Source organism: Polypterus senegalus, chromosome 9 (genome assembly GCF_016835505.1).
Source record: "Polypterus senegalus isolate Bchr_013 chromosome 9, ASM1683550v1, whole genome shotgun sequence".
Classification (NCBI taxonomy): domain Eukaryota; kingdom Metazoa; phylum Chordata; class Cladistia; order Polypteriformes; family Polypteridae; genus Polypterus; species Polypterus senegalus.
In genome coordinates, this window is record NC_053162.1 from 90203917 (window position 1) to 90348095 (window position 144179).

Here is a 144179-nt window from a genome sequence, read left to right on the forward strand (position 1 = left end):
TTAAAATCAAATCATGGCGCTACTCTGGGGTCTTGCTCTGGAGTCACTTTATCCATCAATGTGTGGGATTTGACCGAAAATCATGTAAACACAAACACTTTTAAAATGGTTTAATTCTCATCCCCTGTCTTTTACTGCTATATAATCATATTTTCAACTACTTTAGGACTCTTCATTTTCATTGTTTAGCTTTCTTTTTAAAGTCTCTGCTATACTATGGACTTGTTCAGAAGATGGGAAATTTATCCAAACACTTTATTTCAAAATAGATGATCCATTAATTTCTCATAGTGGTGGATTCCATGAACAAACTGTGTAGTGATAATGTTATTATACACGATTAATTTTAGGCCTGTGATTACAATTTTGCAAGAGTAATTTTTAAATCTGTAGAAATGTTTTGACATTTTCCACTTGATTTGACATGGCACATAAAGATTTGTAGATCACTGAAGAAGAAAATGTATGCCAACTGGCATTTAACAGGTTCAAACATTGCCATTTGTCAGCATTTAACTTAACACTGTTTATGGAAATATACTACAATGTGCAGACAAATGTTAAATTGACTACAGAGGACCAAGAATGCAGAAGTGTTTTTAGGGCTTGCAGATGTCATGGGTATACATTTTAGAGAATGGATGACAGGAAAGAAGAATTCTAGGGTCTGAGAACCAAGGCAGAATGGCAGGTTATGGCTCCAGGAAGAAAATAAAAGTAAACCATACAGGCCTTGTTAGCAGAGACCTGAGTTCTGTGTCAACTTGTGTTCAAAAACAAGATATTCTTGTCTATTAAACGTTTGTGATAACACGCCTTTTAATTACTTTTGGGAAGAGGCCGTGTGAAAATTAGCTTTCTTTGCAAAATCTGCTTTTCTCAGGGTGGGGCCAGAAGAAAGTGCTTGTTTCAAATCTTGGAACGCTTCCTGACATACATTGTGTCAATTCTATCAGCTGTGTTTTTTTCCCCTTAGGTCTATGAAATAAAGAGCGGAAAATGTGAAATAAAGGATTAACCACAGGCCAACAAATGTGCGTTTCTGTTTTTTTTATGTGGCCTGAGAAAATGCAAGGAAGTCTCCCGTTTCATGGAGCTGTGGTTTTGTCAGGTCTTTTCACTGGAATATTGTAATTAACAAATTTTAGGCAATGGTACCTTGCAGTTCTTGCAAATATAGATTAATCCTGGTTTCTCAGTGGCTGTCTTACATGTTGTGTGAGATATGAATCCCATACTTTACTGAAAATAAACGCGCATAACCTCTTAATTTAGTACATCACATCACTGTTATTCAAACAGAGGATCATAAGCACATGGAATCAATTATCAATTTTTGAAAGTTTTTTGTATGTTTCTCTCCCTGCAGCACCTTATTGAACAGCCAAACTTTATTTGAGCTCAGTTGATGTCAGGTGTATACTAACTATTATTTCAGATGAGTCTTCTTGTGATTGTTGGATTCTAAACGCAGCCACGTCCTTGATTATTAAAGGCTGTGCTCACTATTGCTATCAGGTTTTTGTATGATGTTTTTTTTCATTTTTTCACTAAACAGTTTCTGATTTGTTTTCACCTTCTTTGTATAGACTACAAATTAACAATAAAGGTGGAATAAGTTCTGACACGATTTCTCTTGGTTTCCTTTTTTAATTATATAAAATCTACGATTTTCACAGGGGTGTGTAGACTTTTAATATCCACTATATATATACAGTGGTGTGAAAAACTATTTGCCCCCTTCCTGATTTCTTCTTCTTTTGCATGTTTGTCACACAAAATGTTTCTGATCATCAAACACATTTAACCATTAGTCAAATATAACACAAGTAAACACAAAATGCAGTTTTTAAATGATGGTTTTTATTATTTAGGGAGAAAAAATCCAAACCTACATGGCCCTGTGTGAAAAAGTAATTGCCCCCTTGTTCAAAAATCACCTAACTGTGGTGTATCACACCTGAGTTCAATTTCGTAGCCACCCCAGGCCTGATTACTGCCACACCTGTTTCAATCAAGAAATCACTTAAATTGGAGTTGCCTGACACAGAGAAGTAGACCAAAAGCACCTCAAAAGCTAGACATCATGCCAAGATCCAAAGAAATTCAGGAACAAATGAGAACAGAAGTAATTGAGATCTACCAGTCTGGTAAAGGTTATAAAGCCATTTCTAAAGCTTTGGGACTCCAGCGAACCACAGTGAGAGACATTATCTACAAATGGCAAAAACATGGAACAGTGGTGAACCTTCCCAGGAGTGGCCGGCTGACCAAAATTACTCCAAGAGTACAGAGACGACTCATCCGAGAGGTCACAAAAGACCCCAGGACAACGTCTAAAGAACTGCAGGCCTCACTTGCCTCAATTAAGGTCAGTGTTCACGACTCCACCATAAGAAAGAGACTGGGCAAAACGGCCTGCATGGCAGATTTCCAAGACGCAAACCACTGTTAAGCAAAAAGAACATTAGGGCTCGTCTCATTTTTGCTAAGAAACATCTCAATGATTGCCAAGACTTTTGGGAAAATACCTTGTGGACTGATGAGACAAAAGTTGAACTTTTTGGAAGGCAAATGTCCCGTTACTTCTGGCGTAAAAGGAACACAGCATTTCAGAAAAAGAACATCATACCAACAGTAAAATATGGTGGTGGTAGTGTGATGGTCTGGGGTTGTTTTGCTGCTTCAGGACCTGGAAGGCTTGCTGTGATAGATGGAACCATGAATTCTACTGTCTACCAAAAATCCTGAAGGAGAATGTCCGCCATCTGTTCGTCAACTCAAGCTGAAGCGATCTTGGGTACTGCAACAGGACAATGACCCAAAACACACCAGCAAATCCACCTCTGAATGGCTGAAGAAAAACAAAATGAAGACTTTGGAGTGGCCTAGTCAAAGTCCTGAACTGAATCCAATTGAGATGCTATGGCATGACCTTAAAAAGGCGGTTCATGCTAGAAAACCCTCAAATAAAGCTGAATTACAACAATTCTGCAAAGATGAGTGGGCCAAAATTCCTCCAGAGCGCAGTAAAAGACTCATTGCAAGTTATCGCAAACGCTTGATTGCAGTTATTGCTGCTAAGGGTGGCCCAACCAGTTATTAGGTTCAGGGGGCAATTACTTTTTCACACAGGGCCATGTAGGTTGGGATTTTTTCTCCCTAAATAATAAAACCATCATTTAAAAACTGCATTTTGTGTTTACTTGTGTTATATTTGACTAATGGTTAAATGTGTTTGATGATCAGAAACATTTTGTGTGACAAACATGCAAAAGAATAAGAAATCAGGAAGGGGGCAAATAGTTTTTCACACCACTGTATATATATATATATATATATATATATATATATATATATATATATATATATATATATATATATATATATAAATATACTTCTCAAAAGAATTAAAGGAACACTTTTAATCAGAGTATAGCATAAAGTCAATGAAACTTATGGGATATTAATCTGGTCAGTTAAGTAGCAGAGGGGTTGTTAATCAGTTTCAGCTGCTGTGGTGTTAATGAAATTAACAACAGATGCACTAGAGGGGCAACAATGAGATGACCCCAAAACAGGAATGGTTTAACAGGTGGAGGCCACTGACATTTTTCCCTCCTCATCTTTTCTGACTGTTTCTTCACTAGTTTTGCATTTGGCTACAGTCAGTGTCACTACTGGTAGCACAAGGTGATACCTGGACCCTACAGAGGTTGCACAGGTAGTCCAACTTCTCCAGGATGGCACATCAATACGTGTCATTGCCAGAAGGTTTGCTGTGTCTCCCTGCACAGTCTCAAGGGCATGGAGGAGATTCTAGGAGACAAGCAGTTACTCTAGGAGAGCTGGAGAGGGCCATAGAAGGTCCATAACCCATCAGCAGGACCAGTATCTGCTCCTTTGGGCAGGAGGAACAGGATGAGCACTGCCAGAGCCCTACAAAATGACCTCCAGCAGGCCACTGGTGTGAATGTCTCTGACCAAACAATCAGAAACAGACTTCATGAGGGTTGCCTGAGGGCCCAAATGTCTACTGCGCCCTGTGCTCACTGCACAGCACCGGGGAGCTCAATTGGCATTTGCCATAGAATACCAGAATTGGCAGGTCCACCACTGGCGTCCTGTGCTTTTCACAGATGAGAGCAGGTTCACCCTGAGTATATGTGAAAGGCGTGAAAGGGTCAGGAGAAGCCGTGGAGAATATTATGCTGCCTGTAACATCGTTTAGCATGACTGGTTTGGTGGTGGGTCAGTGATGATCTTGGAGGCATATCCATGGAGCGACTCACAGACCTCTACAGGCTAGACAACGGCATCTTGACTGCCATTAGGTATCAGGATGAAATCCTTGGACCCATTGTCAGACCCTACGCTGGTGCAGTAGGTCCTGGTTTCCTCTAATGCACGACAATGCCCGGCCTCATGTGGCAAGAGTATGCAGGCAGTACCTGGAGGATGAAGGAATTGAAACAATTGAATGGCCTTCACGATCCCCTGACTTAAACCCAATAGAACATCTGTGGGACATTATGTTTTGGTCCATTAGGTGCCACCAGGTTGCTCCTCAGACTGTACAACAGCTCAGGGATGCCATCATACAGATCTGGGAGGAAATGCCACAAGACACCATCCGTCGTCTCATTAGGAGCATGCCCCGACGTTGTCAAGCATGCATACTAGCTCGTGGGGGCCACACAAGATACTGAAAAGCATTTTGAGTAGCGGAAATTAAGTTTTTGAAAAAATGGACTAGCCTGCCACATCTTCATTTCACTCTGATTTTAGGGTGTCTACACAATTGAGCCCTCTGTAGGCAGAAAACTTTTATTTCCATTAAAAGACTTGGCATCCTTTTGTTCCTAAGACATTGCCCTGTCGTTATTTGTATAGATATCCAACTTCATATTGAGATCTGATATATCTAATGTGTTCCTTTAATTTTTGTGAGCAGTGTATATATAGTATGTAAACATATATAGTGTGTAAATGAATGTCAAGTATGCAAATCCACACCATTAGACTACCTCTGCCAAAATATGCACAGCTCCCTCATTTGATCAGTGGATAACCATAGAATGTACTACAATCCAAATTTTTGGCCCAATATCTCAATTTTTCAGGTAAAAACTGTAGCTGTGGTGATGTTCATTGATTGTGCTGTGCTGGGAATGGAGGTTATGCAAATGAAGGGTGTAAGACAAAAAATGCACAGGCTACATGATTGGCACCAATGATTATGAATGAGAAAGTGTAGACAGGGCAGTGTCCTGGACAAGAAAAAAAGAGATGGCATAATGTTTAGCATGGAAAAGCAGGTGCCCAATGGAAAGAGTTAGAGGTCAGGACAGCTCAAGGAATACAGATTTAGCAAGAATGGTTTAAAGGGTAAGTGTGGGTACCACAAGCTGTGACTGTGAGCTTTGGTGTGGCTGCACTAATAGTAGAGAGGAAAGTAACACTGTTATTGCTGACTGCCAGTCCATGAAGGGGTGGCTAAGAAATGTCACCTGTCTGCTGTGGACTATGGCTGGCAACTTATTCCGGCCAATACCCCCAAGCCGCCAGATGGAGCCCTCCCTGCAAAGTGGAGATGCCCCAAATTCCAGCAAGGCATCATGGACCTTGGAGTTTTCCTTCACAGCCCTGCTGGATACTGTGGGAGACACCAGAGGAAGCTGCAAGGAGGCTAAAGGACTTGTATTTTCCATATAGCCCTGAAGTACTTCCCAGTCACGAGGATGGAAGAAATAAAGTACTTCCGGGCTGAAGAAAAAGAAGAGTTTTCTCCTGACCCGGAAGTGCTGGGTTGAGGACTTTAAAAGGACAACAGCGCCCCCTATCTGACACATTGCTTATCACTTCCAATGTTACATGCAGTAATATGTCTAGCTAAATGATCTTGCTGCTCAGACCCCACCATTCACAAGCCAGTGGAAACTCCAAGGAAAATAGGCCACTTGAACACCACTTGAAACTACAAGGGGAAATCCAACCCTCCCACAAAGCTCCATTTAATCATCTAAGATGGAACATTTCGCTACCGAGACACTCTTAAGTCCAATGGTGAACCCCTGCTATAACCTTCTCTAGTCTGTGAACATTTGTAATAAAAATGGCCCACTACACAAAAATGCTGAAAACCATTGGTTTACATAAAGGATAGGCCACTTGACATTCAGCCAGCAATGACAAAAAGGTTCATATTTAAAATATACACCTTTGCCTATACCCGGACAATACTGGGTACTTCAGCTAGTGCTCTAACACTCTAATCTTATGTTGAAATGATGAAGACACCCTGTGAAGCCCAAATGGTACCCTGACAGATTTAAAGAAACCATCAGTTCTGAAGAAAATAGTTTTATGCCAGCTTGACTTTTCTAGAATGTTATTATTTATGATAATTGTCCTAACTCCCAGAGGAATCATTTACTCACAGCATTGAGTTTTAGTGGCAGACATTTTTTTTAGTTTTGGAGATAAAACGTATATTGCCACCAGTCTTAATGGACTGTAGCATTTACTCTTACATCTAATTATACCCAACTCAACCATCTGTTTACCATCTTTGTTGTTCTTGCATTTTATTGGGTTCAGTGTGCAGTTTTAGTCACAAACAGCAGCAGTTCACACATTGCCTAGACATTTCACAGAATGACCGCTTAGTTTTATTTTGGCAATGTATGAAATGTTCCATCTTTTACACTTTGTCTAGGCATTTCATATATTGCTGGGAAAGTTGTTTTGCCAGAATCCTTCTTCTTAGTCTAAGTCAACTATAATATCTTTACTATTCCTCAGTTAGTGAGATATAATATGTAAAAATAAACAAGCTAATAATTAAATTAATACAGTGCAAGATGATTTCTATCAAGGAAAACAATTCTTTTAATACCTTGATAAATACATTTTGTATTTTAATTGAAAGCTTTGGATTTTCATAGAAAGGCAAGTCAAAGTGTTAAACTCAGTATATGCTTTTCACATTTTGCCAGTAACCTAACTATATATCTTGTGGGGCAGTGTCAGGATGGTAGGGAGTGGGCAGCATAACAACTAGGCAAAGGTCAGCACTGAAATAAAACCTCCAGAGGAGATCCACAGTGGGAGAGAATGACTCTCTGTGCCAAAGTGTGAAAGCAGACATCACTAGATGATGTAGACACTCCATCATACATGATATCCCAGGAGTAGAATGTGCAGTGGAACAAGAACAGGAGAAATATATTGGAAAAAGAGATTCATCCTGGACACTAGATATCAGCTTGTCCAAAAGTTCCTGGTCACCAAACTCAACCTGGAGAAACAGAAACTATTTGTGGCCAATAAGATGCAACAATACCTCCTGACTTACAGCTTGTAGCTAGAGAAACTAGGCCCAGATTGCCAAATTAGGTGGTGAATTAAATTAAATACAAGTATTTCTAAATGTCCTATAATTGTAAATCTGACAATATTACACTTTTCTGAATACTGAATACAAGAAGCAAAATCAAAGGCCATCTCAACAGTGACATGAGTTTGAAGGAAAAAGGGCAACTTATTATGAAACTAGTTAGACTAAAAATATGCAGCCACAGTGAGCCCTTAAGACTAAATTTGGGAAACACTCCTTCAAAGGAATATTTCACTCAGAGCTGATTTTTTAAAAATATGTTACTTATCCCATCTAGTTTGTATTGGTGGACGAGAAAAATGTTTAATGTCATTGTTTCCTGGAGTAAGTACTTAGCAAAGATTTAATAGAATAGGACCAGTTGTGACCAAAGCAACATCAAACAATGTCAAAAACGTCCATTTAAAAAAAAAAAAAAAACTCACGGCGCTCATGTCACATATAAAAAAATATCATTTTTGGGGGAGTTAGGAGAAAAGGGATGGTGAGACTGGCAGATGGATGAGGTGGCAAACGCAATTATGCGGTTGCTACACTGATCCGTAATGGTTAAGAAGAACCTGAGACAGAAGGTGATCCAGTCGATCTACATTCCAACCCTCACCCAAATTATAAGCTTTGCATAATTGTTGAAAGAATGCAATTGTGGCTACAAGAGGCTGAAATGAGCTTTCTCCACAGGACGTCTAGGCTCTCCCTTATACTGTAGAAAGGATGAGAAGTTCAGACATCTAGGAGAGGCTTGGAGTAGAGCTGCTTACTCTCTGCATCGAGAGGAGCCAATGGAGGTGGTTTGGGCATCTGATACGGATGTCTCTCTGTGGAGGTTATATCGGTATGACCAGCTGGGAGGAGACCCAGGGGAAGACCCAGGGCTTGCTGGAAGGATTACTGTACATCTCCCAGATGGCCTGAGGTCACTTTGGTATGTCACAGTATGAGCTGGCAAGTGTGGCTGGAGAAAGAGATGTATGGGCCACACTGGTAAGACTGTTGCCCCCACAACCTGGCTTCAGATAAGTGGTGGAAAATGAATGAATGAATAATTTTTGGGTGGAGAATACACTTAGGATATGATGATGACTGAGGGATTGAAGGAATAGCAGATGTGTCTCTAAAGGGAGTTCTAGTCTTGTGATTTTGTTGCTAACTCTGATTCCTGAAATGATTTCAGGACTTGTCCTTAAGAAAAGCTTGGAGGTATTTTAATGTATTTAATTAGTATTTAATGTCCACAGATCATATGGAAAGAATGATTTAATGGAGAGAACAGTAGGTAAATGACAGACTTCTGCAGGTTCTTCAAATTTGGGGATGTGGGTGGGCCACCCAACTGGATAAGCAGAGTAAAAAAACTTCTGTTTTTTTTTTCTGGTTGATTCATTTATTACTTTTCTGTTCTTTCAGTGTTCATCTCTCCTGTGTTTATTTAAAAATATCTTCACCATTATGTTATATTTCAGCCAGAAATTTTTGTTTTATGTTTATTTTTTTATTCTTTTGTTCATATTTTATTTATGTTTATTTGCATTTTTCTTTGTATTTGGCTTTATCTATGTGCCAATACCTTTGTAATGAGTCTTATGTTTTATGAGTGTTCCTGTAAGAGGTAGGACACCAGGGACTGCCTTTTAGATCTGTAAAGGTGAGGGTTTTGTACAATTCCATTATAGTTTATGTTGAATGCTCTTGGAAGATTGGTGAATGTTCCTTTGCAATTTTTTGTTGTGCTTTTGTGATTTATTGGATTTAAAAAAAGTTTTGCTCTTTTTTGTCTACGTATGAGACTTTATTCACCTTGGATTGCTTTGTTGGCAACTAATTTCTGCCTTTTTGTGCTCTATGGACCTTCATATTATGTCAGTGTATTTTTCATTAAGAATAAATATTTTATTTGATAAAGATTCTTTCTACACGACCCTCTGTGTTACTAGATGATTTTTTTAAAGAAATGTCCCCCTCTAGTGGATACTTTTGGAACTGTTCAAGACTTAAGTGGTTCGGGACTTTCAAACATCTCGGCATTCTTTATGTACTTTTGGGCTTCTTTTTTGTCATTTGTCTCTGTTATGGGGTAGAGCAAACAGAGACCCATATTAAAACAAGTTCAAATTATGAGTGAATAATCGTATTATGGATATTCCAATATAGCTGAAAAACGAAATAATCACTTATATTCACTCCATACATACACTCTCAAACCCATTTAGTCAAATCCAGTCTGATCATCAGGGTACTTGAACTTACCGTAAAACTATTAGGTGCAAGCAGAGAACATCCCTGGAAAGGGGGGCCATTCCATTGCAGAGCCCTCTCATGCGCACACCCCTGAACACTCACTAACACTTTTTCAATTTATATATTTACTTATTTATATTCTTTCTTATTCTTGATAATAGCTTAAATGTGCTGTGTCTGGTTTCTGTTCATCAGTAATAGCTACTCCAAGAAGTTTATAGCTGCTCGCTGTCTCAACTCCTTCAATCTAAACAGAAATGTGGTCTGCCACCTGCATTCTGAAGTCTAAAATCATCTGCTTGGTTTTGCCGAGATTATGGGTGAGATTATTGTCTTGGCACCACTGTGTCATCTTTCAGATCTCTTATCTGTAAACCATCTCGTAATTACTTGTGATCATTATTATTATTATTATTATTATATAATGATCATCATTGTGATGGCATTGTAGGAAGGGGGGGTGACTCATTAATTAATTATTAATTAATTATCAGTTTTCACTTTGGCAATGCTGGTAATTAATTAAAATAATGAACAAAACCCCGACCCACCCCAAGGAATGCTAGGTTAAATGTAGGTTTAGTGAGGGATCTCTGCTTCACTTTTCTGCCAGGATGCCATAAATTTGAAGAGATCTGTACAATTAATGAATGAGGGTCATCCATCCATCCATTATCCAACCCGCTATATCCTAACTACAGTGCTCCTAGCTGTCTAAGAGCCTCTCCCATAAGATCAATAACGACAAATTTCAGACATAAGCCTGTGGAATGTCGTTTTGGATCAATTTAAAGTCACTGATTACGAATATGATGTTTGGTGTTTTTATCCTTTGCTAAGGCTCTTAGCCCTTTATGGGCTCCATCAGGGCGAATAATGACAAATTTCTATTACAATCGAGAAGATTTAGGTTTTTAAACATTTAAATTAAAGCACGCATTTTGATATTTTACACATTTGATACAAGTATTCTGGTTTATTATGTCCTTCTGCCTCATGATTACATTTGTTATGAACAGCCCGAATTAGGACGGTTTACGATAATCCAGACATTTTTATGAGTTTAAATTTGCAGACCTCTGACAGTACAGTCATGCGCACTGAAGTTTTCTAATAATCCGCCTAGGGTTAAGCTTTTATTTTGATACATCCATCCGTCTGCTGGACAGTTCTTTAGAGTTGAGTGTAGTTGCAAGTTTCACATTGCAGTCATTAAGGAGATGTCTTAACGTCTGTTCTGTCTTCTGTGTTCTCTAAACTAAGGAGAGCATAGGCAGTCTTAACCGAACCACTAGTGATTCAGTAACTGCACTGCGCACGCCGTACACTAGAGGGCGGCGCTTCAAGTTCCAGTGTTGTTTCTGCTATCTGCGTGCATTTCGAGATGTTTACCTTTGCGTCTGTTTCCGCTTCCGCCGACTTCTGAGGCCGGAGTCTCTTGGGCTGAAAATATTCTGTTTACGTGCTGAACAGAGGAGCATTTATATCTGGTCACTCTCGGTGTTGAAAAGAAGGACGAAGACGTGTTTGGGCGTTTCTCAGCAAGTCGCTGTCAGCTGTCCCTCGAGTAGTTTTCATACCGGACTGCAAGCCAACCCTGCTTTGTAATGAGATGAAATGTCAACGTCAACGTTACAGGTAGGATGGACACTGCAGTGTGGACATTTGAGACCAGAGCAGGGCCCCGACAGGCAATATAAGACTGATGTTCCGCTGCTTTCATTTGTTTAAACCCACGGCTCATTCCAATGTCTTTGAGTGTCATCTGGAGCAGAGGCGAGCTTCAGTCCTGGGCTGCCTGTTTTATCATTCACATATTTTCTTTTTTGTCCATTCCGAACAGGGCACAAACTCTGAAACGCAGTATTTGTGATGACAAGCCTCACATGATCTCTTTTATGTTTCCAAGTTTGAGGGTTGTTAGCGTGTGCATCCCGTGTTTGACTGGTGATCTCCCAAATGACGACGTTCTGGTTTCATGGCGTTAAATTCAATCCGAGTGACAGTGTAAACATTCAGGAGAAGAACAGAACTGGCTTTACTCGGGATGCCCGTGCTGTTGTCCTGGCTAATGTGTCAGGTTTAAATTACGTCAAATAAATAGATCGGGTGTTAGATTGAGAATAATTGTAGTATTGCTTAGTTAGGCTCATATATATAGTGTGTTTATGTGTATATATACATACTTATTTGTCAATGTCATCTTTTTTTTTTTCTTTTTGCTTCAGAAGCTCACTTTTTGGTTTATACATTACATTCAATTCCTAGTCTTCCTCTGCCTTAGATTCTGGCGTGTTGCAAATCGAGCAAATCTGGTTGTGTATTATAAACTTTGATCACCGTATGTTCATAATTTACCATTTGCAATATGATAAATAACACATAATTGTGTAAAGAACTCTGTCAAAATATATTTAATCATCTGCCTTTTTATAGAACATCATACATTTACAACTTTAGCAAGAATAAACTGCAAAAAATATTGCAAGCAAGGTATGTAGCCCCCTCACATCATGCTACATTGCACAACATTTTATCGGCATATAACATATATATATAAGTATATTATTAGAACATAAATAACACCTTTCACAGTAGTTACCTTTTACAAGAAGCTTTACAAAACAAAGAAAGATGCATGACCTAAGAGCACGAGATATTTTGTGGATTATAATGTAATTTATCGCACCTGTTACTGAAAGTGCATTGAATTGGAACTTTACAAGGCAAACAAATTCACATCCAAGCAGCTAATGAAATAAACTAGAAAGAAGCAATTCACTGTCCGCATTATTTCAGGGCACATTACAAAACAAAACATTACAAAGTAGCATAAGACAGCAAATTACATTACACTGTGACATGTAGCACCTTTCACAAGGCTTATAATAAAGGTGTGCAAAAAAAAGCAAGGTATATTATGTAAAATATAAAAAAGTCAGTTTCTAGGGATTTTAATAACCTGATTGAAATTGTGTTTCATTCTTTTTAGGACCTGCTTAGTCTAGTTCAGGATTGTGAAGTAGATAGCCTTTCCAAGCAACATCAGGTGCAAGGTACAAACCAGTCCTTTATAGGGATTCCACTTGTGCAATTTCAAGTTTATTGTCATGTATTTGTAGTTCAGTAAAATGTTTACTTGCGTGTCTCCTCAGAAAAATTACAGCATTACAGTACCAACAAAACACACCAGAAAGCAACAGCATATGTAGAATGCAACCATCCATCCTCTGAACTGCTTCATTCTGAGCTGGGTGGCAGGGGAGCTGGAGCCTGCATAGGGCACTTGGTGAGAACAATCCCTGGACAGGGTGGCAGTCCATCACAGGATAAACACACACAATACAGAGATATTTATATATAAATGAAAATATTTATATATAAGTGGATAGAAGCTGTCTGTGATTTTACAAGTGCACAGGCCCCGTTCATGCACTGCTGCACTCTCTCAACCAAATTGCCAATTAACCCACATGTGCTTGTTTTTGAAATATGAGCAACATTCCAAACAAGAGGAATATTAAAGTTCTGCACACAACGTGACTGTGCCATAATTGGAACATTGTCCCCTGGGACAGACTACTGTGCTATTATGTTGCCCTTAAATAAAAATAGGTAATGTCATATATCATTAATAAACATATCGGTCAGCAGTGAGTTAAGATGTTTCACTCTTGTGTTGAAACTGTTGTTTCCCAAAAATTGTGGAGATAAAGGGTGGATGAAATGTATTATAATAACACATATTTTTTAATCAAGTTCAGTTGGATTTTTCTTTTTAAAAGGCAGCCTCAATTTCATCCCAAAACTGAAAATATGTGCAACCTTTATTTAGTGACTGTAAAGTGGTCCAGTTTCTCCCTGAATGTAGACTTGCCCATAATTGGTTCTTGCCTTATGTATGTATATACAGTGGTGTGAAAAACTATTTGCCCCCTTCCTGATTTCTTATTCTTTTGCATGTTTGTCACACAAAATGTTTCTGATCATCAAACACATTTAACCATTAGTCAAATATAACACAAGTAAACACAAAATGCAGTTTTTAAATTATGGTTTTTATTATTTAGGGAGAAAAAAAATCCAAACCTACATGGCCCTGTGTGAAAAAGTAATTGCCCCTTGTTAAAAATAACCTAACTGTGGTGTATCACACCTGAGTTCAATTTCCGTAGCCGCCCCCAGGCCTGATTACTGCCACACCTGTTTCAATCAAGAAATCACTTAAATAGGAGCTGCCTGACACAGAGAAGTAGACCAAAAGCACCTCAAAAGCTAGACATCATGCCAAGATCCAAAGAAGTTCAGGAACAAATGAGAACAGAAGTAATTGAGATCTATCAGTCTGGTAAAGGTTATAAAGCCATTTCTAAAGCTTTGGGACTCCAGCGAACCACAGTGAGAGCCATTATCCAGAAATGGAAAAAACATGGAACAGTGGTGAACCTTCCCAGGAGTGGCCGGCCGACCAAAATTACCCCAAGAGCGCAGAGACGACTCATCTGAGAGGTCACAAAAGACCCCAGGACAACGTCTAAAGAACTGCAGGCCTCACTTGCCTCAACTAAGGTCAGTGTTCACGACTCCACCATAAAAAGAGACTGGGCAAAACGGCCTGCATGGCAGATTTCCAAGACGCAAACCACTGTTAAGCAAAAAGAACATTAGGGCTCATCTCAATTTTGCTAAGAAACATTTCAATGATTGCCAAGACTTTTGGGAAAATACCTTGTGGACTGATGAGACAAAAGTTGAACTTTTGGAAGGCAAATGTCCGTTACATCTGGCGTAAAAGGAACACAGCATTTCAGAAAAGAACATCATACCAACAGTAAAATATGGTGGTGGTAGTGTGATGGTCTGGGGTTGTTTTGCTGCTTCAGGACCTGGAAGGCTTGCTGTGATAGATGGAACCATGAATTCTACTGTCTACCAAAAATCCTGAAGGAGAATGTCCGCCATCTGTTTGTCAACTCAAGCTGAAGCGATCTTGGGTGCTGCAACAGGACAATGACCCAAAACACACCAGCAAATCCACCTCTGAATGGCTGAAGAAAAACAAAATGAAGACTTTGGAGTGGCCTAGTCAAAGTCCTGACCTGAATCCAATTGAGATGCTGTGGCATGACCTTAAAAAGGCGGTTCATGCTAGAAAACCCTCAAATGAAGCTGAATTACAACAATTCTGCAAAGATGAGTGGGCCAAAATTCCTCCAGAGCTGTAAAAGACTCATTGCAAGTTATCGCAAACGCTTGATTGCAGTTATTTCTGCTAAGGGTGGCCCAACCAGTTATTAGGTTCAGGGGGCAATTACTTTTTCACACAGGGCCGTGTAGGTTTGGATTTTTTTTCTCCCTAAATAATAAAACCCTCATTTAAAAACTGCATTTTGTGTTTACTTGTGTTATATTTGACTAATGGTTAAATGTGTTTGATGATCAGAAACATTTTGTGTAACAAACATGCAAAAGAATAAGAAATCAGGAAGGGGGCAAATAGTTTTTCACACCACTATATATATATATATATATATATATATATATATATATATATAGTATGTAAATATACTTCTCAAAAGAATTAAAGGAACACTTTTTAATCAGAGTATAGCATAAAGTCAATGTATATATAATATGAGACACTGCTGCTTGGGTATGTCCCAGCTGTATGAGACTTTATAATTGGATTAAGAGGCTTCAATGACTGGATAAATTGATAGGGTATTTAAGGAAGAAAAAAAAAATCATACATTATTAAAATTTGGAGTTGGACTTCTTCTGTATACAGTTACCCAGTTTGCAACCCAGTAAGCATGTTTATGTTTGACATACAGTTTTTTAAACTACTGAGGCAGAAATGGGCACCTAAAAATTAAATTACCACTCCTATCAACTAAATAAGGGGAGGCTGAATACTAATTTCCTCTATTATTACAAATGTTTGATGGTGAATGTTTAAAAAGTCTAATAGTGAACAAATAATACATTTTTTTTTTAAATAATTTAATTCATGTAATGGCAGTTTGTGCAAAAGATGCTGTATATAGATAATCAACTCGGTTAAATGGATATAGAGTCAGCCATCTGAACCCCAGTAGGCTTGAGAACATTATAAACCTAACTTATTTTGGCCCTAACCATCAGAGTTAAGATGCCACCACAAAAATTTAGTGCCATGATCAAAGTAAATAACTGAAGAGAACAGAAAAGTAATTGTTGATATCTCAGTTTTAAGGCTCTGGGACTCTATTGAATCACAGTCAAAACCATAATCTCCAAATGGAAAACCCTAGGAACAACAGTTAGTTTTCTCAGATGTGGTTTACATACCAATATTGTATCAAAGTCACTGTATAAAGTCATCAAGGAAGTTACAGCAAACGTAAAATAAAAAATACCATAAAGACCACTAGGAGTCTAATGATTCTACAATTTAAAAGACACTTGGCAAATGCACCTTCTTTAGAGTGTAACAAATGAAGGTCACTGCTAATCAAAAACATCATAAAGTGTTCCATCTCATTTGTCAGTAAGACATTAGATATTATCCTTAAGCCTTCTGGATGGATGATCTTTCTACATAAGCAAAAGTTGAAACTTTTTGAATGACTCATTTGTTGAAACTTTTTGAATGACTCATTTGATGTTCAGTTGTGTGGGTTGCCCATAATTGGTTCTTGCCTTATGTATGTATATATGTGTAATGCTCCCTCAGGACCTGGAGAGTTAATTGAATTAACCTTCAGTTCTGCTCTGTATCAAGAAATTCTTAAGAAGAATGTTCAGACAGTCTATCATGAGCTAAAGGTGAAAAACATTGTTTGGTCACCCAGAAAGTCAATGATCCAGAACACCATAACAAAGCCGTATTAAAGTGTCCGAAAACAAGAATGTTTTTGTAGTCTTGCCATCTTTGCACTTTGAAAATGGCACAACTGGTGATTGGTTTATGGGTAATAATGTGTGGAGGATTGCTACCTTTTTTTCACACAGTACCAGTTGGTGTGGATTAACTGCTTAATACATAAATAACATATTTAAAATATGTTATTTGTTCAATTAGATGCCTTTTACCATTAGGTTTTGATTCACAATCTGAAAGTATTCAGTGCCAAAAAATATAGTATTGGAGATAATCGGGAAAGTGGTAAATAGCACAGTACACTAGACACATACCAAGTGAGTTGCAAAGCATACCATTTACAGATGGCTTTGAAGCTAGGGGGAATATATACTGGAGAAAAAATATGTGGTCGTATTTTGAATCCTCCTAGAGTAAAAAATCATCCCCTTGTTTATTGTCTGTTCATTAAATCAATCAGTCATGTTTAGCCTAGTGAATATGGTTGCGTGCACAAGTGGGCTCTGGTGCTTTAGATTCAGGGCTGGTTCCTGTCTTGTGAACAATGAAGACTCCAGTCTTCCAAGACCCTGAATTGAATTATGGAGATTCAAAAGTGTTACGTTAATTGTGATACCTTTTTTTTGTGTTGCTGAATATTTTTGAGGATTCTGCACCATATAAGAATAAGTGCATGGTGGATTGGAAGGCCTATATTTAGTAACTTTCACGTTGGAATTGTTGCCAATAACGTGAGCACAAAAAATTGGTTCTGGTTGGGCCTGTTGCAGCAGGAATGGACTTTGACTTCCCTTTATTTTGACTTGGATTACGCGAATAGAGGGATGATTGACAGGATTGGTAGTTCATATGTCTGACAATTAAAGATGAAGGTATGGTTTTGTAACTTAGACCAGCTAAAGAGGTAAGTACAGCTGGTGACATTTTTGATTCAATGTATCATTTTGTAATTTGGAGTGCTTACAGCTGTGTGGTAAACTAACTTGAAAATCATATGCTCAGATCAATATTATGAGAGTTGAAATGTCACAGAATTACCCTATTTTCAGAGTCTAAAAACTATTGTCACTTTTTGTTTTATTGTTATAGAAAGCGATTGACCTGGTAACAAAAGCCACAGAAGAAGATAAAGCGAAAAACTACGAAGAGGCTCTCCGGCTTTATCAGCATGCAGTGGAATATTTTTTGCATGCAATTAAATGTAAGTTGTAAAGAGTGCAGCATTTGAGTAAATGCTAATATGTGAAGAAGGTCTCCAGATTTACTAGGACCAGTCCTTAGTTGGATAACTGGCAGCTGCCAAAGAAGTAACAATGAACATTCAAAAAAGTGGTCTCATTAAAACTTTAAGCCATGAGTCTTAAATTGTTTATGTGGCCTTCTCATAAGTTCATATTGTGCATTAAATGTTCTGTTATTACTGCAAAATATCTGAATGGCTTTCTGCATTGAACATTAAATACACAATCTTTACAGTGTGTTCTTTCCTAATTTTGAAATTTTTGTTTGATCTACTTTGTTCTCAGATACATTCTGAGTGAAGTGGTTGTTTTCCTAGAATTGTTTTTTTACTGGGAATATACATTCTCACATTTGATACATGTGATATGATCTCAGTGTATTGATGTTATTTTGAGAATTGAAGTTTATAAGGAATTAGCAACAGGGAAATTGATAACGGGGCAAATTGCTGTGGCATCAATTACATTATCATCTTATAATTGGCATGTTCAAGGAAACTTGAAGGAGCATCAGTATTTATTATCATCATTACAAAACACATTCCAAATAGTACTTGATTTTATTTAACCGTTAAGAATCCTTTGGTGAACCCACTATATCACCGACTGAAAAAAAATCATATACTCAGAAAAAGGGCTGTGAAAATATCCAATGAAAAGATCATTATTAGTTTACTTGCAACAGTATGTGACAAGCATTTGTTTATATTACACTATGTCCTTTTCTCTGAATTCTTTAAAGTAGTTGAGAACAACTTTAAAAGATTGGAAAAATGAAATGCAAAGAGCAAGTTTCATCTATATAGATGGCTCCTTATCATTTCTAATTGTATGGCTGAAGTCAAAACTATCATTTTGTTTAATAGTTTCCAGTTAAATAATAGAAAAGTTATAAAAAACTTAATGTTTAAATCTCAAAAAAAAAAAACCAAAACAACAGCTTAGTGTCCCAATAAACATATACTTGTAAAATGTTTTTTACATTTCCACTTTAGACTAGCAATGCTTACCTAGTAACTGAGTTGTCCTAAATCTCTTTCAGGTGAAAGTTGTGAACATCTTTATTTTAGACTATTTTGTTTTTAAAAAAAAATAATAGTCTGCCTTATATATTACATATACACTACTGCTCACAAGTTTTAGAACACCTACGTTTTTCCAGTTTTTCGTCCGATTTAATCAGTTGAAATGCAATGAATGTCCTAAAATGTTGAAAAGGTAAGCAGTACATTTTGAAAGATTTAAATTTAAAGTTTAGGGTAGGAAAAACTGAAAAATCAGAATATTACAATATCTTCAACAACAGTTTAAAGCAATGCTTTACAGTGGTCAAAAAAAGTAAACCTCAGTTTCCGTTGTGAGGAGGAGACTTTGTGCTGCAGATTTGACAGGCTGAGTGGTAAGTAGGTAAGTCATTCCACAAAATAGTGCCTTGAAGTACCAACAGTAGACTACTGCAGACTGGACAAAGTCTCCTCTTCACAACAGAAACTGAAACTTGCTTTTTTGCCTACTGTTAATCTGTGCCTGAAGCGGTTGTGCTGTGAAATGCCTATAATGCAAGCTAGTGAGCCTCAGTAACTTGTCGTCTGATTGGGTTGTGACTTTGAGTCTGCCACATCGCTTCCTATCAGAGTTTGTACCAGGTTCCAGTTGATTTTGGATTGTGTAGGACACCATACTCACCCGTTTTTTTTTTGCAATTTCACTAAATGAAAGGCCTACACCTCTAAGGCTAATACTGCTGTGTCTCAATTCATATGTTAATTGCTGTTTTCTTGTCATTATTGCTGGAATTTTGTCCAAGTAGTACTTCAGAAGGTGCAGAAACACAGTCTGTTCCAACTCTGCTTTAAGACAGAGGGTTTTAAAGTAATCAACAGAAGTTTGCTTCAACTTGCAAGGCTTAATTTACTTTATTTGCTACATCTGTATGTTGTAACATATTAGTTTTCTGAAGTAGGCCTAGTTGTAATATTTTTTCAGTTTTTGCTAACCTAAACTTTAAATTTAAACCTTGATAAGTTTACTGTTTACCTGTTAGTTCATTCATTGTATTTCCACTGATTAAATATGAGTTTTTCTTCTTCAGTTAAGTATCTATGGAAAATGGTTTATTTTCAGTTTAGAAATGTATTATTACAGCATAAGAGTTCACATTAAATATACTAATGGAAGATGCTTACAGATCTTTTGTCATACAGAAAATCATGACTTTCAAGAGGATTGAATACTTTTGCACACCACTGTAAATGGAGGCTAGAAGTTTATGAGAATTGGTGATATATGTACTTGTCTTTTAAATAGGGAAAAAATAACAGCAATTTTAACGTTAATTTTCTTACACAGAACAAATGCCTAGTCTCCCTTTATATTGTTTAAAACTGTGTGTAAAGTGAAAACTGCTGTGTATTTAAATAAGGATACTTGAGAATTGTCATGGGATTTTTTTGGTTACTCTGTGTTTCTTCCCAATTACGAAACTGTGAAGATCCATTTATATACTGGCTAATATGGAATGTAATGGGTTGGCGCCCCACACAAAGTTGGCCAAAATTTGATAACATTAATGTATTACTATTGATAACCAAACAAAGTAAAATCAAAACTTGTTTTAATCTTAAACCAACTAAACATATAAATGCATTTGTTTAAAAAAAGAAAAAGTAATGATGGAATCCCACACTTTAAACATGCCTTAAAAAAACCTTCAGCCTGTAAATAGAATATTACGATTTTGTGATTTTTAAATAAACATCCAACATGCTGAGCCAACAGTACAAGTCTGTTTGCTATAATCTTTGACTTTAACATCAGTAATTTCATGAATGTGTACTTAAAACCTTCTAATACAGTGAACAAACTATAATTTGTGATGCACACGTTGCTTAACAATGCTTGTGCAGCTGATGTTCAAGTAAACGTCCACAGCATTAACAGTTCTTTAACAAACATTTCTGGTTTATTGCCAATAAATAGGCTATATTTCTCCTTAATATAAAGCACTGCACTAAAAAACATGTTCACATTTAGTGCAGCATGTACAGTAAGGCATTATAGAATGTGTTGTCACTTTTGTGAGGAATGAGTGTAGGTGGTATTTCAAAGACTATTTGGATGTGCTTTGTGTACTGTATGTGTATTGTTCAGGATAAAAGCACAGTATATATCTTTACAATTTTCATATTTTGCATGCCATTTAGCAGGTAATTCTGTACACTTGCCAGGACCACTTTAAAGAAGAAATGGACGATTAGTGTCCATACATTGTGTAAGGAGTAGCACTCAGATTGCATGGTCCTTTGTGCCATTGTGAACACTGTTTTTGGCAATTCTAAGCATCATATGTGCAGTCACATTTTGAATAAAGAATTGCAAATTTGAAAAAAAAAAATATTGCAAAAGGATTGGATTTAGCTCATGTAGATTAGGTGTGAAGAAGCAACAAATGGGGAAACAGTGCTAATAAAGATAACAGTTTTTGAGAGCTACCATCACAAATATATCAATTTTACTTTAGGAATAATTGTATTTAGGTTTAATTATAAACTCTTTAAGTAACGGTATGAGGTGTTATGCTGAAAATAGGAGTACAATTCTCTGCTTCATGCTTAAGTGACTTTGTTCTGTTTTTGTTCAATTTAGATGAAGCACACAGTGATAAAGCTAAGGAGAGCATCAGAGGAAAATGTGTGCAATACCTAGACCGGGCAGAGAAGCTAAAAGACTATTTAAAAAACAAAGATAAACATGGGAAGAAACCTGTTAAGGAATCTCAGCAGAATGACAAAGGGTATGTGTGTTTTTTATATTTTTAGGAACAGAGGATCTCGGTTTAAAGCAAAAATATTAGATGATTGTCATTGTATGAGATATTTTACTATTGTCATTTCAGTTCTTTTTCCCGCTTCCTCACTCCCAGTTCTTGCCACAGTGAATTGGTAGATAGAAGTAAACTTTCATTCATTTATTTATGATTTCTTCTTCATTGCTATTTGTTATTTATATAATGGACAATTCTGTAGAAAAATAAACGTTGACCTTAACGCCTTTTGTTTTTATTTTAATTGTTGATTACATTGTTAGAATATGGTTTTGGTGAGAGTATTATTTAATCTGTTTTACGGACATAAGTAGTAATGAACAAGGGGAAAAGGGAGGTACAAATATTAAACATTCTTACCTCTGAATTTTTGTTTTGTGTATTTATTGCTGGGTGTAGTAATTTTGGTACTCTGTAATATGTCCATGATCAGGTGGGATCAATTACATGCAGAACTTTTAAAAGCTGAAATAAGGGAACATTGCAGCTAATGAAATACTTTCCTCCTTGGTTTCTGTAACATCACCCACAAACACAACAAATCCCCAGCATTCATCATTTGAATATAGCAGCTAGCAAACACCACCAAACACAGTCAATATCAAATTGTGTATCTTTATTTAGTCCATTGCCTGGCGAACTTTTCTTATCAAACATATGTTGCATAAGGACATTGCATGTTTACAGTTTTTTTTTTTTTATTAAGTCACTTCAAAGCATATGTTGTGCTACAGCATTTAAAACTCATAGATTTATAGTAGCTTAAAAATAGATAAATAAGGCAGACATCTATTAATGTTATTTACGTACTTGTTTGAATTGACATCAAAAACATCCACAGAGATATCACCAGCCTAATTACTCTTTTATATAACTGTTTAGTAAAATAGTTTATTGAGTGTCTATAAGCAAAATCTCAAATTGTGGCAACTGATGGCACAATTAAAAGGAGCAAAATGGTACAATTTGATATATTATACTTTGAAAATCTCCATAGAAAAGTTGCTTGTACAGTTTGTATAGCTTATAACTAAAGTATTATGTAGATTCTGAGTTATACCGAGACATAATTGTCCAGTGCACATGAAAATGGCTAACAATTAAATAGTGACCTGTGACTAAGGAATTAGATTGTTAAAAATTAGAGTAAATGAAACATTAATCTGATCACAGTAGGGTTAGGCGAGGAGGCTCTTGTAAAATTTGTTAAATCTCAATGGTTAGTAATAGTGACTATGTACTGATGCATAGAGTTGTTTTGGTTCCAGATATTCTGTGGTTCCTTTAGAGAGGCAGTAAACTATAGAATGTGTGGACTGTTTTTGACATCCAAAGTGTCCCAAATATCTTCTATTGGAGAAGGGGAAGGAGGCTGATGAAAGGCATTTTAAAAGTTGGTATAGATTTTTAAGGTGGGCATAATTCTGTCGAGGAATTGTTCTAGAAAGGACTACCATATAAGGTTTTACAATAAGTAATTTTCTAAACATCATTCTAGAACTGTCAAATTAGCCAAAATTAAAATTCAAATACTCCTCTTAAAACCAAGTAAATATTTGAGTGAATGTAAAATATTCTGTGTGATACATTTTTGTTTCTAACATATGTGGCAATTTTTATATATTGTTAAGATTTTTATTCTTCTGATGTGTCTTCAAAGCATGAAATGCATTTGTGCTTTTGCTTAAAATACACATTTGAAAACAACTGCTTGCATGCAAATATGACATTTGAAAACACAGCTATTAAATGTTTTTTTCCAGCAGTCTTTTTCAAAAATTAAAATATAAGAAAATATGCAGGTAATACAGTATATGATAGAGTGGGTGTGTAAGGTCCTGACTTACAACTTCGTAGCGCAGAATATTAGTTGAGTGGTCTGAGTAGGAGCAGGTGATCAAAGAATAATGTATGGGACTGATTAAAAATGTTTTCTCTTTTTTCCTTACAGTTACAGCATAATGTAAAACAGGTGACATTAATATCTATTTTTCTTTTTGCATTATTATTTAGGCATTTTGTGGGAAGTCAGAAGCCACCTGAATAACTACATGACTGCATGTGAGACTACAGGTTGGCTGAGTTAGAAAAACTTAGTTGATATTGAAAAGTCTGTTCTAAAATTGTGGTTTAAGGCCATTATAATTACATAATAAAAATCAGAAATAATGGTTATTTTCCATTATCTTCAATAAGAAGAGCATCCACCTTTCTCTTGCTGGGTGCATTCTTAATAGCTCTAGCATAACTCAGGCATAATAGTAAATCGAGGATCTTAGGCTCAAGAGGAAAGCAAAACAAAATGAGGAGCAGGAAGATTCTTTTGGGTTGCCAGGGAAGTGTTTAAAAATCAGTTCTTAGTACAACTGTGGATACAAAAGTACTGAAGTGGGTTAGAAAATCTCTCTCAAAATGTGTTGTAAAAGAATGTGTTGCCTGTCAGTTTTACAAATGAAAGGTACAAGGTATCCATTCAAAAACACAACTAATGCATAAATGGAATAGATCTGGGAATTGATGTGCAGAAAGGATCTCTTAAATACTACAATGCCATATAACACGTATGGAGTAACATGATGTTGAAATTAGAGTCAGATAAAATAAACAATTTTTGTTTTACTTTTGAACATCAGTTTTTGCCTTTGACACAGATTTTTTTTAAATACAGTTGCATTTGAATAGTGACATTTCAATATTAAAGCACTAAATTTTACTATTGTCCCCAATGTTAATTAGCAAACTCAGTTCAATGGTAGTACATGACGCTCACTTTATATACATTGACATTTGCACATCTTGGAAAATGTAACGCTTTGAAATAAATGCTAATGTACAGTTTGCTTGACCGCCCTGTTGTTCATTGAGCTCCCAATGCACATAAGACCCTTTCTTTCATTATTGGTGCCAGAATGGACATACTTTTATGTTGCTTCTTTATATCAAACATAAAATCTTTTATAAAGACTATTTCTGCCTCTGAAAAATGCATTTAGTTGTTCATACAATTAACTATTGTATCTATGATACTGGTAGGTGCTGGATACCAACCTACTACTGGTGATCATGAGACTACTGAACATGCATAACTAATCATTTGTTTTACTTGTCCATGCCAATTTCCATTGCCATTTTTAATGTAAATTTGAACAGTGTCTGAGTGAAACTTTTTTGTCGCAGAATGCTTATGTATTGTGTGTGCAGTGTTGATAAGAATTTATTCTGTTTCATACCATATTATTCAAGCACAGTTAAGAGTAACTCTCTATTTACCTCTCCATATGTATAATACATGCATGCATACATACTTGTGTATATGTGTCCTCTTGTTTTGATTATGTTTATTACTGTTATCCTTAAGCAAACCCTTTGAAAGTTGCTTAGTTAAATATATTCGATATGATCCAAAATAACTAGAAATCTAACAGTCAAACAAGCCCCAACAAATGAAAGTCAAGTGAAATCACCTGTCATAAACATTAAGCTTACTTAATGGAAGAAAAGGAGGAGTCCCTATTCATCATCCAAGGCCTACATTTTATTTAGTGGGGAATCTAAATTTTGATATGGACTCTCATTGTTATACTTGCCAGTAGTTATGCCAGTATGCTAAGTTGTTTTCATATCTGTATTTTGATTTTTAAAAGTTTATATATATTTATATATATTTATAATTTTAAAATGGTATTTCGTAAAAAATTTGTTTTATTGTATTATGGAATGGCGACATTACATTAACAAAAACTGTATACAGTGGAACCTCGGTTTGCGAGCATAATTCTATTTGGAAACGTGCTCGCAATTCAAAGCACTCATATATCAAAGTGAATTTCCCCATAAGAAATAATGGAAACTTGGATGATTCGTTCCACAACCCAAAACTATTCATATAAAAATGATTACTACAAAATATAAAGTAAAAATACATAAAACAAATTAACCTGCACTTTACCTTTAAAAAGAATCATGGCTGGTGTGAGTGAGTTTCTAAACTCTTGTGGGATTCCACTCAGCAGGACAACACGCAGAAGAATGTCGCAAAGCAATCACAGTCTCCCAGCGCTGTAGCAGTTCGCCGTATAAGCGCGTCCAAAAAGATTGCAGATATGCTATAAGCGCCTGCCATCGATGGGTGATACAAGGAACATTATAAAGATCCCGCTACAATAAATAATAGCGCTGTTTCAAGCTGAATAAAGCTGGTGTTGTTAAAGCACTGAGACTCCGCTTCGTGTTTTGGGGCGCAAGATGGGCACTCGCACTTCACAGCACACACGTGCGTGCACACACACACACACTCACTGCTGTTTATACGCTCGTACGGATGTTGATTATATGAGTAAGGCACACAGACTCAGACAGAGAATAGAAGACGTTTGCCCTCGAGGGAGAGAGAGAGAGAGAGAGAAGAACCATCAGCTCAGTTGTGATCACATGATGCTCAGCAGACAAAGTGTATCCATACTACTCGTATTGCAAGACATTGCTTGTTTATCAAGTCAAAATTTATTAAAAAATGTAGCTCGTCTTGCAAAACACTCGTAAACCGAGGTTCCACTGTAATGATGTTTAGTACAAGTCCATCGGATCTTTTATATTTACAGGAGGTGGGATGAAACAGCTTTTTATCCTGGTTGTCATAAAGACAGAAAATAATTTGTGGTCTAACACATAACTAGGGTAATCAATTCCAGATAACTCGTATCTGGGATAGTGGACTGGGACTCCCATCTGTGCTCATTTTGAGTCACCTTTTAATGGGGGTGGGCAGACTGTCAGACACTGTCTATTGTGTACTGTTCTTCAGAACGTTGCTGGCCTCACTTTTTCCTATTATTGGTAAGTTGTTTAGTCCCTCCTAGTTAACGTCTAGCATGTATTTTCTGTTAAAGTAATTTGAAGATGGTATACAAAATCCTTATGTACAGTATTACTGTTTTAAAGCTGTCCATTTATAATCTTTAGGAAAGTCATTTCAATTTCCCTTACAGTGACACCACTTATTTAAAAATAATACCTGACCTGTACAGGCATGCAAAAGATATATTTATCGAAGCATTTTATGTATGTTAATTTCCATCTTAATGAGATTAATTATGATAAAAAATATTCCAGTTCCGCAAGCATAAATATCACTTTTTAAAAAAATGGCACTAAATCATACGTACTATTTGTGCTGTTCTGTTATTATTTAGTAAACTATTGTAATATTACATTTTGAACACACTATCAGATTTTACCATACAACTGCATATTTTTAAATAAATAGATTGGTTAGAAATACTATAATTAATTGCAATGTCATGTAGGTAGTATGATACTGCTGGATTGTAAATTGGTTACTTCTTGTGCTTTGGCAGTCATTTTGTAATTGCATTATTTTAATTTATTAAAGGAAGAGCGGTTCATTTAAATGATGATTTGATTCTACAGTAATTGCTTTATGTTAATAGCTAATATTTTCCTTTATCTTTTTAAAGTTCAAAATGTGTTTGAAATTGAAACATATGCATTTTCACTTTTTCTTTCTTGTTCCTTTGTTTTGCCCAGTGCACTCTAATTTGAACAATTGGAGAAGAGACTGAAAAAATATTTACAATGAAGCAATTTAATATTGTTTGAAAAGACAAAGATGTACTAGAAAGCAAAAGATGTGATACTTGCATTATTTAACATTTTGGGTGTTGTTTTTTTTTCTGCTTTATTTTTTGAAGTGGAAGTGACAGCGACAGTGAGGGAGAAAATCCTGAAAAGAAAAAACTACAGGAACAGCTAATGGGTAAAAACTAAATTTGAGTATAGTAACTGAATATGTGTCATCCTGTGGACAAATGATTTAACTAGTGTCTTTACATTTATTTTTTAGGAGCCATTGTTATGGAGAAACCCAATGTCCGATGGAATGATGTTGCTGGATTGGAAGGTGCAAAAGAAGCCCTTAAAGAAGCAGTCATTTTGCCTATAAAGTTCCCACATTTATTTACAGGCAAGCAACTGCATTCTTCCTCAAGAACAAAGTATACCAAGAGAAAGTATGAAGGCACAATTTGAATGTTGTATGGGTGTGTTAGTTATGTCAAAGACAAAATATTCTTTCCAAAGTTTATCATTATAGTTAATATTTTTCTTTTCTTTTTTTCTGTACTTTTTAAGGAAAGCGAACCCCTTGGCGTGGAATCCTACTCTTTGGACCTCCTGGAACTGGAAAGTCCTACCTTGCGAAGGCTGTGGCCACTGAGGCTAACAATTCAACTTTCTTTTCTGTGTCATCTTCAGATCTCATGTCTAAATGGCTTGGAGAGAGTGAGAAGTAAGGCACATTCATTCAACTTTTCTCCTTTTCTAATCTGTAATGTTTGTATGTTTTATTTACTTTGTATAGAACTAGAAATCTTTAAACAATAAAAAGAAGTGTATTCTAATACAGTGTGTATGACAAATTATATATTAATGCTACATTTTATGTTTTGACATTGCATTTCTGTTATTTAAATAATATAAAATTATGAAGAGTTACAATACTATAATTTAATTTTCTGCCGTGATTATAGTGAGTTAAGTAGAGTAGAACTGGAGAACAGTAAAAAGGAATACTTTATAAATTTAAAAATAACATACTAAATCTTTCAATTTGCAGACTTGTAAAAAATCTCTTTGATCTGGCACGTCAGCATAAGCCTTCTATTATTTTCATTGATGAAGTGGATTCACTATGTGGCTCAAGAAATGAGAATGAGAGTGAAGCTGCTCGAAGAATTAAAACTGAATTTTTAGTTCAAATGCAAGGTAAGAGATCTGTGTTTTGAACTTCTTTGTTTAGTGTATATGAATTCAAATTTTTATCCCCATGTCATGGTGTGCATTTTCTTCATCCATCCAAATGCCTTAGAATGTAAATAATGACTATTTTGTCATTATATATATCTTACGAACGTTTTATTAGAAGACGTTTGGTCAGTGATACATTCAGCCAGCTGCTGGCATCCTTGATATAAGTGTATGCGACTCTCTGTTTTTCTGAGTGTACTGTCAGAAATATTCACAGTTCTAATAAATTTTATAGTCGCCGTTACCAAATGCTTTAAGGAAAGGTTTTCATGCAGTTTTTTTTTTTTTTTGCATTTGGCATAGTTTTTATTTAAAAATGATTAAATTGATTGAAAGTGAGAAGTTTATTTCTCTTGTGACATGCAGTCTACATGTTCTGAAACTTTTAACATAACTGAAGAAAGTAGTTGGTTAAGAAAACATTTTGCAATATAACAGTAACATAACATTCCCAAATCTGCTTTACCAGTCCAAGATTGTGGGGTTCTGGAAACCGTTATGGAAGGATTACAATCAAGGCAGATAGCAAACTCTGTATTGAGTGCCAGTCCATCACAGTGGTTGTTTAGACATTTTATTTTAATTATCTGTTTTTTCCACATATGGTATACAGTAATCCCTCCTCCATCGCGGGGGTTGCGTTCCAGACCCCCGCGCGATAGGTGAAAATCCGAGAAGTAGAAACCATATGTTTCCATGGTTATTTTTATAATTTTTAAGCCCTTATAAACTCTCCCACACTGTTTATAAATATTCCCCGCAGAGTTATACAGCATAATCCATTTGTATTCTCTTAGATATTAGGTAAGATTCATTGAAATTATGTATATAAACACACTGTTTATATACAGTAAAACCTAAATATTATTTTAAAGATATTGAGTGTCTCCGATATCACGTTACATCCATTACGATAGACATGCCTCCAGCAATAAATACGTACAATGCAACAAAAATAGTATACAGTAAATGTGTGTACAGTGACACTAAACGTACGTACATGTACTAAGTACTGTAAGTAGAAAATTAATTATGGTTACTCACCAACAATGACACAATGACTTGTCCGATAACAATGAGGTTTATTTTACTGCACAACAAAGGAGAGCGTTACAGTTCTTAAAAAGTAGCCACTTCAGGCGATTGTGTAGCACTGCCGTTGTTCTTCTTCTGGCAGTCTTCAATCCAAATCCCTAAAGCAGATTCCATCCAGACTACTGCCTTATTACATCCACTTACAACGTGTTTTGCACCCTGGTTAAAAGGACACTGCGGCCGTAGATCTTATATTCCTTTCCTACTTTTTAAATAAAAAGAATCGTAGCCTTCAACAAATCCAAAACGTTTACCTTTTCGGCAATCGTTAACATCTTCCGTTTGCGCTTGGGCACGGCCCCTGAAGCAGTAGCAGATCGTTTTGGAGCCATAATGAAGGGCTTGACTATGCACAAATAAAAAAAAAAAGCACAAAAGTTAACTCTTTACACAGCGAAACACGTTAGTGCTGAATGAGTGAGACGAGCCTTCCTGGTTAACACTACATTCAGCAATAGGAACTTAACTGTGTGCTCTGATTGGTTAGCTTCTCAGTCATCCGCCAATAGCGTCCCTTGTTTGAAATCAACTGGGCAAACCAACTGAGGAAGCATGTACAGGAAGTAAAAAGACGCATTGTCCGCAGAACCCGCGAAAAATCCGCGTTATATATTTAGTTATGCTTTCATATAAAATCCGCAATAGAGCGAAACCGCGAAAGTCAAAGCGCGATATAGCGAGGGATTACTGTATACCACTTATAAGCCTATGTCAAGCCATGGTAAGTTATAGTACATTTCTGTAGATCTTGGCAGAGGTAACATACTCCCATAGCCAGAGTACATTGTGGATTTTAATTATCATAAATGTGCCTGAACTAAATTATATTTAGGGAGATTGGGATAATCACCACTTGCTAGGATGATTTTCATATGTTTAGAATGGCATAATTTTGGTGAAAACTTGCTTTAAAGTATATGCAGTGCTCACCACGTACAGAAGAGTATTAAGTAATGCATTGTATTTTTATAAAATTATGAAGTGTATACAGTTGTTTCTGGAGCAGCACTTCTTACTTTTTCTGCCCTCTTTGATACCCATTTATGAATAACCAGTGTTCTTCCTAGCGTCTTTTAGCCGGGCACATCGTCCGTCTGTCATCTCGCATGACATTGTGAGATGACAACTGCAGATCTGCAGGCACAGGCAGATCTAATGATCTGCAGAGATGGCAAGGTACGAGCGGGCGGCTAGGCAAATACTGCTAAAGCTAATAGCATGGACGAGGCGGAGCAGAGTTCACAAGCAGAGTATGGGGAGGTGGGGTTTCGAGAGCGGGCTGTACATGGTAATAGCGGGGATGTAGCAGCTTAATATAGTAGCAAGGAGTATGGAGAGGTGGGCGGGCGAGAGGGGGCTGTACATGCTCATGGCGGAGCGGAGCGGCAGTTCACAAGCAAAGAGGATGTGGAGGTGAGCGGGTCTCAGCGTCGGCGCAGTCTATATAGTGCGGCTAAGCGTACAGCAGCTCTCTTCTTGTACAGTACATATAGTTATATAGTTGTTTAACCATTAGGTGTGTTCTGTGTGCAAAAATGCTTGTTGTAGCACTCACTGTGGTTCCTGTTTAAAGTGACCCCATCTGCCGTTCTTATATTTGCTTATATTTGGACCTGCGTCCATATCGCAGAAAGAGTGCAGAAACCCTTGCAGCACACACTGTGTCCTGAGCAAAAGTTTTGTCACTGAATTGCTGAGGGTTTTGTCTGGAAGCGTATTAGGGCCACGGTGAAGAAAAAAAAATACAGACAAAGTCAAGAAAAAAACCTATATGTCGAGAATAAAGTTGAGATGTTGACTTTATTCTCAATATTTCCACTTTAATTTTGAAGTTTATGACGATAATAAAGTTGACATGTTACTACATAACTTATGACAGGGTTTGAGAAAATCTAGTAAATTAATCATTTTAAGATGAAGTTTAGTTTATGATGTTCTACTTTAATGACAAACTGCGAGAAGCAGCAATGTCTAGATTAAAGTGGAAATGTCGAGAATGCATACCTGCCGTAGTGCGAGTGTGAATTGAATATCCAACAGGCTCTCCCTTTCCCACTCAAAAGTCTTATTCATAGGTACTTCAAACTTTTTTCAAACGTTTTACCAACATGAAGAAGTGTTCAGAAAACAACACTGCTCAGTTATTTCAGAAAAGAGACGTCACAAACTAATGAAGGTGCGGCATCAACTCCTCATGTGCCAGTTTCAGACATTGTAGAGGCTGATCTATCAGGGGAAATCTCTTCAGCACACACGCTGCCAATTGATAAATCTAAGCACCGCTTGTCTGGCATAAACAAAAAATGGTTTAAAGATTTTGATTGGCTAATGGTCAAAGAAAATGTTATGTGGCGTGCATTGTGCATGAAATACTCAAACAAACACCCCCCAAGGAGGGGTTACTTTGGGTAAACGTGTCATACACAAGAATTCAAAAAAAAAGCTTGCTGGATCATGAAAAAATTAAAACACACATTGAATCTTGTGCTGACCTTTTAGGAAAGCGTGTACTAAATAACTTACTGAGAGATGCTTTTGTGGGAGCTTTACGATCCATGCATTGTTTGGCAAAAAATTAGTTGCCACATACAAAGTTGTTTGAAAAGCTGTTGGAACATTGTAAAGAAATAGGTTGTTCCTTTTTACAACATCTCAATATTGATAAAAATGCACATTACACCTCTGAAAGAATAATGCAAGAGCTGCTGGATGTCTTAGCATTAGAAATAAAATCTAACATACTGAAAAATATACACACAGAAAAGTTTTTCAGTATTCTGTATGATGAAACCACAGATATCTCAGATGTAAAACAATTAATTATTTACATTAAATATGTTTGCCAGGTCTCTAAAGAGGTCAGAGTTAGTTTTGTATCAACCTGCAATATGATTGACGGCAAAGCGGAGATTATAACCAACACACTGAGTGAGACTATGGACACTCTAGTCTTGAAAATTGCTAATCTGGTTGGACTAGGGTCAGATGGAGCGGCTGTTACGATTGGGAAAAAGAAAGGTGTGGAAAAACCGTTTAGAGATAAAACATCTGGACTCTTGGTCAGCTGCAACTGTGTAAACTGCCGATTGGCCCTTCCAAGTGCCCAAGCAGCAGCTGCTGTACCTTATTTAACAAAACTGAACATCTTAAGGCAGCTATTCTATTTCTTCCAAAATTCTTCAGTTAGGATGGCTGGTTTAACGTAAATTCAAAATATTCTGAACATTCCCCAGATTAAGCTGAAAATGGCCAGTGACACTAGATGGCTGTCTGATGATTTTGCAGTACAGTCACTACGACAGTGTACGATGAGTGATCTCCTTGGAGGGCCCAGATCCTGGGGACTTTGATTATGGGAAAGCTGCAGACAACTGGGCCTCTAGGAAGAAAAGAAGAATAAATATTTAACTGAAGTCACCTTCTGCATATGCAAGTTGGCTTTGAAGAATATTTTTTAATTTTTCTCCATTAAGTTTCCTATACTTTTTTTTCATTGTTTTCACTTTTCTTCCTGACAGCACCAATACTTGTGCCTCTTGGTTTATGTCATAACAATTGTTATTTAAAATTTTTGTTAGGGTTGCAGGATCCTGAATTGGATACTTGTTAAATTTAATACAAATATTCTGGCACAAGTGTCAAACCTTAAAAAAGGAAGTCATATTGAGCATTGGAAAATAATTAATAATAATTCACTAATAAAAATAGTGCACATTTAATTTTCCCCACCACCAAATTTCCCCATCCCGCCCAACACCCAACTACGTTTTCTTGCCACCCGGCTGGAAAAAATTTATGGGGAGAACACTGAATAACTGTACAATCTATTCTGCATTTTGCAAGCAACTACTTTCATATGGAAACAGTAGACAAAGGAACTGCATTTTAGGAACTTTTTTAAATCCTTTTTGTATCCTAATCATAGAGATATACAGTGGGTATAGAAAAGAATCACCCCCTTTGAAATATTCCCATTTTTTTTGCTTTACAGCCTTATATGAAAACACACAAACCAATATTTTTTCCAGCTTTATTTACTCAATGCAATCTATAACATCCAAGTGAAAGATATCACAGCTACAGTTCAGAAGAATTTAAATAAATAAAAAACAAGAAATACTGAGATTAATAAAGGATCAACCCCCCCCTAAACAATATTTGTAAACTCATTCAAGTGTAAGTAACCACCATTTCCATTGCAGACCATGGTTACTGGCTTCCACCTTTGATCAACTGTAATCAGTAAAGCATAAAAACAGCTGTTCCTGGAGCATTCCGTTGCTTGGTAGTGCAACTGACAACAAACAACTGACTATGGGGGGCAAGCCACTTTCAAAAGATTTCAGGGATAGAGTTGTGGGCAGACATACGGCAGGAGATGGATTCAAAAACATCTCAAAGGCTTTTTCAATGCCAAGGAGCACAGTAAAGTCCATAATAAAAAAGTGGCAAGTGTTTGGTACTACTAGAACCCTCCGTGGATCCGGCTATCCCTCCAAACTGGATATAAGAACAAGGAGGAAACTGGTAAGAGAGGCTACCAAGAAGCCAATGGCCATTTTGAAGGAGTTACAAGATTTTATGGGAAAGATTGGTCATTGTGTGCATGTGACAACAATTTCACAAGCACTCTACAATTGTGTCTTGTTCGGGAGGGTTGCAAGGAAAAAGCCACTTATGTGGAAAGGCCACATTAAGGCTTGTTTGATCTTTGCCAGAATGCACCTTGAAGATTCTGATGCCTAGTGTAAAAAGGTCTTATGGTCAGATGAGACCAAAATCAAACTATTTGGCCTCAATACCAAACGGTACATCTGGCGTAAATCCAATGCAGCTCACCATCCACAACACACCATACCTACAGTAAAGCATGGAGGTGGCAGTATCCTGTTGTGGGGGAATTTCTGTGTCGCAGGGCCTGGGGCTCTCATTAGGGTAGAAGGAACAATGGATGGGGCAAAATACCGTCAAATTCTTGAGGAAAACCTGCTACCCTCTGCCAGAAAGTTGAAGATGGCCAAAATGTTCACTTTTCAACATGACAGCGACCCGAAGCACACAGCAAAATTGACCACACAGTGGCTGAAGGAGAAAAAAGTGAATGTTCTCATGTTGCCCAGCCAGAGCCCAGACCTATATCCCATTGAAAGTCTGTGGAAATATTTGAAGATAGCAGTCCACAAACGCTCACCATCCAATTTGACCAAACTTTAACATTTCTGTAAAGAAGAATGGGCAAATATTGCTCAATCTAGATGTGCAAAGCTGATAGAGAAGTATCCCAAAAGACTCAAGGCTGTTATTAAAGTAAAAGGTGGTTCAACAAAATATTGACATTGGAGTGTGATATTTTATTAATCTTAGTATGTCTTGTTTTGGATTTTTTTTAATAATTTTTCTGAACTGTAAGTAAAGTAAGTAAAGCTGGGAAGTTTTTTTTATGTGTGTGTTTTCATTTAAGACTGTGAAGCAAAAAAATGGGAATATTTCGAAGGGGGTGCTTCTTTTCTATACCCACTATATATAGAAACATCAGTTCTGGTCTCTATTTGGAACATTTAGTAAATATGTAGAATTTTTTTTTTAAGTGGTCTTCCATTCAGGTTCGCTGTGTGGTTGGTGCAGCAAAGCACTATAATCAGTGCATGCTCCCAACCAACCTTCCAATAGCTGTGCGTAATATACAACTAGCCCCATAATCAGTATGTTGGAATCAATACCAGAAGGATGTATTTGGACCATTTTAATAACTTTAGCACACACACAAAACAAGAAACATGTTACTGTTTATTTTTTAAAGCTATTCATTCAGCCGTGAGTCAAAAATCACCTAGAAAACAGTACTGTTAACTTTTTTCTTTCATAAATAATGTGTAAGTCTTTTTTAAGAGAGTGAAGTGTGTCAGCCAGCATTCACAAGCACCCTGTGAATTTTTTGTCAGGCATGAAATTAAAAATATAAAACACAGAATGTTTTCATATTGTGTCAGCTAAATAAATTAAAGTATGCTTAGATACCATGGTTTCATATAGTTGTAATTGTGAAACACTCTGTGTAAATAAAAGTAAAGGATAAATATTGCTTCAGTCAATGGCAGAGTTCCTTGATTTGATTTCTAATATTTTGAAGTAATCCAGCCATTTTGACAATCATGAATGGTATATATAGTGCTGTGTGCTGGTACTATCATTCAGTCCTTGCGTTACACTGTTCCCTTCATTGTACTTTCAATGTGAAAGCAGAATGGGCAGCTAAAAATGCTGTGTTGCCCTCTTGTGGCTGCAGTAGTTAGAAATTTGAAGCTATACATGACATTCTAGTTGAACTCGGGCCACGCTCCCATACCAAACTTTGAATTGTAATTAAATCTGCTCCTCCATCCACCCTCAGCACAATTCATATATTGCATTCACATGTGCAGCCACCTATCTTGGCTTTATAGCTGTATATTGACGTACATTAACAATATTTATTTTATATTAATGCAACATTAATGCATTTAAGCACTCTGTCCCTGTCTCCAAACTTGTCAAATTCAGGCAAGTCCTAAAATTGCATTGTGGCTGTGTGTTTATATTTAATGATTGTAAGAGGTAAAAAAAACTTTCTCTAAAAATAGCGTAAGGATATATTCTTTCTGTACAGTATGCAAGAATCCATTGCTTTTTTCCAATAATTTTCATTCAGTTTACACTCTATTATTACAGTGAACAATATTTCTACAGAGCGGTATCATTGTAGTACTGAACAGAAATTGTCAACTCTTAAATTGTCCTAGTGGTGGCATAGAGAGAAGAAATTGTTAAGTGATACTGATAAGAGAAATATATTCATAGGTAAACATATTCACAGAAAATGTATGAATATCTATGAATATTTTGTGATTACATATTTCTATTAATTGATCTTGCACTAGGGGGCATTAGTTTACCATTTATGGTCAAAAGATGATCATTTTCAGTCAGGCTTACCTTAACCATCACCATTAATAACATCCAAAAGAATATATTGCAAATGTTTCAGTTTTCAAGCAAAAAGTAAGCATTTTTACATATTGATACTGCTCAATGCTCAAGAGAATCAGAATACATTAAATTCGATATCAAGCATATTTTTTAAATGTTAGAAAGAACTGTATGTGTAGTAATTTAAGTAATAATAAGAAATTCTATTTCATCCACGTTTCAAACATGCTTTTTGAGGCTGATGCCAATTACCAGTTTTCATGGTACTTGATTGGCCGATTCCGATTTGTTTTTTCTTTTAAAAAACTTTACTGCATAACTAGATGCCTAGAAACCTTATGTCCTATATTAAAGTGTATTTTTATAAGTAAACTATAGAACATAGATAGGTGTTAATTGTTCATTTTTTATTAACAAGATGAATGTCTGTAGGCTTATTGTTCAGTGACCATAAAATACTAAAATAAATAAAATTTCCTTAAAATACATACTTTAACTATTAAAATATGTACAGAAATATTTATCTATAAAACATAAAAGAAAATATAAAATGCTTCTCATAATTAAAAGCTGTCATTGTTTTATTATATCTGTAATATACATATCCGAAACAAAGCTTAATTAAAAAATAAAAGTAGTAGTTGTGTGTATTCTCACACAATCAATTAATTGATATTGGCAATTAAACACTGCTTAAATATAAATATACATGGACTTATAGTTTTTAATTGTTTTAAATCATTAATTGCACTACATCTTTTTGCTTTTTAAAATATATATTTACAATATTTATATAGGTTTGTTTTTTTTTATACTTCAGTGTATCAGCTAGAAGTTTGTAATTCTTGAGATGTAATTACAAAATATAGATTACCATTTTAATTACTAAGGGGCTCTGCCCTCAGCTTGCTTCCGCTCGCCCACCCCCAGGTTTGGTTTAACGGATATACAATTTAAAGAGATTGTTATTTTCATTAGGGTTGTTACATATGCATTATTTTCACTTTTACTTTAAAACTTTACTAAAAATAATATTTGGAATTAACAATTCTTCAAGATCGCATTGAACTTTGATTCCGTGTTTGGACTTGCATTGTTGCAATGCAATGTATAACTGCCTATGAGTGAATATCGTTTATTTTTCTCTAATAAATAAAACAACTTTCTCAAATGTTTGTCCATGCTCTTTCTTCTTCGCTTTGTCGTTGACATGTCATCTCGAGTGTATAAAATTATTAAGAGCTGAGAGTGCAGGAAGTGTGTCTGCCAAAAGAATTCACACGACTAAGGTTAGGTGACTGTGGTCTTGTTTGAAAATAGTTGTAAGTAGGGCATGACTTGAAAGAATGTGGTCTTGTTTGAAAATAGTTGTAAGTAGGGCATGACTTGAAAGAATCTCATGTTCAAAGTCTCCGTCTCATGGGACTAAATACCGCACCAACGTTTTTGGAATCTTTTCATTCTCGCTGGCAACACGAATTAGACAATCTAGAAGTCTCCGACTTAAAGTTTATATCTGAACGATATATTTGATCTCTTTTTGCTGTTCCGTTATTTCACAGAGTAATAATTTCCGTTTGTTTGCGCTAATGCAATCTTTACTCTCCTTTTTTTGAGACTTTCAAATTTTTGTACTTCCATTATCTCAATCCTGCTGTGCATGTGTACCGAGCCAATGCTTTTGGAATCATTTAATTCTCATGGATACGCCTCTTCATTGGGAAGAAACACTACTTTTTTTCCCTGATGGCAACACGAATTAGATGATCTACGAGTTTAAATCCGAACAATATATTCAATCTCTTTTCACTGTTCCATTATTTCACAGAGTAATAATTTCTGTTTGTTTGCGCTACTGTGATCTTCCCTATGCTTTTTTTTGAGACTCTGGAATTTTCATACTTCCATATCTCTAACCTGCTCTGCATGTGTACTGCGGCAACATTTTTGAATTCTTTACGACGTTCTACTTTGTCATCTACTATTTGTCCTTTATTTCTGGCCACGGGCATGGTTAAATCTCTTTCTCGCGGGATGTATAATAAGTGTTTTTTCGAGAAAATTACGTCTCGTCTCCTTCCTTCCAAGATTTGTTTTTTTTAGAATAGAGAGATGTAGTACTTGTATAGCTTTTTGTTTTAATAACTTGAATACACTTTCAGTTAGGTCAACCCAATTTTGCATACAAGTATTAGGTGCAAAACATAGATTTCTATCAACGTTTAAGCTAACCGGAAGTGGCGCTTTTTTATTCATGCAGCTGCAGAGTCCGATTTATTCAACTGTACTTTGATAATAATTGTTCAATATATTATTCATTTAATTTGATTTGATTTGTTGTTGATGGTCCTTTAATGTACATAATTTAAAAATATGATCATTGTCTTACAGTTTACTCCTCAAATATCTATCCCTGTATCTGAGTATACCAGAAATTCTAGGGGAGACCACTCCCAATTTTTGTAATAAGGTGATCAAAATTGCGTATCATATTCCAGATGAGCCCTCACCAATGTGTTATAAATTTCAAGTATAAGCTCCCTTGACTTTTACTCTATTTGTTGGTTTATATAACCTAACCTCTTATTAGCCTTCTTAATCACTTGTTTATACTGCCTGGAAATAGATTGAAGAGAGTCCACTTTGACGAGGTTCTTCCCCTGCGGTGTACTTGCAAGTTTCAGACCTCATATCAGATCTACCAGTTTTACTTCCTCTACAGTTTACATTCGCTTATATTAAAAATCAGCAGCCAGAAACTTTACCAACTCTGAGTACTATCTAGTTCCATCTTAATACTTTAGCTTATTGTAAAACTTCTGCATTTCCATCTAGTTTGGTGTCTTTTGAAAAGTTAAGTAGTTATATATATATATATACGTGCAGTCCCCAGGTTACGGATATCCGACTTACGAACGGGGCCACAGCTGCAACGCATGCGCCTCAGTAACTTCCGCTCTGTCATCTTCGTCCTGGGGTGGCTGCAAGCGGAGGCTGGAGGGGGGCGATTTCGCTGCTGGTGCAGTGTAGTGTCCCTTAGGCAGCTCCCAGCGGCAAGCGGTTTCACTGCCCGCCCACCACACACGGTTCGTTCTCGGTGGGCAGCTGGTAATGCTGCAAGCGGTGACCCTGTTGTGGCTGAACAGAGGCCATTAAGGGTGAACGGGGCGGCAGGGGGTAGCATTGTAGTGTGCATCGGATGGCTGCCTATTGAATTGGGGCGATTCACTACCCGCCTTTGGCCGCACCATGTTCATTCTCAGTGGGCGGACATTGCAGGCAGCCTACTGTAGTGGAGGTGACTGTGAGGTGGGCTGATGATAAACCGCCTCTCGATGCCCCCATTCATTCTTAATAGCAAGCCTGCTTGTACTGTTACGTACATAACAGGAAGTTGTCTCTTGTCAGTACATCAGATGTGCTGACGAAGGGTGCCTTCCTGCTGTGATAGCGTGGACAGTGCTGTGCAGAAGAGCTCATCTTAACCTTTTGTCTTCACCCTTCAAGAATGTCTCTGAAACACAAATCTGATGCAAGTGCTGGTGATACAGTAAAGAAGAGAAAAACCATCACCATCGAAAATATAGTAGAAATAAAAAGGTCAGAGAGAGGTGAATCGGCATAATTCATTGGCAGAGCACTTGGTTACAGTCGGTCAACAACAGCATTTATTAAATTTATGTACCTGTTCCGACTTGCATACAAATTCAACTTAAGTACAAACCTACAGTCCCTATCTCGTATGTAACCCAGGGATTACCTGTATACAGTATATTCTTACCAAGATCATAAATGTGTGTTTTTTATCAGTTTGTTATTTAAAAATTTAGATTAGGATTACATTAGATATGAAAGAAACAACAAATGATTCTAAATATATAAAAAGATCATTAATGTATGCTGAAAAAAATTGATACCTGTGGGACGCTACTTTTACCATCACCTAATTCAGAGAACATTCCCTACCTGACAACCATTTGCTTCCTGTGTTTAAACCAGACTGCTCCCATCTGCAAACTGCAGACACTTCTCTTTTGTCACCAGCCTCTCATGCAGGACCTTAGCAAAAGAATTCTGAGAATTATGGAAAACAACATCATATTCACTCCATTATCATATTCTTTTCTTATTTCCTTTCTAAATCCATATTAACTGTTCATTAGAAAATACCTGTTTTTGACATAGTTGTTCAATATTTTCCTTAATAGTTTGTAGTGTTTTGCCCATGCTGCATGTCAAGCTTCCTGGACTATACCTACTTAGATTAGTCAGATTACCTTTTTATATACTGTGATCACATTTGCTTCCTGCCTGCAGGAATGTCCCCAGTGTGTTGTCCATGTTTTAAAAAGTAAAATAAGCAAAAGAAAAGGTACAAGAATTGAGAGTTAAGAGAAAGCAACATTAAAACAGGCTCAGGTCAACAGAAAAAGATCTGAGAAAATCTAGCAACCAAAGCCATGTATGCAAAACAAAAATCGGAGTTATTATTCTCGTGAAGAATTCTAAAGTACAAACAATTCAGTATTATTAACTAGCTACGTTTTTTTGTAATATCCAGAAAGTTGGATGAGGTGGATTAATAATTAAAAATCATAATTTAAAAAGTGATGGTCTGATGATGTCACACTTTAAAAGTTCCAGCCATCACATGGCAGTAAATGGGTGACCATTACCAAATTTGAATGGCCCAAAAGATGGCGTGACAAAAAATAATAAATTGATATATAAATATAAAACACAAGAATAAAATTACAAAAGGAGTAATAGCACAGAACTTATAATATACTCATAATCATAAACCCTGAAAATCAGTGTGTTCTTTCAAAAATGTGCATCATTTGATATACAGTGCATCTGGAAAGTATTCACAGCGCATCACTTTTTCCATATTTTGTTATGTTACAGCCTTATTCCAAAATAGATTAAATTCATTTTTTTCCCAGAATTCTACACACAACACCCCATAATGACAACGTGAAAAAAGTTTACTTGAGGTTTTTGCAAATTTATTACAAATAAAAAAATTGAGAAATCACATGTACATAAGTATTCACAGCCTTTGCTCAATACTTTGTCGATGCACCTTTGGCAGCAATTACAGCCTCAAGTCTTTTTGAATATGATGCCACAAGCTTGGCACACCTATCCTTGGCCAGTTTCGCCCCTTTCCTCTTTGCAGCACCTCTCAAGCTCCATCAGGTTGGATGGGAAGCGTCGGTGCACCGCCATTTTAAGATCTCTCCAGAGATGTTCAATCGGATTCAAGTCTGGGCTCTGGCTGGGCCACTAAGGGACATTCACAGAGTTGTCCTGAAGCCACTCCTTTGATATCTTGGCTGTGTGCTTAGGGTCATTGTCCTGCTGAAAGATGAACCGTCGCCCAAGTCTGAGGTCAAGAGCGCTCTGGAGAAGGTTTTCACCGAGGATGTCTCTGTACATTGCTGCAGTCCTCTTTCCCTTTATCCTGAGTAGTCCACCAGTTCCTGCTGCTGAAAAACATCCCCACAGCATGATGCTGCCATCACCATGCTTCACTGTAGGGATGGTATTGGCCTGGTGATGAGTGGTGCCTGGTTTCCTCCAAATGTGACGCTTGGCATTCACACCAAAGAGTTCAATCTTTGTCTCATAAGACCAGAGAATTTTGTTTCTCATGGTCTGAGAGTACTTCAGGTGCCTTTTGGCAAACTCCAGGCTGGCTGCCATGTGCCTTTTACTAAGGATTGGCTTCCGTCTGGCCACTCTACCATACAGGCCTGATTGGTGGATTGCTGCAGAGATGGTTGTCCTTCTGGAAGGTTCTGTCTCCACAGAGGACCTCTGGAGCTCTGACAGAGTGACCATCGGGTTCTTGGTCACCTCCCTGACTAAGGCCCTTCTCCCCGGATCACTCAGCTTAGATGGCCGGCCAGCTCTAGGAAGAGTCCTTGTGATTTCGAACTTCTTCCTCTAACGGATGATGGAGGCCATTGTGCTCATTGGGACCTTCAAAGCAGCAGAAATTTTTCTGTAACCTTCCCGAGATTTGTGCCTCGAGACAATCCTGTCTTGGAGGTCTACAGACAATTCCTTTGACTTCATGCTTGGTTTATGCTCTGACATGAACTGTCAACTGTGGGACCTTATATAGACAGGTGTGTGCCTTTCCAAATCATGTCCAATCAACTGAATTTACCACAGGTGGACTTCAATTAAGCTGCAGAAACATCTCAAGGATGATCAGGGGAAACCGGATGCACCTGAGCTCAATTTTGAGCTTCATGGCAAAGGCTGTGAATACTTATGTACATGTGATCTCTCAATTTTTTATTTTTAATAAATTTGCAAAAATTTCAACTACATTTTTTTCACATTGTTATTATAGGGTGTTGTGTGTAGAATTCTAAGGAAAAAATGAATTTAATCCATTTTGGAATAAGGCTGTAACATAACAAAATGTGGAAAAAGTGATACTTTCCGGATGCACTGTACTGTATGTATTCACTAACTTGTTTAAACACTCTGAATTAAATGTTATATGGTCCTGCCTGTCAAGTGATAACTTATTTTTCAGTGATTTCAAAATCGTTGACTACCTCTTTAATAATTCCTGAATCTGATGGAAAGTTATTGGCTTCTACATATGCAACAAAGCTTGAAAAATTGAAATGGATATAAGTGAGTGAATTAATTAGTCTACTGCATTGATTAAATTATTAGCTAACTCAAGGATCAATATTGAATTTAGAAAATCTTTATTAAAATAGTTATTCACATGCCTTGTGCTGTATTAAATCACATAAAATGTATGACATTAACTATTAAAAATGCAAGTTAGTAATAAAATGTAGGAGATTTAAAGAAGTAGTCTATGATATTAGTTTATCATCTAAATTTAAATTTACATTCATAACAACTGTGAACTTGAGACTGATATTTATTTATTATTTGATAGGGGGCAAAGTCTAATAGTGTGCTCTGTCACTTGGGCAACTGGGTATTGGTACTGATAGACATTATGGACATGTTGGGGTTGTCACATTGTAAGGTAAAATGAATATGTGTTTCATTCTCAGCATCCACTTTGAAGCCTTCTTCAAGATGACAGATAAATTACTTGAAGCACTTTGAAGTACTTTATATATAATCTCAATTGTGAAATTTAAATGTTGAAACAAACCACGCAAACAGAACTTTTAGTGTTCAAAATATAATTGGTTGTATTACTTGAATGGATTAATTTCAGTATGGTTTTATTTTAACATTTATTCACTTATTTACATATTTATTTGATCTTTTGTTGTGTGTGTGTAAAATTTGTTTACTGATAGTATTAGCCTTGAAAAATGCTCAAAATGTGTCCTTGATAGCCATGCATATTTCCTTGTGATGACATACTGAATTAATGGTACTATGTAAAGTAAAGATTGATTGATTAATATGATTTATTTCAAAGTGTAATTTAAAACAAAATTCAGGTAACAAATGTGTATATTTGCACTTAAAAGATTTTACTATTTTCCATATTGGAGAGTATAAATGATGCATTTGATAGAAAACTTCAAAGCATGGCAACATTTTTAATGAGCTACTCAAAATTCTATAAATGGTAACCTTTAAAAACAAATCATATTGTTATATTTTTTTTTAAAGTCATGGCATTGACAGACTTGCTTGTCATACACACTGTTGGCCATTAAAAAATGCAACACTAGGAAAAAGGCATCATATTGGTCTGAAACTTGCAGGATGGATAGGTCATGGTAGGGTGTGAAAATGATTATAAGCTCAGCACATATGAAAATGATTTGTGCAAGTTACACCCCTGGATTTTCCCACAGTGGGTATATGATGGGCCCAGAAAGGAATTTCATTGAGTGACTGCTGGTAGTTAGTGTACTGGCTCTTGGATGTTAATGGTCCCAGGTGTTATGGTGTGGGTGCCATTTAATTTCATTCGCATTACCTCTGAATTGCTGGTACTTTGACCAGCTAAAGATACATCACAAGAATGTTGAAGGCTAAGCTGGTACGCTGTTTGCAGGGGTTTTCTGATGTGATATTGCAATAGGATAATGTCTGACCACATGTGGCACACAACATCCTAATGTTCCTAGAAGACCAGCATATGCTGCTACTTTCCTGGCTCGCACATTCACCAGGTTTTTTCCCCACAGAGCACATCCGGGGCATGGCCAGATAATGACTAGCTAGCAAGTGGCCACCAGCAGTTACCTCAGATGACCTTTCGGCATGTATAGACCCTGCATGGCATGCCACTCCACAAACAAAACATCAGGTGTCTCTTCCTGTTCAAGATAGACCATGTGCAAGTTGTTATATCCACCCAGGGTAGATACATCAAATACTGATTACTGTGTGTTCCACTTGCGTGCAGTTATGTGTACACCATGTATCATTATTAATCTACCATATAAATATCACTTTGATATCTTGTATCTTTTCATGGTATTGCAAGTATAACGGCCAGAAATGTAAGAAATTTTTTTTCTGGTAAATATATTGGTTATATATTGTGTAATAGCTGATAACATTGTAAATTAAAACCATACCATTTTATGTTTTTAAGCATGACTGTAGTATCTTCCTCTTCATGCAAAGTGCTTGTATATCTGTTTTAGGGGTGGGCAACAACAATGACGGAATTCTTGTCCTTGGAGCCACCAATATCCCTTGGGTTTTAGATGCTGCCATTCGAAGGAGGTAAAAAAATGCTTACTTTAGCATATTAGTAAGAGTAAAGATTAAAATATGTCCATTTAGTTATTTAATTTCTAATAAAAATTTATGTTTTTAATTAAAAAAACACCTCACTGGTGGTTGTTTGTCCATTCTAGAAAATAATAACTGTCATATCTTTTTTTCTTTCCTCTTTTACCAAGCATATTTCTTTTACAAATGTTTAAGATGTTTCAGTTTTGGGATGGCATGGTGCCACAGTGGTAGTATTGCTCCCTTGCAAAGAGGATGTTGGAGTTCATGTCCTGGGTCTTTCCTGCATGGAGCTGGCATGTTCTCCCTATGTCTGCATTTGTTTCCTCCCACGTACCAAACACATGCAGGTTAGGTGGATTGGCAATGCTAAATTGGCCCTAGTGATTGATACTCTGTTCAGAGAGTGTTCTTGCCTTCCTTACTGTGCTCGCTGGGATAGGCTCCAGCTTCCCCTCAACCTTGCTCTAGCCTCTTTGCGGTTCTGCTGCTCGCGTATGGGTATACGGATGTACAATTTAAACCCTCACCCTTGTTCTAGCCTCTTTGCAGTTCTGCTGCTCGCGCATGGGGATACGGATGTACAATTTACACAGATTTTTATTTTCATGGTAACTGTTTCATATGCATCAACACAACATATAACTGCCCGTGATTGAATTTCATTTCTTTTTCTCTATTAAATAAAACTACTTTTTTGAATGTTTGGCTCTGAGATTTGTTAATTGTCTTTGCAAAAGCTATTCTAACTGGAAACTGTTAACGTTTTAATATGAATGGCATATTAAGATCTCCTTTGTTGTCTGATGTTATCCGCGGAAGATTACTACATTACCTTTCTTGGATATATCCTTCTTTCTACAGTAATTTGTGCGTTGTTAAGACTGGATGTTGTTAAAGGTTGTAGATATTCTTCGTGATATTGTAATTTGTTATTTTCATCTTCCACACGATCACCACCAACTGTTTCAGCATAGTCTATTGATACACATTTAACCAATTTGCCATATAACTGTTCAACATTTTTAGATGCATTTAACCAATTTGATGTGTAACCGATCAACATTTTTGGGATTAATTCATTTGACTTCCTTGTTTCTCGATGCTAGGATTGCGAGTGTACTCATTTTTATGTTGATAACCTTTTGTGATGAAATTCTTCAATAAGATTTAGACATAATATGTCTTCTTTAATTGGGAACTTAAAGTGAGGAAAACGTTAAAATGTATAAGAGCTGAGAGTGCAGGAAGTGTGTTTGACAAAAGCATTTATGCAAATGAGAGTTTAGTGATCTTGTTTGAAAATGTTTGAGAGAAGGGCTTGACTTGCAAAAACCTCTCTTCCAAAAAGTCTTGTCGCGTCGAAGGATTTCTCTCTGTTATTAAAAAAAAATATTGGAAGGAGAACATAGGCGATCTTCTTGGACGACAATTTGACGTCTCGCAACAAACACTTTAATGTCATGTGAGACAAGTCAGTGAGACAAAAGGAGAGCTGCAGTACAGGCTTTTAAATGATCGACATGCAGTGCGACATGCTAAACACGCAGCAGAAAGACAGCAGCTGATCAGACTGCATCTCCTTAGCGTGCGTTCAGCTACCCCCCAGCTTTACAACGCGAGCAGCAGAGATGCAAAGTGGCTGGAGCCACGGTGGGGATTAGGGGGTGGGCGAGCGAAGCAAGAAGGGGGCACAGTCCCCTAGTTTTTTATATAATAGAGATATGTGTTCTGAGAAAATATGACAGTGGCACAGATTTTCATAAGAGGAAAATAATGTCAGCCCATGATCAGCAAAATTAATAAAGCCTTGGGTTTGTGTAGGCTTTAAAATTTGAATAATAAATTTTTCCCTGTCACCTTAAGAACTGCTGTTACTGTCCAGCTCAGAAAACTGTCACAATTTATAACAGTTGTTGAAATTGTATTTGAAAATTGTGATTGACTTGAGTGATTAGAATATTTCATACGACAGTGACAGAAAATTACCAGTTGCAATGGTCTGGCCATTAAAATGGGATGTCCCAGAGTCATGTTACCCCAGATTTCTACTGAGAGGAGAATCTGGGGCAAATCCAGGAAGTGCTAGAGGGATCATATATCTCAATTATTGTGATAGTGTTGGATAGGGCAGCAACTAATTTATTTTTGGATTAGTCACGACTATTTCATGCCTGACTATTTTGATGCCTGTGACCTGTGGTTGCACATCCTGTTCTGGGCTCCAGTGCATGTCTTACCTCATCTGCTCACATCTGTCAACCTGTGAATGTCACCCTGATGTCTCTGCATTAACACGATTAAAATTAATAATAATCAAATTAAAATATCCAGTGAAACATATGAATTTGAAAATAATCAGATGTTTTTATATTAGTGATTTAACTTAACCAAAAAATACATCGTTAAAACTTGAAACGTTTTTCATATTTTAGTAAAATAAATGACAGAATGTAGACATAAACTATATAATGTGTAAAGCCTGAAGTGCAAAGATCAAATAAACACTTTCACAAAAGGTTCCGGGATGATACAATAGCTTCTGTGGTAGGAATTGCTGACTTATAATCAAGAGTCCCCCGGTTTGATCCTGACTGCCTTGTATATTTACTGTTTTGAGTAGTGAGTTGCTCTTATTGTTAATATTAAACAATAAACACACACGTTTGATTTGCGTCTGTAAAAGCCACTGTGTTAAATGTATAGTACTTGTAAAAGTTAGCATTTTTTTTTCTTCTTTTTTTCACTTTTATTCTGTCAGTCACGATGCATACTACTGCCACCCCAGAGATCTGATGCTGTTACTTTTTATCTGCAACTGGGAATAACTGTAGATGTGAGTGGAGTTTTGAGACAATCAAACTGGAAATTCTTTGATGTGGATGGATAAAAACTGACACACAAATGCTGGCAAATCTGCCTTATTCCTATCTCATTGTCACTTGATTTTTTTATTCACTTTTATTGAGTGTTCCTGCTTACGCTGAATTAGTATGCGCCTTAAGGCCTGTGATGTCCAAGCCACACTGCCAAAAAAAACAGAGACATAGGTATATATGATATTTGGAATTATTAATTTTATGACCTTATAGTACATTTTGGAAAACATTGTGGCACAGATGCAACATTATTCATATTCATTCGCGTACCTTTTTTGCAGTTGTAATCAATAACCACGTTTTTTTCCCCCCGATCTTGCCCACTCTGCATAGGACTCATGGACATGCAAGGTGAGCCATGAACGCTCTTCTTTTCTCAGTGGACCACATACATGCCTTGCACAGTACATGTGCTTTGATTGCCGCCAAGTCAACTTGTTATAGCACAAGCAACCGGCCACCTGCGTGCTGCTGCTAGCACTGAGTAAGCTCACGCCTTCTGGTGTCAGCGTGCAGCACTGGCGAAAAAAAAAAGAGACAAATATATGTGACATTTTGAAGAAATCATTGTATGACCTGAATAGTACCAATCAGAAAACATCATCGCACTAATGCAATATTATTTGAAAACGAACAGATCGGGTGTAAATTTGTTACTTGTAAAAGTTAGCTTTTTTTACTTTTATTTTCTCAGTCTCATTCACGCTCTCCCTCCCCTCCTGATCTGACCCTAACTAACTAACTAACAGCGCCAGCATACTTTCTCAAGGGACAGTGGCATCACATCTCCAGGATGCTTTAGTTTCAGATGCTCATGCATCACGATGGTGCTGCCGTGAAAAGAAAGCTCCGCTTTACATAATCTGCATTCAACTTTTTTTTTCTTATTCGGTGAAGTGCTCCCTCACTTTAGAAAGTTTCTGTCTCAATTTTTTTTCCATCTCCTTCCCCCTCCTCTATATTATTCTTCTCCTCAGACATTCTTCTTCGTTGGTAGGACTGTGTGCAGTCTTGAGAAACAATAACAAACAATACTGCCCCCAGACGTTCGTGTAGTGCACTGCAGTTACAAAAACCAATGTGGTTCTTTGTGACTGGAGCCTCTATTGAAGGCTGTTCATGACGCATCGACAATAAAAAATGTGCGTCGACAACTTTTTGTAGTCGACATCGTCGATTATGTCGACTAATCGTTGCAGCCCTAGTGTCGGAATATTACCAGTAGAAGGACCTGAAAAAATTGCTTGAGGATAGCAAGGCCCAGTGATCTCAATTCAGCATGCCTGTTCTACCACCATTACCAGGAAATGTGTAAAAAAAGTGAAGATGAGATATAATATTAAGAGAAATCATTCAAATTGAAATGCCTAAAGTATGATGATCCAAAAGTGGAACCTGCAGGTTTCTACAATTCAGTATTCACTAGTCAGGTGCTAAATTACTGATATTTATAATGCAGTTTGCAATATAAGATGTATAGTTCAGGGACTTTTTCCATTGACTTTTGTTGTTCAAGTTATAATTAATTGTATTTGGGCTAGTCTAAATTTATTGCAGAACATTTAATATTTAATGCCTTGTGCCCATTCCTAATTTACATAGTACTATTACATTTTCATCAGTTTAAATTTTAATTATAAATACCTTTAATTACATTTTTGTCCTCCAGATCACTGCAATTACATTTTGTTTGGTAAAAAACTGTAGGTAGCCTTTTTCCATTGACTTCCATGGAGCTTTTAATTAGAACAATTTACTTAATTACATTTTGCCATGTCAAAATTTGAAATTCTGACATAGATTTATATTTTAACATAATTACAATATTGTACATTAAAAGTGGCTAGGCAATATCTCTAATTAGATCTTTAATGGAAAAAATGAAGAGCATCTAGAAAATCATTATCCCTCTTTAAGATAGTCACTTCTTTTGTCTTACATCAAAACCTACTAAAAATAACTTTTTTCCAGCTTTATTTACACATTTTGCCATACAACATTCAAGTAAAGAAAAAGCAACAGTTCTGGAAATTAGTTAAGAAATGAAAACTAGAATAATAGAGTTGGAAAAGTAATCATTCGCCCTCATGTAATACTTTGTAGAGCCACCTTGTGCTTTAATAACAGCCACCAATCTGACTGACTATGTCTCTAGCAGCTTTGCGCACCTAGATTGGGAAGTATTTGTCCATTCTTCCTTGCAGATTTTTTTGAGTTAAATTTTGTGGTGAGCAGCAATGGACTGCTTTCTTCAAATCCATCCGTAGGTTTCTGTCGAATGTAAGTCTGTGCTGTAACTTGGACATTTAAGGACATACAGCTTCCCATACTTAAAAGATAATTTTGGTATTTTTCAAGGTGCACAGGAGACAGAGGAATTGAATTAGCCACTTTATGCTGAATATAGGCAAGGTGGCCATACAAAGGACCTTTTAGTTTCTTTAGTGGCCACTTTAACCACTCCACCCAGATATTAGGTGGCAACGTTTTCATCCTTTTACCTGCTCATGCACACTGCCCGGGGTCAGAGGCAACTACCATGTTACTATTTCCTCGGGCTATATCAACCAACAAAGACAAAGGGTCCACAGTTGGAACTCGTTGGTAACTACTCATCATAGCCAATGCCTTGACTGTTAACAGCCAGGAGATGTGTCCGAAGTGCTGTATCTGTCCACCAACTGCTGCTCATGAAGATTCTTTTATGCTGGATTCTCTGGTAGCACAGAGCTGTCATTCCAGCCTTATAGCATTCGTGTCTGCATTAGTTTTGCATGTTCTCCCCTTGAATTTACAAATTGAGTAACATGAGTGAGTGTCAGTTAGTTTACTCACTCTAACACGTCCTATGTAATTTTATTACTATATCCTCAGCAAGAGCGAATCATCGTGCATTAAAAAAAAACATAATTGTATTGTACAACTTTAATCTGCCCTGTCACATTCATCCTTTTTCATTTTCCGAGTTTTTATTTTTTATTTTTAATTGTGCATGCACACAACACACCACAGAAACATGGATGTGCAGGTGGCTTGGCTCTTTCTAAAATTGTAATGCTTTTAAAAACTAATGCTTTGCCCTCCATGCCTAAACAACTGCAAGGCAGATATTAACACTGGAACTAGTCTGTAGTTAGAGGGACAAGAAATTATTAGAATATTAATTTACAGTTTAGCTTCTGGGACTTATAATAGAACCTCCCATTGATTTTGCTGTAATATATATTGTAATATTCTAACATAACTAAAAAAACACGTCTATCAGTTTAACATAACCTACCTAACTAAAAATAGCTTTTATAAGTATGTGGCTCATTATATGTGGGGTCTTTGATCTTTCACTACGATGTGCTGCTAGTCTTGGTCATATACATGTTTAGATTGCTATTTTACTAATGAAGAGAAAAGACAATATGGAAACCTATAAGTTATTTCAAAGAAGACACATTTGGGTATGTAAAAATACCATTATTGCTTTTGATTGACTTGTAGGTTTATTGCAACATACACAACCAACTTTGAAATATGATAAGCCATTGTATTACTTTTTTGGTGGTTTATTTAGGTTCTTGGTTGTGCTGGAAGGTGAACCATCTGCCCAACCTCTGTCTGGCAGAGAGCTGCAGATTTTCCTCAATAACTAATGTAATTGGCAACATCCTTTTTCTTATCACTCTTGACCATTTGCTTAGTCTCCATTGAAGAGAAACACTCCCTAAAATATAATATTGCCACTACCATGCTTTACAGTCGATCTGGAGTATTTTGGATCTGTTTGCTTTTTGTAAAATATTGCATTTGGTATTCAGTCTAAAAAGGTTCAGTCTATGGCACATATGACCATAAAACGTTCTGCCACATGGCCTGCAATACAGGACAACTCTGTGTAAAAACTTGTAAAATTGTTGTCACATGCACCAATCTCAGCCATAAATACTTGTACATTCTTCAGTGTTACCATTGGTAGTTTACCTGATCAGTAGCTTCCTGGCTTTGTCATCTGGCTTAGAGCGACAGATCTTGGCAAGGTGTTTGTGGTGCCATACACTTCTCACTTCTTAATAATGCTCTAAAGGTACTCAGAGGGATAGTTAAAACCATAGAAATCTTCTTGTATCTTTCTTGTGATTTGCGCCTTTTCTTAACTTTATTCCAAAGCTCTTTTGAAAGCACCTTTTCAACCATGGTGGATTTTTTTGCATAGCTGTACACTACAGTACTTGCAATGAAATCTTCAAGGAACAGATGGGTTTATTCTGAAGTAATAACCTCTACAGTTGATGTTAGGTGCAGGCCAATTGGTCTTGTGGGTGATCTGGAAGGTGATTGGTTGTACCTGAGCAATTTGGTAATGGTTACTCTAAGAGGATAATCATTTGTCCAAACCAAGTATTTTACCAGTTAAATTTGAGTAGTTAAGGATTTTTTTTAATGTCCATTTTCACTTTGATATTGAGTTATGTTGTGTAACACAGCTAGAAATAGTGACAAAAGGTAAGGATTTTGATCGTATGATGATTTTCTGTATAACTGTAGCAGTTGGCAAGAGTAAAATAGGAATTGGAATGAGAAAATAAAACCTGTTGCCATATTGTGTCTGTTCAGTTTTCAATTTAGAATTGATGATCCAGTTAAAAAAAATGGGTCCTTGTATTATTGAAAGATAGCTTTGTTAATTCTAAGGTCCCTAACAATATGTGTGATTTGGAATATAATTTGTATTTAATATTTCAAATAACTAGTACAGATTTTCCAGATCAAATAATTTTCTCTTCCTCGTCATCCTTCAGTCCACCCAAAATATGTTAAATTCTAGCCCTGCATTGGTTTACCCTGCTGAATTTAGTTGCAACCAGTTGTGACAAATAATTTAAGATTTTTCCTTTACATTTTTTTTTTTTTTTACAACTTTTGAGTGATAATTTGATTTTAATATCAGAATGCTTGCGAAATGTATTGTTCATATTAAGCTCCTTCTTTGCTGTAGCATTGTGAAAGCAAAATTAATCCAAACATTATTGTTTAACATGGTTACAGTATTGGTATAGGAACATGTGTTACTATGCTAATGTTTGCTAAATGCCATCATTTGAAATACATAAGAAATGTATTTTATTATGTTAGCTAGATTCCATCTTTTGGAATATTGAAGATATGTATTCTATTATACAAGTACTAATAAAATGCATTGCTTCTACATTCCACAAGATGTTTGTAGCAAGAGATTGATTCTTTGTTATTATATATATATAATATACATAGATAGATAGATATAGATATATATTTTATTTTTATATATAAAAAAGCAAAAGCCCACTGACTGATTCATCACTCGATCTCCTAAATTGTGACATTAGGTATGGATGTTTGTTTTAAGTTTTAGGTGTGAGATGAGAATGGATTTTGTGAAACTCCTACCCTAAGGGAGTGAAACTACCCCTTAAATGCTAAAATATTTTCTATCTTAAAAATTATTTTTGTCAGAAATTCCAAAACACATAACTTTTATTTTGATGTATGCTTTTTTTTTTACAGTTTTTTTTTTTGTAATTATTTTTAGATAGGGTCATCAAAAAAATGGGACACATGCCAATTTTTGAATGTTCTTGCAAAATTTTAGGAAAATATTTCTGAAATTCAACATTGCATAAGAAACTGAGACGTACTAGTTTTGAAAATTCAATTCAAACTACCGGACAGCATTCAATATGTCAAAACATTCTTCCAGTTCACTTTCCTTTACCATGATACTATGTGACATTGCTGGTTAATTTGAATTGCGCTTTAAAAAAAATGCACTGACTTTTATATTTTCGTGATGTTGCCAGTCAGTGACGTTCTGGGTCTTAGCTAAGGGAACTAACTATATTAACGCCTGGAAATGAAAAAGCTACAAAATCAGCAACTGTCAGTTAGCAAAGCTTAATACACACAAAGATGACATATGATTCAATTGATTCAGTAGTTGAGATTAAAGAGGCTTTACACTATCCAGTAGAGTTCTTACATACACTCAATCCTCCCGGCATTCCTCCACACAAACTTACTTTGAAGATAGGAGCACCAGTTACCATTGTGAGAAACTTAAATCCTCCTAAACTATGCAATGGCACAAAACTACAAATAAAAGCTTTACACAAAAATGTAATTGAAGCATGTATTTTTACTGGCCCTTGTCATGGAGAAAGTGTCTTTATACCACATATTCCTCTTATACCATCTGACTTTTCCTTTTCAATTCAAACGCCTGTAATTTCCAATTGTGTTTTGCAATGACTACCAGTGAAACACAAGGTTTGTCTCTAAAAGAACCAGGAGTGGATTTGATGGGTGATTGTTTTTCTCTTGGTCAGCTTTATGTGGCATGATCCAGAGTGACTTCACCTCACTCCCTATTCTTTCTGAAACCTGGAGGTGCTGCATCTAATGTTGTATTAAGAGAAACATTGTAGTTTCTTGCTCAACATATTTGCTCCTTTTGTGTGATTTCTGTGTACAGCACAGACTTGGTACGTAATCAAAAACTGAAATAAAATTGTGTCCAGACACAAAGTTATCAAAAGAGACTTTTGTGAGCGAAGCCGTAGGTATTAGCTACTCTTTTATATTCTCACGGCATTGAGTATACGGGTTTGCTATTTGTATCATATATTTAATTGTTTCTATTGAGAAATTTTTGTTTTTTTGTTGTTTTTCTCAGTCCATTAATCAAAATTTGTTCCGAGGATAATGAGTTCTCTGGTTTCTGATTTTGTTTGAAAATTCAAGTATTATTTTATGCTTAAAGATTTTTTTCTCTTACTAGATTTGAAAAGCGGATTTATATTCCATTACCAGAGGAGCCAGCACGAGCTCAGATGTTCAGACTTCATTTGGGAAATACTCCACATAACCTTTCAGAGGCTGATCTACGAGAACTAGCGCGAAAGACAGATGGCTATTCTGGAGCAGACATCAGTATTATTGTCCGAGATGCTCTCATGCAGCCTGTACGCAAAGTTCAGTCAGCGACACATTTTAAAAAGGTTAGTATGCAATAGGAAGACACTAATGTAATTCAGAAATCAACTTTTTTATTAAAAATTTCTACGGTAGATTATTATTACACTATTGTTCATTTGTGTGATAGACTGCACAATTAACCATTTTTATATCATATTACAATTTCAATTGAGTATACAGTAATTGTTTCAGATAAAAATAATGTCTTTTAAGATTTATATTATAAACAAAATTACATGATTATTGGAATGCCTAACACATTGCACTTTGTATCTGAGCTGATTAAAAACTATTAACATCACTGGTAACAAGCATGTCCTTAAAATGTTAAAGAACTAGCACACATCAGGGACTTCTCTATCTTAATTCCTGTAAAATGAAAGTACCAGCATTGCTTAATCATCTTTTTGATTATGGTGTACACTATTTTGTGTCAAAAGAAAAAGCTTGATTTTATTTTTAATGTTAATTGAATTTATTTTTTTACTAGTATCCAATATCAGACATTTGTACATTATCAAGATATGAAGCAGCAGGCACTGCAAAATTATCAGTTATTCTGTGTAACAGGTTGCAAGAAAATTGACAACCACTCTAAACTGTATTAAGATGAAAAATGAGGCTTCTTTAAAACTCTGCACATGTTACTTACCTGGAAAGGGGTCTCTCTTTGAATTGCCTTTCCCAAGGTTTCTTCCGTTTTTTTCCCTACAAGGGTTTTTTTTTTGGCGAGATTTTTTCTTGTCTTCTTAGAGAGTCAAGAATGGGGGGCTGTCAAGAGACAGGGCCTGTTAAAGCCCATTGCGGCACTTCTTGTGGGATTTTGGGCTATACAAAAAAATAAATTGTATTGTACTTATCAAACACTGGTATTTTAAACTACCAAGTAATATACATCAGAAAAAAAACCCATGCATAATACTATGAACTACTGTATATCTAACAAATCTCACACATAAGAGTACAGAGACAATTCTAATATGTGCCCCTCAGAATTATTTAATTTTAACATTTCTTAACAAATTATAGGCCTTGGTACGGCTTATTCATAGTAGCAAAATAGCAGGAAAAACTATAGACATAGTGTCCTTCAAAGCTTCACTTATACACTGTGCATCTCATACAGATATCTCCCTTTACACCACTTGCTTTCTCTAGACAGTACTCATGACATAACACCATTGTAAAATGAAATTCAGTTTGAACAAAGTAGCACCTGTTATTAGCACCATGAAACATATTCAGTATTGCCCAGGAGAATTCTCCAAATTCTTTGTACTTTCAGCTCAGACAAGCAACCTGCTCAAAATAACTAACATTAGACCTTTCCCTATACTTCATGGTCGACCTCTCATCCTTGTGTACATAGTTTGTGTACAAACGGTGTCCTGTTTACCACTAATGTTTTTACTGTTACTCTTTTTTTTTCCATCCCCGCCCATTCAAACCTAATATTCAAAGTAAAGTTTTCCTTTGCCATGTTTTCTTCAGGTTACCAGGATACAACTCAGTTGGTTATTAAGAGATTTTACTTTTCTTTCATAGAATTTCATGATTACTAACATTAGATAAGAGTATACACTATTGTAATAGTCTAAAATTAATTAATTTATCCTTATCTATCTGTGGTTTTCTGGTTCAGATTTGCAGAGAGCTATTGCTTATCAGGGCAGCAGTAGGCGCAAGAAGACAAACAGCCAATGGTGGACAATAGGAAAATATATTTTAATTATTTCCATCAGCAAAATATAAAAACTTTACATTTTATCAGTGCTGACAAACTCTCTTCATCAGTGTTGCTGCTAGAATATTGTGTGTAAAGCTATCTTGTGGTGCCACAGTAGTGGAGTGATTACTACTGCTGCATGGATCCAGTTTACTGGGTTCAAATCAGATCCTATTGGTCAATGTGTAGGTTCAACCATCTCTCTGTGTCTGTGTGGGTACTCTGGTTTTAAATTCCAACAGCTCCATAGAAGTGGCAGCATGTTACATGTTGGGTAGGACATGCAAGTAAGAATTTCACTGTACACTGTACGTGTGACAATAATGACCTTCTAGACCAGGGCTATTCAATTGGCGGCCCGCAGGCCACATGCGGCCCAGAATCAACCTCCGAGTGGCCTAGCCCGTGGTTCCGCCCATAGATAATAAATTAATATATATTATTCATAAATTGTTATTTAATATAATTTAATATAAATATATATATATATATTATATTAATATAAATATATAGTACTGTATGGTAATATAAATATAAAGTATTTATTATGTCTATGGTCCCGCCAAAAACGTGAATTCCTACGTAAATTACGTAGCCTGCAACACGCAAACAATGCAGAGCGTGCCGGTAGTAGCTTAGATTACTATCAATATGTCTTTCTCGACACTGAAACGTAAAATTGCCAAAAAAAACCGTAAGTTTAACCCTGCCTGGACTGACAAATACTTGTTTATTTTACCGCCACATCCAAACGCCAAACCGATGTGTTTAATTTGTAATGAGTGCGTTGGAGTATTTAAAGATTATAATGTGCGGAGGCATCACGTTGAGAAACACCACACTTTTCGCACCAATTTTCCAGAGGGATCTCAAGAGAGGGCTGCAAAAGTGCAGAGTTTGATTGCATCTTACAACCGGAGCAGTACTACCATGGTGCGGTCATTCACAGCCCAAGAGAGCTACTGCAGCATCCCTTCGTATTTCCTGGATACTGGCAAAAAAGAAAAGGCCATTCACAGACTCTGAAACCGTGAAGGACTGTATGCTGGCTGTCGTGGATGAGGTGATAAATGACGATAAAATTAAAATGAGCGTGGTATCTGCTATAAAAAACGTACCCCTGTCAGATACTTCAAACATTCGTAGGGTTGAAATTCTTGCTGCAGATGTGTATGAAACGCTGTTTGGAGACCTGATGAAAGCTGATACTATGTCTATAGCATTAGATGAGTTCACAGACAAAACTGATACTGCTCAGTTGTGCATATATGTCCGTTTTTTGATGGCAAATGCTTCCGAGAGGAGCTGCTCGGCCTACTGCCGTTAGAAGGACACACAACTGGCGATATAGTCTTTGGGAAAATTTCTGCCTTTTTTAAAGACAGTGGTCTGGATATGAAGAGTGCTTGTGACAGATGGGACTCCGTCCATGACAGGGAACGTGAATGGTTTGGCAGCACATTGGTCCGCTGTTGCACCTCAGTTGATCTCCTTACACTGCATTGTGCATCAGGCGGTGTTGTGTGCAAAACGACAATGGACAGCGTTATGACTATAATTAATTTTATTCGCTCCACATCAAGCCTCCAACACCGCTTATTCCGCATGCTGCTGTCAGAAATGTCTGCTGAGCACCACGACCTTCTTTTGCATAATGGCTTGACGTGGCTGTCCAAAGGCAAAGCACTGGAGCGTTTCTGCCGTCTCAGAGAAGAGATCATAACTTACCTCCGCGGCAGCAAGCAAAAAAAAGGCAGAAACGCACATGAGTCGCATACTGGACGACAACTTCATGGCCGATGCCTGCTTTCTGAGCGACATATTCAAACCCATGAACGATATTAATTAGGGACTACAAGGCAGAGATAAAACTGTCATCGACCTTGTGGAACAGATGCGCGCATTCCAAGTTAAACTGGACCTTTTCGCAAATGATTTGAGCACAGGCCGAATGCTGCATTTTCCGACACTCCGCAAATGCATCTCATCCCCCGCACAAATCACGGATGTGATGACAGGTTTCATTGCGATGTTGAAAAATAACTTTGCTGGTCGATTGGATGGACTTGATCTGCCCACAGAGTTGGCCGTTTTTGTCAGAGACCCATTCACTGTTGCAATAGAAGGGGACGTATCCGCCAGAGCTAAGAAACTGGTCCCTTCCATTGACGAGGGGAAATTTACACTCGAACTTGTTGACATGCAGTCATCTGTAACCATGGCACTGGAGCTTTCCACTAACGGGCCTGCAATGTTTTGGACTGATGTCAAGGCACATCAGTTCCCTAACATTAAGAAAGTAGCGATCGTCATGCTCATTATGTTAGGATCAACATATACATGTGAGTCAAGTTTTTCACTAATGAACTCCATAAAAAGCAACTCTCGTTGCTCCCTGACTGACCATACTGTCCTCCAATGCCTTCGAATTGCATTGACAACTTGACAAATTACGAGCCTAAAGTCACTGCTCTCGTTAAAAACAAAAAAATGTCACTTCTCCCACTAAGTCAGCAGGGTAACTGTAGCCTACAATACATCAATATAATGTGGGATGCGTAACAGAGGCATGCCTAATCACACATGGTGATTTAAAATATGTTCCCTCAGTGTTATTATAGTTGTGAATACTGTGCACTTTTTATTTTATGCACTTTGAGATGTTCCTGGGTCAAATGTGTGCAAGTTGTTTATTTTGTTTCAAAAGGAAACAATGTTATTTCTAATAGCCTACTTACTGTGCACTATTTTGTTTTGTGCACTTTGTGATCAGATAGGTCAGATATGTATCCTAGGTCAGTTTTTTTTCTTTTGTAAGTGGAAAAAATAGGGGCTACCTCAGATTCTGCTAATTCAGCTCTTTTTGTATGCACCTTTTGCTCTGCAAACTGACCAAAGTTAAGAGAGAAACAACGAATAAACCTTATGTTTTTCAATAAATTTGTTTGTGTTGGTTTTAAAATTTGTCATTAGGAGCTGCTTTGCCGATAAAATTACTGGCCCAGCTAACCTTCTTGGTTTGACAATCTGGCCCAACTGAATTTGTAATTGAATAGCCCTGTTCTAGACCTATAAATTGGCCCCAGTGTGAATGTGATTGCAGATATGAGTGGGTTCTTGTCCTCTTTTTTGGCACTTTAAGTGCAGAGCATGTGCATTCATGCAAACAGCTCACACAACAGCAGCACCTTCTGCTGCTTTAGGTAAGTTAACTCTGGAAATAAATGGAAGGGGAAAGCAGTTATGTAACCAGTTATAAGACTGAATGTATTATTGTAAAGAACTGGCATTATCAACCTCCAGATGAATTGATTTTGAACTAATTAATAACATGGGAAAGACACAGCTGTCCTAAGTGATATAAACATAATACAGGTTTAAAATCGGACAGTGGCGATAGGATGTGGGAGGCTTCAGCCCCTGATCTGTGGTGCCCAGCACTTGATCTTTCTGCCCATTATGTACCATTTGTATCCCCATTAAACAATAAATCAGTTCCTTACAAAGTTCTTACTTATTTATATAATTTGATCAAATTACTGTGTTTTAACTAATATTAATAGCTGTTTGTGAATCTTATTTTAGTTTCTTTTCTCCTTTCTTAGGATAATATTGATAAAGGTTTTATACTAGTAATGGTCATTTTGTATTAATATATATTTTTCAATTGCTAGCTGTTGGATACTACTGTATTAGATATAACTTGATATATAACATAACAAAAATGTTATTTATTTTTTTATGTTTAAGAAAATTTAACAACAGTTAGTCACAGACCCTACACAACTATAACAAATCAGATGATGACATTTTCATATCACTTTAATTGGAATCTGCTGTGTATGAAATCTATTGAGCCACCACAAGCCGATTTTATGCTCATTTTAACACCATTGTAAAGTGCTATTAAAAAGCATTTATTTAATGTAGTCTACTAACACTTTGCGCTTTCTTATCGCTATTACTTTAGAGTATGACTCATTGTTACAAAACAGTTTAGTAAACAAAAATGTAATAACTGACTTTTGTCCATCAGAAAATTCCTGGGAAAGACACAGTATTGTTTAATCAGACATTGCTATATACATAATAATTATTTAAACAATTTGGTTTGAGTTTTTAATCATTATTTCACAAATAAAGACTATTTGTGAGTATTTATAGTATTGTGTGTGTGCACTTTTTACTTTTTCAGGTACGTGGTCCATCCCGAACAAACACAAATATCATTGTGGATGACCTTTTAACCCCATGCTCTCCTGGTGACCCTGAAGCAATAGAAATGACTTGGATTGATGTTGCAAGTGACAAACTTCTGGAACCAATTGTGTGCATGGTAAGTGCCTTTTATACTGTTGTAAATGTTTTAGCCACTGTTTAATAAACATTTGGATCAAGACAGTTTGAAAACAGATGGATCTATGTGTGAACAAAATCATTCTGAATTGTATTATACTGCAGAAGATAGGACTAGTGGATCCCTGATGTCTACTGTTTCATAGTTAGTAGGGTCTTATACATTGCAAAATGAATATCTGTTACAATATGTCCTCTGTTGACTTAAGCAGTTACCCTGCAATACCCTGCTATGCGTATCCAAAATACTATGGGGCTGCTATATGCTTCCTCCTTAGGGTAACATAATTTGTCTCTTTCATGGATCAATTCCTACAGGATTTCATATGCTAACAGTGCCTTTCTGCTTACAACGGCATACAAAGGTACTTTTCAGTCACCTATTTGTGTTTGTTGCTTTTATTTTGTGTAGCCCCTGCTATGCTGTACTAATCATGCACATGGTAATGTTGGAAGTTGCAGTAATTGCAATAGTTGAGCCAATCTCAAACCTGAAATAAAAAAATAATTTGTAAAAGCTTACAATTTTATCATTTTTGTCTTCTTTATAGCTGTACAGAAGGTTTTTCCTCTTAGAATTCTGAATAAAATATTTGTCTTAAGTAAATGAGTTTGGATTGCATATATTTATTGGTAAATTTTTGTTTCCTTTATTCCTGAGATATTGCAAATTAGTAAGTGGAACATGTTGTTAAATGAGAAATACACTTTGTTGATACCTTGGGCTATTTTTTTTCACCGGTTGCTTGTATGATTTGTTATATAAAACTGCCTGTTAATAAATTATACTAAATGATTTAATTTTTTTAACTACAAGGACCTAGACTGAATGTCAAATTTTTAATAGTCTCAACAAGAAAGGACAACACGGTGCTATTATGGTAGTATGACCAAACTTGCTTCTATGTAGTACATGATTTTGCTTTTCAAAATCAATATCAGGTAGAGAACTGAATACATTATGCTGTTAAATACAAAAAGTGGATTTTGCACAGAAGGACATGCTAAGCTTTGGAAAGAAGAAAAAGGTGAGCAAAATTTTGGGGTCAACTAAAACAAACTCAGGCAGTTGTCAGTAATCTGTTATTGCAGTGAATATAAACTATATACCGTATAGACTGTTATCTTACTGTTAGATGTTACAGGATTAAGTATTTCTAATGGTATCGGTGCATCCCATTTTTGACCATATATTGCCATTTAGAGCAGTTTCAGTTAAAATAGGCTTATAGATGTACAGTAGTTATTGCGTGGAACTGCTTGGTCTTTTTAACTGCAGGGTTATTGTCATATCTTGGTTTTCTTTGTTTATATTCTTATTGGAATTACATAATTGTAGTAATTTTGCTTTGGAAAATAGGCAATGGATTGCTAATATATAATGGATTTATCTATTTTTATTTTAGTCTGATATGCTGAGATCCCTAGCCACCACCAGACCCACTGTAAATGCCGAAGACCTTCTCAAAGTGAAGAAGTTTACAGAAGATTTTGGACAAGAAGGTTGATGGAATAAATACAAAAATAAAACTATTTCCTTATCACTTCCATCACTACCACGGCTACTATTAAATACTGCTAATTATCTTGCCCTCTGACTTTATTTATAATACCTTGGGCTGAATCATTGATATAATGCTTTGCTATATACTGTGACAGAGAAAAGAGAAATCTGTATTACTGACGATTCCATCATGTGTTTTGAGAATTCACTTAATTAAATCGTAAAACTACTTCTTTGAAATAGACATCTTAAAACATCAAAATCTTTGATTGTGATTTTGTAAAAAAATAAAAGGAAAAGTAAAGGAAAGCTGTTCAGGGAAATGCCAAATCAGGTCATTAAATTATGTACTGTACATTAAGTGGCATCAAAACTGAAACAACCACATTCTTTTTGGTTTAGTAGTAATAGGTTTACAGTTTTTAATATGTCCCAGGCTAATCTAAATTGTTATTTAAAAAAGATTTTCAATTTAAATATTTTTTTCACTTTATGACAGAAAATACATGTATCTGATGCTAATCAAGTGGGAGAAAAATAGTAAAAATGCATTGCAACATTTGTAACCTAACAACGAAAATATGTTTGTTTTTTTGCAGACGAGGGACAGTAATTTTATTAACTCCAGGAAATTTTCTGTGCCTCACGGATGGCCTTTCATGTTGCTTCATGGAGCTTTTGTTGGTATTGCAGTCAGATGTGTATTGTCATGGTATAAATGATTAAGAGCCCCAACATTATTACTTTTATTTTAGCTCAGTAAAGAATGAGAACATAAAGGGTGAGTAGTTCTGATTGTAATTTTTACCACTGATTACATCAGTGCAGTTTCAAAAACTTAAGAAAATAAGCAGTCTTTGTAGTTCTGCCTTAAGGAATGCTGCTTATTTCCAAAAGACCCATTATCTAGTAAATTATTCTAAATGAGAAATTTTACTGCTGTATGTTTTGTTTGTTACAAAAAGATGCTGGAAATGCAGTTAATACAGACCACATACATGCAGAGTAAGTATGCGGCCTGGTAAGTCCTTAGCAGAGTCTGGATGGTGCCTTTGAGTTCACTGTAAATTCTGTATGTTCCTGTGATACTTGTAATTAGTCAATTACAGCCAGAGAGTAGTGGGGCTTCATGAATCATTTTGATGGATGAGTTTGAAAGTAGACAAATTTCATTAAATAGGTTTCTTTATACATTTTGTTTTTATTTGTGTGCTTAAAACCATTTTTGATTTTTTTGGGGTTTAACACTAAAGATAAAAGAGTTTCAATCAGAAATTTTGCATTATTGAATTTGGTTTCAGCTGAGGTTAAAATCTCATTTAATTTATTAAGGTAATTTTTGCTTTCGTTTTGTACCACAATTTACTAGTGTAGCTCAGAGAGTTGTAACATTTGTTTATAAAATACATCAAGCTAGTGTGTTTTACTATAATACACTATAATCATAAATGTTTAACATTTTAAGGGCATATTCTGAAAATTACAAAATACCCTTTTTCTGTGCTAGTCAGCATATATCAATGATGTTGGGTGGTTACAGTTTTGAATGCTTTTGTTAAATATAAAAATCTAATTTAAAAACTGTTTTACTTGTTGTTTTTTCCTACACTACATGATCTCAGTTAAAAATTTAAACAAGCATAATTCTAAAAACAAAGTTAGTTAAACTAGAAGGAATGTATTTTAATAATCGAAATGAATTAAGCAAGCTGATTTGAACTGTGACCCAGAAAAACACACAGAATATTTGAACCTTGTATAGTAAAAAGTTAGTCGAGAGGTAATTAACAAATACATGTATAAACTGTCTGTATTGTTTGCAGTATACAGTGTAGTTTCATAATTTTCCACTGTTCTTTTTTATTTTTATTATTGCAAGTTCAGTTTAAGAAGCAGCTCAATTGTCTCATAAAATGTGTCCTTCCGTCATTCTTTCATGACTTGTAAATTTTTCAATATTGTATTTTTTCTTCTTATTTATTCTTTTTACTAGAAAAAAACTTTTCCACATATAAAGTCTTTTATTTTCTACACTGAAATATAATATATAATTAGATGAGGTTTTCACTAGTATTCTTTCATTTAAACCCTTACCATAATTGAAAAACATTACTGGTTTATTGGATGCATACTGCAAAACAACAATTTTCTTTATCACAGCAAGAAATTTGCACATTAAATGATCAGCTAACAACAATTCTGTGTTAAATTTGTTTATTCTTTTTTAATTTTCATTTGCAGGAAAAAAGGGCTACTACAGTATGTATTCATTAACCATATAATTTATTGCAGTTGCAAAAGGATTTATTTATTTTTGAAAATGTGTTCAGTGAAATTAAAAACACTTCATAGTTAAGAATAAAAACAAAATCTAAACTTTTGTCAGTAATATTAAAAAAGAAAACAGCATTAACATATCTAAAATGCCTGGTGTATACTATCTGTGTGGAATTGTTTGCAAAAGTAAATCTTAATATACTGTTATTTGTCTGCTCCTTTGTGGTTGGTATTCCACTGGGAATACAGTGTTAGATCGCAAATATGTATGATTATTTCCATAAAACATTAAAAAGTAATCAGGTTTACACAATTGTTTGCCAGGATTAATATGTAGTTTTAGAAAAAGCAAGCAGCATGGCATATATAGCAGCATTTGCTATAAGTATGGTCAGAAATTTTGCATATGTACTGTGGTTTTATCTTTTTTGTATCTGTGGTGACAATTTTTTTTTTTTTTTCTGAAGAGATTTACAGTATGGAAAGGATTTTGACAAGTTATCAGTGACCACAGTGTTTAAATTTGATCCAAGGTTTGTGGACTTCAAGCCATCATTAGGACATGACAAGTTTCTAACCATAGTTTTAACATATTTTCATTGGTTGGTATTAATTTGTTTATGGAATTGTAAATTACAATGCACACCCTCATCTTATATAGAATTTGGGCAAACAAGGGTGATAGATAAAAAAAAATGTCCATTTTAGGTGTTGTAGCAGGACTCAGTGTAAAAGTTACTAGTGCGGGACCTTTTAACTCACATGCAGGCAGAAATTGATGGTTAGCATAGAGAAATGAGGGATGGCAAATTGCCTGTAGTGTGCAATAATACTCCAGTAAAAACATTACTATGAGCAAAAAACATTATAAAAATACATGAATACCTTACAAAAATGTAGTTGTAGCTCTGTTATTTTTTGTTATTTCTAAGGGTCAGAAATTCAATCCATTTTGAGTAAGTGCAGCCAACAGATGTACAAAGGACCATCAAAACTGGTCAGTACCTCCAAGTGAAAAAGACAAAGATGTCAAACTTCTAGAGCAGGTCTTCACTGGTTTTAGTTTCAAAAAAAGTATCTGAACAATTTGGGCCATTTTTAATACTTGCTGTTCAAGCCCAATTGTGTGTTGCAGAGAAAAAACATTTGCTCCCTACTACTGCAAGTTTGATGTCTACATGTGAGTAATGCTTCTAAATGCAATGTACATCAGAGTACACAACAGTGCCTATTTTATTTTCTCATTTAACGGCAAGCAGCTCCGGAGTGTAGATCTCACTGTATAAGAGACACTGGGATGAGTCTTTCATAAATGTGTATTCATCCTGAACATAGTCTTATGGCATGGGACACAGTTTGCATATCAGCCTTAAGTAATTGAAAGTGGAACTTAGCATCTCAGCAAAATGAGTGCTTTTAGTAAATAAAATACATGTGATTATGTCAAAAGTGACACCTACATTGCAAACCTTATGTGTAATGGTGAACACCAAATAAAATCTACACAACCCATGTGGCCTCTTGTACCAAAATGCCATATAATTTTTCCAACAAGCAGTATAAAGTAACCCACCACCTTGCTGGTGAAGTCTAAGTTACCAACAACCTTAGACTAGTTTCCCTGGCAGTCAAGGTCACACCATAACTTCATTTGCATGCTTTGTTTGTGCTGTGCAGCTTAAACCACATAGGGAGCCCCTGTACAACTGTTGTATCCCTGTTTTGGGTGGGTGTTAATATAAACCAAAAGTCCTCTGCCATACCTTAATCATTTACAAATATATTTAAGCCTTTTCAAGCAGGGTGAAGGTTTGAAATGCCTTCCTGGTGTAGCATTTCAATTTTTGCAAGTTGGATTTTTGGATAGAATACTTTGCATTTTTGTACCTTGGCCTCTGCTTTACGTATAACATCAATATTTATGAATTTAGCTTGAATTAAGACAAAAGATGTCTTAATGTTTAAACATTGAAAATATTAACCAACCAATTACAAAAAATAAATTGGTTAAACCCTCAGTACTATAGCTATCTGGAAAGATATTTGAATTACCAACATTTAAACTATTGACTTTTACACTGTTTGAGACTGGACCATTACCCATTGCTATTACCATGTTTGTGGAAACGGAATCATTTAGGCTCTTCTCAAGCACTGTGGTATATCTTATGTTCCTTTGGTATATCTCACTGTTTGGTTGTCGCCATGAGTAAACCATTTAAACAGTTATATGACCTAGACTTCAACTTCACAAAAAGCAATGTGCATTAAAATCTTGCCAAACAATATTCTATTGTTTTGTGATAGCTGATTTTATTTTTTTTATTCCTGTACACAAACATTTGAGCTTACTTATTAAAATTTCTGAATTTGAAGTCAACTGGAAAATAAAATATCTACTCATTTAACTCCATCCATTTAATATTCTCAAATGTGTTGCTGTCCATTCTGTCAATAAACAAGACCCCATTTAAATGGTCCATTTCATGCTGGATGATCCGTGCAGGCCACCCATCAGTCTGCCATGAAACAGGCTCTCCTCGTTCATTCAAACCTGCAAAAGCAAAAAAATACAATATCATTTAGGGGAAGAATTCTCTTTACAGTGTGGTTTTCTTTTCTTTGTCCTCTGTGGTGTTGGAGGCAACAACTGGAACTGACAAAATAATAGACCATTAGAAAATATTTTATATTATTAACAAATGTGTTTCTATAGAGCTTTTGTCCATGAGTTATTTAAATAATGTGTGTGTTCCCCTGCTTAGGTACCCTGGAAAATTTCTCAGTGCCTTACTTCTTTGCTGCAGTTTAGTTCACATTTTGCATGATTTGATTTATCAACTTCGATCAATAAAGTGTCTTGCTTTGTTGGTGGCTGGAATAAAGAAGTATTAAGCTGTATAACACGGAGCAGCTCATTGTTTAACCTAAACTGGAAAATGCATTTATTTGAACAGAAAATTATTTTTAATTACATGATAGAAATTGCTATAAATAATGCATTTTTCATTCTATACCTAATTATCCTGGACTATTTCTAAACAAACTTGTTAGTACTGAGATGGACTAAACTGGCCAAGGATACAGTAGACAGTGTGGATGTGTGGTCGAGTATGTAAGGAGATTAACTAGTTGTTCCACTCGGGGCTGGTTCCTGTCTTGTGCCCACTGGTTTGGCGATAAGTTCTGGCACCCTTTGACCCTGACTAGGAAAAGGATTTGATTGATTGATGGATGGATGCAATAAAATTTTTTAAAAAATACATAGGTAATGATAATAACAAGGTTGTGGAGTGACCAAGCTGGGATTTCATAGCAGGTAATTTAAACTGTAAAGACAACCACTGGTTAATACATTTCTCTTATCCTGATTTTACCTGCCTTTCAAGCACAGGATGTTTAATCAATATGGGCTAGAGATGGTGGAACTGTCCAAAAAAACAGGAGACAGAGCTGGAGGTGGCACAGTTAAAGATGTTAAGATCTGCATTGGGTGTGATGAGGATGGACAGGATTAGAAATGAGTACATTAGAGGGTCAGCTCGGGTTGGACGGTTTGCAGACCATGCTGGAGAGGTGAGATTGAGATGGTTTGGACATTTGCAGAGGAGAGATGCTGAGTATATTGGGAAAAGGATACTAAGGATAGAGAGCTGCCAGGCAAGAGGAAAAAAGGCTTAAGAAGTTTATGGATGGGGTGAGAGAGGACATACAGTTGATGAATGTAACAGAACAAGATGCAAAGGACAGGAAGATGTGGAAGAAGATGATCTGCTGTGGCAATCCCTAACGGAAGCAGCTGAAAGAAGAAGAGTTTTTATTTTTGTCCTATCTGATTTCCCTCATATTAGACAAATCAAGTCAATTACCATTTTTCACTATAATTGATCGTTTGGACATTAGTCGCATTATGCATTTGACATTCTTTCAGTAGCCAACACTTTAAAACTAAAAATTAATTAAACATTGCTGCGTGCATATCAATCCAGTTTTAGTTACATCTAACATTTTATAAGTTAGATAACATACAGTACAACCATATTATAAAGGTATGCATCCACTTGCACTTAAAGCTGTTATGTCTCCTTTGTTAGTTTTATAAAGTCCTGGAAAACTAAGGTAAAAATCTAATTAGTGATTACCTGAGATTTCCACTGCATGATATCTGGGTACACAGGCAGAAAATCCAGAAATACTTTCACATGCTTCCCGGAAGGTGATAGTCTTCGAGTCCACGATGCGAATGCTGGGGTTCACAAAGATTTTAAGAGGAAATGAGGCAAGTCCTTTTGTCTTCCTTAAACTCTCTGGCTCTTCATCAACCAAGTGTACTGGATACTCCAGAGCAATTATTTGCAGTGAAACTCCAATCTGAGGGGCACTCAGTCCTATGCAGTCCATCTTCCTCATCACCTTGATCAGATGTTTTATTACATTCTGGATTCTGGAACTTGTTATTTCTGTAGGATCCACTGGAGAAGCCTTGAGACGAAGGACTGGGTCTCCCACTTGGCATATATGTGAATAAGGTGGGGCTGGCGGCTTTAGGACTTTGCGTTTTAGGAACTGCCAGTAGCTTCTCTCTTTGGTTTCACTTGAATGGCATCTAGCTGAGAGATTATGTAACTTGAGTAAATATCCAGAGTTTCCTTCAGGACATAATGTGATGGAGTGTTTTACAGTGCACCTTAATGCAGACAGCCGTAAAAATTGGGAAAATAGTATAGTTCTCATCTCTGTGGGCTAAAAGCAATATTGTATAATTAGTTGAAAAAATATACAACCAAGAAAAAACTTTAGTAATGGAAATTTTATATGTAAAATAAAAGCTCTCACTGTGCTTTACATTCATTTTTGGCATAAAATGTGAAAATCATCCATTGTCACTGACATGCCATTTTCTGCATATGACAAAGGAAATTTGTCAGGAAAGTGCAACTTTAAGATATGTCAAATACACAGTGCTGAACAAATTTTTGAGAAAAAAAAATCACATTTAAAAGCTGCAAATTTTAGAAATTGTCTTAAAATGGGGACCCCTTCTGTGTGACCTCAATTGCTGATTTGAGAGAGGACATTAACACTTGTATATTCTTTTTACATTGCCTGATTACTGTAGATCCCCAATGCCAGTAGGGACATGCCATACAAACTCTGTTTTCCTGCTGCTTGACGTTTTACCAGTTAAGTGATCTTCATAACCATTGTGCTAGACCTAGGGATGAACTGGCATCCCAACCAGAATGACTGCCTCCCACAGCCAGGTGTTTTCCCAATCCAATGAATGGGAGTATCAGTCTGGCATAGCTCCTGCTTGGACAACTGTAGGACTGCATGGGAGCTGTAGTTTAAGAGGGCACCTCTAATGGGATGCTAGGGATGGATTTCTGCCTAGCCTAGAAGTCCTTCCAAAGTGCAGTGTTGTAGCACCAGAAGTACTCCCAGATCCACAATAAAATGAGCTGCTCCATCTCATGTGGGCATGTCAGAGGTGAAAGAAGGAGGGCAAAGCTCACCTGGGAGGAGTGGAGGAAGAAAAAGTAAATGAAAATGAGAGCTGCTTTTTGTGAAGAGACCTATAAGAAGGTATTTTAATTAATAAAAATAGTTTTGTTTGAACCTGGTACTGTGACTATGGAGTTGTGTCTAGGGTGTGGGACTCTGAGTCACCCCCTACAGGTTACAGTGTAAAGGAAAATGTGCAAGCAAAGAAAACAATGTTACAACTTCTCTAAAAATGAGTGAAATAATAAACTAATTCAGTAAGTTGTTAAGCAAAAACTGAATAAACATGTATACCGAAAAAAACTTCCCAGCTGCATTTTCTGCAGGTGATGATGGAAAATTTCATAGAAAGATATTTACTGAACAAACATGATTTGCTGTCTATCATAATGAATACCGGTACAGCCAACAATTTTAGCCTGTGGTATCAAAACAGATTTTTAACTGTCAAGCAGGTACATAATTTAACAAAATTTGAAATACAATTAACCATAGACCCTTCACAACCAACAATTAAGTTTTTAAATATATTGTAAAATTCTATTACAAACATTTATTGCAATCTCCAGAAACATTTTATTACCAGATATTTTTTTTAGCATGACCCACTGCTACACTAATATAGATGTCTTTCTGATTAAATATACATTTTAAAATGTTCTATCTTCTAATTTTTTATCTGTATTAGGCAAACGAATACATGCATCTTAAGCTTGTACTCAGTATCAGGATACGATAACGCCAGACAGCACGATGCCTCGCTCGGGTTAGGCCAGTTTAGGGTTGCCATTTAACCTGTCAAGCACACGTTTGTGATGTTTTAAGAAACAAGTGTATAAGAACGGAAAACACACACACACAGACGGTAAGATCTTTACCTGAAAACTGGGGTTGGGCATGGTGGTCAGATCCACAAAGCTATAAGGCAGTCCCAACAGATTATAGTTAATGTATGAAAATGTTCAGCAATAAACTGAAAAGATGACCCTTGAAACCCATGCCGAGAGGCACACAGGGCCAGCTCTACCATTTAGGTGAAGTAGGCGGTCGCCTAGGTCAGCAAAATTTGAGGCGCAGCTCAGTTGTATTTTATATGATTTGAATAATGTGAATACGGTGTGTCATAACGGCTAATTCGGTCAGCATGGTTTTAGACGAATGTTCCTATATTGGAAAGATTGAAGACCTTTAAGGTGAAAAAAAGACTATAATTTTTTTTTAACTGTTTATTTTTTGTGACATTTATGATATACCCCTGTGTATAATACAGTGTTCGCCTCAAAAAGAATTAAAACACTTTCAAGAATGTCTTCCACAGTAAGAAGCCAGGTTTAAACATGCAGTTTGAAAACCGTTCATAAATATCCTTTTTAGTTTCACTTTCGCAATATGCGCCCCTCGTGTAGACATCCAGACCCTCAGCAGCCTACGCTCGGTGGCTGTGATTACGACCAAAAGATGGACAGTAATGAAATCTTTTGATGCACACATAATGACACTTAGTTGCTGTGTAATATATTTTGAAAGATTTCCGTTCTTTTTGCGCCGCCTTGTGTATGTATAAAATTTCTTTACTATTTTAAAAAAAATTATTTGTATTTTCTTAATTGAATTGTTGATCTATGTAAAGTTGAATTATCGCGATATGATATTTTTACTTATGGATTTCCAAGGGCAGTGAACGCAGTTGTGGAGCCCCATAAACGGCGGTGAAGTCAAGTGACTTGTAGGACTGAAGGACGTCCTTCAGGGCATTTAACCCCAGCACCTAATTATTTGTCATAGTCTATTAAGTGCACAATCGGATACCTGGGGAGGAAGGGAATCTTTTTTGGGGGGGCTTTCTTGTGCATCCCTTACAGTCTATTTCATATCGATATAAAACACTTTACGGATGCTGAAAAGCAAAACGTCACACTGTTTATTGTCACGTCTTAAAATCAGTAAATAAATGAATCTGTATTACGCCTAAAAATCAGTAAATAAATTAATCTGTTTGCACGTTATTCCTAAAATCTTACCGCAGACAAGTTCACGCTTCACAGTCATCTGGTGGTCGGGCCGCCGCTGATGACGTCTGAAAAGCGCGACTCCCTCCTGCATAGGAACGCCTACAGGCAGTGGACCACATTTGCCGTGTGCTTTGAACTGGTGGTGGTACGTGTTTACAGCAGGAAGACTGCCTCTCGGGTTTAACGTAGTTGGACTGTGGCCCAGAGCTGCGGATTAAGACTAAGTACAGTTGCAACGCGACCCTTGGAGTCAGAAAATGAAGATATCTGCGCCCCGTGAATTTCAGTGGCGTTTCTGAATTCAATTCAGTGAATTGGCGCAGAAGGTCACGTATCTCCTTGTCTTCGCGTATCATTGCGCGCCGTTTCACTTTTGATTTATCGCAGGGGTCCCCTGCTCTGATCGTGGAGAGCCGCAGTGGCTGCTGGTTTTCAGTCTAACCGTTTTCTTAATTAGTGACTTGTTTTTGCTGCTAATTAACTTCTTTTGAATGAATTTTAACTGACTTGGTTTTATATAATGTGCCCCCCTTAATTGTTTCATTACGGGAGCGTATTAGGGCCAGGGTGAATAAAAAAAAAATACGGACACAGTGAAGCAAAAAATGGAAATGTCGAGATTAAAGTCGACATGTTGACTTTATTCTCGTAGTTAATTTTGTCAGTAGAATGTCGCAAAGTAAACTTCAACTTAAAATGAATGTTTAATTTAATTGATTTTCTCAAACCCCGTCATAATATAAAGCATTTAATGTGCTACATTAATTCAAGTGTTCCCCGACCCAGTTGATAATCACTACGTGCTTCTTAAATTGGCTTCCTCTTGCACTGAGGAGACGCCGGCAACGATCGCCGCACATACACTTCATGCTATTCCAGCTCAATGAACATTTAGAATACTAAGATAAATACTTGATATTTTTTTCACGATGAAATGCATTAAAGCATTTATTAAACATGAGTGGCGGGGGGCACGGTGGCGTGGCTGTAGTGCTGCTCCCTTGCATTAAGGGGTCCCCAGGTCTGTGTTCAGTGTAGAGTTATGGCAGGTGTGACGAGGCTTTAAAAAACTGGATATAGGAATGGGTACCGCACAGGTTTAACTGAAATATTGTGTAAATGTTGGGTTCGTGATCTGGTGGTCGAAGACACAAACACAGAATTCAATGGCTGTTCTTCTGAGCAGGCCTTTTTTATTGCATGCGTGCTGTCTCTATCTTGACGTACTAAACTCACAGTTCCTATCCTTCCTTTTTCTTTCTCCATATAACCAATTACCACACGATAAACGTATTTGTGAAATTAAAACTAGTTATAAACCTAGATCACAGAGTTTTCAGAACTTAAAAAAAAAAAAAACATCATTATACATGTTTAATTATGCCGTCCATTCAGGGTTGCATCCATATCAGCAAGCATTGTGTGCGAGGCAGGAGTAAATCCTGAATGGGGCACCAGCACATCGCAGGGTGAATATGAGCAACACATACAGTGGCTGGTTCAATAATACATAACAAATCCCACATCCTACATGACTTTGAAAGGAAACTGAAGCACACCGAGTAAACCCACCAGAAAAACATGCAAACTCATGGCAGGGAACACGCAGGGCCCCCTTGCTGTGAGGCAGCAGTGTAACCACTACGCCACCGTGTCCACACATGCTTTAATACATTTAAAGTTCTGAAAACTCTGAGGTCTAAGTTTATAACTAGTTTTAATTTCACAAAGACTTTTATCGTGTGGTGACTGGTTATGTGGAGAAAGAAAAAGGACGGATAGGAGCTGAGGGTTTTGGTACGTCAGAAAAAGAAAGCCCGCTCAGAAGAACATCCATTGAATTCTGCGTTCGTTTCTCCGACCACCACATCACGAACCCAACATTTACACAATATTTCAGTTAAACCTGTGCGATACCCATTCCAATATCCAGTTTTTTGAGCCTCGTCACACCTGCCATAAAGTTCTCTACAATGAACGTAGATCTGGGGCCCCTTAATGCAAGGGAGCAGCACTACAGCCACGCCACTGTGCCCCCCGCCACCCATGTTTAATACATGCTTTAATGCATTTCATCGTGTAAAAGTTACCAAGTATTTATCTTAGTATTCTGAATGTTCATAGAGCAGGAATATCATGAAGTCAATGTGCGGCGATTGCTGCCGGCGCTTCCTCAGTGCAAGAGGAAGTCCGTTTAAGAAGCACATAAAGATTAACAACTGGGTCAGGGAACACTTAATATAAAGTTTTTAATGTGCTACATTAATCTATGATGGAGTTTAAGAAAATCTAGTAAATTAAACATTCATTTTAAGAAAAAGTTTAGTTTGTGACATTCTACTGACAAAATAAACTACTAGAATAAAGTGGAAATGTCGAGAATAAAGTCAACATGTCGACTTTAATCTCGACATTTAGATTTTTTTTCTTCTTCACTGTGTCTTGTGTTTTTTTTTTCTCACCGTGGCCCTAATATGCTTCCGTACTTAATTTCTTTACTGAAATGGCAACCAGACAGAAATTAAATGTGGAGTGAGTGAGCCAACAGAAGACAAACTAAGTCAGTTTCACTCCAACCAGTTGCTCAATTAGGCGCTAATTCATGTTAATTTAGGTCGTTCTTTAATTCAAGCCTTGTTGATGCTCACACTGTGTAATAGCATACATTTCCGAAATGGTTAACTTTGTTAAAAGTTTTGGGGACCTGAGCAGATCAACATTCCTGTGACCTTCATCTTTCCTTATTTTCAGATATTTTGTGATGGACACAGTTTGCTGGTCATGATTGGGCTCATTTTGTGTCTGATTATTGTTTGATTTCTAATTAAGGAAAAAGAAACAATTGAAGGGTCTTCAAGAACAAGACAATTCAAACTAATAAAAAAAAAATCAGCAAAGATAGGTCACTAATTAACAAAAGGGTTAGAATGAAAACGTGCAGCAGCTGCGGCCTACCTGGGCCAGTGTTGGGGACCCCTGATTTATCACATGCTCCGTGCTAAATGTCGTCCTATCTTTCAGTAAACATGCACACGCAGCCACCTCCTGCTGTTTCCTCATGCACATTGATGTCATGATGTCCGTGTTTTAAGGTTGCAGGTGTATGACAGGTGAATGACATGTTATTATTGTTTTACTGGGTTGCTCAGTGATTGACTGCAGACAGTAAACTTTGTTAAAATGTTGTCGAAAAATGCCACTTTTTAATTGTATTTTGCATTGATTCTGTTGATCCTTAAGTGGATTTGCTTGGCATTCCCCCAATTTAACAAATATTATTAATACACATTAAAGAAACTGTTGAATTGTCAGTCAGTCATTGTTCAACCTGCTATATTACAGGGTCGCGGGGGTCTGCTGGAGCCAATCCCAGCCAACACAGGGCGCAAAGGAGGAACAAACCCCTGGGCATGGTGCCAGCCCACCGCAGGTCACATACACACACCAAGCACATAATAGGGACAATTTAGGATGCCAATGAACCTAACTTGTATGTCTTTGGACTGTTGGAAGGAAACCCACATAGGCACGCGGAGAACATGCAAACTCCGCGCAGGGAGGACCTGGGAAGCGAGCCCAGGTCTCCTTACTGCGAGGCAGCAGCACTACCACTGCGCCACCATGCTGCCCCTGTTGAAGATGCAGTTGCTAATTTTTTTTTTCCAAATTCAAATGTACAGTTGCCGTATTATTTGTTTTATTATTCTGGGTGGCAAAAGTGACTCAGGGTTTAGTACAATATTAATATGGCATTATATGGTTTTCCAGACACTATAGTCTGTACTTTACATGTAGCTTAATATAGTATACTGAAAATCAATGTTAAATGGTTCTTGAGTAGTGTAAGGTAGATTTTCATTTTAGATGTCTTTTCTTGAAGATTATTAAGTGGGGAATTTAATGAAAAATTTACAGTCATTAAGGTGAAGAAAGAACTGGAACTGCGTTGTCAAAAGGAGAAAAATGTCCAGCAGTAACATGCATATCAAGTAATAAACAGCAATATGCTTTTGATTTGTTTATCTGCCCACCTTAAGACATGAATAGAAAAGATTTAGCTGTGAGAGACTAGAGTTTTTTATAACGTAGACAATAAAATAGTCCTTACTGCCCCACGTATGGGAAAATATGTAGATTTCAGTGGAAATGCCTGGGTCATGATAATCATGTAAGCATCAAGAGACCTGAGCAACATGCAGCCTTGTTTTATGATATAATGCATTTCATTATCTCTGCTCCCTGATGTCTGCCATAAAACACGTTAAAAAAGTAAAAGAGAGTCAAGTAATCAGTTGACAGTGCTATTGAGATTTTCATAATGAACCTCTCTATTCATTTTATTGTAAAAATGATGCATCATTACATTTAGGTTTAAAAGCAAAACAGAAAAAAAAGGAAGAAAAGACAGTTGTAACATCAGCAGATGTGAGTATTTCAAACATTGTATTTAACAGTGGACCAAAATATTAAATATCATCTTACTGTTCTTATCGGGCACTAATTTACAATCCCAAGCATACAGTTGTAATGGTTAACACATTTTTCTGTAAACTATTATTAGATACATTTTCTGGAGTTGTTTGTAGCTCCTGGCCACATTAGATGTTCAGTCTGGATAAAAGACGCATTCATTTTATTTTACTGATTTTTTGACAGCTCTTTTGAAAAGGATGCAGTTAACATGATTTGTGTTCTGCTGTATATTAATGTAATTATTTGTCGTCCTTTTGTAGTAATGTTCTTCACTAGTATTACTAGTCTTTGAATGGATAGTGAACATGATCCTTCAATCTGGAAAAAAAAAAAGAATTGGTATAAAATTTTGTAAAAAGTGAAAAACATATTTTCAGCACTAAAACAGTATATGCTTTGTACATTATTTTGAGAGAACTATTTTTCAATCCATAATATTCCTCTTAATGCAGTTCTTCAGCATTGCCGTTTATCTTTAAAATTTCCACCTTTGCTGTGGTGGATGACAAGTTGTTCTTCAATAATAATAATAATAATAATAATAATAATAATAATACATTTTATTTATATATCACCTTTCCCATGCTCAAGGCGCTTAACCCTAAGAGCTCCAGTAAGTCTTTGAAAGCCTAAACCCTCACTTAGAAAATATATTTTAAGAAACTAGTCCTGCCAAATCCCAGTTTACATACGTCTCATGATCATTCATAAAATTTACAAAGGGACCTTGGCTCAATGATGTTAGGATTAATTTATCCCAATGTCCGCTACTTTAACAATCGATACGCATGTCAGAGTCAGACGCACAGAAGAGGGCCATAGCAGCTTTGAAGCTGTCCCATCTGCAGAATGGGGAGTTCTTCATTTATGGCTGACTGAGATAGGACAGAGTTTTTGTAAAACAAAAGCTGTAGGTTTACACCTGGTGGACAGCGTTGAGTCACAACACCATAGAGTGAGCTTCCAATGTTAATTTGGCAATACTCAGCTATGATGGTGCAGGGCTTGCTTATTAAATATAACTCCCTGTCAGGCATGAGTAACATGCAATCAGGTGGCTAATTCTCAGTACTATTTAGGTTTTACCACCTACATGAAACCATATGAAGTAGTAAAAGAAAAATGAAAAGCCTGGCAAATAGTTTAACACTTCAAGGCATGGACCTTCTTCGTTAGCTATCCTGTCAACTTGCACATGTAATAAATGTACTTTTCTTACTCTTCAAGAATACATGCCCTCCAGCCTTTGTTCAGACTTTCCAGATTCTTCATGTCTTCTTTATCCAAAGTAAAGTCAAAAATCTGAAATAGCAACAAAGAAGGACATATGAAAAGTGGCAGTATGGCTGTAAAGATTCTGGAAAAAAATAGAAAAATAAAAAGTTATTTTATAGGTAATTCTATTAAAATGGACAGGGAAGACAGCATATATGCAGAATAAAGATAAGTAGCATTCATATTTTACTTTCTCCCTATATAGTACGGGTGAAGATATTATAATTAGGTCAAGGTTTGAGCAGAATTTAACATTTTACACAGCACTTAGCTTGATTTTGAGCTTCTGTGCATTCATAAAATGGCTAGATGGAACAACCAGTTCAAGACTGGGAAAGGATGGAGCCAGTGCCATTAGTATCTATAACAGACGTTTATAAATGGTTTAAATTGTTCTGCAAGTGAACTACACAAATGTTCATGATGAAAAATCCATATCAAGTAAATTTTCAAAAAAAAAAAAAATGAAAATGGACGTCAATCTAAAATTTTGAAATGTAATGGACTATTTTTGACATATGCTTCAAAACATTAGCTGTTATATCAAGTTTTTAGTTGTGTTTTTAATATACCAATGCTTGCATGTCAAGATATATGTTACATTTTTCAAAAATAAAAATTACATATCAGTTTGAATCAGTGACAAATTGTGTATGCTTCAAGTCTTAATACTAAATTGATAAATGAGCGCGTGCAATGCATTGTTGAAATATGTTGCCTTTGCAACATGGAAAGGTGCTGGTCACACTCATCACTGTTACACTCTGTTTGGCACAAACTGCGTGTGCACACACATTTTAATGCATGAAGGTTTGAGAACTGTCATGGTTCCAAACCAACTAAATGACGACTCACAGGCATTATTGCAATCTTATAATTAGAATACAATATATTGTAATAACCGATCAGGTATTATAATGAATTACAATTAGATCCTGGTGTGTTAGCTAATTTCCCCCAAATTCCTCAATTGCCATTTTTGGCTAAAATATTACAAATAATTATTTATAATCAATTGGTTGATCATTTTAACTCCAATAATTAATTTGAGATCTAGAAATCAGGTTTTAGGCATTATTATTGTGTTGAGACTGCCCTCCTGAAAGTATTTAATGACATCTCTCTTATTAGGGTGGGTTGGCAGTCCTTGGCCTCCTACAACTTTCTGCAGCTTTTGATACTATTGAACATGAGATCTTGCTGTTGCGGCTTGAGCATCTGGTGAGAGTTAAAGGGGCTGCTCTTAACTAAGGTCATATCTTACTGGTAGACACTTTTCAGGGACTTTCATTTCCTGTTTTTTGTCTACTGAGCCCATTAAATGTGGTGTTCGTCTATCAACCAAATTTCGTCGTCTGCATGGAAAAAATTAAACAAGACTTGCATAGATGGTCAACCCTTCATCTCACACTAGCTGGAAGAATTAACACTGTTAAGATGAATATTCTTCCTAAGCTCCTTTTTTTATTTCAAAACATCCCAATATACATTAATAAATCGTTCTTTAAGCAATTAGATTCAACAATAACCTCATTTATTTGGAATTCAAAACATCCACGCATCAAAAGAGCGACCTTACAAAGACAAAAGGCAGAAGGCGGCATGGCTCTACCTAACTTCCAGTTTTATTACTGGGCGGCAAATATACAGGCGATAAGAACCTGGACACAAATAGAAGAACATACACAGGCATGGACCGCAATAGAAGTAAAATCCTGCAGTACTTCTTTGTATTCCCTGCTCTGCGCTCCAATAAACACACGTTATCTGCAATACACTAATAACCCAATTGTGCTCCACTCACTTAGAATCTGGAACCAATGTAGAAAGCATTTTAAGACGGAGAAGCTTCTTTCTGTGGCAACCCTGCAAGAGAACCACCTCTTTCAACCTTCACAAACATTTGCAGTTTTAATATCTGGAAAAAATTTGGAATTAACTTGCTTAGAGATCTTTATATAGACAACGTCTTTGCATCCTATGAACAATTACAGTCCAAATTTAACATTCCAGCTACACATTTCTTTCACTATCTTCAAATCAGGAACTTTGTTAAACAGAACCTTCCAGATTTTCCTCATCTTGCACCCTCATCCACGCTGGAAAAAATATTGCTCAATTTTAAGGAATTAGACTCCATCTCTACAATATATAAAATCATTTTACAATCCCTTCCTTTCAAAGATCCAAGAGGACACTGGGAAAATGACCTCTCAATTAATATATCAGAAAAGGAGTGGAAAGTAGCAATGCAGAGAATTCACTCGAGCTGCATATGCGCAAAGCATGCAATTATACAACTTAAAATTATATATCGAGCACATCTGTCTCGACTAAAACTCTCCAAAATGTTTCCAGGGCATGATCCAACCTGCGAACGCTGCAACCAAGTTCCAGCCTCACTAGGTCACATGTTCTGGTCCTGCACCAAATTAACATTATTCTGGACAAACATTTTTAATTACCTTTCAGACAGCCTTGGACTCACAATCCCTCCTAACCCATTAACAGCTGTGTTTGGGGTTCTTCCAGATTGGTTTAAAGTGGAGAAAGACAAACAAACTGTGATTGCATTCACTACACTGTTGGCACGCAGACTTATTCTGATAAACTGGAAGAACCCAAACTCTCCTCTTTTAAGTCAGTGGGAAACCGATGTGTTATATTATTTGAAATTGGAAAAAATCAAATACTCAGTTAGAGGATCCGTACAGACTTTTTACAAAACATGGCAGGATCTAATCAGTAATATTTTAACTTATTAATAGAGAACTTATTAATTTAGGTATTTTTACAAGCCTTAAATTTTACACCGTTTGGCTTGCTCTCTCTCTCTTCTTTTTTTTGTAAAAACTTGATTGCTATGTATTGATTGTAATAAAATTAATAAATAAAAAAAAAAATGTGGTGTTCGTCAGGGATCCATTCTGGGTCCTATTTTATTTTCTATTTATCGTCATCTGATATTTTTAGGAAGTTTAATATTTCTTTTCGTCGTTATGTTGACGTCATGCAGGTTTATATTCTTGTGTGTAACTGTGAAATGAATTGGTTGCACGATTGGCTTGTAGAACTAAGATCCTGGATGGGTGACATGTAAGTACTGATAACTGGTCCTGCAGACAAAACTCAAAATTGGTTTTGAACTTCTTGGCTCTTTTGTGGACCTTTGCAAATCTCATGTTCGGAATCTTGGGGTTATTTTTGATAGTAACCTCTCTTTTGAGAAACAGACACATTCTGTGGTCAAGAGTTCCTTTTTCCAGCTTTGTCTTTTAGCAAATGCCCTTTGTATCTCCTAGGGATCTTGAGAAAGTTTCACATGCTTTTATCTGTTCTCAACTTGATTACTGCAACTCGTATTCTGGGATCATCAAATCCTTGATACGCAGGTTGTGGTTGGTCCAGAATGCTGCTGCCCATTTTTTGGTTAGGACAAGAAATTTTGATTCTATATCTCCAATTTTAGCCTCTTTACACTGGCTGTCTGATAGTTTTAGAATTGATTTTAAAATTTTGCTGCTGGTTTTTAAATAACTACATGGGTATGCTCCTGCCTATTTATTTGAATTGTGTGTTATACACCAGCCATCCAGAGAGTTTAGATCTACGGGTCAGTGGTGTATTGTGGTCCCTCGTCCTAAGTGTAAAACTAAAGAAGACATGGCTTTTGCAGCTGCTGCACCTCGTCTGAGGAATTCTTTACCTCATTACATTAAGGAGTCATCTTCAATCAAACTGTTTAAAACAAGATTGAAGACTCGCTTCTGTTCTCTAGCTTTCCGTGACATTCTTTAATACTAATGGTTCTTTCCTCTTAGTCATTTATTTTGTTTCATTTTAGTGCTGATTTGTCTTGTGTTTTATTGTATTTTATTCTATTTATTTTAGTTATGTTTATTGTACAGTATACTTTATTGTAAAGCCCTTTGGCTACAGCATTACATTGTTTTAAATGTGCTGTATAAATAAATTGACACTGACATAATGTTTGTTAACATGACAAACATATTAAATCTCAGATGTAAGGAATATGATGTTCCTTTTTAAGCCTGTCAATGCACACTTTGAACGAATGTTGAACGTCAAATTAACTTTACCTCTGTACATATTTACACCAAAGAACTTTTTGGTTTTCCATCAGTTTATATCGGTTGCCTGTTGTCATTTCTCCGAGAACTGGTAGGGAAATCAGCAATGTCTCGGCCAAGCTTCACTCAATCATGCCCTCTGTTCTGGAAGCCATTAGTCGATCAGCAAGGCGATACATCGCCTGTTTTCATACGGTGTGGGTGCACATACTTAAAATATAAGATATTTTTGCCAAAATAAAAAGGTAATTTGCAGGAGTTTCTGGTTCTCTTACTGTAGTTTACTGGACACCTATTGCAATAAGGGCATCTAGTGAGAATAAAGCTGCTTTTGTTAACTGTAAGCTGTTACATTATATTAATGCACATGTCTTATGTGATACCAAGATGAGGCTGACAGACATCAGGTCTCTGTGGTCTCATGATTCATTTATTTTGAGGCAAACTAGCTTTCACAGACCTCTGTTTTTCACATGTTCTGTACTATTCATTATATTAGTAATTGTGCTCAGATGCTGGTACCATACGCCCTTCTTGGACCACCAGAACGCAGATTGGGTCTATAATGCTATCCATACATGATCTTGCGCGTCGAGGTGGGGAGTGCAGCCAGATGCTCTTGAATGCAGTAGGCAGGGTCTTGACATGTCAGGAGGAAGGCTGCCCTACCAGCCAATGAACATCTGCAGTATTGTGATTGCATATATTTGAGGCTGATTAGCATAGAGGTGTGTTCACAAACACACATTTAAAAGGCGATTGTGAATTGTAAAGAGCACATTTGTTAACATTTTGCTGTGTGCATATTTTCACAATCGGATCCATGCAAAGTTTTATAAATGTGGCCCCCAGGGCAGGGATGGCGTTCAGGAGTTATGGGATCTTGTGTATGAATGGTGAAAAAAGGAAGCTTGTGATCAACGAACAGATTGGAGCAGCAGCGGCTGTTCTGTGTGTTCTATACCAGCCCATGGTGGTGAAATAGGAGTTAAATCTAAAGACACATCTCTGGGTTTACTGTTTGATCTTCATCCCTGTTCTCGCCAATGGTCATGAGCTGTGAGAAAGGACTGAAGGAATGAGATTGCGAGTATAAGCGGCAGAAATGAGGTTTCTTTGCTGACACTGTGTGATAGGATGAGAAGCTTAGCAAATTGGGGGAGCCTCAGAGTATAATCGCTACTTCTCCAAGTTGTGAGCAGTTAGTTGAGGTGAGTCTCTCTGCTAACTTTTTAATTTCACTGTAAGAGCTGGAATCTATAGCTGGAAACAGAGAGGTCTGGGCTGATCTGCTTGGCTTTCTGCCACCACAACCCTCACCAGTGAAAGCGGATATGAGATAAGATGAGATGTTCTGTAAGCTGTGCAGTAATAGGAAATCCCAGGTGCAGCTTTGCTTATGTCAGACTCGGTGCTTATAAGCATAGCCTTCTTACCAGCATCATAGGACCCCAGGCAAAGTGGTGCACTGGGGCCCCTGTTTTGAGAGCAAAACAGAAGCATACATCAGAAATACCATAGGCCCCTATGCTCCTGGGGTCCCTGGCCAATGCCCTTTGAGCCAATACGTTAAGATGGACCTGCTTGCAAGTATGTACTAATCTGAAAGATGACAAAAATAAAAAGTGCATCTTGTATTAAAAACTGAGAGCCAGATGGTATACTGTGTTCCAGTCCTAACATACAGTCTTAGCAAAAGAATTCCAGCCATTTAAATACTTCTAAAATTGGCAGATTACAAATAATGCTAAAATATATTGTTCCTATTTGTCCATTTATTGCAATCTCACATTTCCAGAAAACAAAATTTATAATTATGCATATTTAAACCCTAGTGGTACAAAAATAATATTTGGTTGTCTCACATTTTGTCACAATAACAGATTGCAGTCTTTCATGTCTTGTGTCTACCTGTTATGTCATGTCTTCCTGTTTTGCTCATTGATCAGGAGTCATTTTTGTACATTCGTCATAGCTACTGTTGCCTTTTTAAATGGCAACTATGCTTAATGGGGTTGGGACTTTCGCAGGGCCATCTTCCACATTTGTCTTTTGAATCAACTCAGGGACACTGCGGCCTTGTGTTTGACATTGTCTTACTGAAATGTGTATCTTCTTCCCAAGCTCTTCTGTATTATTTCCCAGTATTATACCCTGTCCTTTTTCCTATGTCTCTTAACAAGTTCATGAGTTCTGGGGGATGCCCATTTCTAGGCGCTGTCTGGGCAGTATAGTGAAATTCTTTTTTATCTATTGAACTAGTAGTGCTCAGTGGGAGATTAAACATATTGTTTTGTACCCTTTTGTACCTATGACTTGATCTCTTATTTTTATTTGCAGAATCTTCTGTACTCTTCATTTCTAAACCTTTCCTTTAAAAATCCTGTAGAGTAAAGTTTCCTATACAGACTTTTTACCCAGAACAATGTGACAGTGAATTTAGTGATTGACAGGCAGTGACCAATGGCAATGCTTGTGCTGTAAATCCTTGTTAGGGTTACGTAGAGCACAGAGAACTGGTCATATCTGCTAGCAAAAAAACAAAAAATCTACGATTTTTGATGGTAAACAAGTAACATGTTTTTTCAAAATTTCTAACTGCATGCAGCTTTTCAATAAAAAGTATACATGTGAAAATCACCATTGTAATGGTACAACACTTAAAAACTTTAAAAGTAGCTGAATACTTTTACATGGTGCAGTCATTTGACAGGAGTGCAATTTCTTTAATTTCACTACCTTAGTATTCTCCAGAATTTCATTGGGTTTCACACTTTTTGGAATGACAGCGACTCCTCTTTCTATATGATATCGTAGAAGAACCTGAAAATAAAATTGTAGAATTCATTATATTCTTGTTAACTAAACATTCGGTATCCACTGATTCTGTTTTTGAGAGACTTTCAACGTATGCATGTCTGTGGTCTGTGATGGACTGGCATCTTGCCCAGGGTTGCTCTCCACATCCCTGAAATGAGAATTGTGGGTTCACAAAATAGACATATAGATTATTGTTATTGTGTTATTGAAGTGTTATTTCTTTAGGGTAGCATCTATATAAACACCATAAGATGCAAAAAAAGTAAAAATAAAGAATGTTGCCCAAACTAAAAGGGTGTTGTACTGATTCATTTTAATTTTAGATTGCTACTCTGAAACCATACTAAGATGCACTGATAAAATACTTCAGATTTTTAAAGTGCCGTGTATTACAACTAAGATAACAAAAATGTATATTATAATTACACTAAGTAAAGTAGGATGGCACAGTTGCGTAGCTCCCTTGCAGTATGGACACTTGTGTTCATTCCCAGGCTCATCCCTGCATGTTCTCCCCATCATGTCTAAGTGGGTTTCCTCACAAGTAAGGTGAGTTTGCAGTTTTAAATTGGCCCAGTGTGTGTGTATATTTGATCTGCAAAAGACTGGCACCCTGTCCAGGGTTTGGTCCTGCCTTTCACCCTATGCTGGCTGAGATAGGCTCCAGCAACCCATGACAAGACTTAAGTACAGAGCCTTCAGAAAATATTCAGACCCCTTCACTTTTTACACATTTTGTTATGTTGCAGCCTCAATTACTTTCTTCCCTTCTTCCCCTCTACAAGCAAAACTCAATACCCTATAATAACAAAGAAGAATTTAGAAACTTTTGTAAATTTATTAAAGATAAAAGTTGAAATAGAAGTTACAGACCATTTATTCAGCACTTCATTAAAGAACTTTTGGCAGCAATTACGGCCTGGAGTCTTCTTGTGTCTGACACAACAAGCTTTGCATCCCTGCATTTGGGAATTTTTCTGCCATGCTTCTCTGAAGATCCTGTCATGCTCTGTCATGTTGGATGTAATCTGTTGGTGGACAGCCATTTTCAGTTCTCTCCAAAGTTGTTTGATTGAGTTCAAGTCCAGGCTCTGGCTCGGCCACTCAAGAACATTCTAAAGTTGACACTGCTGTGTTGTCTTTACTTTTGGCTTAGGGTCACTGTCCTAGTGGAAGGTGAACCTTTGGCCCAGTCTGAGGTTGAGAGTGTTCTGTTGCAGGTTTTCTTTCATTGAAGATATCTCTGTACTTTTGCTTTGTTCAGCTTTCTCTCAACTCTACCTGTAGCCTCCATTCTACTGATATACCGTGCATCCGGAAAGTATTCACAGCGCATCACTTTTTCCACATTTTGTTATGTTACAGCCTTATTCCAAATTGGATTAAATTCATTTTTTTCCTCAGAATTCTACACACAACACCCCATAATGACAACGTGAAAAAAGTTTACTTGAGATTTTTACAAACTTATTAAAAATAAAAAAGTTGAGAAAGCACATGTACATGAGTAGTCACAGCCTTTGCCATGAAGCTGAAAATTGAGCTCAGGTGCATCCTGTTTCCCCTGATCATCCTTGAGATGTTTCTGCAGCTTAATTGGAGTCCACCTGTGGTAAATTCAGTTGATTGGACATGATTTGGAAAGGCACACACCTGTCTATATAACGTCCCACAGTTGAAGTCAAACGAATTGTCTGTAGACCTCCGAGACAGGATTGTCTCGAGGCACAAATCTGAGGAAGGTTACAGAAACATTTCTGCTGCTTTGAAGGTCCCAATGAGCACAGTGGCCTCCATCATCCGTAAGTGGAAGAAGTTCGAAACCACCAGGACTCTTCCTAGAGCTGGCCGGCCATCTAAACTGAGCGATCGGGGAAGAAGGGCCTTAGTCAGGGAGGTGACCAAGAACCCGATGTTCACTCTGTCAGAGCTCCAGAGGTCCTCTGTGGAGAGAGGAGAACCTTCCAGAAGGACAACCATTTCTGCAGCAATCCACCAATCAGGCCTGTATGGTAGAGTGGCCAGACGGAAGCCACTCCTTAGTAAAAGGCACATGGCAGCCCACCTGGAGTTTGCCAAAAGGCACCTGAAGGACTCTCAGACCATGAGAAACAAAATTCTCTGGTCTGATGAGTCAAAGATTGAACTCTTTGGTGTGAATTCCAGGCGTCACGTTTGGAGGAAAGCAGGCACCACTCATCACCAGGCCAATACCATTCCTACAGTGAAGCATGGTGGTGGTAGCATCGTGCTGTGGGGATGTTTTTCAGCGGCAGGAACTGGGAGACTAGTCAGGATAAAGGGAAAGATGACTGCAGCAATGTACAGAGACATCCTGGATAAAAACCTGCTCCAGAGCGCTCTTGACCTCAGACTGGGGCGACGGTTCATCTTTCAGCAGGACAACGACCCTAAGCACACAGCCAAGATATCAAAGGAGTGGCTTCAGGACAACTCTGTGAATGTCCTTGAGTGGCCCAACCAGAGCCCAGACTTGAATCCGATTGAACATCTCTGGAGAGATCTTAAAATGGCTGTGCTCCGACGCTTCCCATCCAACCTGATGGAGCTTGAGAGGTGTTGCAAAGAGGAATGGGCGAAACTGGCCAAGGATAAGTGTGCCAAGCTTGTGGCATCATATTCAAAAAGACTTGAGGCTGTAATTGCTGCCAAAGGTGCATCGACAAAATATTGAGCAAAGGCTGTGAATACTTATGTACATGTGATTTCTCAGTTTTTTTATTTTTAATAAATTTGCAAAAACCTCAAGTAAACTTTTATCATGTTGTCATTATGGGGTGTTGTTTGTAGAATTCTGAGGAAAAAAATGAATTTAATCCATTTTGGAATAAGGCTGTAACGTAACTAAATGTGGAAAAAGTGATGGGCTGTGAATACTTTCCGGATGCACTGTACATTCCACAGCATGTTGTTGCCACCACCATTGTTTCAGATGGAATGGTATACTACACAGGTGATGAGCAGAGCCTGGTTTCCACTAGATATGATGCTTAGAACTGAGGTCAGACAGTTTAATCTGGGATTTATTAGATCAGAGAATCTTGCTTTTCATAGTGTGACAGTCCTTTAGTTGCCTTTTTGCAAATTCCTAGTGAGATTACATGTGTTGTCTGGCCACTCTTCAGTAAACACCAGATTACTGAAGTGTTGATTGTCCTACTGGAAGTTTCTTCCATCTCTACTCAGGTTCTCTGGAGCCCAGACAGAGTAATCAATGAGTTCTCTGTCACCTCTTTTACCATTGCTCTTCTTTCCCTGATTGCTCAGTTTTGTTGGGTTGTCAGCTCAAGAAAGTTGAGGTTGTTCCAAACTTTTTCCATTTAAGAATTATGGAGGCCACCATGCTCTTTGGAGCCTTCAATGCCATAGACTTTTTTTTGCAGTCTTCCCTAAATCTGTGCCTTGACACAATGCTGTCCCTAAGCTCTGCAAGCGATTCCTTCGACCTCGCAGCATGGTGTTTGCTCTGATACACCTTGTCAGCTGTGGGACCTTCTATAGACCGGTGTGTGTTTTTCCTCATTATGTCCAATGAACTGAATTGACCACAGGTTGGCTTCAAACAAGGTGCAGAAACATCTCAGTGATGATCAGAATGGGATGCACCTGAGCCAGACTTTATGTATTATAGCAATGGGTCAGAATATTTGTGTCCATGTGATATTTGAGCTTTCTATTTTTAATACATTTCCAAAAATTGCTAAACTCCTGTTTTCAGTGTGTGATTCAGAGGTATTGAGTATTGTTTGATGAGGGAAAAAAAATTATTTAAAATGAACAAGGTTGCAGCATAACAATGTGAAAAAAGTTAAAGGGTCCGAGTATTTTCTCAAGGCCGTATATATCCCTAGCAAATTTCTATATGCAGAATCTCACATTTAAAGAATGTAATATATTTTATTGGTGTATAGTATGTTGTTGTATTTTAGTCCTCTAATAGTACATTCAATTACTGTAACCATCTAATGCCAGTTTGGCTTCAGCAGTATCTCTCTTTCTGGCTTTCTCACTCACCACCTCGGCAGTATACTGTATTACGTTTCTGATTAGACTTGGTATGTTGAATGAAATTCACCTCCTTTAAATGGCGGCCATTAACTGTGCCATTTTGCTAGGCAGGGCCTTTCTGGACATAATCTTCACACATTTATTGGATACTCATCAGATGGCTTAGATGTCCATTACTGTTCAGTCATTCAAGAAGACAACCTTCCTCACTTGAATAGAAATGAACAAGATAGACGTTCAGTCGGCACGTCCAGTAAGTGTCAGACAAGTGATAGATGAATATTTTTGCAAATAAGAATATACCATGGACAAGAAAATGCTACTGTAAATGTCTGAGTGTGTTTAGAGCCTGGAGAAAATGTACTGGACTGAGTCACCGAATGATGACAGTGTTGAGTGAAGAAGTATAAAAAAGACTAACCTGTATGGAAAAGCTCAAGCTGGACAGCCACCCTTAATTATTTAGCCTTCTATATCAGCATATGTGTTTGGCATGGTTTTATGTACAAGAACCATTTCATTTAATTTTAATATGTTAACACTGTACTTTCCTCACATCAAATAGAGCATGACATTTTCAAACATGCTTAACCCAATTCTAGGTCACGGCAAACAGCCTATTCCAGCAGCATAATTCACAAGGTAACAACCAAGCTCTGAATAGGGTGCTAGGGAATCGCAAGGTCCTCTCATGCGCACATCCTCACTGAACCAGTTTAGAAATGTCACTTAACCTAACATGGGATGTGGGAGGAAAACAGGGATACCTGGAGAACTATCTGTGCAGGCATGTGGAGAATATCTAAGTTCCAATGGCCTAAACATATATAATAATACTTGGTACCCATCATGCCCCAGGGCAATCTATTGCCATGCACTCCTCTCTAACTGTCCAGTCAATTCAGTTTGTTCACTTTTCACTTTTTTTACTTTAAAAACTATTACTACAACAACAACAAAAACCTCAGTTCTTCATTAAATCATCAAGCATTGTGTATTGAGTGCCCAACATGTGGCAGCCTTTTACAGAAGCTCTCTTTCTTTGTATTTTGTAGTATTATTAATGCTAATATTTTGACTCTGACTTGTTACTATACATTTTTAAATGGATGCAAACTTGAGAGATGTTGAAGGGTGTGTGAGTGAACGGAATCTGAAAGCTACCTACAATTTCTGAATATGTAAGAGATTCTGAGAATGTAAAGTGGGATGCATTATATGAGGGTCAGTCAAAAAGCTGCTAAGCTGCTCCTCCAATAAGGTGTAACAGAGCTCTTCAGACAGCAGTTCTACCAGCTGAGTATGGGAATATACAGTGGTGTGAAAAACTGTTTGCCCCCTTCCTGATTTCTTATTCTTTTGCATGTTTGTCACACAGAATGTTTCTGATCATCAAACACATTTAACCATTAGTCAAATATAACACAAGTAAACACAAAATGCAGTTTTAAATGATGGTTTTATTATTTAGGGAGAAAAAATCCAAACCTACATGGCCCTGTGTGAAAAAGTAATTGCCCCCTTGTTAAAAATAACCTAACTGTGGTGTATCACACCTGAGTTCAATTTCCGTAGCCACCCACAGGCCTGATTACTGCCACACCTGTTTCAATCAAGAAATCACTTAAAGAGGAGCTGCCTGACACAGAGAAGTAGACCAAAAGCACCTCAAAAGCTAGACATCATGCCAAGATCCAAAGAAATTCAGGAACAAATGAGAACAGAAGTAATTGAGATCTATCAGTCTGGTAAAGGTTATAAAGCCATTTCTAAAGCTTTGGGACTCCAGCGAACCACAGTGAGAGCCATTATCCACAAATGGCAAAAACATGGAACAGTGGTGAACCTTCCCAGGAGTGGCCTGCCGACCAAAATTACCCCAAGAGCGCAGAGACGACTCATCCGAGAGGTCACAAAAGACCCCAGGACAACGTCTAAAGAACTGCAGGCCTCACTTGCCTCAATTAAGGTCAGTGTTCACGACTCCACCATAAGAAAGAGACTGGGCAAAACGGCCTGCATGGCAGATTTCCAAGACGCAAACCACTGTTAAGCAAAAAGAACATTAGGGCTCGTCTCAATTTTGCTAAGAAACATCTCAATGATTGCCAAGACATTTGGGAAAATACCTTGTGGAAGGATGAGACAAAAGTTGAACTTTTTGGAAGGCAAATGTCCCATTACATCTGGCGTAAAAGGAACACAGCATTTCAGAAAAGAACATCATACCAACAGTAAAATATGGTGGTGGTAGTGTGATGGTCTGGGGTTGTTTTGCTGCTTCAGGACCTGGAAGGCTTGCTGTGATAGATGGAACCATGAATTCTACTGTCTACCAAAAAATCCTGAAGGAGAATGTCCAGCCATCTGTTCGTCAACTCAAGCTGAAGCGATCTTGGATGCTGCAACAGGACAAAGACCCAAAACACACCAGCAAATCCACCTCTGAATGGCTGAAGAAAAACAAAATGAAGACTTTGGAGTGGCCTAGTCAAAGTCCTGACCTGAATCCAATTGAGATGCTATGGCATGACCTTAAAAAGGCGGTTCATGCTAGAAAACCCTCAAATAAAGCTGAATTACAACAATTCTGCAAAGATGAGTGGGCCAAAATTCCTCCAGAGCGCTGTAAAAGACTCATTGCAAGTTATCGCAAACGCTTGATTGCAGTTATTGCTGCTAAGGGTGGCCCAACCAGTTATTAGGTTCAGGGGCAATTACTTTTTCACACAGGGCCATGTAGGTTTGGATTTTTTTTTCTCCCTAAATAATAAAAACCATCATTTAAAAACTGCATTTTGTGTTTACTTGTGTTATATTTGACTAATGGTTAAATGTGTTTGATGATTAGAAACATTTTGTGAGACAAACATGCAAAAGAATAAGAAATCAGGAAGGGGGCAAATAGCTTTTCACACCACTGTATGAGGCTCAGTCAAAAAGTTCTTGGAATTGTAAAATAGCGGAAGAGCAAGAGATGAACTTACGCACACATTGTTGTGTAGGGGAGCGCAGCACATCTGTTGACCAGTTACAACAGGCCTGGTTTGGTTTTGCCGTGTAGTATTGTTTTAATTACAGTTTGAGTTAGACATGTGCATTGTCATTCGGCACAATGCCACAATTCGAACAACGTGCTGACATCAAGTTCATGTGCAAATTGTGGTCTCATAGCGTATCTGAAGCTCATTTTCCACAATCCAGACCTGTTGTAACTGGTCTACAGATGTGCTGCACTCCCCTCCAGAACAATGTGTGTGTAATCTGATCTCTCACTCTCTCCCACTGTTTTACAATTCCAAGAACTTTTTGACTGAGCCTCATATATTCCCATACTCAGCTGGTAGAACTGCTGTCTAAAGAGCTCTGTTACACCTTATTGGAGGAGCAGCTTAGCAGCTCATACAAAGGATGGAAAGGGCAAGGATCTGGATTGGATTGGAGATAAAAGTAAAGGGGGAAAGAAATTCAGAACAGGTCTGCCACCATACAATGACAAGGCCAGGTACTGTGGCATTTTGGGTGCTGCCAAGTACCTATTTATTTCAGGTGCTATTGAATTCTGGAGAAATGTAATCTAATATGATCAGACAAAGTGGAAAAGGCAGGAGAGAAACTGTAGATTTATGTGAATTAGCAAAGGCAAAAAAGTGAGCACTTTATAAGTAAAACTAAAATGTAAGATGCAAACATTGAAATGCTGTCTCGGAGATCAATTACATCATCCAAATTAATGTTTATTTCCTCCGCAACAGAAATGGTTCAGTCTGTTACCAACAATATAATGATGAGTCATTCTGACCCTAGAATGCTGGTGAATTCAACCAGGAAACCTTGAAAGGAGCGAACTTCTATCAGCATGTTTCATTTGTGGACACAACGAGATGGACCCACTCTATTAAAATGTTAAAGTTTTTAAATGTAAACATGTGTTACCACTGAGCACCTCGTACCACGTCTTATTGCCACCTACAAGTCTGTTATGGACAGCAACAGCTTTTTTTATTATCCAAGACAGAAGTGCCTATGTCTGTCTTTTCTGTGGTTTATTACAATATTTTATTTTTCTTGAGCTTCTTTAACTAAGCATTTCAGTACAATTTGCACTGTGTGTTTAATTGTATATGACAAAAAAAAATTAATTTGATTTGAAATTTTGGTTTTAAGAGGTCAACTTCAGTCTTGTCTTTAAGATCCCTAATGGTCATTATGTAGACACTTCTGAAAAGAGCAGTATCTTATGTTCTTTCTTCTTTTTCATTTTCTTGACACAAAGTGAGGTTGAAAATCAATATGAATGGGGAACACTCATTCTTTTCATGTTGCTAAATATGTCTATTTGTTATTTAATGAAACAATAAGGTATGTGCGTTCAGTTCTTCTCAAGCAATATGATTGGTCAGTTTGGCTTTGGTGATGCAATGAAAGAGGAAGTGCGAGTGTGAGATGCATGAGGGGGATTATAAAAGAGTTGCTTTCAAAGATGTAAAGTACAAAACTGGACAGAAGGTGAGAAACCGCTAAGAATAATAATGGCAGAGGCAAAAGCTGGCTTTATTGGAACACACTTGAGAGAGGGAGCACCAGTTAAACAGATGTTTACACACATAAATATGGAGGAAAGGCACTGAAAGTACACCTAGGGCAAGAGTACAGTGCATCCGGAAAGTATTCACAGGGCATCACTTTTTCCACATTTTGTTATGTTACAGCCTTATTCCAAAATGGATTAAATTCATTTTTTCCCTCAGAATTCTACACACCACACCCCATAATGACAACGTGAAAAAAGTTTACTTGATATTTTTGCAAATTTATTAAAAATAAAAAAACTGAGAAATCACATGTACATAAGTATTCACAGCCTTTGCCATGAAGCTCACAATTAAGCTCAGGTGCATCCTGTTTCCACTGATTATTCCTTGAGATGTTTCTGCAGCTTAATTGGAGTCCACCTGTGGTAAATTCAGTTGATTGGACATGATTTGGAAAGGCACACACCTGTCTATATAAGGTCCCACAGTTGACAGTTCATGTCAGAGCACAAACCAAGCATGAAGTGAAAGGAATTGTCTGTAGACCTCCGAGACAGGATTGTCTCGAGGCACAAATCTGGTGAAGGTTACAGAAAAATTTCTGCTGCTTTGAAGGTTCCAATGAGCACAGTGGCCTCCATCATCCATAAGTGGAAGAAGTTCAAAACCACCAGGACTCTTCCTAGAGCTGGCTGGCCATCTAAACTGAGCGATCGGGGGGAAGATCCTTAGTCAGGGAGGTGACCAAGAACCAGATGGTCACTCTGTCAGAGCTCCAGAGGTCCTCTGTGGAGAGAGGAGAACCTTCCAGAAGGACAACCATCTCTGCAGCAATCCACCAATCAGGCCTGTATGGTACAGTGGCCAGACGGAAGCCACTCCTTAATAAAAGGCACATGGCAGCCCACCTGGAGTTTGCCAAAAGGCACTTGAAGGACTCTCAGACCATGAGAAACAAGATTCTCTGGTCTGATGAGACAAAGATTGAACTCTTTGGTGTGAATGCCAGGCGTCACGTTTGGAGGAAACCAGGCACCGCTCATCACCTTGCCAACACCATCCCTACAGTGAAGCATGGTGGTGGCAGCATCATGCTGTGGGGATGTTTTTCAGTGGCAGGAACTGAAAGACTAGTCAGGATAAAGAGAAAGATGACTGCAGCAATGTAGGGAGACATCCTGGATGAAAACCTGCTCCAGAGCGCTCTTGACCTCTTGACGGTTCATCTTTCAGCAGGACAACGACCCTAAGCACACAGCCAAGATATCAAAGGAGTGGCTTCAGGACAACTCTGTAATGTCCTTGAGTGGCCCAGCCAGAGCCCAGACTTGAATCCGATTGAACATCTCTGGAGAGATCTTAAAATGGCTGTGCACCGACGCTTCCCATCCAACCTGATGGAGCTTGAGAGGTGCTGCAAAGAGGAATGGGCGAAACTGGCCAAGGATAGGTGTGCCAAGCGTGTGGCATCATATTCAAAAAGACTTGAGGCTGTAATTACTGTCAAAAGTGCATCGATAAAGTATTGACCAAAGGCTGTGAATACTTATGTACATGTGATTTCTCAGTATTTTTATTTTTAATAAATTTGCAAAAACCTCAAGTAAACTTTTTTCATGTTGTCATTATGGGGTGTTGTGTGTAGAATTCTGAAGAAAAAAATGAATTTAATCCATTTTGGAATAAGGCTGTAACGTAACTAAATGTGGAAAAAGTGATGCGCTGTGAATAATTTCAGGATGCACTGTATATTAAAATATTTTACTGCCTGTTTTTGACATGTAGCATCGCCAGTGATTAATAAATATTTTATTGTGTTTCATCTTCCTTTAAATAGGGGATCTGTAACAAGGCTGAACTACACCAGGGCCCTTGAAGACTTAACTTGCAGTAAAATGTTTCAAATTAGAAGTTTACATTTTATTAATCGTCATAAGAAGTATAAAATCGCAAAAGGATCAAAAGTGGACTTTAAAAAAAAAATGCAAAAACAATACCCTCAATACCTGTATATGCCTTGCTGCACATGTCTGTCTACAATTACTGGGCACCATGCCTGTTTTCATTTATGCATTTTCACACTTTTGGCATGTTTGCCTGAATGTATTAGAGCTCTCAGTCTGCCCTTATAATTTACAGTGACCAGCCAAATATTTAAAGTGCCCAGGGCAGTGTGTAGAAACCCTCGAGCCAGCTCGCACCAAGGTTGTGTCCTGTGGTGGGTCATTTTAAAGCCTTCATCATGTATTCCCACGTGTGCTACAGTCTCTTACCTGTGCTGGGCTCTTCTTGTGCTTCCTTCCTATCTCAGCTACAACAGGGTCCTGCAACAAATTTTCAGGGTCTTTTTCTCCCCTGTGACTACATTTAAATAAAAAGAATTGAAGCAAGAGTTAAACAGGGTAGCACTACTGTAGTGCAAGGTAACAAAAATAGTAAATACCTACTATTCCTGGGGTCTGTTTGGTGATCCAAGTGGGCAGAAAGCTGTCAGCATAATATTCATAGATTTACAAAACTTCTCTAGGTCACTCTGGACTAAATAGGGATGCAACTCAACCTTAAAACGATAAAAAAAGAACAAGAAGGTCTACACATCAGCAGAAAAATAGTAAAAGAATCATCAACAAAACACTAATCCCCATAAATCACCTGCTTTAAATATACAGTATAGGTAAGATTAAATCAAGTTTTATTTGCAAACTGTTCCAGCTTACTTCTTTGCAACACTATTTGCTTTATTGATTGGACTGGAAGGGTTTCAACACAGAAGGTAACAATTTGCATTCAAAACAGAGCTCAGGTCAAAGTTACAACGATGCCCATCCGCAGAAAACCATCAAAAGTGTGGTGGCCATAAGTTGCTGTCAAGAAAATGAGAGCTCAACTATACCATGCAGAAGGTGGGTCTGACACTGTATTTGATGTGTCCTCTTTGTAATATATGGATGTGTTAGCTCCAAGTTTAAACAGCTACTGGCTGCTCCTCAAGGTTGCTCAGTTAAGTCTGAGAATATCCATCAAGTTGTCCTTTGGGGTCTACTGGATTACTGTTGAACAAAGGCTCAACTTTCTCTCTGTTGCACGAGGGACAACTGTGATAATTGATCAGAAACGTGCGAGAAGGTTTGGTGCAGACGCTGACCGTCTCAATCCTGGGTAGGCAGCGTCGGTCGTGGAGGGCCGCAGTGGCTGCAGGTTTTTCTTCCAACTCAGTTTCTTAATGAGAAGTCAATTATTGCTGATGAAGCACTTATTGCTGAAGTGACATTTTGATGCTTCATTTTAGTAGTACAGTATTAACTGTTCATTTTAGTCTTAAAATGGTCGCATTGACTGTTTTAATGGCTCCTTATTAGCAATAAGGTACAAATGACAAAGGAGCCAGCAGATTTCCATCCTGCTTGTTTGCATTTTCACCTGTGTGAATTCATCATGCTCTATTTGGAATGATAAAACACTTAAAAGAAAAATGTGACAGACTGAAAGTGATCCATTTTAGGCTTCAAATCATTTGGATGATATCCTTGGAAAGGAAAAAAATCTATGATATATGATCTATGAGCTTAACATTGCAGGCTTACAAGCCATAAAATTAAATAAGGTCTGAGAGCGACAAGGATTGGTTTCTAATTAAGCAACTGGGTTGGAACGAAAACCTGCAGCCACTGCGGCCCTCCAGGACCGGTGTTGCCCACCACCCTGGTCTGTCTCAATGGACACCTACAGTACCTTTTTCAGATGATGTGCGACTGGGCTTATTAAATAACTTGGGTTACTGGTGATTAGCAGTTGGTTTGGGTCACTGCATCTGAACTCTGACTCCCACTAAGTGAGGCAGTGGGATTTATTTTAAAGTAGACCTGGCAACTGCTTCCGGTCTCCTGTCCAGGTTCTCAAAGATGAATGCAAGACAAAATCTTTAATTAAGCATACTATTATTATTGTTTACTTTTTGAGAATGGTATTTGGATTGTAAAATGAAACCACTGTCAGGCAACTAGTCTATTTTTATTGTTATATCTATTGTATATAAATGTACACTTTGTCCGTAAAATATGCTTAATTCTGAACTGCTAAGTTAAATTTACATTCATTTTTGTTATACAGTATTTGTAGTAAAATGATAGTGTCATTGGCATCATTTACTGTGAAATTCATCCATCCGTCAATCCATTTTCTAAACCCGTTTAATCTTGGGCAGGGTTGTGGTGAAGCTGGAGTGTATCCTAGCAAGCATAGGGTGCCAGAAGGAACAACTCAGCAACACAAATATATATCTATAGTCCTCATAAAATGCATACATAAATGTTCCTTCATTCACTCATTTTCTACTGCTTATCTGAAGCCGGGTCACATGTGCAACAGTCTGAGCAGTGAGGCCCATACGTCTTTTTCCCCAGCCACACTTGCCAACTCATTCTGTGGGATCCGAAGCCATTCCCAAGCCATCAGGGACATATATTTCTCCCAGCAAGTCCTACATCTTCCCCAGGGTCTCCTACCAGTTGGTTGTGCCCATAAATCCTCCATAGGGAGGAGTCCAGTAGGCATCCATCAGATACCTGAACCACCTAAGTTGGCTCCTCTCAATGCGGAGGCTCAGCAACGCCACTCTACTTCTCACATTGTCTCTAAGAAAGAGCCCAGCCACCCTGCACAGAAAGCTCATTTTGGCCACTGTACCTGCAATCTCATTCTTTAGATCATTACCCAAAGCTCATGACCATAGGTGAGAGCAGGCAAATAGATCAACAGGTAAATCGAGAGCTTCGCCTTCTAACTCAACCAGTTCTTCACCGCTACGGCTCGATATAGTGACGGCATAACTGCGCTCACTGCCCCGATCGTTCAGGAAGGAGTGGAGTCAGAATGAATGTGAATATGTAAACCAGTGAATAATCCATTTAAATTACCAGGTTACAAACAAAATGTTGTTGAGGTAATACAATGTCAAAGGGTAAATTTGCAATAGTTTTGCATTTATGAAACTCATAGAAATGGTCACATAATGGTGCCATTTGTAGCTTTGCCTAGTTCAGCAAACATGTTAGAGGCAGCTATGGTCTTTGTATGTGCAGTCTGTGTGTAATTGTTGAGTCTACACCTTTACAAATATTGCCCAGCTCAACCTGACTGATGAGTCAATACTGGCTCTGGCCACTAGGTGCCACTGCTTTAGGTTAAAGAGATTTAACTATGTATGTATGTATGTATGGGTGGCACAGTGTGTAGCGCTGCTGCCTAAGGTTCTCCCTGCGTGGAGTTTGCATGTTCTGCCCGTGTCCGTGTGGGTTTCCTCCGGGTGCTCCGGTTTCCTCCCACCGTCCAAAGACATGAAGATTAGGTGTATTGGCAATTCCAAATTGTCCCTAGTGTATGCTTGGTGTGCGAGTGTGTGTGTGCGCGCCCTGCCCGGGGTTTGTTTCCTGCCTTGTGCCCTGTGTTGGCTGGAATTGGCTCCAGCAGACCCCCGTGACCCTGTAGTTAGGATATACCGGGTTGGATAATGGATGGCTGGATGGATGGATGGATGTATGTATGTTTAAGGGCGGTGATGCGAAACACAAAGAAAGGAATTAGAAAAGGCTGTGTTTTCGAGTCAGGGAGTGAGAACCTGCACTTTTGTCAGTTCAAGCTGCAGAGGTGAATGCCTCCTGTCAAATCCATTTGAGTAAGAGCATTGAAAATCATTTCAGAAGATAAGGAGGCATCATTAATCGTTAATACATTTATTATTTGTTAAAAAAATATGTCTCACTCAGAAAAGTATATACTGATACTTCTATTGGTATCTACCGAAACCCTCATAATTTCTAATTATACTGTGAAAGAAGTTGTTTGCAATACTGCCCACTGCTAATATGCAGGCTATATTAAAACAGCAAAGGTAAATGTCAGAAGACCAGGTTGACTATGAAAGTAATGATTAGCAAGACCATCTTTAAATACATTTATTTGCAAATGTGTTCTGATTTCTAATTGTCATATACAGTATGTTTAGTAAAAATTACATTTTGGATATAGGAGACTGACTGTCAGGCCCGTCACGACAAGGCAGGCAAACCAAGCAATTGCTTGGGGCCCCGAGCTGGCCTGGGGCCCCAAGACAACGACTGGTTAAGAATAAAATGCAGCAACAAACTGTGTGAGCGCCCCATTGATAGTGAATGCAGTAAAGTGCAATGACACTGTTATCGGGATCCCCCTCAAGGGGGCCCCCCTCGCTGACAGCAGCCAGCCAACCACGCGATCTCTGCTGCCGGCAAAATACAAAACTTCCTCGGCAGTCATGAAGCGGAATTATGCTTCAGGAAGCCAAAAAAGAAAGAAGAGAAAATTACATGAGGTCCACGGTGGGCCAAGAAAGGCTCACAGGACTGGCACTTATGTCAATTGAGCGGGATGTTCGCCAGTCTTTGGACATGGAGGACATTGTGATTGCCTTTGCAGAAAACAAGGCTCGCAAACAGCAGTTTTAGATAATTTGCACATGTTTGAGAGAACTGAAAAATGTTAATGTGAGTATGTATGTGTGTGTGTGTTTTTAAGTATGTTGGATTTAGTTATTGTGCACTTTTTTAATGTATATTTGATTTTATGGTACAGTGGTGTTTTTTGCAAATGTTCAATTGTTGAAAATGTTCAAATTTTATGCACTTTATATGCAACAGCAGTATTTGCACTCTAAACATTTTTTTATTTATGCACAGTATATGCAACAGCAGTATTTGCACTGTAAACCTTTTTTATTTATATAAAGTGTGAGTGAATTTAAACTGTATGGCTATGCTGTGGTTCCTTTGCGTGCGTGCGTGCGTGCGTGCGTGCGTGCGTGCGTGCGTGCGTGCGTGCGTGCGTGCGTGCGTGCGTGCGTGCGTGCGGGGGCCTCCATGTCCATTTTGCTTGGGGCCTCCAAATTCCTTCAAACGGCCCTGCTGACTGTGCTTTGTTATACAAAACAGTTTATAGCTAAATATTGATAATGTGAAAGGTTATAATTAGTCACAAAAGCTTACAGAAGATTTTAATATGCAAAATGATTTAGAGAATGCAGGCAAATCTGGGAAATATTCAAAAGTAAAGCATAAGTATATCAGGACAATAAAAAAAAAGAGTCAAACACTATTTCTATTTCTACTTTCATGTAGTAAGATGTAAACATAAATATGTTCTAGCTAGCTCTTTAATTGCTAGTTGTCAAGAAGGATCTTTTTTATAGAGTTTTATTCCTTGACATTTGTTTTAAATGTAATGTGCAATTTACTACAGTACCTCATTCACAGCTGGTGGTATCTTGGCAGAAGCAAGCAATCTTTTCAGCTGAGAAATGTTGAAATTTGACACACCAATGCTTTTTGCCAGACCTTTAGACACCAAAGATTCCATTGCCTATGGAAAGAAACAATGGGTATGAGATGGGGTTGCATCATTAAACACTTGCTATAGAAATTTAAGTTTTACAATGCATTGCAAAAGAGCTCAGAGCAAGTTTCTGATTTTACTGAATAATAAGCACTGTACTGAAATCCTGATCTTTGTGGTATTTTTGTTTTAAAGTACTGGATCTTAAAATTATTTTTTAATGTGAGATTGTTTTATGTTAGAAAAAGTCTTAAGAAAACTAAAAAGGAAACTTGCTGTTTGTGTGAGTATTCAGTCTCTGTGTCACTGAACCTCTGTGTTTGCACAGTTGCCTAATTAGCACACAGTTGCCTTGCAATTTGCTTTAACCAGTGAATCATAATCGTCACATTTTCTGGATAAAAACCCCACAGTGTAAAGATCAGTATTCATATCGTAAATCTAAAAAAGCTGTGGTAATGAAGACTAAAGAGCACTCCTAAGAAGTTAGAGATAAAATAAAACAAATGCCTAAATTAGGAAAAAGGCACAAAACAATATCAAAAATGGTTGAATGTCCCAGTGGGCACTGTTGGTTCAATATCAGGAAGAGGAAGCAACGTCAAACCACCAAGGATGTCCCTCAAAACTCTCTGTGAAAACAAATAGAATTATGAGAGGAGCTATAAAGACCCCAATAACCACTTCAATAACTGCAACTGGAGTAAAGGTGCACCAGCCAACCATATAAAGAGTTCTTCATAACACTGGTCTGTATGGTTGGGCGGTACAAAAGAAGCCATGGTTGAAAAATTGCCATGTGAAGGCATATGTGCAGTTTGCAGAAAAATCTTGAGTGTGAATCTTTTGTGATTTAAAGGAAAAAAAAAATGTTTTGGTCAGAGGAGACCAGGATAGAATTTTCTAGGTTACTTTATTCTTTGTTACTTAGTGTTGTCTAATCTTATTTTTGTTTCATATAAACTTTTCTTTTGTGGTGGGCTGGTGCCCTGCCCAGGGTTTGTTTCCTGCCTTGCGCCCTGTGTTAGCTTGGATTGGCTCCAGCAGACCCCCATGACCCTGTAGTTAGGATATAGCAGGTTGGATAATGGATAGATGGATAAACTTTTCTTTCTTCATTTTGTAAAGCACAAAATGTATAAAAATGGGCTTTATAAATAAATGTTGTTGTTGACTTTATGTTAATTGGAATTAATGTTCACATATGTTCATATTACTTTGATTTTACCATCATGTATCATCTCCGCTTAGTGCACACCTCTAGTGTGGATGCCTGATAACCCCTGAAAAGCCAGAAATAAATAATACAGAAAAAAGAGACATGACCAGCACAGAGAAAGGCAAGAATATGTAAATTGATTTGTAATGTATGGCGGGAGGGTTTGTGTTTATAAGCAGAGGAAAAGAAAAAAAATCTTAAAGATGTCAAAGATGGGCAGATAGAAAAGTACAGAGGAATAAGATAAGATGTGGAATGATTGAGGTCGGGCATTTTGCGGAAGTTGTTTTGCCTGAGCTGACAATTATAAGGGTTTGGAAAATTCTTCAAAGCAGGTAGATGGGAAAGACATGCAACATGACATAATCAAAAAAATTTGCATTCATGTTCAAACAGTACACGTTTAAATCAATGCCATGCAAAAAATAAACACCAGTCTATTACAGTTAAGGCAGACTGGAAGGCGAATTGTAAAAATGACAAGTTTTGAGTACTGGAAAAACTTTGGGTTATAATGGAGGAGTATTACAGCATTACGATTATCAGCATACACTCACCGGTCACTTTGTTAAGTACGCCTGTTCCACTGCTTGTTAACACAAATATCTAATCAGCCAATTACATGACAGCAACTCAATGCATTTAGGCATGTAGACGTTGTTAGGATGACTCACTGAAGTCTGGGTGGAATGGGAGATTCGAATCATGGATGTGCAGTTGACAAATCTGTAGCAACTATGTGATGCTATCTAACCAGTATGGACCAAAATCCCTGAGAAATGTTTCCAGCGTCATGGTGAATCTATGACACAAAGAACTATGGCATTTCTGAAGGCAAAAGGGACTAGCATGGTGTACCTAATAAAGTGACCAGTGAGTGTATGTTACAGTATATATGGTGTGGGACCCCTGACCCTGTGTTTGGATTGAATGGGTTGGAAAATGGATGGATGGATGGATAAGAATGGGCATCCCGGTCAAGAAGAAGCATGGGTTATTACCTGGATGGGAGGCCCAAGAAGAACAATGGATGGATTGGCCGGCTAGGCAAAAAGATAACTGTGCCCAGCCAGTATAAAATAATGGATTGAGCAGTGGAAGCCAAAACTTGGGAGTGGTCCGTCTCCCATGGAATAGGTGGCAGTGGTCCTTGTATGAAAACCCAGTTGGAACACCTGCAGGGATGCTAGGGAGATGGAGTCCAGAAGTGCAACCCTGTAGGGGCCCCTTGGGATCAATAGAGGGTGCTGTTGTGGGTGGACATCACTACTTTCATTATGGCCCGGATGTGCTTCCTGGAAGATGTGACATGGCCCCAGCAGCATTTTCTGGTCCAGCATAAAAGGAAGCCCACTGCCACACATGGTCGAGTCAGAGTCGGGCAACACTCAACTGGAGGGGGAGATGGAGGGAGAATTGTGTGATTTGTGTTCATTTATTGTATAATTGTGGCTTGTTATTGGGAGGATTATGAAGAAGTGCCTGGGAAAGAAATAAAAATCTTTTATTTTACCCTATCAATGTGTGGTGCTTTACTGTGTCTGTGATTTGGGGCTCTCTGGCGCCCCCTGTGGTTACAATAGAGAATTTATATTTACGGATCAATGTGCTCTTTGCAATTATTAAAAAGCTTATGCTTATATTTTTATTTTTAAAGTAACTCAAAAGCCACCATTTATTTGTCATCATAAAGACTGTTGGTGGTTTTTACTTGCGATCAGACTGTTTGGCTTGCTAGATTTAAAACTTCAGTGAGATAATGAAAAGTCAAGGACACTGTGTACTCTGAGAGAGCGGAACAGGCCATTGCTTTAGAAAATATATATAAAGTTTAAATCTATGTAACAATGCTTTCTTATGTATCAAAACTATTTCATCAAGTTAAAGTAAAACATGTTGTATTAGCTAGCGTTAGGTTATTTAAGAGTTCATTAGTAAAGGCTTGTGCTTGTATTTTCATTTCTCCTAAACAGCTAGAAAACTGTCTGTGCTTATCAGCTCAAGGCCACTTGCCTTTACGTCTAGCGGCTTGGCCCCTGTCTGCTTATTGAGACACTAGCATGAGGTGATGACAAGCTATAGAAAGTGTATTCTATAAAAAAAAAAAAACTTAGCACCATTGTCTCAGAGATGCATCTGTCTATAAAGCAGCCTTGAGGGATACTTTGGCAACAAGAAACCATTTATTTGAGCTGCCCAGTATCTCTTGTGTGGGTCCTTCCGATTCCAACTTAATGGTGGGAATTGATCGATAAACAAGTCTCAGATATCTGCAAAGGGTAAGGAGTAATGTTGGCAAGTTCAAGTCAGATGATGGACATTAGTGGGCTGGAACATTAGGTAATGGTGGGAAGAACTAGAAGGAGGAGAATATTAGGCATAGATGATAAGAAATGCACTTGTACATTGAGCCAGTCTCTTTGTTACATTGCTGGGTAATGAAGATGTTTTCCTGCTTTGCCATCTCCTTTTAAGAGAATTTTTCTCCATGACAAATACACGTTTAGGGTGTTGTACAGGTGGATAATTCACGCCAGCATGTTTAAGTTTATTTTGGATAAAGCATTGGTTTTTCCCTGGTTATATTCTCAACAATATTCTTACTTGCATATCTTGGATTAACAAGTGACAGGTAAAATACCATCAACAGACAAAAAAGTATTGTATGCACGTAAGGTTCTCGAACTTGGCAGTAGTGGTGGCAGGAAGGGTGGGTCAGTGTTATTTTTATTACTGTTAAATATATATTCATTTAAAAAAATAGAAGTGCAGCAATATCAACAAATCATTTTTTGCACATCTAGTTTGAATTATTTTTCTTAATGTTAATTTAAGTCCACCTACGAATGGTGAAACATAAACTGGCTGCCTACAGTATCTTTCGATGATACATATGACATACCAACCCATCGCAAGGCACAAATGGTCAAATAATATCCATTATAAATTTAACCAGTAGCATTGTTTAACAGCAAACAGACAGATTACCATTTTTTGCCATCTTTTGTAATATGTGTATACGTGCCTGATGTGTGCGTTTCCGATCTACAAATTATTCAATCCTCAATTAGGTTATCACCAAAATTCCAAAGTCGCATCATTTCATATCTTTTGTAGGAGGCAAAAAAGAGACCCAAAACAAGGTGGGGTGCCAACTGGGCCATCCTATATACTGCAATAGTCCAAAAAATTGAACAGAAATGGGTGCTTACTAAGTGCCTGTTCATCTTATCTACCAATTTGGCTCTCTCAAGTGGGTCTGCATCAGGCAGCTTTGTCATGCAAGACCGCTTTCCTGAGAGTGAGACACCATCTTCTGGGACCTCTCGGTTTTATATGGTCCTGACCGGAAGAGGTGGGACTTCAGGTATAGTGGGCGGGGGACTAGGTGCCAAAGGGCATCTTCTCTGTGTCCTAGAAAAAAATTGATATGGTATTGTTAACAGTGGTGCCTCATCTTGCCCCAGTGGAGTATCACATAGCTTACTTGAACCTGAAAGACGATCCTCAGATGCCCATGTGTGATACCATACAGTCTGCACCTTACTGGCTATTACAGAAGTTAAAGACTTTAGCACCGATTGAGTTTGTGGCTTGTGAATATCAGGCAATTTCATGACTGCCTGACTCTTTGCGATTGGGCGGCAGAGGGGCTGTAGATTTTCAAGCACACTGTGTAGTAGTGTTGGTAGCAATGCCATCACTAACGTTAGCAGAGCTAGCACAGGGGATTTTACATGCCACTGGGGAATTGCCAATATCAGACTGCAGAACATTTTGCGGTTGCTAGTTGTATCCTTTTTATAATAAAACCTAAACTTTTTATTTATTTTTTTTTGTTTTTTGTCGAGACATTGTTCATGATTATCTTGCCCCATTCAGGTTTGCACCTAATGTGACCTACCCTAACCAGTACATTCGGTAAGTTGCTAGTCGATATCCTCCTGTTAATGTCACATGTTTTAAGTGGTAGTGAATGTTAAAATTTAAAGTTAGTTTTATTTCCTAGACCTTGTTAACTAGGTGTACGCTGTAAAATTGCCATCCACACATACACTTCCCAAATATTTTAAGAGTTAAATCCACTCTTTTAGTGATTTTGATATGTACGCCTATAATTAATTTCTATTTTAATCAAACGAGATATGTATTAAAATGCATGTATGCAGTATAGGCTAATTTTCATTTGAAAAAAGAAAATGAAAAAGCTTAGCTACAAAACAGGGTAGGCCAATGAAAAAAGTGGACGGACTTACGCCTAGCTGGACCCCACACTGGTGCTGCACCCTAAAACTTGGTAAGTTGTTTTTGTGCTTTAAATATACAGTCAGAGCAGACCTTCAATTTTGTAGTCGTCATTCTATTACATGAAGGCAGATGTGGAACAGTCATCAACGTCCAAGACTTGTTGCGTCCTTCTATATAAAAGCGGTCGGGACTGTCCTTCCGTCCCGTGAGTGCTATGCAGGCGCGGAGTTTCACACACGCCCCGTCCATTTTGCAATGTACGATGGGATTTGTTGTTTCGTTTTTCCAGGTAAAAGATGATTTTCTACTCCAGACTGTGCGATATCTTCTTCTTCTTTCTTACTATATAAAAGCGGTCGGGATTGTCCTTCCGTCCCGTGAGTGGAAAGCGTAGCGGTATTCCGCTTATCACAGACTCACTACTTGCAGCTTGCGGTACGAAGCGACATGATGTGAGCAGAGTTCTGGTGCTCCCATCGTTCCCTTGCTTTTGTGCGCGATGCGCTGGAAAAATAGACAAAATTATGTCTCTGGAAATAATTAATGTTGATGGAGTACAAATGCCTCACTGCGTAGTAAATATCAGGGGGGTTCAAAAGGGCGACCTCAATATAGAAAAAAAGTTTACATTTCATCACAAAAATAAACTATGAGTATTAAAGTAATACCGCTCAAATGCAATATAACCAAATTAATGAGTTTGTATAAAATATCAAATTGATCTACATATTGAATTGCCTTAAGAAGTTGTCAGCTTAAAAGTCGGTCACCTTAAAAGGCGGGTCAGCCTAGTAGCTTTATATATGTTGTTTATTATAATTTGATACAATGTTTTGAATTCAGTACAAGTCAATAAACGGCTGTACTGATACTTGTCACTTCTTCTTCTTAACTGTAAATGGGTATAGGTTACAAACTCAAGGTTTATTTTCTAGCCACTTTTTCTGTGCTGTTTTATAGTTGCGTGAGCAGATTGGATTTGGCTTTTAAAAAAAGTGACCCCTGAAGGTGTATCTCATGTTAGCTGGCAACTCTAAATTAACGTTGTGTTAGTGAGTGTGTAGTGTGATAGTCTGGAGCCCCCTCTGTGGTTGGTTTCAGCCAGGTTAAGTTCTGCATAAGCAGGTTAGATGGATGAGTTTCATTTTTCAACATCCAAAACAATAGTTTTTAAACTATAATGACTTGATCTGTTCAAAACTAAAGGGTTCTTGTCCACCTACATCACAGTAGGTATACGGTATCTCTCTATATATAACGCAAACTTGACTGACTGACTTGCTCACTAACTCATTAGCAGAAACACTATTTCCTGTTAAGTTAAAAAGTTGAAATTTAGCAGGATGGTACATCTAGAGCAGTAGGTACCCACTAAGACAGGACATTTCAATATATGAATATTCGGGGATAAAGAAAAACTAAACACCCAAAAATCTCAAAAATGCTTTGACTAAAATTTGGCAATATTATAGAAAAAAGAAAATTAGAAGTCCTGCGTTTTTTCATTTGCTATTGCATTTTTTCTTTGTCGATATTTATTAATATTATGCTAATGTACATGGTTTTCCCTGTGCTGAAATGGGGCCTTATGCAAATGAAGGAAGCAGCAGAAGCACTGATGAGCCATGTGAACAGCACCACAAACCAATGGGATGGATGTATGATTGAAGAAGGGGCGGAGACCAAGACAGGAAACAGAAACGCTATCAAGTTTTTTTTTGTTTTTTTTTTAATAAATTTCATTGAAATTTTGTAAGGGTAGAGAAAAAATCCAATTAGCCGATCCACGTTTTTTTATGTGTAGATAATGATACTGTAGTGATAATATTACTGTAGCCGTGCCCTTTTTCCCCAGTGAGTGCTGAGAAGGAATAGATTGGGCTTGCCTGTTTATGCATTTTATGGTAGTCAGTAGAAGCAAAGTGGAGAGACGAAAACACGCAGTATTAACTAATCTTTCATACTCATATAACTCCTCGTGATGCGGTATAAAATAGATACAAATTTGAGCTGGGGGTGCTTTGTCCTCCTTGGATTGTTGAGTGTGATAGTATATATATTCTTTGAAGAAGAGTCAGGCCCGGGGAAAGGTGGATCTCCCACATTATGGTGAAATACATGCAATATTACAGAGAATGAGGGTGTCCCCTTTGAGGTCAGAGTGCGATGTGCTGATACGCTCTTCAAGCCCTATATACGACACAAGCATAGTGTTGTACAACATAGTACTTCTGACACAACACTACTGCCAAGGCCCACTAACACAGCTATTGTGTCTAAACTAGTCACATTTCTGTTAAGGGCCATCGAGTTGAGAATGAACTAAGGTTTATTTAGCCCACTTAAGAGTAGCCAGTCTTCTGATGTGCAAAGTAAACTCATGTGAAAGGAAGTTCAAGAAGATCATTAAAAGCCTTCATCCTAAAAACTAAAACGGAAAACAAACACAGAGCAGCAATAAGTACATTAAAATTACCTTCCAGGTTTCAACATAATCAATGTCTAAAGTTAGCATTTTGCCGTCTTCCTTTGGAAAGAGTTCATTGCCTTTTCGCTGAAATGAGAGATAAAAGACTTTATAATCAATAATACTTAAAGCACATTGTATGCCACACCACTGGTGATGCACATATCTAATTAATGGTAACTGTATATATTTATTAGAGCTGTACAATATACAATTCTATGTGAAGTCTGGACATTCTCCCTGTGTAATATCTTGCATCTTCAAAGAGAGGCCCATTATTATATTGTCAAATCTGAGTGAGTCCAGTGAGTGAATCCTGCCATGCTTCCGATGCTGCCGGGGTAGGCTTAGGCTGTGTAAGACCCTAAAATGGAATTAGCTGGTTTTCATTAATTACATGAATCAGCTGACACTGATGACACCAGGGTGGTAGGCCATATCAGTGATAAATATGAGCCTGCCTGCAGGATGGATGTAAAACACTTGATTCTATGGTGCCATAACAACAATCTCTCCCTGAATGTCGACAAAACAAAGGAGATCATTATTGACTTAGAAAGAAAATGCTTCACTCCACATCAACACCTCCCCTGTCCAGACAGTTAGTAGCTTCAGGTTCCTCTGTGCCCAGATGAACGACTGCCTTATGTGGTCTGTCAACACCACCTGTATGCTCAGAAAGGTTCGGCAAATGCTCTTTTTTTCTGATGAGGTTGAAGAGCTTTGTGGCAGGAACCAAAACATTAGTGAACTTTTACCACTGTACTGTTGCAAGTATCCTGACCGGAGGCATCACAGTGTAGTTTGGTAATCCCACTAGTCAAGACTGCAAACTCCTTCAAAGGATTGTCCGTACAACTTCTACAAATCACAGGGGCTGATCTTCCACAGCTTCATACCCTTTACTCATCCAGATGACATGCACTCAGCTCACTTGCTGTTGTCACTTCTACCTTCTGGAAAGTGCTACCAGGCCCTCACCACTCACTCCAACTGCTTCAGGGACAGCTTCTTCTCCACAGCCATAAGGTCACTGAACTCCCAATAATCCGATCCTATTTGCCTGCACTGTGTACTGTACCCACCAGCTGGTTTATGTGTAATTGTACAATATGGTACAATTTTTATGTATGTATGTATGAATGTATTATTTATCTGTTTATTTATTTGTCTTGTGCTCCTCTTATTTATTTACTCTATTTATGTATACATCACTGCAATTGTTGCCAGAGCTTATCCCAGGCAGCGCTAGAGTAGCCAAGGACAGGGCATACAGTAATTCCATCACCAGGACCACTCGCTCACTATCATATACAGCCAATTTGGAATCACCAGGTAACTTAAATGACATTTCTTTGGGGCTATAGGAGGAGACCCTGAGGGCCAAGAGGAAAATTCATGAAGACACAGCACATGTGTGACCGAGTTTATTCACATCTGTCTGCTTTTTAGAAAGTATAATGTGTAGAACAAAGGCATAACCAAAAGTAAGAGTTTGGTTAAACACTAGTAAAGGTAATCAACTAAAGGAATCTAAGGATTCCATTGCTGGGATAAGAAAATCAATGCTTGTGACAATTGGCTAAGCATCATGGGAGAAAGGTAAAACTCACTTTATTGTGGTTAAAAAAGGGATGTGCATTAGATTTTAGGCCTATAAGGGCTAATCAGACTAATATTGATGCCTCTTTGACAAAATGTATACTTCACACTGCTATGACCTTGAGAGCAGGATGCCAACTATGTGGCATGTAGGTACAGCATGTGTGGACATTTATGTGCATCAAAGCTTTGGAGTCTGGTGAAGATAGAGAGCCAAATGAATCCACTGAATTACCTCCGGGTGCTCCGGTTTCCTCCCACAGTCCAAAGACATGCAGGTTAGGTGCATTGGTGATGCTAAATTGTCCCTAATGTGTGTGTGTGTGTGTGTGCGCCCTGCGGTGGGCTGGTGCCCTGCCCGGGGTTTGTTTCCTGCCTTGCACCCTGTGTTGGCTGGGGTTGGCTCCAGCAGACTCCCGTGACCCTGTAGTTAGGTTATAGCGGGTTGGATAATGGATGGATTGATGGAGAGTCAAAGCCTGTCTTCATAGTATTGGAGGCAAGGTGAGAAGAAGTCCTAGGTTGGTGCCAGTCTATATGTGAACACACAAACCAAATCAACCTATCATGCAATTTTTAAAATTTAGGTGGGAAAAAAAACTATTGTAGGTGTAAACCCTACACAGAAATGGGTGAATGTGTTAACATTACACCGATAGTGACCAGCTTGGTTTCAAAATCAGTAATTTATTGCATGAAGAAGAAATCCTAACCACTGCCCCACCATTCTGCCTATATGGCATTACAATGGGACAGCTTAAAAAACAAAATGATTATTATGTTGAGATGGTCTAGTCAACATACCTGGAGCTCAGTCATGATGTCAAAACATCTATACACCAGTGGGGTTGGTAGTGTCTGAATATTAAGTCAGCATGAGTTCATAAGTACTCAGTAATGGTGGTACAATGGTGGCACAGCGTTGCCACACAGCTGCAGAAGCCTGGGAACATTCTGTATGGGACATTTCTCTTGGTGTCTGTGTGGATTTTTGTCTGTTGCTTCAAACGTCCCATCAGATGTGTATTTTGGGTTATTTGGTAACTCTAAATTGGTAGAGTGTCAGTGAGTGTGCACTAGTGACCCATCTATGGATTGTTGCTGATGAAACTTAGGGTCCTCCACCAGACCAGAGAGGTTTAGACAATTACAGATTTCATAACAGTCTAAAGTTGTATAATCCAGTTCAGGGCAGTTCAGCCGGACTCAGCACATTCAGGTACAGAAGGGAGGAGTAATAGACTGTGAATTCTGAAATTTAAAAAATATTTTGTATCATCTCTATTATTTATATAGAGTGTAGATAATAATTCCACTTACTTGCAAAGCAAACGGGAAATGAATGAGATACAAATCCACGCAGTCAAGCTGCAGGTCACTCAGTGTTTTATTTAGGCACAGGGGGACATCTTCTGGAGCCATGTAGGTAACCCATAACTGAAAACAGCACAACATGAAATGTCTGACACATCGTGACATTGTAGAGAGTCTTACAGAAAACTTTTGCCAACTTTATTTCTCACAACCGAAACACTACTTAACCCCTTTAACAACAAATCAACCGTACTCATTTTATTTCTTACCTTGCTAACTATAAACATGTCCTCTCGCTTGATGATTCCTTTCTGGATTTGGGATCTTATGGCTGCCCCAATGTTCTTCTCATTCTCATAGCTGAAAGCTGTGTCTATATGTCTGTAACCAGCGGCAATGGCTGCTTCCACTGAACTTTGAACCACATCCGGTTGAGTGATCTGCAATCAAAAAGGTTCATCTGTGCACTGCACACACTACACATTGTCCGTCAGTCGTTTTCTAAACCAATTAGTCCTGAACAGGGTCATGGGGGCGCAGGAGCATATCCCAGCTACCATACGGAGCAAGGCAGAAACAAACCCTAGATAAGGTGACAGTCAATCTCAGGGTGAACACACACACACACCAACCACACACTAGGCCCAATTTAGAAATGCCAATCCACCTAACTTGCTGGATTGTGAAAGGAAATTTATGTACCTGGAAGAAACCCACCCAGACTTGGGGAGACATGCAAATTCCACACAGAGAGAACCCAATATTCAAACCCCGGTCTCCTTCTTTTTGGGAACAGCGATAAAACTGTGCCACTATGCTGCCCACACTACACGTTGTGTTAGACTGAATTGCTTTTACCTTCTTGTTTTCATTTCGGAACTAAAAGGAAAGCTGACAGGATCGGTGGGAACTTGCATGGCATGCAGTTTTTGTGGAATATGGTGATAAGGTCAAACCTGACCTTCTGAGCCTCGTGGTGTGAATACTTGTTCATGTGGAATTCCTGCTGAAGTCCAAGCAGATACTGTTAAGGCAGTTTCACCGGGTGGACGCAGGCATCATATCTATGGCTGGTTCTTCCATTGCACCTCTCTCTGTCATTATAGGCTCTAGTGCTGCATAACCCTGACTCAAATAAATGCATCAAGAAGAACATGACCTTCTTTTGTTATTTTTTTTAAATTAAAGTTCCCAGCTGAAAGAGAATGTGGGGTGGCCAATGCCTCCCAAATTGTAGTTTCATAAATATTAAATAGAAGTGCCGAGCGTTTGAGCTGTGATGCATCTAACATAAAGACCACGTTCTTCACATTAAAGAAATGAAGAAGAACCTTTCAGCGGTGTCGTGCCGAACCTAAGTAACTATGTTATTCCGCGTGCCGACATAATTCTACTAATTTTGTTATATATAGTAACAAAATTAGTCCGGTTACAATGAGCTTCAAATATATATATTATTATATTATATACTTTTGAAGCCCATTATAACCGGACCTTAAAGTATTGGTCATTCAAATTTTAAAATACATAGGATCATATGTGAAAAGAATGTTTTGTCATTTTTTTTTTTTTAACTACATTTGGTGGCTTTATGTTTGGTTCCAATTATTTGACTAAAATAAGCAGTTTCTTTCTTAAAGCCAGAAACAGCCCTTTTTATAGCTTCACTTTTCTCATCAGAGTTCTTAAACTTGGACTGATGTTTAGTCTGATAATGTCTTCGTACACTTGACATACAATACATGACACTTTCACAGCATAACGCACACAATTTAATGTAACACGGCCTGCACTGAACACATGGTTTCCATTTACATGTGAGTTGCATACGCAAAACGTAAGTGGGGATGTGGAGCGCGAACGCATGCGCTATAATCTTGTATATGAACGTCTACATGTGGAAGTGTGTATGTCTGTCCGGCCCGGAGCTCAAAGAGCTGGCAAGGTGGTCCCAAGTTAACGAGTCAGAAGCAAAAAGAAGTACGAGGCTACAGCATGAAGCTGAAAGAAAGTGAAACTGCCAAGGAAAGACAAACGAGAGAGAAAGCCGCTTAGCCGCTGATAGACAAAGGGGGGCGAGCACATCCACAAAATGAAACTGCCGACTCTGCTTTTCAATTTATTTTTCTGATGATTTCAATAGATTCTAGGAGCCAGAGCATTTTACAGCACAGGCTTACACAGCTAGTTAAAATATAATAACAAGAGGTTTGTTATAACATACCACAGCCTGCACTGAACACATGGCTTCCCTTTACATGTGAGTCACAAGCGCAAAATATAAGTGAGGGCGTGAACATTTGCACTGTAATTAAAATATATTTTAATTCAATCAGAGTGCCATTGAAAATCGTTCCATGTGCAACGCTTGGCACACGTGCCGTAGGTTGCTGACCCCGTACTATATTGTACACCAATGTCTAGTGAATTAAGTATAGAATTTCCATTAATCCATCCACCCATCCATTTTGGACAAGCTTTGACCAAGTTAGTACTAGGGTGGGGCAGAGCCTATCCCAGCACCATCGGGCATAAGGCAGGAAACAATACAGAATGAGCATCAGACCACTGTAGGTCTCATCCGCACTCACAAATTCCAGGCCAATGTATAGTCACCAGTAATCCTGGTATATGGACCTGTGCAACGTCACAGGAGAACCTTCACAATGTAGCGGAGAACTGAAGCTACATTACAAAGCCCCCACCCAGGGCAGAGATTAATTCTTGCAATTGAAAGTTTTGGAATTGTCCGACATCTTGATGTGGAAGTGTAAGATTGCAGCAGTTTTGTTTTTTGGGAGAAGAGAGAGATGAATCGGGAGATCAAAATAAAAACAGACAAACGGGGTGATGTAACAGACAAACATGCGACAAATCCCCAAATGTAATCAACAATTCTGCGTCAAAATATTAGTAAGTCAGAAAACATCAAGATCTTCTAGGAAACAAAAAACAAAAGTGTTTTAGCTTTGAATCCAAAATCTTAGAAGTTGCAAATGGCAAGAAGCACCCTATCATAAATAATGTCATGGTAAAGACTGTACATGCCACAACGTCCGGGAATCTCAATCCCAGCAGGAAAATGGGAACACAAAATGGTGGCACCCAGTAAATTTCAACATGACATTGTGAAAAAAAGAAAATATAATAATAAAACGACATAAAAAGCTGTTTAGCAAAAAAAAAAAAAAACCCACACTGCACTGAAATCAGCATAATTTCAAGTACTAGGAAAAAAAAAACAGTGACAGGGAGCCCAAGAACAATCTGGAAAATTAACAAAAAAACAAATCATAACAGGCTACAATACCAAACAGTGACAAAGGAAAGGCTTTTAGTGGAAATAGTTCCAGAGTTCTGAAATCCCTTAGAATTAGAACGCCATTCGGGCCGAGTGACACACAGATCGCCACATTTCTCTAGTTGTCATGCTACAGTTCTTTCTTTCTCTTGAGCGCCTCAGTATTTTTCTTTTATTTTTGCTCTCAGTAGATCAATAATGTTTGTGCTCTCTGCTTTACACAAGATTAGGGTGCCTGCACACTCACACACATACTGTAACTTAGTCAATTAACGTTACTTCTTATGTTTGCAGTGACGGAAGGAAAAAGCGTTTCAAGGGGAGACCCACATGGACACACGGGAAGAAAATGTCAACTCCAAGGCTACCTCAGCTAGGAACGTTGCCCCATTTTGTTATTTCAATTTTTCAGTAGATACCTGCCATCCTACATTCGATTTAACTCTGTTGAGTGAAATAATGACTTCAAAGTTCTCTGGCCATATTTCAGACTTCAAAATTGTAGAAAAAAGGGCAGTCGAGGGTTACGGTGCAATCTAGGCATTCAGAGGCAATGCTTAATGTTACAGTATCTCATGCTCATGCATGCTGGAGTCAACTGGACATCATAAAAATGGAACTGTTAGTCAGAATAACTTGTGGGAGGCTGTATTACAGAAAGATGCTGGAACAGAATGAAAGAAACGACAAGAAAATAAATGCAATCACAGGGTCAATATTGACTGCCCACCATCATATTGACAATACTTATTATCTCACATACAATGCCATGTTTTGTCTTTTGTGTGCTTTCCACTCCTGTTGAAAAACAACCCTTGGAGAAGGCAATCATTTATTGACTACAATTTTAGGAGTGTCTAGAACGGCTTTATTATACAAATACTGTACGTACAAAGTCCTATGATTATCCTTTATCTCAAAGACATGTACAATAACTTAAGTGGCAACTTTAAATTAATCCAATTTGAGTAAATGATTAAATAATACACAGGGCACATTTATACAAGTTTAGGGTCGCAGAAGACAGAAACCGGACAAAATCAGGTGCAAGGCAGGACCCAACAGTGTTGTGCAAGTTCACACCTCACAAGAACTAGCTCAAAGTTCACTTCACACAAATTAAAATGAATAAATTCACGTCCAGAAGTCACCATTTCAATTTTGAGCTAGTTCATGTTCAGTTCATTTTGCATTTTTTAAGGAGTGAGAATAATTGACCCTCAAGTTTACTTTTTTCAGTTTTGCATGCCTTATATTAGGCTATTACAGTGTTCTTCAATAAAATACAATAAGTATTTTTTATTTAAATACACTTTACTGAGTTACCCAGCAACAAACACGTATAACCATATATGCTAATATCCTCCCAGTTAAAAAACGAAGTTAAACACAGTAGATGCAAGCATACATATAAATTTCCGCTCTATTTCCATCCATGTGACATAAATGGTGACTGTGGAACCAGTGTGTAGGTCAAAATTCGCATCACATATTGCATGTCCAATGAAAGTGGAGCGTCACTGCGTGCTTGTGAAAACGGGGGTGACACAGACATTGTCTATTTGATTTTAAGTTTTTTCCGAATACAAATAAATGGCAAAAAATTTGTACAAAATAAATATTCGTAGAAATCCACTATTTGTGCTTATCCAAATACTGCATTTGGATTTGGCTCCACCCCTTCATTACAGGGTAAGGCAAAATGTTTAATCTGAACCTAAAGCAGATCCAGAATGTCACATAAAACTGAACTAGCTCACGTTCAAGTTCTTCACTTGTAAATATGTTACGTTAAGTTCTTAGAAAAATGAGCTTGTTCAATGAATGTGCTCTTTTGAACTAGTTCATGCACAACACTGGGAATCAACCGTAGCGAGGGCATAGCCAGGAACAGATTTTAGGGTGGGCTTGTGTGAAATGGGTGTTCTAGTTTTTAGTAGGATATATACAGTAAAGGTACTTTTCCAAAAAATACATCGGTTCATACTGGGTTACATTCACATAACTGAATTTTTAGGACCATGCAAAAGTTGAGCAAAAATTATCAAGGCAATCAAACATTACTGTGAAACACACACATACACACACACTAAATCAGTCACTACCTGTCCTGTAAAGTTTTATGCCAGACGCGGGAGTTGGGCTTTAGGTTGAACTGGTCGATAATTTCGTCGTGATCTAGATTTTCAGCAAGATTGTGTTCAAATGATAAGATAGTCAAGTTGCTGAGATAAACTGATGGCTAGGGGTGGGTGGTACGACCAAAATTCTATATCACGGTATTTTTCTAAATTATCCCAGTTTCACGGTATTTGACAGTATTTGTTTCCCATGCATGAGTGGATGTTAACCACATTTTCCACTGCAATTACGGTAGTAGACTGGCTAAGAATAACCTATTCCACTGGCATGAGCATTGTACATTGTACAAAAAACAATTTTAATGTGCACACAAATATTAATACAGGTTTGCATGGTCCCATAAAATGATAGTTTTTAAGGGGGTGGCACTAATGAAGAGAAGGAATCACACTGCATGACAGATGCAGTCAAAATATAGAACCTTTTTATTGAACAAAGTTTGCAAAAACTTAAACTTAAATCAAGTACTTATCTTAGCATTCTAAATGTTCAGAGAGCAGGAATATCATGAAGTGAATGTATTCTATGCAGCGATCGCTGCCTGCGCCTCATCCGTACAAGAGAAAGTCAGTTTAAGAAGCACATAACGATTTAACATGGCTCGTGGAACACTTAACACAAAGCATTTAATTTGTTATATAACTTATGACGAGGTTTGAGAAAATCTAGTAAATTAAATATTCATTTTACGATAAAGTTTAGTTTACGATGTTCTACGTAAATGACAAATTACAAGAATAAATTCAACATGTCGACAATAATCTTGACATAAACAGCGAGAATAAAGTGGAAATGTCGACTTTATTCTCATCATAAGCGTTGAGATTAAAGTGGAAATGTCGACAATAAAGTCAATATGTCGTCACACTATTACGCAGTACATTACACTGTATTGAAAACAAATAAAACAAGTACACCTTGGTTTGCAGTATTATCCAGTAGTATAGAAACAGTATTTACACATTTGAACATAATGGTCTACATCCGACCATTTAAAACCAAAGTATCTCGAGGCAACGGACGTGACTCCCTTTTTTCGGCAAAAGTTCTTCAGTGTCATCATGTTCAACTTTATCGTCAGCTACTGCCTCAGTTTTTGAATGTTCTCTGTCCATTTTTACCGTGCAATACCTACACTACCACTACCTATTTAGTGGTGTAGCAGTGAAAAAGGGCCCCACTTTGCCCTGCGCCACGTTCCAAACGTTGTTTAGGCAATTTAAACCGGTGTTGCGTTATAAGAAAAATCCATATCATAACAAAAATAAAAACGATTTTCGGTATGAACCGGTATACCCCCCAGCACTACTGATGACATTGATGATCGCAAACATGTTTTGATCCAAAAAAACTTCTCTCAGCACTGCAAGTTGACCATTACTTGCAACAAAGCATTAACATTAGGAAAAGTGTCTGCAGGGTACTTGTCAAGCACCTTCAAAAGAGATGACAATTTTTGCTGTACAAACGACTGTGTATTCTGCATCCTGGATATTTATTCCATATAGCTAAATGAGGCTTTTTGAAAAACCTTGATATCTCTGTTTGTTTTGCCACGTCAGAAATAATCTCTCAAAAAAAGAAACTATAGCTTGATTTTTGTCGAAAATACTCAATTAAGCAACTTAAGGTTCTTTTAATTGTCTAATGACTTCTACCAATCAGGTTACACATGCACCGTAATGCCGTCCCATTTATTTATTGAAAATTCAGTAAATCGATGGGATTTGACATACCACTTTGAAACCGAAGGAAAGATAAAATAACCAATATCCAATCAATTACAAAATTTAACAGAAAATTTCATATATAATGAACTAATTGGCTGGGTTTATGGCCAATCAGGATCAACCTGGGCCCAGTCAGGCCTTCCCTTCCCTTGATGAGGCGTCACGCTCATGGACAGACCCATGGGCTGTTTTAGAGTTGACATATTGGTCTTCCTAACATATCCTTTGGATGTGGAGATGTAAACTTACCTAAAAACAGAAAGAACATGTAAACACCACAAACAGCAAACCCCAGAACCCAGTAGCTATAAGGTGTCATCTCCATCCACTACGCCACTCTTTAGCAATAATAACAGGACTATTTGTACATAATTATACATAGTATAATTATTTGATACCATTTTGATGTTAATGATTTGAACAAGAATTGATTTATTACATAACTATAGAGTAAAAGTACAGTAAAGCTAAAGAAAGTACAGTAAAACTAAAGAGTTTAATAATGAATTAAATAGTTAAAAATTTTACACACTGGCAAAACTGTCTTAGTGTTTAAATGATCTATGAATGTCCTGACAGTCCTAACAGGGTGTTTTTGTTAAAAACTATAATTGTAAGGTACACTGTCTGCCCTATATTAATCTTCATAAAAAAAATCCTTTCATTCACAGCAGAGATACAATAACCGCCTTTATGGAAAAGAACATTTTTTTTTTTGTTTAAAACATAATCAATGAAATACCTGCCATGTGCCAAAGCCAAGGAGTGGCATGTGGTAGCCACTGTTGAGTCTAACAGAAGTTTCGGGGACACTTGCCATGGCCTTCCAATGCTGCACTCAGTCTTGAGTTTACGGAAACACACTACTATGGGTCCTGCAAGGCATGGCTTAGATAAGTAGATTGCCTTTGCCCTCTGTGCCTGGGAGTTCCAGGTAATGATTAATTGGATAAACTCTACTATTATTCTGGCAGGAGCTTTTTCTGATCTACAAAAGAAGTGAATGTTTCTTAATGCTTGCAACCAAACACTAAAGCCAGTGTCTACCGTATCAACCTTAGACATTGCAATACAAACTTGAAATATTTCCCTTATTAGATTTTGAGACCCTTGCAAGTGTTGTGTTGCTTGTGTGTAATGGCATGTATTTATTCTATGTGAGGAGGGGTGTATATAACCGGCTAGCATTTCCACACTTTAAGTGCTCTGATTAATGATTTTGATTTGATTTGCCCTTAACACACAACTAAATAATATTTTTCCTAAAAACCATAAATCAGATCTTATTAAAGTGTAAAAGTGTAAGATATCCCTTCTGTTTACTCTTCAACTTATCTTTTAATGGTCAGTTCATCTGTTTTAATGATGAACCCTTCTTGGTCACACTGACATTGAAGAATGTCACTCCACTTGAGTCTCAGGATCTGCACATTCCAAATGCCTTTCTACGTTTAATTCTGATTTCATCATTTTCAGACACGTTTCTCCTGTTCTGCGTTTACAGACGCTTGGATATTTCTGGGCTGACCACTGGCCATTGTTTTGTTTTTCCTTCTCTGCCCAAGTGTGACCTTTTTCTTTTACTTGGTAGCCAGGGGTGACCAACTGTGGCCTGCAGGTTTGGTCACAACAAAGTGCACCTTGGAGATATTTTTGCAGAACGAATTGTGACTATTATGGGGTGTATTTATGAACCTCAATCTCTATCCATTCTCCTCTTTAGCTGGCCTTATACTTTTTTTCTATTTTTTGTATAGCTCCTTTCATTTGTATTAGCCTGGTAGAAGAGGTTGGAGCTATCACCATCAAAGTAAGCAATCTAGGTCAAAGATAACATTAAAATGCTAAGAAAATCATCTTAGTTAAATTAAAGAATGTTTGAACGTTAGATTGAGCGGACATCTCATAATTTTCAGGGAGGTGCCAGTTTAGTTATTCAAATTTATTCTTCAAAACTCTTTTTTGACTTGTGTTTTAGCATTCTCAAAATATCTTTAGGTGATTGAGGGTTGTTAGGGCCAGAACCAAATAGGTAAGAGACACCTCTGGACAGGTCAGCAGTCCATCACAGGGTCTACTCACACCCTCATACAGGTCTGGTTTAAACCTGCCACTTAAACCTGGGTACCTGGCAGAAAACCCACACTGATTTACTGAGAATATTTGTGTTAAATGTTATATAGTGTCTAACTCAGTGTTTCTCAACCTTTAAGTATTTGCGACCCGAGTTTTCATAACAGTTTTAATCGCGCCCCCCCTAACATTTTTTTTGAAATGTAGATGCATATTTTATTATACCTACTTAACATTTATCGACATTTATCTAACTCTATATTTATTGCTCTAGTATCAGAATGTAGTTTAAGTTAATTTGTTTTGGTTTCAACAGATATTTTTTTCATATTTTTGATTCTTATTTTCTTTTTTCACATCTTCGCGCCCCCCTTTTTGTTACTTCGTTTCCCCCTAGGGGGGGCCGCCTCACAGGTTGAGAACCAGTGGTCTAACTACATCAGTGCAGTCACATCACATCATGTCAAGTCAAGTAGCTTTTATTGTCATTTCAACCATATACAGTTAGCACAGTACACAGTGAAATGAAACAATGTTCCTCCAGGACCACAGAGCTTCACGGAACAAAGGACTGCATTAAGAGCTACGTGTTACAACATAAAGTGCATGCATTTAAGCATGTGCAAACATTGCAGGACAGTGCAAAGACAGACAGTGGTACAAACAAAAACCGTGCAGTGCCGACCAGTGCATATTTGTGATATCTAAAGATACAAAAAAAGTAGCAGGTTGTACCAACATGTAACAATATTTTAATAGAAGGAACAGAGGTAAACATGACACTGGAAGTAAGAAGAAGGTAACAATACCAGACTATTCAAAATGAAAGAGCAGATTTGAAAAATTTATTTCAAACAAACTGTATACGACAGAAACACATTTCGCACATCACTGGATAGTGATGAAATCAGAGATGGCCTGGGCGTTATTGCTGCCCTAGATGAAGCTGTAAATGACCCAATCTATGACAGAAGACTTTCATAAATGTAGGATTATTGTTATTTTACCTATTGATTTAGTATTACAGGTACCTAAATAATATTCTGTATATAATCTGATAGTTTAAATGCATTATGAACTGATCTATAGTTCATCATTACATATTTTACAATATGGGGACAACAGTGAGATAGATAGATATATAGATAGATAGATAGATAGAGAGATAGATAGATAGATAGATAGAGAGATAGAGAGATAGATAGAGAGATAGATAGATAGTGTGAACTGGGACCCGGACACAGGCAGACGGACAACATAGTTCCACCACACACCGTTTATTTACAAGAATTATTTACAATTTGTGCTCACGTGCACCCCCAGTGCCTCCAGCACCGATTCCCCCAATGTCCAGGCCTCACAATCTCTGTGCCTTTCTCTTGACCGCCTCCCGTCCTCTCTCCAGCTCTGTCCTCTTCCACCCGACATCCACTTCTGACTGGAGGGAGGCGGCCCCTTAAATGGGAACCCGGATGGGCTCCAGTTGCTTCCCGGCAATCAGTCCTAGCCACACCCCAGTGTGGCGGAAGTGCCGGTTGCGCACCCGGAAGCCGTCCGGGTGTCCCCTGTCGTCTTCCCCCCAGCACTTACTGGTGTAGCGGAAGTGCTGGGCTCCAGGGTTCCTCAGGCACCGGGGCGCCGCCTGGCGGTGGCCACGGGTCCCTACAGGGCTGGGCTTCCAAGCCCTGTACCCGAGGCCACCAACATAACCAGGACGGACACCCCCTCGCGGGACCACAATAGATAGATAGATAGATAGATAGATAGATACTTTATTAATCCCAAGGGATATATTTGTTTTGATGATTTTTACAATTCTTAGTAATTGATGGCAAAGAAAATTAGGAGATTTTTGGTAAATGAATGTAAATTTGAATTAGCATTTTAGTACCAAGTATATTTTATTCACACAATGCTCCTCTACATACTATTTGTTGTTTTTATGCCATGTAATGATGTAATAGTCAAAATGACAGCAAGACATGTAAATTAATAATTAAGCTTCAGATACTTGAATTGATACCACCAATTTCAACCTTCTACTTTCCTTCAGTGTTCTTTTTTCAGTTTATTTTTCTTTTTTCCTGTCTTTTCGGTTATTTTATGTAGCTGAGTACATGAGTACAAATGGGTACTGCAACCCCGATGTTTAAAGCGCACAGACTGCAGGAAATAGGGGGGTGGCACCTGTGTGTGGAGCCTTTTCAGCAGCCAATTTTGCTGCTATTCACTATAGACTTTTCAGTCAGTTGTCCCCTGAAGTGTGTTCTTGTTTGAAAATCACATACTGTATGGCCCCGCAAGACATGCAGTTTAGGTGTACTGGTGATGCAAAATTGGTACTAATGTGCATATACATGCGTGTGTGTTCACCTTACAATGGTCTGGCACCCTGATGCTTGCTGGGATAGGCTTCAGATGGCCTAAAAATGGATGGATGGATATTTGTGTATGCATAGCTGTTTTTCATAATCCTGTCAACTTGTGGCCACCTCTTCGAGACCCCTTTTCCTCTTAAAGTACATTTGAAACTGTAACTCTGACTCAATCCTTGCTGCATGCGGTCTGCTCCACTACTCTTCAGAAGCACTCCACACGTAGGCTCACTCTGCACTCTTTCTTCTAATCCAGCTCTCTCCCATTTGATTCCAGCTCTCCTCCTATATCCCATTCAGTACCCGCATTAATCAGACCCATTCACACGAGTCCTGCAGGGAGACACCCCTTTCTCGTGCAGTCAATCACCTCAAATGTCTGCTAATTGCTGGTTGATAAACGCCATTCATTAGCCACCATATGTTGAGGCAGCTCCTCTAGGAATTATTTATTATGAAGTTCAAGGAGACCAAGAGATGTCATGTCAGGCAGTCTTGTAATGAGGGACAGGCAAAGGTCAGAACTGAATAGATCATAATAACATGATGGAGAAGTCAGAAACAGAAGGAAAACCAAACTGAAACTTCGAGCTAGGCCAACTTGATTAATAAACAAATGACTCTATAAGGTGTTTAAATAGAATACATCCATCCAAGGATGAAGCGTTGATAAAGAATAATCCACATACTGTACCGTACATCAAAGTGCCACTTGTGGTCTCATGACATGTAACTATGTGTCTCATATACAAAAGACAGTAACAACAAAATAAAAATGTAACTTTGTCAAAATAAATACAGTGGTGACATGGCCTAATACGTTCGAAACCTGCTTGTAATCCAAAGCACTCGTATATCAAAGCGAATTTCCCCATAAGAAATAATGGAAAATCAGATGATCCGTTCCACAGCTCAAAAATATTCATATAAAATGATTAATACCAAATATAAAGTAAAATTACATAAAACAAATTAACGTGCACTTTACCTTTGAAAAGAATCGTGACTGGTGTGAGAGAGATGAGAGAGAGAAGGGTTATTGTGTAAGATGGCTATAAGTAACGGAATCTCTGCTGTCTGTTGGCTAACTGGAGTCTTTTTCTTTTTTGGCGACTTTTAACAAGGAACCTATCCAATGACAGTTGGTTTTGCCTGTTTCTGAGGATTTTGTGTAAATGTGACATTGCATTATCGTTAAACAGATTCATTGCTCGCACACACATGTGGTCACAATGTTATAGTAAACAGTATCCACTCGTACGGATGTTGACTATATGAGTTAGGCACACCGACTGAGACCAAGCATGGGAGATGATTACCCACAATCCCATGGAGAGAGAAGAACCGTTGGCTCAGCTGTGATCACATGACACTCGGCAGGCAAAGCGCATACTGTGGACGAAGGTTCAAGACAACAGCAGGCAGATACCAATTCAAACAAACAGAATTCTTTTATTTCTTTACACTTGGTGAGTAGAGGGTCTTTGCCTTACAGAGCTCTAAGTGCAAAAGCCCCCTCATAGGGGGATGAGTAGCATTTATATAACAGAGATCTTCAAAGAAATGGTTAGAAAAATAAGTTCAGTTTCATCTAAAGGTCACAGAACATTCTTACACAATTTGTTGATTACAACGGAAAGCAGAAGTTCTAGTCTTTTCTTATATTTTTAATTAAGCTTATAAGAAAACTGGTCATACGTTTGGCATCTTAATTGGACGATAACCTAGGCACTGCTGAGGCAAGCTGGGAAATAGCTAAAACCTGCATTCCACACTGGCAGCCCTACTCTATGTAAGCACGCTTATTTATCTGTTAATCATAATACCTAGCCACACAGAGAACATGCAAATTTTCATACAGAAGCTAGCAATAGACTTTAACTTCCATTCCACAATACGTACTACTCGTATTACAAGACCTCACTCGTTTATCAAGTTAAAATTGATTAAAAATTTTTGCTCATCTTGCAAAACACTCGCAGACCAAGTTACTCGCAATCCAAGGTTTTACTGTAAAAAGTATGTGAAAACCCTATAACATGGACTCCCCATAATAAAAAACTATCATCCAGCACATTAGAATAATCTAGATGAGAACAGGTCATTCAGTCCTACAAAGCTCACCATCCTATCCACTTAATTTTTCAAAATAACAAGTCTAGTTTTGAAGGTCCCTAAAGTCCTAATGTCTACCACACTATTTGGTAGCTTATTCCATGTGTCTATGGTTCTCTATGTAAAGAAAAAATTCCTAATATTTCTGCGAATTTTACCATTAACAATTTTCAACTATGTCTTCGTATTTTTGACAAAATCATTTTAAAATAACAGTCTTGATCCACTGTACTAATTCCCTTCATAATTTTAAACACTTCAATCATGTTGCCTCCTAATCTCCTTTTGCTTAAAATGAAAAGGCTCAGCTCTTTTATTTGTTTCCTAATAACTCATCTCCTGTTAGCCTTGGAATCAGCCAAGTCAGTCTTTTCTGGACAGTGCGTTATAAAACTACAGCATAACCTCCCTGGACATGTCTCTAGAAATTGTGCTGTATATCCTAACATGCTGTTAGCCTTCTTAATGGTTTCTTAGGAACTGCCTTTCAGTTGCAGTTGATAGGGACGAGTCAACGATGACTACTAAATCCTTCTCATAAGGTGTGCTTCGATTTTCAGATCTCCAGTTGTGTACTCAAACCTAACATTTTTACTTCCTACATGTAATACTTTATACTGTGTCCAAATCCCTCCGTAATGATTCATTGGATTCTAGATTATCTTTCAGTTCACTTAGCTTGGTATCATCTGCAAACTTCACTTAGTTATTTATATTCCTATCCAAATTGTATACAATATATATATTATATATTACCTGCCCTATTTGGGGCTCATCAGGTGTGCGCATCTTGGACATCAAGGCGAAAGCTCGGATGTTGCACCATGGTGGCTGGTGCACTTATTTGATAGGATGTGGATCGGAGTATTATATTCAAAGGTTTGATCACTATCTGATATTTGGGTGGTTACCTACCAGTAGTAGCAGGTAACGCATGTGGCTGGTCATCCGCCATGTCCTCTCAGTTACGAGAATCAGATCATAGACATCATACCTGCCAAATAATATAAAGAGTGCACAACCCGTGTTTCACCCTATTGGAGCTCATCAAGTGTACGCACTTTTAAAATTGGGAAAGGTGGCTGTCATAGGGAGGGACCGGATGTGGACATGACATTTGAGGTAGACAGGTTCTGAAGGAAAACCCATCTACAAACAACATCCTGAACTCTCACTTCTTTTAGTTTAATGTGTAACCTCTCATGTGGCACCTTATCAAATGCTTTCTGAAATTTTAGAGCATCTGCTAAGTCACTGTCATAATGTTTTAATCTCCCTTTATTATTCCTGATGCACTTCACAACCTCCTTGACTGGTCTAACACATAGCACAAAAAGAATTACATTTATTTATGATAACCATATCCAGTGGCGGTTTGTAATGCGGGGTGCTGCCCGTCCAACCCCTGAATACCGATATTTTCTGAGTGAAGGGCTCTGGCCAAATGAGAGTGCATGTACTGTATGTCTTTGATCTTTTGCTAAGCAGGTGACCTGAGGCTGCTCTTTAATTGGTTGCTTGCAGATTTTCCCGGTGACACAGCTCTCTGTGCCCCGGACACTATCACATTTGTTGGCAAAGAATCAGTATTGTTTTAGTTTTTTTAATCTGTTGTGATAGGACAATCACCAATGCTCTATTTCATGTTTATATCAATGGTTCACAGTTCACACCTTTCATTAATGCAGCTATAGAAGAGCAAGCACCACTTTAGGGAGATGGTAAATTCAAGTGGAACTTCAGAAATCAAAGAAAAATTAGTTCTTTCTTTAATGAAACACCCCTTCATTAACTGTTCATGTGAAGAAGAAAAAAAGAAGGTAAAGGAGCTGACTTAAGGATTCAACAGCAGACAAGTGATTGAGGACAAGCTTACACATAGACTTTTCCCCCAACAAGCTCCATAGGTGGTCGAGACCCATCTGAGGAGAGTAGGTCTACCTGGAGAAGCTGGTATAAAAGCAGCTGCATGATCACTATGTCAGAGCAGATGTATCTCCTGGCTGCTAGACTCCATCTGCCCTGGATTTATGGTCACCAGTGAGTATCATAGGGATGGTGGGTAGTGAGCATACGAGTCGACTCTGAGGAAGATAGGGACAGTCTAAGCAGCTTAAAGATGGCACCACAGTGCTCGGAGCTTCTCCAGTTCTCCCGCCCACTCAGGCTGTTGAGCAAGTGTATGAGATATACTGTAGATGTGTTTGTACTCAGTATAATAGTGGTGTGCCTTGGCATAACTTTGGTTACATAAAGTGTGGCAATACAGAAAGAAAGGGTGGGAAACACTAGACAATAGTATGAGGCTATTTTATTGGCAGGGTTAGTGAAATGACATAATCAGAAAGTAACTGAGAAATTTTAAGGCTTGAAGGAAAGAAAAGCAAAATTTGAGTTCAAGGAAATATAGGTATCCTGATCGTAAAGGCAGAATAAGATTAAGGTTGGACTTGTCCTGTGGGTGTAGTACAAGATAGGGCGGGGGGACAAGTTAAGTTTTAAGATGTAGGGGTCTGCGGATCTTATGGTGTGAATTTGTGACAAGGTGAGATAAGCCTAGCAAACATGCATAGGACTGGCAGCAAGTGTAGAATAAAATTAGGGTGGAAATGACTCTCTGGATGTGGGAAATGAGAAAAAGGAATGCAAGACTTGTATGATGTGGATTTATGGAATACGGTGGGAATGGCCAAGGACTGAGCACTCAATTAACAGAGGCAGAATAAGATTTTGATTGGAATTATGCTATGGATGTGTTATAGGACAGATGGAAGTCCACGTTATTGGAAGATTACGTAGATAGGTGTGTGGGTTTTGGCAGAATGGGGAACTGGGTAGGTTGTTAGACAATTTAGAGACAAGTGTAATATAAAATTTGGGTGACAGGTGCACCCGTTCCTTTCAGTGTCTACAGGGCAAGTTATGAGAAGAATAAGGAGTCTGGGATTGTCACGGACTGAAATTCCGGAGCACAGTAGAAATGGGAAAGCTAGCCTCAGATTGGGCGGTGGAAATAGTATAATAAAACAATAATAAGTATAATAAGAATAAAGGCCAAGATGTGCATTGACACTGTGATTAAGACCACGAGGGCATTTGGAATGACCAGATAGATAAATATAAAAGGCACTATATAACAAATAGATGTGAAATGCACTATTTAATAGATAGCTAGATTGATGTGAAAGTCACTAAATAATAGATAAGTGCTGCTTCAGTTTGTTGCCCCAAAAACTATACCCCCGCCCAATTGTTTTTCACCAGCTGGCACTGACCATATCTGTAGTCAGAATATATTTAGAGTGTTTCGATACATACCAAATGTGCTTAGTTTGCTTTTTATTATTACAGAAGAATTATACGAAATCTTTGTTAGCTTTGTGTATGCATTGAGCAACAAATTGTTTATTAAAGAAAATTAAGCAGAAAGACACTTCAGAAAGGCACAAAGTTAAGTGGAAAAATGAAGCATCACAAGTAAAGTACTGAAAAATTCTCTTTTCATATGAACTAATGTTGACTCTCACCATAGTAATGGAGCCCTTACCCCAGAAGACCATGAAAACTAGTCTCTACCTAAGCTCCATCCCCAGTTCATCTATAAAAAACATACCTATATGACCCAGGAGGAAGTAGAGCAGACTTTATGAGAGGGAGTGAAAGAATGAGAAAGAGTAGATAATATCCTAATCAAAAAAAGCAAATGGCAATGAATTTGCTACAAATGGCTGTCAAAAGTATGCTGGCATCTTGGTTCACTCAGCGTGTTTTCCCTGGAATATGTTTACATTTTCTGTCTTTAGGTTTTTGTTGTATTTTTTATGCATTTTTGTTAAATAATAAATAAACATAACAATGTTATTATCTATGTACTGTATTATGTGTTCCTAGTGTCATGTGGGAACACCACATTCAAGTTCAGGTTCAAGCATTGTATTGCCATTTATAGTTTCAAATAGTCATATACAGTGTTACATAATCAAGAAACCAGAGCAAATTATTATGACCCAATGTACAGCAACATAAATTGTTGTTGGACCTATTAATGAATAGTATTTTGCATATGATATATTGTATTACATTAGTACTGTATATTGCACATTACCAACATAGCTAATTGCACATATTCAATTAAAATGATCTCAGACAGAGGAGCAGATGGGAAAAAAAGCGATTTTTAGTGTAATTGATCTAAAGTGTCTACCTGATGGAAAGAGCTCAAACAGAGAATTTCCAGGATGAGTTTATCATTGATAACGTTTCTGGCTCTTCTCACACAGCAAGTCTTACACAAGAGTCCAAGTGATGGCAGTTCAGTGCTGATAATGACCTCTGTTGTTATTACAACCCGCTGCAGGGCTTCTTTAGCAGCCTTGGTGCAGCTCTGGTACCAGGCCGTCATGCAGTTAGTCAAGATGCTCTCTATAGTGTGCATCTATAGAAATTGACTAGTAGCATCTGGGGGGAGGTTAGGTCTCCTTAGCTTCCTCAGAAAATAGTGGCGTTGTTGTGCTTTGCCTATTACAACCAAGGTGTTGTCAGTTCAGGGCAAGTCCTATGAGATGGGGACTCAAAGAAACTTAAAGCTGGAAATTCTCTCCACCGCCTCTGCACTGATTGTTATTCGACTGTGATTTGTCTTTCTAGTAGTCTTAAAGTCCAGAATAACTTCTTTGGTCTTTTTGATATTTAAGACCAATTTGTTGATATCACACCATGCTATCAGGTTCTGAACCTCTTCCCTATATGTAGCTTTATCATTGTCTGATACAAGCCCAATGACAGTCATATCATCCACAAATTTAACAAAAATGTTTAATTCATAGATAGTTTGAGAATTATGGATGAAGCATGCGTAGATGAGGAGACTTAGTACATAGCCTTGTGGCACACCAGTGCACAAGGTAAGGGGGAGAATGTGCGTTTGTCCAACCTGACAGACTGGGGCGATTGGTGAGAAAATCCAGTAACCAGTGGCATATGGAGAGTTCAAGTCCTAGTTTATAGAGTTTTTTTGATCAGCTGGCTAGGTACTATGGTGTTAAATGCCGAACTGTGGCCAACAAAGAGCATCCTAACATACAGTAGGTGTTGGGCTTTTCCAGGTGCAAGAGGGTAGTATGCAGAGCCAAACAGATGGTCCTCAGTTGATCTGTTTGTCCAGTAGGGAAACTGGTGTTGGTTTAGATCAGCTGGGATAGAAGTTTTGATGTAGGTAATTACTAGTCTTTCAAAGCACTTTGCGATGATAGGCGTGAGAGCGACTGGTCCATAATCATTAAGAAAGGTTATCCTAGGTTTTGTTTTGGAACAGGCACAATGGTTGCGGAATTCAGGCATGTGGGGACTACACATGAGGAGAGACAGAGGTTTGAATATGTGTGTAAATACCTCCACTAGTTGGTCATCACAGACCTGGAGCACACATCCTTGTACATTATTAGGACCTGCTGTCTTCCTTATGTTGATGTTGTTGAGTGTCCGCTTCACCTCATTAATGCATAGGACAAAAGCCTGTGAGTCACCAGTCAGATCAAAGCTGGCTGGAGGCTGGTTATTATTCTTGTCAAGCCATGCAAAGAAACTATTAACTGTTAATAACTGTTTGGCACGGTTATTGGGAAGTGTGTATTGAATGGCATTCTTCTTTTTGTAATCTGTGATTAATCGGATGCCTTGCCACATTCACTGTGAGTTTGAGTGACTGTCCAAGTCCTCCTTAATACATTGTTTGTACTTAAGTTTCGCAGACTTGATGGCTTTCTTGATATTAGCTCTGGCAGCTCTATAGGCTGAGGTGTCCCCTAACTTAAAGGCTTTGTCCCTTTCCCTGAGGAGCTGTTTAGGTTCTCTATACATCCATGGTTTCTCATTTGGGTAAACCTTAAACCTTCTGTTTACAGTGATGTTGTCCACACAGTAATTAATATATGACAGCACAGATGAAGCATATGTGTCTAAGTCTGTCTGATTAAAAAATATATTCCAGTCTGTGTGTTCAAAACAGTTGCTGGAGTTGGGAGATGGCAACCTTAGGCCTAACTTTAGCTGTCCTGTTGGATTAGAACTGTTGATAAGGCTTTGCGTGCTGGAACAAGAAACAAAGAGAGATGATCTGACTGACTGAGGTGGGGTGTGGAATGACCTTATAGGGGTCTTTTATGTTTGTATAGATTTGGTCTAAGGCGTTCTCCCCTCCGGTTTTACAATGTACATGCTGAGAAAGCATCCTTAAAATTCGCTTGATTAAAATCTCAGGTGGTGATAAAAACTGCACCAGGGTGTGAGTTCTCTTGTTACTGATAACATCAAACAGTTGCTGAGGTGCTGACTTAACATTAGCCTGAGGTGGTATGCATACTGCCGGAACAATAACAAATGGGTAGGTAAAATGGTGGGCATGTTAGCATTTCATATTCTATGTCCGGAGAACATAACTTGTCGATTGTGGTTATATTAGTGCCCCAAGCATAGACACACAGTCTTCCACCTGTTTTGCCCCAAGCATTATTAATATAGACACACAGTCCTCCAACTGTTTTCTTACCAGAATCGGCTCAATGGAGCGTGTGACCTGCAAGCTCAACTGCTGTGTCTGGTATGGTGGGATCCAGCCACATCTCAGAAAAAATCAAATAGCAAAAGTCCTTTGTAGTTTTATGTGCGGAAATATCCAGTCGAAGCTCATCCAGTTTATTGGTGAGTGATCTAGTATTCACAAGAACAGCACTAGGGACAGGGGTTTTATGAGGAGCATAGTAATCCTGCTTGCTTACCTCTCTTTTGTTTCATCTTCCTGTGCCATCTGCGTTGCCTTCTTCTAAGGGTAGGAGTCAACATAAGTCCCAGGGATCTGAGAATCTCCTGTGGTATTGCTTCAGTGTTGTAATAATTATTTGTGCTGTAGAAGCTTTGGGTGACTGCATTGGATGCTCGCCTAGAGGGAGGTGGGGTCTAATGGCAAAGAAGCTGGCTTCAAAATGTAAAATTGCAGCTTCATATGCTGTTGTACAAGCTGATTAGATAGGTAACCCTGAATAATTCAATTAATCTGTCATAGTCATAATTATAACCATTTATTTTTTAAATTACAGTTTTAAATAACATGGTAGGTGTTAGTGGTACAGATCCTATCAAGGCAGGACCTAACCGTGCCTAGCAAGTCATTCCACCACAGGACAGACCTACCCACACACTCATCTTCACTTTTTCATGTTTTTTTTGCAATGCAGGGAGTGGGAATACTAATTTGAGATTCATATGGGTACGGGTAGAGGGTGCAAGACAAGGATGACGACAAGAACTGAACTTATGTCCCAGGAGCTGTGAGACAGCAATACTAACAAAGATTGAGGCACGCTATCGTGATATACCTTGCAGGCAAACAAGACATATTAGGATATCACTACACCCAGAACACCACAGCAAAGGCATTTAAAGCAAACAACAATTAAACATTTGATGTTTCAAAACCAAAGATACAGAAAACCCTGTAGGCTGCCTGGATTTCCTGAAATACCAGTCTATCAAGTACTGGGCAGGACTCACTAGCTAATCTCTTTAGTGTCACTGAACTACTGTCCTTTCCAAGGTTATTACTGGTTAATTGATACTGTAACTAAAATGACAAAAAAGTATTTTGGGAATCAAAACAAAAATGAAACTAAAAGCAGAGTATAAACTGAAAATGGAAACTGCATACTCAAAAAGTAACTAAAATAAAATTTAAATGGATGGAAATACGCTTTTATTGTTTGTATTTTTCAAAATAATGCAACTGCTGCTAAATTCCTGTTAATTGTCTCCCTTTTTCACTGGCAGGATATACACGATGTTGCTTTGTAGCCTAATGAGTAAAATGGCTGTCAGCTAGCTGAAAAGAACGTGAACATGAATACATCACAAAGAATTAATTGCAAACAGGATATTATCTGTCTGAGGTACTGAATATAGAAAGTGCTATACAGTAGTGTATAGAGCAGAGTAGATCTTTGTGGAGCTCAATTAAAGGGAAAAAATTCCATCAACTATAAAATATACTTTGTGGAACGAGCCCTGGACACAGACAGGCGGACAATGTTTGGTCAACCAACACACACATTTATTTACAGCAATATTTACAGTTTAGTGCAGAACCCAGTGCCTCTGCACCAATCCCCCAAAGTCCAGGCCTCTCTCTCCAGTGCCTGCATTCTTCAGGCCACCTCCACTCCTCTCCAGCAAGACTTCGTCCACTCCTCGCCCGACTCCAGTCATCGTCTGAAGGGAGGCGGCCCCGTTTATACAAGCCCGGATGGGCTCCAGGTGCTTCCTGACACTCCTCCGCGGACACTCCCCTGTGTGGCGGAAGTGCCAGCTGCGCACCTGGAAGCACTCTGGGTGTCCCCAGTCTTCTTCCCCCCAGCACTTCCGGGTGTGGCGGAAGTGCTGAGGTCCAGGGCTCTCCAGGCACCGGGGCGCCCCCTGGTCCCCAACGCAACTAGGGCAGTCACCCCCTCATGGTCTGGAGAAGGCACAAGCCCTCCTCTGGTCCTCTTGGGCGTCCCGGCTGCATACCACCCCCAGCCGCATGCCACAACTTAAAACTGCTTCTTCTTCTTCTTCTTTTTGCTGCTCCCGTTAGGGATTGCCACAGCGGATCATCTTGTTCCATATCTTCATGTCCTCTGTATCTTGTTCTGTCACACCCATCACCTGCATGTCCTCTCTCACCACATCCATAAACATTCTCTTAGGCCTTCCCCTTTTCCTGTTTCCTGTCAGCTCTGTCTTTAACATCCTTTTCCCAATCCCAACATACCCAACATCTCTCCTCTGCACATGTCCAAACCAATGCAATCTCGCATCTCTGACTTTGTCTCCCAACCGTCCAAATTGAGCTGACCCTCTAATGTACTCATTTCATAATCCTGTCCATCCTCGTCACACCCAGTGCAAATCTTAACATCTTTAACTCTGTCACCTCCCGCTCTGTCTCCTGCTTTCTGGTCAGTGCCACCGTCTCCAACCCACATAAAATAGCTGGTCTCATTATCGTCCTGTAGATCTTCCCTTTCACTCTTGCTGATACCCGTCTGTCACAAATTACTCCTGACACTCTTCTCCATCCATTCCACCCTGCCTGCACTCTCTTTTTCACCTCTTTTCCACAATCCCCATTACTCTGTACTGTTCATCCCAAGTATTTCAGCTCATTCACCTTCACAAACTCTACTCCTTGCATCCTCACCATTCCACTGACCTCCCTCTCATTGACACACATGTATTCTGTCTTGTTCCTACTGACCTTCATTTCTCTCCTCTCTATAGCATATCTCCACTTCTCCAGGGTCTCCTCAACCTGCTTTCTGCTCTCGCTACAATGTCAACAGCAAATATCATAGTCCAAGGGGAAAATATACTTAAAATTGCATTGGCAAAAATATGTATAAAAACGTTGAGGAATGTGACATACAGAAAAAACAAAAAACCTAGGTAAAGGTAAAATGGCAGCCTATGTTGGCTAACAAATCTTTAGTTAGTGCCTAAAAAAAAGATACTGTCTGGTTACTTCAGTCAATCAAACTAAAAAAAAGAGAAATATGAATGGAATGTCGTAGCAGAGTATGTGAAATACTTCTCTTCATTAGGTACTATGAACTACTGTATTTGAAGGTTAAATGGAACAGATACTGTAGATACTACTACAACATATATGAGACACATTTTACAGAATGTTTGGAAGATAATTCTATAGCTGGTCAGAACAAAAAGGACTTTACTGCGTCTTCAAAGGGCATATCTGCATGTTTCTACAATCCACTTTGGAGTCACAGCGTTCATTTCACACTTTTCAGAGAATGGGCCTCATTTAAACTAAAGTGAAACCTAAACTGAAATTATTCTCTCAAAATTAAAGCGAACTGAAGTTAAGTTACCAAAAAATAAAAATGGTCGAAAGCTCATGAATCGAAACTAAAAATAATGAAACTAATAACCTTGGCCCCTTCTCACCTTTTCTCTCTCTCTCTGTCTCACTGCGAGTCTGGCCTCGCTTTCTACAGGTCTGTCTTTGCTTCAGACTCTCCTTCTAACTCTAGACTTGATTAACACTCAAACGTCTTTAAAAACTATTTGGGGTCATTTCTAGCCAAGACCCAGGATCAATTTTAAGGTCAGGAGTGACCTTTGTTTGGTTCTTCTAAGATGTCAAGTTAGAGGCCCCTGCAGCCCCTGATGTTCCTGTACCACCAAGCCTCCAGTTTCCCTAAAGAGTCATTACAGGCCACTTCTAATTTACCTGCAATAATAAGTACAAATTTGAACACGAGTGTCAGTAGGCTTTGTGCCCTAGGACCCAAGTTACCCGAACTATTAGATTATTACCACTATGACTATTATTTACCGCTCTGATGCTGATCTTTCTAATCAAAACATAGGTCATTACAATAGCAAATGACAAGAAGAATTCATAATTAATGGCAGTATTAAGGTATTTTCTGCAGTGGGCTGGCACCTTGCCCAGGGTTTGTTTCCTGCCTTGCGCCCTGTGTTGGCTGTATTGGCTCCAGCAAACCCCCATGACCCTGTAGTTAGGATATAGCAGGTTGGATAATGGATGGATAGATTAAGGTATTTGAGGGTCCACCTCATGTGCCTCTTTCTCTTGCACGATTTGGCTCAAAAACGAATCAGCATATCACCATCTCATAACAAGCTTAAGTTTCGAGTTTGGTATTTTTCCGCTCAGCTGTTTTAGCTCTAGATCATCCTCAAAATACTGTGACACACACACACACACACACACACACAGACAGACACACACCCAACATATTGATGTTTTTGGTATCAGGGGATCCTGAAATCGTCAAGATCCATCATAAACCACAGATTGAAATTTTTGATGAATCTAAAGTTTTTGCTCCTCCTCCATAGCCAATAGGTTATAGTGGAGGAGGATGCAAAGCCAAAAAAATGACTCTTCTCAAGATGAGACAACATACTATTACTTAATGAACTGGAGTACAGTAAATAACCAGCTGTAGATTTCCTGGATATCAGCATACTACCCCTTTGCAAACCTTCAGTGGTCTCTCTTACTTCATTTAAGTGGTAAGGAAATCCTGCCCTTATTGCAGAGTACATTCTTAAAGTTGATTATTTACATATATTCAAAGCGAATCATAAGCATGAATGAAAATAAACAGTATATCCTAATACACGTTAGTATAGTAAGGGTTAAGTCACAAAAAGGCTTGTTCCTGTGTATCTTTTATTTTTCTTAACAAGGTGGGAACCACAAATATTTTATGAGTCAAGGTCAAGTGTGTAGAAAGAAGCTAACAAGCAGGCCTCCCTCTTTTCCAGGTGGTAAGTGAGGGCCAAGGACTAGAGATAATGGTGGTAAGAACTGGATGGGACCAAGGAGGGGAGAAGGCCTTTCAGGTGGTCTTGATGAATAAGACAGAGTGCTATGTTTGTTAGGCTGGGAAATATTGGTGGAACTAACTAAAGGCAGAACAAAGGCCATGGGAAATTGGAGTCAGATAGGAATGTTGAATGAACTGAGTGAGGTAAAACTTTTGATAAGAATTGTAATAAATGTAAGGTTGCTGAATTGCTAATTGCTCAGTTCATCTGAAATGAGAACGTCTGTACATCACGTAATAAATCTTGATTTTGCTGGTACATCTTGAGGTCTTCAAATGCCTTCTTTGAGCAGCATGTTGCTGTCATAACACCCTTTAGGTGTCTGTGGGTAAGCTAAATGTTTCTATCCAGGACTCCATTCTCTTTTTCCAGGGCTAACTTTGCTGCATATTGCCATTTCAGAACAGCATATCCTGCTTTGGCACATAGCTTTGTTAAGGTGCTCTCTCTCTCTGTCTCTCTTCTGGGGATAAGCGTGAGGCTTTAATTTGTCCTGTGTCACCTCTGTGGTTCCCCTGCCAAACTCATGTGATTTGGGCACCTCTTTGCAACATGTGCAATCATGAAATATGGCCCATTCTCTTTTACTTCAGAAAAGACTTTAGTGTGAACATCAGACTGATTAAAGACATACATTTATGACAGTACAGCTCAACACAAGGATGCCTTGCCTGTTCCAAAAGGCAAGGGTGGCAACCAACACTACCAATCAAATCTTTGGTCATTTCCAGAAATGTTCTTCTTTTTGATTGAAACTGATACCCTTTTTGATCAAGATGTACTTAATTTCATTTTAAAAATACAGCCAATACATTACTAGTGTTCCTAATGGTATTACTGCTTGAAATGACTGATTTGTATATTATTCTTCATATATGACTGCAAAGCTCCATTTCCAGCAACCACCATTCCTTCTGTCACTTAATGGTCAACCGCTTTAGCTTATCCCTAATTAGTTATTTTAAATGCTAATTGGTTATTAGGAAAATCTTTCTAACTGCATTAGCACCACTCAAACCTTTTATTCTGTTCACTCAAGGTTGCAAGGCCAAAATGAAACAACCTCTACAAGAAACATGTCAGTGTATTGTCTTGTTGAAGAATGAAGGTTATTCCTTGTGAAGATTGCCAAGTAACTGAATTTTTCATTCAAAGGAGTATATTACTGTCTTGAGAGGAGAGAGCAAACTGGATCTAATCAGTATAGAAAAGAAGTGGAAGATCCAGGTAGGCAACTGAGCAGATGGACATCAGAGTGCGTAGTTTTCAAAATAAATGCTTTACATGTCCTCAGTTGGCTTCCTCCTTACAGTATATACCTGACAAATATCAGAGTCATCTGCAACACTTCACATTTGGCCTCTTCTCTCAAGACAGCAATAATTTCTTGACTACATCTTTAAATCAATTTAATGGTATCTTGGTAAGATGACATTAATTTCTATAATAACATGAACATTTACCCAAAATTTTGATTGGTGGTGTAGATGCCCTGTCTTCATGTCAATACAGTACATAGAAACCTGCAGAAAAGCAAAGGTCAGCAGTACTGAGGACAAACTACCTAACTGTAGACTGAATACAAGGAGAGAGAAAAATTGATACAGTGAGAATGCGTAAAATGAGAGAGCTGTCAGTGATGTTTTGTAGGTGTTAAAGTCTGTTAAGGATTGACCTGTAATTAGACAGGCTCAAAGAAAGTTTGTCTCCATGTATTTTCAGTTTCAATAATGTTACTCTTCTTGAACAGTTTTATATGATGGACGGTGTACCCAGCAGAAGCTGTTCTTTCACTCTATAAAAGAGTCTACAGAGAAAAAAGTTTTAGAGAGAGAAAAAACAAAAAAAAAAAAAAAATGAACCATGCTGGCTTTACTCTAAATATACAACCCTCCTTAAATAATCTTTCTGTAATTGTGCAGAAGACAGGAACTTTCTACTAGTAAATCCTGAATTGTAACTACAGAAGACAAGTTACACAGGTTCTGTCAAGGAAATGAAAAAAAAAGTGGCTAGGAATCTTTGCAATGATTTTCAGCAATTTTTTTTAATTATACCATGGAGTACTGCATTTAGATAACTATGTGAAACTGACTCATCTTACATTTCAGGAAAGTTCAGACTTAACCTAGGCTCCTCTAGGATGCTGTGACGTAACTGCACACCTGCTCTGTAGACTTTAAAAGACAAGAGAATTTGATGAAAGAGTTGCTTAGCACTGAGAAAAGAAGCAGTTAATAGTTTAATAGTTATCTGCCAGAATGAGGAATGAGCAGCAACTCTTGCATAAGCTCTACTGCCAATTATGTGTCTTTGGGAAAATGGTCATATCAAACAGTTGATACTAACAACAAATAATGGCGGCACACACTGTCTGATAGTCTGCCATGATCAGGCATTCATATTTACCAATCCAAGAAATTAAGCCTCACTGTTATCAGATGAGGGCATTTGCTTTAAATTTAACTTGAAATTTGATCATATAGAATCATAGAGCTTTCAGCATTTATCTTCAGCATAATCAAAATATTATTTTATAACTCTATAGATCTCTGCCATATAAAATCCATTTATGTGAGTTAAGCAAACAGACCTGTAAAGGATTCTGTTAAATTCTATGTTGAAAAAGTGGTCTCACTAATATTCTCATAAATACTAGAATAGAGACTTTGGGAAATTCCATCTTACAAATTTAAGGAGAGCGCCACTAGTAGGTAAAGTTTCTTTGATTATTATTAATTACACTGTAGCTTTCATTAAACTTTGAGTGAATACATGCTATTCTTCATTAAGGAAGACCACACCGTCTTCTGTACCTTCCCAGTTCATACTTAGTGTTTGCTAAACGTCTGAAGATTACTCAAAAGTTCTAAAAGTGCACGCCATTCATTTTTTATTATTTTTTCTCATTAGAATTATCCATCAAATCTCTCTTTATATAAAATCCAATGTCTGTATGTCTGTCCGCTTTTCACAAGTGAACTACTTAATGGATTTAGATCCATTAGTATTTTTCTATAATAAGCTTGAACATTCCAGTTGATTTTGTGACTGCTCTTATCGCACTAAGTATCATACTTCACTTGTGGTACCAATATATTCTGAGAGAAACGCAGTGGGCCGATGGGAGGGGGCCGGGGCTCTCCTCACTCATGCGTCAAACTCTTGGCGTATCTTGTTTTCACTTAGCTAGCGAACGAGAAAACTACTTAATGGATTTAGATCAGACTTTTTTCTAGAACTTGTTTGAACATTCCAGTTGATTTTCCGACTTCTCTCATCGTGCTAAGAATCATAGTTCGCCTGCAAGACCAATATATTCTCAGTAATCCAAGACAGAGGCTGCACGCCAAGGCGGAGGGGGAAGCATGACGTCAGGAGTAGGGAGCCAGGCAGAGTATTCCTTGCCGTCCTGTTTCACTTCAACACTGGTGGAGCCGCGGGTCACGGCTAGTAAATAATACAATTAAACCTAAAACAACATTTACTCATAAATAGCACAGCAATTCAACTATGAAATACAAACTTGTTTTCTCCATTTAATAGTTCTCCTCTCTGTATAGTGACATGTGAGGAAACAAAGCGACAGGGATAGGCCCCAGTTCCGCAGCACATAATTGTACTCAGTATTCTTAGAAATAATAGGGATTGATAAGATGAGTGAAAGCACCTTCACTGAGGGATCTTTCTGAGGTGGAGTCTGAGATCTGTACAGTTCTTTCATTTGCTGTGCTCCTTTTTTCCCAGTGGCCTGCATGTCTCGCTGGTAATAGTAAGTGTTGTGTTCCCTTGCCCTTAACTCATTGATGTACTCATAAAGAGAGCCATACCTTTTTAAGAACAAGTGATAAAATAGATTAGTAGACAGCAGTACTTTGAAGTCCATCAAGTATCGACTTGAAAGTGGTAGCTCTGCATTAGGGGCAGGTGGGGTACTGCCTCCCATCCCTGAGCAGATAACAATGTGGAAAAATGAAATAAGTAGTAAACTTCCACCTTAATAAAAGCATACATGTCTGTGTGTCCATCTGGTTTCTAAGGTTTATTGTCTATAAACTGAAGGATATATTCCTAGAACCTCCCCTACTTGCATACAGACAAAACCAAATCTCAAACAACTGATTGTCCGAAATTCTGTGTGGCGCTCAGCGGCAAGTGGCACATCTCCCTGCCTGCAGAACTGGTGTGGCACCTGTGCACATATCTACACGATAGATCAGGTAGTTATACCACATTGCCAGCAGGAGCATAAAATAAAGGGTTAGTTCACATGCAAATCTGCTAATGTGGTCTACCTAATCATGTGCATAAGGTGCCCCAACACTGGACTGTATGTAGGGAAAACTGGTCAGACACTGTGCCAGCAAATTAACTCATATACTGTAGATTTCATATTAATCAGAACAGTGTTGATCTTCCAGTGGCAGCACACTTTAACAGTAATGGCCACAGCATAAAGGATCTGAGGGTCACTGCGCTTATGGGTAATTTCAAGACCCAACAGGAGCGGAGAGAATGGTAATACAAACTTATGCTTCAATTCAATACTCTACAAAATGGTCTCAATAGAAACAAGAGTTTTATGACCAGATATGTGGACTAACAGACAGATTGACCAGCTGACTACATCAGAGGCCTATCTTACAGACAATGCACTTAACAAAAAACCTTACAGGACTTTCTCTAATGATGGTTATCGTATCTCTACATGTTATTAGTTCATTTTTCTCTTCTTTCAGGGTTAATTCATCTAAGGTTTATTAATTTTGCTAACATTTGAACAAAAAGATTGTTAAGATGAAAGAAAAAAAAAATCACTTTGCTATCCCAATATAAGAGATTATTTTTCAGTTTCTTTGTTCCTGATGAAGGGGCCTTAGCTGCCTCGAAAGCTTGCATTTGTAATCTACTTGGTTAGCCAATAAAAGGTGTAATTTCACCCTACTTTCTCCTGTATCATTCTATGACTAACACGGTACAACACTCTACTGCTTTGGATTTGCTAATCAGCCTGTAACACATCACTACTCTCTGGTTCCATAATTAGAACTATTTTACCTTTAGCCTTCTGTTTTCCTTACCTGAAATATCTTACAAAATATTTGTAATATAGAAAAGATGTTTAATAAAGACAGATAGACAAATAGATATGCAAGGTACTATATAATATATAGATAGATGTAAATGGCATTATATAACAGACAGATCAGTAAATGGACTTGATGGGATATGTATTAAAAGATACAATATAATTAGACACCTATGAAAGGAATGCTGGACTTTGTGGATGTGCTGTATGTTGATAGACCTTCATTTTGCATGGTTTTATGGCATTTTAGACTGACATTTAATCATTTCTGGTGTTGGTAGCCTAATTTTGAAACACAGTATTTCTCCTTCACTGTCTCACACAAGGTTTATTTGGAGGCCTTCTCCTTCCATGGCCGGCCTGCAATGCAGCTTCCATTTCTCATATCTTACATGGCTCCTTACAAGCAGCTGCAGTGATGTTTTTCTCTGCCGTGTCCATTTTCAATGCTGCTGCTTCTGTCTCACACCGATTACTTGGGGTCAGAGTCAAGAAGGTATGCAGTCTTTTTCGAAAACCACATGAGCCATGAGGCTGGCTTTTTACTACAACTATCTGACAGCCATTTGCCCAGGACAAGGAGTGGATCTTGTAAGTGCTGTTCTTTAAGTGCTTGGTCAATATTTTCTCTCACACTCTGCCTAGCTTCTCAAAATGCCTCTGCCCCTACTGACAGTGTGTTTTTCCCCAGAGACAGAGACTGACAAACTATTCTGTGCTAAATAACCTGTTCTTGCAAAAATTGTTGAATTTCCTATTAACCTAACTTGTACTTGTTATTGAGATTTAAAGTACTAGGGTGTTGTACTGTGTTAGCCATTGTGAATGCAGCGAGAAGTCAAGCAAAATGAAACCTTACATTGGCTAACTAAAACGATTATAATACGCAAGCTTTCGAAGCAACTCAGGCCCCTTCTTCAGGCAAGATGTAATTTTGAGATTTGGGGTAGAAAAGGAACTTACAGGGGGACTCACATACACACAGGAAGAATGTTCAAAGTCCATACTGCTAGAGATTCAAACCCATGACTCTGGAGTTCTAAATCAACACCAGCACAAACAACTACACCAACATGAGGCCCATAACAATCCTTTTAACATTTACATTAAAATGTGGCCACAACTTTAGTTGTTTACATTATTCAGTTTAAACTTTTTAGCATCTGTCAATAATTTTGTGGTGTCCACCATAGCAATTTACTATCCATCAGAATCCACAAAACAGTGTAGATGTAACTCTTGTGAAAGCCGGCCCGGACACAGACAGGCAGACACGTTAATGTCACCCAACACACGTTTATTTACACAGTCCATTATTTTCAAGGTGCACAAGGTGCACAACAACCCCCAAAAGTCTCCAAAAGTCCTGACCACAACAATGCCTTCTTTTTTCAGGCTGTCTCTTTGTGTCCTCCTAAGACCTTGTCTCCTCTACTCTCCTGACTCCAGCCATAATTTGGAGGGAGGCGGCCCCTTTTATAGCCACCTGGATGTGCTCCAGGTGTCCTCCAGTAACCTTCTTCCGATACGCCCCTTTGTGGCGGAAGCACCCTCTGTGTACCCAGAAGCACTCTGGGTGTCCCCGATCGTCTTCTCCCCAGTACTTCCAGGTGTGGCGGAAGTGCTGAGGTCCAGGGCTCTCTAGGCACTGGGGCCCCCCCTGGCTGTGACCACGGGCCCCTGCAGGGTAGAGCTTCAAAGCTTTGTACCCGTGGCCCCCAAAGGAACCAGGGTGTCGCCCCCACGTGGTCTGAGGTGAGCATAGGCCCTCTTCCGGTCTTCCTGGGCATCCTGGCCGGGTCTCCACCCCAGCCATTTCCGACACTCTTTAGACCTGATTAGTGATTAAAAAGACACAACACGGTCATTCCTAGCAATTCTTATTGAAAACAAGACCATTAATTTAGAGTTTAAAAGCAACTTCTTTGCTAGCTTTCCCATTTAGTTCATTGTATATTTTATAAAACAACCCCCTTGAATAAATATTTTGTACCCTTATATTAAGTAGCAGGACACTGCCATGTAGGATGCAATTCAGGCACTGCCACCAGTGAATAAAATACCGGTCAAAAGTGTTACAAC

General features: G+C 37.9%; 3 protein-coding genes and 1 long non-coding RNA gene across 4 annotated transcripts in view; 1 reads left to right on the forward strand and 3 right to left on the reverse strand.

Annotated features, from left to right (window-relative positions):
- The first annotated feature begins 11037 nt into the window (after positions 1–11037).
- vps4a (vacuolar protein sorting 4 homolog A) lies at positions 11038–65221 on the forward strand. The gene is made up of 11 exons (XM_039763458.1): positions 11038–11275; positions 17589–17700; positions 21386–21533; positions 27275–27339; positions 27427–27546; positions 27714–27870; positions 28198–28346; positions 45074–45155; positions 54849–55068; positions 60967–61107; positions 62534–65221. Exons 1-11 carry the CDS (start codon positions 11255–11257, stop codon positions 62633–62635), a joined length of 1317 nt encoding a protein of 438 aa, XP_039619392.1. The 5' UTR covers positions 11038–11254; the 3' UTR covers positions 62636–65221.
- Positions 65222–65354: 133 nt separating this feature from the next.
- On the reverse strand, positions 65355–72839 carry pdf (peptide deformylase, mitochondrial). The gene is made up of 3 exons (XM_039763460.1): positions 72435–72839; positions 69051–69651; positions 65355–67462 (listed from the first exon to the last, which is right to left on the reverse strand). Exons 2-3 carry the CDS (start codon positions 69640–69642, stop codon positions 67305–67307), a joined length of 750 nt encoding a protein of 249 aa, XP_039619394.1. The 5' UTR covers positions 69643–69651; positions 72435–72839; the 3' UTR covers positions 65355–67304.
- Positions 72840–76717: 3878 nt separating this feature from the next.
- On the reverse strand, positions 76718–119910 carry zgc:56622 (uncharacterized protein LOC326033 homolog). The gene is made up of 10 exons (XM_039763461.1): positions 119779–119910; positions 112133–112303; positions 111870–111986; positions 108957–109034; positions 100924–101040; positions 96096–96208; positions 95922–96009; positions 85004–85087; positions 78118–78200; positions 76718–77216 (listed from the first exon to the last, which is right to left on the reverse strand). Exons 1-10 carry the CDS (start codon positions 119854–119856, stop codon positions 77180–77182), a joined length of 966 nt encoding a protein of 321 aa, XP_039619395.1. The 5' UTR covers positions 119857–119910; the 3' UTR covers positions 76718–77179.
- A 23878-nt stretch (positions 119911–143788) lies between these two features.
- LOC120535544 overlaps positions 143789–144179 on the reverse strand; it is a 1551-nt gene continuing 1160 nt past the window's right edge. Inside the window, exon 3 of the long non-coding RNA XR_005634918.1 lies at positions 143789–143931. This is a non-coding gene — a long non-coding RNA (uncharacterized LOC120535544). The remainder of the gene's footprint in view (positions 143932–144179) is intronic.

What these genes read in the sequence shown, in the direction of transcription:
- vps4a (XM_039763458.1), top strand. Translation starts at nt 11,255, where the DNA reads ATGTCAACGTCAACGTTACAG. An exon ending in ATTTTTAGTTCAAATGCAAG is followed by an intron (nt 28,347 to 45,073) that starts GTAAGAGATCTG and finishes TATCTGTTTTAG; the next exon opens with GGGTGGGCAACAACAATGAC. An exon ending in GATGCTGCCATTCGAAGGAG is followed by an intron (nt 45,156 to 54,848) that starts GTAAAAAAATGC and finishes TTCTCTTACTAG; the next exon opens with ATTTGAAAAGCGGATTTATA.
- pdf (XM_039763460.1), bottom strand. Translation starts at nt 69,642, where the DNA reads ATGAGAACTATACTATTTTCCCAATTTTTACGGCTGTCTGCATTAAGG. An exon ending in TCATGCAGTGGAAATCTCAG is followed by an intron (nt 67,463 to 69,050) that starts GTAATCACTAAT and finishes TTGCTTTTGCAG; the next exon opens with GTTTGAATGAACGAGGAGAG.
- zgc:56622 (XM_039763461.1), bottom strand. Translation starts at nt 119,856, where the DNA reads ATGGCAAGTGTCCCCGAAACTTCTGTTAGACTCAACAGTGGCTACCAC. An exon ending in TACCACCAGCTGTGAATGAG is followed by an intron (nt 96,209 to 100,923) that starts GTACTGTAGTAA and finishes TATCGTTTTAAG; the next exon opens with GTTGAGTTGCATCCCTATTT. An exon ending in AAATTCTGGAGAATACTAAG is followed by an intron (nt 78,201 to 85,003) that starts GTAGTGAAATTA and finishes TTGCTATTTCAG; the next exon opens with ATTTTTGACTTTACTTTGGA.